This window comes from Sarcophilus harrisii, chromosome 2 (assembly GCF_902635505.1).
Source record: "Sarcophilus harrisii chromosome 2, mSarHar1.11, whole genome shotgun sequence".
Classification (NCBI taxonomy): Eukaryota; Metazoa; Chordata; class Mammalia; order Dasyuromorphia; family Dasyuridae; genus Sarcophilus; species Sarcophilus harrisii.
The window spans coordinates 311,637,687-311,749,393 of record NC_045427.1 but is presented as its reverse complement, the minus strand read 5'-3'; the positions used below and the strand labels follow the sequence as shown (position 1 = coordinate 311,749,393).

General features: G+C 33.8%; 1 protein-coding gene across 1 annotated transcript; it reads left to right on the top strand.

Moving 5' to 3' along the window:
* Positions 1 to 12,193: 12,193 nt before the first annotated feature.
* On the top strand, positions 12,194 to 94,885 carry FANCM (FA complementation group M). The gene is made up of 23 exons (XM_031952612.1): positions 12,194 to 12,923; positions 14,544 to 14,716; positions 17,075 to 17,152; positions 20,253 to 20,411; positions 22,275 to 22,406; positions 29,708 to 29,840; positions 30,906 to 31,034; positions 31,847 to 31,933; positions 34,095 to 34,273; positions 37,278 to 37,484; positions 38,954 to 39,164; positions 41,599 to 41,753; positions 44,674 to 44,829; positions 60,384 to 62,160; positions 66,281 to 66,363; positions 66,452 to 66,520; positions 72,821 to 72,946; positions 74,462 to 74,615; positions 76,422 to 76,528; positions 77,636 to 78,196; positions 79,203 to 79,584; positions 91,104 to 91,395; positions 94,452 to 94,885. The coding sequence occupies exons 1-23, from the start codon at positions 12,374 to 12,376 to the stop codon at positions 94,579 to 94,581; spliced, it is 6,030 nt and encodes a 2,009-aa protein (XP_031808472.1). The 5' UTR covers positions 12,194 to 12,373; the 3' UTR covers positions 94,582 to 94,885.
* The last annotated feature ends 16,822 nt before the right edge of the window (positions 94,886 to 111,707 follow it).

Below are 111,707 nucleotides of genomic sequence, written 5' to 3'. Positions count from 1 at the left end.
TTTTTGAAGTTTTCATCCCCCTACCTTTTCTTCCTCACACCCTTTTGTGAGACGTCTATAAAATAAGAAAAACAGAAATCCAAGTTCCAGACTGACATCGACCAAAAAATCCCTGTGAGTTAGTTGCAAGCTACTGCTCAGTTTTTACACTGCAGTTGACTTAATTTCATGTGCTTGGGGCAAATCACATTGCCCTTTGACCTCAGTTTCTAAAGTCTAGCCTGGAGAAACTTCTCAACTGACCCGACCGCGGCTTGGGAACTAAATCTCCGGTACTCACCCACATGGGTCTATGAACAGTTTCCGTAGAGAAGCCTCCCACTGGTGAGAGGGGGAACTGACTTTGCGCACACTCATTGGCTCGATGTCCTTTCCTAGAGTTTTGGGGACATTGCTCATTATGACTCAAGTAAATCCAGGGATTCCCCCAAAGCAGCAAAATAACAAAGGCTCTCAACATACAATATAAATTAGTTATGGGGATAGGTAATTTTATCACTCCTCAGAAAGAGAAATGCTATGTGAAGATTAATATAATAAAGTACCACAAGGCAATAAAAATGTATTAAGCTCCTACTATGTGCCAGGCATTGTTTAAGTGCTGGACAGTCTCTGCCCTCCACAAATTTACAATGCACTGAGGAAACAACATGCGAACAAATACATACAAAGCAAGCTGTAGACAGGATACATAAGAAATAATTTTAACTTTGATCCAGCAGTGTTACTACTGGGCTTATATCCCAAAGAGATACTAAAGAAGGGAAAGGGACCTGTATGTGCACGAATGTTTGTGGCAGCCCTTTTTGTAGTGGCTAGAAACTGGAAACTGAATGGATGTCCATCAGTTGGAGAATGGCTGAATAAATTGTGGTATATGAATATTATGGAATATTACTGTTCTGTAAGAAATGACCAACAGGATAATTTCAGAAAGGCCTGGAGAGACTTACATGAACTGATGCTGAGTGAAATGAGCAGGACCAGGAGATCATTCTATACTTCAACAACAATACTATATGATGACCAGTTCTGATGGATCAGGCCATCCTCAGCAACGAGATCAACCAAATCATTTCTAATGGAGCAGTAATGAACTGAACCAGCTATGCCCAGAGAAAGAACTCTGGGAGATGACTAAAAACCATTACATTAAATTCCCAATCCCTATATTTATGCACACATGCATTTTTGATTTCCTTCACAAGCTAGTTGTACAATAATTCAGAGTCTGATTCTTTTTGTACAGCAAAATAACGGTTTGGTCATGTATACTTATTGTGTATCTAATTTATACTTTAATATATTTAACATCTACTGGTCATCCTGCCATCTGGGGGAGGGGGTGGAGGGGTAAGAGGTGAAAAATTGGAACAAGAGGTTTGGCAGTTGTTAATGGTGTAAAGTTACCCATATATATATCCTGTAAATAAAAGGCTATTAAATTAAAAAAAAAAAAAAAGAAATAATTTTAAAAGAGAAAACTCTGGAAATAAGAAGGATAAGGGAAGACTTCTCATAAAAGGTGATATTTTACTTGGGACTTGAAAGGAGCCAGGGAAGTCATTTAACAGAATGATTAGAATGGAATTCAGTAATAATTTATACCTATGCATTATAAGGCTAATTTAAACCTATTTCAGGATAACAACACAGGTTTATAATACTGCTAATAAGGAAATTCACATTTTATCTTATCTGGGAACTGTCAAATAAAACAGCCAAGTTTTGATCAATCTTTCCTTGGACTATCCGTTCCAATACAGGAATTCTTGGCACTGAACTTGTTCCTGAGGCTCCTTCCTTTATAAATTGCTGGAACTTTCCATTTATTTCATCAGGTCATCTAAGGAAATAGAAGTATCAGGTTTTAGAGCCCAGGATCTTGGTCTCTGAATTCAACGTCCTTTTGACCGTACTGTGCTGAATTTAGAAAGAGTTGCAGAGTAGTTATTGAGAGGGTAGATAATCATTGATCCCTGAAGTACTGAATCTGCATCATACTTAAGGTGAGTTCAGAGATGATTCATTTGACAAGAAAAAAAAAGTGCTCTCAATACTAATGTAATAAAAGGAAATTTTGTCATGCTATTTATTTTTCACCCTTTTGTCAATTTGTCAAATATTGTTAAGTGTCTGAGTGTGGTGATACTTGCTTGTTGTGGCTCCATTATGCTCTGGAGTTGTCATATGTTCTCATCTTGTTTGGAGTCTGGCTAAAGCTGGTCCTGTCTGTCACCAATGAGTGTGTGTGTGTGTGTGTGTGTGTGTGTGTGTGTGTGTGTGGAGTCCCTGCAGGGCTGTTGAGGGAAAATAGAGAAAATAAGACTTCCTAAAGATCTACTCTAGGTTAGAAACAGTAAGTTAAAATTTTGATGTCAGATCAGGGATGGGATCAGCTGGTGTGTCCAAGTTGGGCAGAATAGGCAAACTCAGTCTGGGAAAAAAAAAAACCCACAACAAAAAAGTCTACTGTGTCAAAGGCAAACATTCTAATAGTAGGTTTATAGAAAGAAAAAATGTAAAAATACCTATTTTCAAGGAATTTTAATTCTACTGAGAGTCAGGGAGATACTGCCTAAATCCCAAGTAAATAAATACAAAATATATGGAAATAATTTCTTTTTTAAAAATAATTAATAGTATCTATTTTAAATTACATGTACACATAGTTTAATTTAAAAAAATTTTTTTTAAATATATTGATCTTTTGGTATTACATTGGCACAATTTGGTCCCAAACTCCTTTTTCAGCCTGATTGCACATTTCTCCCCTCCATATTCCACAGGTCAGCCAAATTAGCTGCCCACCAGAGGGCAGGCAAGTGTAGAACAGGGAGCTCCACTTAATAGTATCTCCCTCCGCCCCCCCCCCTCCCCCATTACATGTAAAGATAGTTTTTAACATTCATTTTTGTATGAATGTGAGTTCCAAATTTTTCTCCCTCCTTCCTTTCTCTTCCTCTTCCCCAAGACAGCAATCAAGTCAATCATACAATCATATTAAATATAGTCATGTTAAACATATATCCATTAGTTACATTGTAAAAGAAGAATCAGAATAGAAGGAAAAAACCATTAGAAAAAAAAATCAAAAGTGAAAATAGTATGCTTTAATTTGGAACAATGCTCAAAAAGATATCAAACTGTGCATACCCTTTGATCCAGCAGTGTTACTACTGGGATTATATCCCAAAGAGATCATAAAAAAGGGAAAGGGACCTGTATGTGCACAAATGCTTGTGGCAGCCCTTTTTGTAGTGGCCAGAAACTGGAAAGTGAGTGGATGCCCATCAATTGCAGAATGGCTGAATAAATTGTGGTATATAAATATTATGGAATATTACTGTTCTGTAAGAAATGACCAACAGGATGATTTCAGAAAGGCCTGGAGAGACTTACACGAACTGATGCTGAGTGAAATGAGCAGGACCAGGAGATCATTATATACTTCAACAACAATACTATATGATGACCAGTTCTGATGGACCTGGCCATCCTCAGCAATGAGATCAACCAAATCAGTTCCAATGGAGCAGTAATGAACTGAACCAGCTACACCCAGTGAAAGAACTCTGGGAGATGACTAAAAACCATTACATTGAATTCCCAATCCCTATATTTATGCCCACCTGCATTTTTGATTTCCTTCACAAGCTAATTGTACAATATTTCAGAGTCTGATTCTTTTGTACAGCAAAATAACGGTTTGGTCATGTATACTTATTGTGTATCTAATTTATATTTTAATGTATTTAACATCTACTGGTCATCCTGCCATCTGGGGGAGGAAGTGGGGGGAAGGAGGGGAAAAATTGGAACAAGAGGTTTGACAATTGTCAATGCTGTAAAGTTACCCATGCATATAACCTGTAAATAAAAGGCTATTAAAATTTAAAAAAAAGAAAAGAAAAGAAAATAGTATGCTTTGATTTGCATTTAGACTTTATAGTTCTTTCTTTGGATGTGGATGGCATTTTCTATCACAAGTCTATTGGAAATGTCTTGAATCACTGTATTGCTGAGAAGAGTTAAGTCTATCATAGTTGATCATCACACAATATCTCTGATATTGTGTACAATGTTCTTGTGGTCTTCTGGGATGATAATTCACTATTTGACAAAAATTGTTGGGTAAATTAGGCAATAATATGGCAGAAAGTAGGCACTGACCAACATCTAACATTCTTTTCTAAGATAAGGTCGAAATGGGTTTATGATCTAGACATAAAGGGTGGTACTATAAGCAAACTAGGAGAACAAATGATAGTTTACTTATCAGTTCTTTGGAGAAGGAAGGAATTTATGTCAAAAAAGAACTAGAGAACATTATGAAATGCAAAATGGTCAATTTTGATTACATTAAATTAAAAAGATTTTGTACCAACAAAACCAATGTAGCCAAGATTAGGAGGTAAGCAGAAAACTGGGAAACAAATTTTTTTTCCCGCCAGTGTTTCTTATAAAAGCCTCATTTATAAAATATGTAAAGAACTGACTCACATTTATAAGAATACAAGCAATTCCCCAACTGATAAATGGTCAAATGATATGAAAAGACAATTTTCAGATGAATAAATTAAAACTATTTCTAGTCATATAGAAAATGTTCTAAATCGCTATTGATTAGAGAATTGCAAATTAAGACAACTCTGAGGTACTACTTCACACCTTTCAGATTGATTAAGATGTCAGGAAAAGATAATGATAAATGATGGAGATGATGTGGGAAAACTGGGACACTAATGCATTGTTGGTGGAGTTGTGAACTGATCTAACTATTTGGATCTATACCCAAAGGGCTACCAAACTGTGCATATTCTTTGATCCAGCAGGGTCTCTACTGGGTTTGTATTCCAAAGAGATCTTAAAAGAGAAAAAGGGACCCACGGGTGCAAAAAGAGATAAAGAAATAAACCATCTTGCTAAAAGGTATATATATCAAAGGATACAAGCAATTTTCATATGAAGAAATTAAAACCATGTTTAGTCATTGTTGGAGTTGTGAAATACTGAGTGAAGTGAGCAGAACCAAGGGAACATTATACACAGTAACAAGATTATATAATGATCAACTATGATGGATTTGGCTCTTTTCAATAATGAGGTAATTCCAGTCAATTCCCAATAGACTTGTGATGGAACATGCCAGCCACATTCAGAGAGAGAACTATGGAGACTAAATGTGGATCAAAGCATAGTATTTGTACCTTTTGTTATTGTTTGTTTGGTTGGTTTTTCTTTTTCATGTATTTTTTCCCTTTTGATCTGATTTTTCTTGTGTAGCATGGTGCATATGGGAATATGTTTAGAAGGATTGTACATATTTAACCTATATTGGATTGCTCACTATCTTCTTGAGGAGGAGGGTGAAAGGAGAAAGGGAGAAAAATTTGGAACATAAGATTTTGCCAAGGTGAATGTTGAAAACTATTTTTTGCATGTATTTGGGAAAATAGAATACTATTAAAAAATTAAAAATGTTCTCCTGGTTCTGCTCACTTCACCTCAGTCCATATAAATCTTTTTAGGTTTTTCTGAAATCTGCTTGCTCATCATTCTTATAGAACAATACTATTTCATTACATTCATATACCATAATTTATTTAGCCATTCCCCACTTGATGGGCATCCCCCTCAATTTCCAATTCTTTGCCACCACAAAAAGAGTTCCTATAAATATTTTTGCACATATGGGTATAAGGAAATGATTTCGGATGCAAATTAAGACAACTCTGAGATACCACTACACACATGTCAGATTGGCTAGAATGACAGGGAAAGATAATGTGGAATGTTGGAGGGGATGTGGGAAAACAGGGACACCAATACATTGTTGGTGGAACTGTGAATACATCCAACCATTCTGGAGAGCAATTTGGAACTATGCTCAAAAAGTTATCAAACTGTGCATACCCTTTGATCCAGCAGTGTTACTACTGGGCTTATATCCCAAAGAAATCATAAAGAAGGGAAAGGGACCTATATGTGCACGAATGTTTGTGACAGCCCTTTTTGTAGTGGCTAGAAACTCAGTTTTGGAAACTGAGTGGATGCCCATCAGTTGGAGAATGGCTGAATAAATTGTGGTATATGAATATTATGGAATATTATTGTTCTGTTAGAAATGACCAACAGGATGATTTCAGAAAGGCCTGGAGAGACTTACACGAACTGATGCTGAGTGAAATGAGCAGGACCAGGAGATCATTATATACTTCAACAATAATACTAGATGATGACCAGTTCTGATGGACCTGGCCATCCTCAGCAACGAGATCAACCAAATCATTTCCAATGGAGCAGTAATGAACTGAACCAGCTACGCCCAGAGAAAGAACTCTGGGAGATGACTAAAAACCATTACATTGAATTCCCAATCCCTATACTTATGCCCACATGCATTTTTGACTTCCTTCACAAGCTAATTGTACAATATTTCAGAGTCTGATTCTTTTTGTACAGCAAAATAACGTTTTGGTCATGTATACTTATTGTGTATCTAATTTATATTTTAATATATTTAACATCTACTGGTCATCCTGCCATCTGGGGGAGGGGGTGGAGGGTAAGAGGGGAAAAATTGGAACAAGAGGTTTGGCAATTGTCAATGCTGTAAAGTTACCCATACATATAACTTGTAAATAAAAGGCTATTAAATTAAAAAATAAAAAAAAATAAAAAAGGAAATAATTTCAGAAGGAAGAGAATGCTAATAATAATGAGAATACTACTAGTTATATGGCATCTTAAGGTTTGCAAAGCATATGTTGTTCCATGAGATAATACATAATATTTGCTAATAATATTATAGCAAGGGGAATCAAGAAAGGTTTTATGTTGAAGATGGCATTTGAGCTGTATTTTGAAGGAAGTTAGGGACTCTATATAATGGTGATAAGTAGGGATTGCATTTCAATTATGGGGTACAACTTCCAGACTTTTGCATTTGTGGGATGTGGCCCTGAAGAAGAGGAGTTGGCAGAACACAGCAACTCCTGACAGGGAGTAGGAGCTTCCTGCCCTCTGGTGGGCTTTTAGGACACAACAACAAGGCAAACTGGTCAATTGAGAACTAGGTTGAAATCTTGAGTACTGCAGAACCTACTTAGTTGGATTCATTTCCCAACGTTAGCATATTCTTCTTCTCCTCTTGGTTAGCTGGTGATTGGTTGGTTGTTGTTCTTCATTCTCAAAGAGGAGCAAAATGACATCACTGTTAGAGTCAAGTTAGAGTGTGTCTGATTGTTGCGAAGGCTGTCCCACAGGTTAGACACAAATAGTTCTTAAGAACATTTGGGGTGCACTCTCTAACTTTGTGCATCTCCCCCTTCTTTTCAGATAATTCAATTCCGCTTTGCTCATAGAGCACAACACTTCTTCTGATGGGTACACCATACTTGCTGATCCTGTGCCAGTAGCTCCCATGTCAATTCTAAAGTTCTTGAGAGATTTTGAGTGATCACCGTGTGACTTCTCCATTAAAGTGTCTTTTTGGCAAACATACATTTGATATTCGAACAGTGTGGCCAGCCAACAGAGTTGTGCTCCTTGCAATAAGAGTTGGGATGTTTGGCAGTTTAGTTCAAAAAAGGACCTCAGTCTTAACCCTGCAAGATGATCTTCAGAATCTTCCTAGGACAGACAATTCACAGGCATATGACAATAAAGTTAGCACAACAGCTCTGTAGATCCATTTTACTCTTGCCATCCCAGTAATACTGAACCTATGTCTATAGAAAAGCAAATTCTCCTTCTTATCTCTGAAGTGTGACCTCCCCTATTCCCACACATTTCAAATCCATACCTCCTCAATATCCCAGATCACCCCCCTTTCAATATATCATCTGACGCTCCTGCAAAATAATCATTAAAAAAAACCTAACTTCCTTTCATTAAAAAGTATTCTGAATTTAACAACAATAAAAAAAAAAAGAAAGAAAAAAAATTTTTTGTACAAAGTGGAAGAGAAAAAGAGGATTATGTGTGAAAATGGAATCTTCATTACATAGTTTTTTTAAAATAAAACTCTTACATGTTACTTTAAAAGTTGTCCTGCTTATCTGTGTTCCCTATTGAACTATCTTTAGATCTGTGCATTTCAAAAATTGTTTCAACGACTTTTTTTCCCCTTTTTTTCCCAACTCTGTCTTTAGCTCCCATCTTCCTTCTCTTTCTCTTCCCCCCTCCAAAAGAAAAAAAAAGCACAGTTCCTGTAATGCCATTGCAAATCCATACATATGCCATGTCCAAAAATGTATGTCCAATTTTGTCGATCATTATGAAGTGTGTAGTATGCTTCTTAATCAGTCCTAACTTCCTTTCAATTTATATCATTTGTATCTTAGAGAGTTCAGCAGGGGAAGGAGGAACTAAGAAAAGCTTTCTGCAGAAGATGCCAGAAATTTTAAGAGGCAGAGATGAGAAAAGAAAGTATTCCAGGCATGAGGGACAGTCGACCAGTGAAAAGACATAGTGACAGAAGATGGAATATCTTGTGTGAGAAATAATAAATAGGCTATAATAGGTCTAGATCAGAGAGGGCATGGAGGAAATAATGTATAAGAATAAAAAGGGAGGAAGAGGCCAGATTATGAAAAGCTTTACATTCTAAATGACTTTGCATTAGATATTGGAGGCAATTGGGAACAGATAGTATTTATAAAGTAGAAGAGTGATATGATTAGACTTACACTCCAGAAAGATTACTTTTTAAAAATTTTTTATAAAGCTTTTTATTTTCAAAACATATGCATGGATAATTTGACAACATTGACCCTTGCATAGTCTTGTGTTCCAGATAGAAAGATTACTTTGATGGCTATGTGGAGGGTTGATTATGGTGGAAACATACTTGAAGCAGAGAGACCAATAATCTAAGTATTGAGGACCTGAGCTAGAGAGATGGCTGTGTGAATGGAAAAAAGGCATGGAAGATGTTATGACGGGAGAAATGACAGGATTTATCAAGTAGAAAGATAACACTGAGAACCTGACTAGGTTCAGTGGTTCTCAAACTTTTGTTCTCAGTATCTTCATGTTGTTAAAAAACTATCGAGGATCTGTTCAAAGAGTTTTTGTTCACATGGGTTATATTTATAGCTATTTACTATATTAGAAATAAAAAATGATTTTGAATTTGTAAATCCTCTGAAAGGGTTTCAGAGACCCCAACAATTCTTTGGACTACACTTTGAGGACCACTGAGGTAGATGATGATGCTTTTGACAGTGACAGTGTAGATGCAAGATTAGGGCTGAATATATAGATCTGAGAATTATCTTCGGCTCATAGAGCTGATAATTAAATCCATGAGAACTGATGAGATCAAGTGAGATAATATAAAGGGAAAAGGGAAGATGGCCCAAGATACAATCTTGGGGCATAACCAAATTTAGTAGACCTGCCATTGATGAAGATTTAGCAAAGGAATTTGAAAAAAGATTGGTCAGACAGGAAGGAGAAGAACCAACAGAGCACAACATATCTAGAGAAGAGAGAATTTTCAAAAGGAAGTGATCATTAATGTTTAATGCTGCAGAGGTTAAGAAGGACAAAGATTGAGGAAAAAACACATTAGATTTAGCAAGAAGAAATCTTTGGTAATTTTGGAAAGAGCAATTTTAGTTGAATGATGGGGTGGGAGGCCAGTTTGCAGGAAATTTAGAAAAGTGTATAAAGAGAAGTAGTAGAAGTACCAATAATATAGTATCTTTTTCCAAGGAGTATAGCTTAGAGGCAAGATAATGGGAAGACAGATAACGGGCATGGTAGGATTAACTGAGTTTCTTTAGAAAATGAAGGACTTTTAGTATTTGTTGAGCAGAAGGAAACAATGGAAGAGGGAGATAGAAGATAAGAGAGAGAGTGAGGATTATTGATTGGCAGAATAGAGAGGAGAAAATGGAATCTAGGGTATACATAGGGAGGTTGGCCTTGACCAAGAAAAGGGCATCTCTTAGTCTGGAATGAAAGAAGAGGAAGTTGGTAGATGAGAGATGGGTGAAATACATGACATGAGGATAAGGCAGAGCTCTTAGAAAATGGCCTGAATTTTATCTGGTGAAATATGAGGCTAAAGAGAAAGAACTGATGAACTCTAAATTCATATTTTAAAATTTAAAAAAATTATTGTTTTATTTTTTGTCTGGTTTTATTTTTGTGCAACATGGCTCACATGAAAATATGCTTTGCATGACTTCACATGTGTAATCAAAATAAAAAAGCTTGCCTTCTCAAGGAGGGGGAGAGGCAAGAAAGAAATCAAAAATTTTTAAACTGTTAAAAATTTTTAAATACATAATTGGGAAATATTTAATCAAATAAGTAAAAATATGTTTTAAAAATGAGGCTAGATTTTTATCTTGAACTTCCTCATTAGTTGGTTAAATGTTGCCCGTTGTTCTTGAAAAAGACTACAATGATATAGCTATATTATAGTTGTTACACTGTGTCTTACTGAGACCTATCAAATCTGAACTTTGCCATTACTGCCAAGGGTACCACTAGCTACTGAGAAGATTACCTCACTGTTAATTGAGAGAAAGCCCTACTGAGATTAGATAGCCTAACTTTGTAGTAGATTCAGGCAACACAATTTCTTGATTTTCTGCAGTCAAGGTTTAATTAAGTGGTTGACCAAGAGGCAAGAGATTTTAAAGAAGATGTTAGAATAATAAATGTTTAACCAAGTCTTAGAGATTGGGAAGGAAGGAAACTATAGCTAATGCATAGGTGATGATCTGGGAAACTCATGGCGTTAGGAGTCAAAAAGTATAGGGAGAGATAGAATGATTAAAAAATTGTGACCAGATAAAGGAATTTTGGAGTTTAGGAACACAAATGTAACTCTTGTGGATGATGTTAAAATCAAGACTTTTCTTGTGTATAACTGAAGTGGAGTGGAGAAGCAAAATATGGAAGTTGAGTAGTTTAAGAAACTGGAAAATTAGGGTATTTGAGGGAACATCAATATATATATTGAAGTGCCCTATTATAAGGGCAGGATCTGGGGAGACTCTGTGAGTTAGGAGTTATGTTTATTGAGAAAGGAGGAAGAAATTTGTGGAAGTTGTAAATCTCAAGAACAAGTGGTTGCTAAGTGAAGAGCAAAGAGGATTCCAATACTGGAAAGGGTAGTCAGGGAAGCATAATTTTTATTTTATGTTTATTTTTACCTAAATTTTACATAACTTATGTAATATGTTACATAAAGAAAAAAACACAAAAATACACAAAAAAAACACAAAAAATACACGAAAATACACAAAAAATACACGCACACAAAAAGAGATTTTGCTACATAAATTTAGGAAATATACAATATTTATGTTTATGTAAAATTACAATATTTATGTTTATATATTAATGTTTATGTTTTATGTTTTATTATAAATTTGTAATAACAAATTTTATTGAATAAAATATAAGTTAAGATTATTTACATAGATTATTTTGTGAAAAATGATTTTCTTTTTGCTAAAAAAAGAGACTTTGCTACATAAATTTAGGAAATCACTTATCAATATTATTCATAGGCAAAAGTGCAGGAGATAGAATGTGTTGCTAGCCTCATCTGTGTCACCGGAATAAAATTTAAGAAAGGGAATGACATTAAATAGGAAAGATCTAGAGGCAGGTTTCTGAGAGTTGAAAGTTTCAGCTCATCAAATATATTTGTGAGCACAGAACAAATTTATTTATTAGTTGTTAGCCTGTGCAAGTCACTTAAGTTCTCTCAGCATCAGTTTCCTTATCTGTAAAATGGACATAATAATAATAGTTATCTCAGTGGGTTGTTGTGAGATTTAAAAACTAACAAATATTAAGTGTTTTGTAAATAACAAAGTGATATATAAAGGCTATCCTTCTGGAGGAAATAGAGAGCCATTAAGGATTTTCCAGGAACATGTATGTGTGAGTGCCGTCAAATTGATGGATGGATAGAAGATGAATTCATTCTTTTTATCAAAACTCTTCGATTTTTCAGAAAACCTTCCTATTGAAAATGCATTCAGAAGGCAAGTGATCAGTACCATTAAGTCTTCTCCATAAGCTCCGACAGGTTTAACATTCCAAATGACAAGCCAACAGTAAGTGGAAACCTCCTGGGCGGAGTTACTGGACGGGGGCGTGGCGATGATTGCGTCACCTTTCTGCGCCCGCGTTACCGTCCGTCGCTCGGAGGCGGAGTTCGGAATGCGGACCAATCACATCGTGGACTCTGCGCCGCGGAATATTTGAGTGGTCGGGCAGTGCTGAGGGCCGGCCTTTTCCCTCTTTGTATTTCATAGTTTTCCCAATGGAACTGTGGTCGGTGGTTCCTTTAGTCTGGCTGCGGAGGCCCAAGCGAACCCCGTAGCTTTTTGTCAACATGAGTGGCAGGCCTAGGACTCTCTTCCAGACTTGGGGCTCCAGGGTCACACGTTCTATCCGCTCCTCATCCGGGGACGGCTCTGGAGGCAGACGGCCGCAGGGCCTCGGGGCCTGCGTCCCGGCAGTGGTGGAGGAGCCGGAGCCGGAGCCGGAGCCGCCGGAGGACGACGATGAAGTGCTGCTGGTGGCAGTATACGACGCCGAGCAGCGTTCGGACGGAGGCGCGAGCCCCGCTTCCCCGGGTCCCCTGGAGGACAGCGGCTTCTGCTCCGCCGCCGGGGCCGTGTGGATCTATCCCACCAACTTCCCTGTGAGGGACTACCAGCTGCGCATCTCGGAGGCGGCCTTGTCCTGCAACACCCTGGTCTGTCTGCCCACCGGGCTGGGGAAAACCTTCATTGCTGCCGTCGTCATGTACAATTTCTACCGCTGGTTCCCCTCTGGCAAAGTGGTCTTCATGGCCCCCACCAAACCCTTGGTCGCGCAGCAGATCGAAGCCTGTTCCCGGGTGATGGGCATCCCGCAGCGCCACATGGCTGAGATGACAGGTATTCCGAGAGGATTGGGGGGGTAGGTCCTCAAAAAAAAAAAATAGCGTCCTTTTCCCATCAGAATGCTGCTTTTCCTAGCCTCACCTCTTCGCTGAGGCTAGCCTTCCTTGTGCATTAAATACACCTCCGCATTTATTTGTTGTCATTTATTGTCAACATTTATTAAGTTCTCACTAAGCACCAAGAATTGTATCAAGCGCTGGGGATGTTAAAAAAAAAAAAAAGCCTTGCCTAAGTTGGGAAACAATAAACAGGCAACTATGTCCAAATGAGATATATACAGGATAAATTAAAGATGAACTCATCGGGAATTAAAGAGAAACAGGAAAGATCCTTGGTTTTTAATAATAGCTAACCACATATAGTACCTTTTACATTGTTGCACTAGCTCCTCATTGCATTCTTGTTGTGTTAAACAAGTAGTAGTATCTCAATTTTACAAATTTGGAAATAGACTGTGACATGAAGTTACTTGCTCAAGTTTACCCAATAGTTAAAGGGAAGAGTCTGACACCAGATCCAGAAGAAAGCTATAGCTTTCCTGATCTATAGCTAACCTGATCATAAATGGGATGATGATAGTGAGTGGGAATTGTGTCCTCTTATTTCTGCCTCAAAAAAAAAAAATCAAACCCAACTCTTAGCCTTTTGATGCCTTGGATACTTAGAAGAGATCATTCATTAGGCCAAGGTCTCCTGTTTCACCCATGTCCAGTCTTCTTGATCTACATCTGGCCACTGGACCCAGATGATTCTTTTTTTTTTTTTTTTTTATTTAATAGCCTTTTATTTACAGGATATATACATGGGTAACTTTACAGGATTAACAATTGCCAAACCTCTTGTTCCAATTTTTCACCTCTTACCCCCCCACCCCACCCCCTAGATGGCAGGATGACCAGTAGATGTTAAATATATTAAAATATAAATTAGATACACAATAAGTATACATGACCAAAACGTTATTTTGCTGTACAAAAAGAATCAGACTCTGAAATATTGTACAATTAGCTTGTTGAAGGAAATCAAAAATGCAGGTGTGCATAAATATAGGGATTGGGAATTCAATGTAATGGTTTTTAGTCATCTCCCAGAGTTCTTTTTCTGGGCATAGCTAGTTCAGTTCATTACTGCTCCATTAGAAATGATTTGGTTGATCTCGTTGCTGAGGATGGCCTGATCCATCAGAACTGGTCATCATCTAGTATTGTTGTTGAAGTATATAATGATCTCGACCCAGATGATTCTATAGGGAAAAATGAGACACTTGACCTTGCACAGTCTTCATTAAAATCGAATTTACTCTGATGCCATGGTCCTTTTTGAGAATGAAGGACAAACAACAACAATATATGTTTAGATTTTCATTCACCATATGTATAAGTGAAAATTAACTTTTAGGGTTTCTCCCTTATCATCATTCCTTTTAGTTATTTTGAATCTTTTTAATGTTTTATTTTTTTAGATCTTTTATCCTCTAATATAATAGCTACTTTGACGTTTAGGCCCTGATGGGAAGTTTTGAGATCAATAGTCAGTTAGTACACAAAAAAAAAAATCACTATGAAAAATGGGCCAAGTAACAATTTAGAATCTTACTTGTTCTTATTTTTTCAGGTTCTACTCAAGCCTTCGCCAGGAAGGAAATATGGCATAATAAAAGAGTTCTTTTTCTTACTCCTCAAGTTATGATAAATGACCTTTCTCGTGGAGCCTGTCCTGCTGTTAAAATTAAATGTCTAGTTATTGATGAAGCTCATAAAGCTCTTGGAAACTATGCCTATTGCCAGGTAATGATTCTATTATTATTTTTTCCTGCCCTGTCACCATGTCTTATCCTTATTCTTACACACACACACCCATCCTCTTTTATCTTCCCTCCACCCCCTTTTCTGAGACTATAATCTTTACTAACTAATCTGGAAAGCATTTGTCAATTGACAGCTCTGTTATTCAGATTCACAGTCTTTGTGACTTCCTGGGCCAAAATTTCTTTTTCTAGACACCAGTTCAATGTATCTTTACCATATATAATATAAACTCTATGAGAGTAAGGATTGGTATTCCCCTGATCACCAAGGGATTTTGGATCTCATCTACTGGCTACTGCTAGCCTTGCTAATAAATTATTATGCTTGGAAACTTTGTGCCTCAGTTTCTCTTCATTGCAGATTATTATTGTGACATCATATGCTTGGCACATGGTAATCCTTAGAATTCCTAATAGGCTTCCTAATTAGGAATAATTGTTGAAACCTATATTGTCTCTTGAAGTTTCAACTGTAATCTTTTTTTTTTTTCTGAGACAATTGGGGTTAAGTGACTTGCCCAGGGTCACATAGCTAGGAAGTGTTAAGTGTCTGAGACCATATTTGAACTCAGGTCCTCCTGACTTCAGGACTGGTACTCTATCCACTGCACCACCTAGCTGCCCCCTAAACTGTAATCTTAAAATGCTTTTCTCATAATCTTATAACTTCTGAGGCTACCCATTGCCTATGGCATAATCTTGGCAATAATTTAGGACGAAATTAATAGATGGACATATTGAAGGAAGGGAGAGCTGTTAGCAAAATATTGTAGTGGGAATTAACAGACATACAAGCAGAATTTGTACTTTCTGAACTATGTAACCTAATTTAAAAAATCATAAACAGCAATTTTGAAATCAGTTTACTCAATTTTTAAGAAGAATTGATTATTAAAAATTGGCATTTAAAAATTTTGCATTTAAAGTAATCATTTTATGTTGTGGGTTCTGGCCTCCATACTTTTTGGTATAGCTTTTCAGAGACCACTGACTCAAGCATTTTAAAGTATTGATGAGATTAAAAAACAGAAAAGAGTTTTAAAGGACTTTGAGAGAAAAAGAAAATAACGATAGAATTAAGCAAATTTACCTTGCTTTTTAAATTCATAGTTTCTATACATTTCAGCTCCTTGCTTGAGGTCCACTATCTCTAAAGGTTTGTTTTGAGGGCCTTTGAAATTTGATAAGTATGTTAATTTCTGCTTTGTGCTTTTAGGTACTTTTTTTTTCAAGGAATTTTTAAGTTATGAATGAGCATAGGTAGCTACTGAGATAAATTAGTCCATTTATTTGGAAATATATACTATATATATATATATATATATATATATATATGTACATATATATATCAATAATTATATTGTATATTCAAAATTGGGCATTCATTCTTAAAAACTGAGCTTGGTTGTTCAGATATCATCTTGAAAAAAATATATTTATTTGTGAGCTTATATTTTCATATATTACTTTTTAACTTAAATGTTTAAAAAGACCAGTGATTTTATCAATGTAACTATTCCCTTTTCTGAAAGGTAACAGCCTTTCTAACTTAGTATATGTTATGTGAGAGTTATAGTTAAAAAATTTATTATAATTCTGCTGACCTGAAAATGAACCTCTTAATTTAGTTAGCGTGGTCCTCAGACAGCAGATACGTAATCTCTTGCTGGGCTCATCCATACTTAGTTTGACCAGTTTGTTAGGATATGTCAAAGCTTGTGTTCTGCAACTATAACAACATTCAATAACCTAGGGTCACTAGCACCACCTTCACACCCCAAATTTAGTATTGAGAACAGAATCTTAATAAGATTTATATTTAAATTCTTTGATAATATTCTGGGATAGATAATATGTTGACTTCTATGATAGTACATCTAAATATAGGATATTAATATTTGTTATTTTAAAAAAATTATACTTGTAAATGAAAGATAAAACTGACATTTGTGTTCACTTTTTTCCTTTAAAAGCTCAAGTAAAAAAATTCCAAAAGTATCCTCCAAAAAATGTGCTCTTTGGAAAACATAGTAGTTATGCTAGTATCTAGAAAAATATGAATGTGACAGTGAGAAATGTGATAAGGAAAAATGTTTTTTTAAGTTTGGTAGAAACATTTTCTCAAAATGTTGTACTTTTTACTTTTAAAGTAAAAAGTAATTAAGTGTTAAGTACAGATTTGAATATTTGACATGGTTTTGATTGTTACTGTAAGACATTAGCCTATTATCTGTCATTATTACATTTAAATTAAAGACTATACTCAAAATGTTATTTACAAAGATTTTTTTTAAATGAATGTTTGTTTAATTACATGTACTCAAAATATTTTTCCTAGGTGGTAAGGGAACTAGTTAAATATACGAAACACTTTAGAATATTGGCTCTCAGTGCTACACCTGGCAGTGACACGAAGGTAAGTTTGATGCTTTTTCTATTTAATAAAAACATAAAATATATAAGAATTGCCATCTATTGGACAATTAGATGGCACAGTGGATAGAACACCAACCCTGGAGTCAGGAGGACCTGAGTTCAAATCTGACCTCAGACGTTTAATACTTCCTAGATGTGTGACCCTGGACAAATTACTTAACCCCAATTGCCTTGCCAAAAGAAAAAAAATTAGGCAGAGAAAGAATCCATATTCTATCCAGCCCATGATTATGGCATCAGGGAGCATATAAGTATATAAGTAGACATGATTATCTTTATTGCATTGAAGGTATACAAAGAGTATGGAAATATCCCATCACATTCCTAATTTCCCTAAATGATTTGTTGCAACAACAATGAATTAAATGATCCTATTAAGTTAGTAAATTAAATTATACTTAGCCAGTATTTTTTGTCTGTGCTATCTCTATTTTAAGAGGTTAATATTTAAACTATTTTATTGATGACATAGTCCCTGCATTTAAGGTTCTACCTGTGCTTTTAAAAAATAACTCAGATACCTTCTCTATGAAGAATTCCCCAATTTCTCAGAGTTGGTATCTTTTTACCCAGGATAATAGTTTTTTAATTCTTTCCTCTGGTGGGGGGAGAGGAGCTTTGTCTCTTCCCATACATTATGCATTTATATATTAGGGAAGGATATTATTTAACATTTGTTAATGTTTCAGATGTTATATTAACATTTGATTTATTAAGTATTTCAAATGATTATAATCATTGCTGAGTTTCTCAAGAACTACTTTACTTTTTTAAAGGCTGCAAGATTAGGCAACTAGCTTTGCAAATTGAGTGATATTAACATTATGACATTTTGACTCACTGACAAAGAATAATTAGAGATTTTACACTTCACTTTCAAATGTAGCAAATGATGTGCTGCTCATTTTTGCACCTTACTTTGAAGTAAGCTTGTGCTGACTGATGGTGACAATGTCAGATTTGCACCTGTTGTGTCATTTCAAATTGGACTTCCTTAGTATATGATATACTAAATGATTTTTATGTTGGATTTCCTTCCATTTGGAGTTATGGGAATTATACCCGCCAAAATCTGATAATTTTTCTCATTACTTTTCATTTCCCCCCATCCTCTTCCTCCTCCTCTTCCCAAACCAGGAGGCATACCTCACAGTTGGAAGCACCATGCACAGAATGTCAGACATCCTAGGAGTGGGGGGAAGGGAAGAATATTCTTTGAAAATCTTTTTTCCCCACTATGATATTTTATTTCTGGCATACTTAATTTTTTTTTTATGATATCTTTTCAAAATAAATGCAAAGGTAGTTTTCAACATTTACCCATGCAAAACCTTATGTTCCAAATTTTTCTCCCTCCCTTCCCTAGAAAGCAAGTAATCCAATATAAGTTAAACAAGTACAGTTTTTCTAAATATATTTCCACATTTATCATGCTGAATGAGAAAAATCAGGTCAAAAGGGGAAAAAAACACAAGAAACAACAACAAAAAAAGTAAACACAATAACAACAACAAAAGGTAAAAATACTTTGCTTTTATCCACATTCAGTCTCCATACTTCTTGCTCAGGATATGGATATTTCTTTCCATCACAAATCTACTAGAAGTGTCTTGCATCACCTCTTTGTTGAAAAAGAGTCCATCACAGTTGATCATCACATAATCTTGTTGCTATGTACAATGTTTTCTTGGTTCTACTCACTTCACTCAGCATCAGTTCATATAAGTCTTTCTAGGCTTTTCTGAAATCAGCCTGTTCATCATTTCTTAGAACAATAATATTCCATTATATTCATATACCATAGCTTATTGATCCATTTTCCAAATGATGGAAATCCACTCAGTTTCCAGTTTCTTGGTGTATTTTTTTTTTAATTAAATAACTTTTTATTGACAGAACCCATGCCAGGGTAATTTTTTACAATATTATCCCTTGCACTCACTTCTGTTCCGATTTTTCCCCTCCCTCCCTCCACCCTCTCCCCAAAGATGGCAAGCATGTACTTATTTTTAAGTCATATTTTTATTGATATAGTTTGGTTTTATATAACTTTGCATTTTCCACTGTATCCAGAGAAGTAACATACTATAACTGAAAGAACTCTGACTCTAGTCAAGAGACCTGGATTTGGATCCTGTTTCTGGTGCTTTCCTAGCTCTGTGACCTTGAGAGTCACTAAACTTATTTGGGCTTGTTTCCTTATCAGTAAAATGAAGGAGTTGGTCTAAAAGGCTCTAGAGATCCCTTCCTGATCTTTTCATTGAATTATTCCTTGTAAAGAAGATATAAAAAAAGAGACGAGTAGAAGAGTACCAATCAACTCACCAATCTGGTATACTTTTATAGATAGTAAATCCTTAAGGTGGGTTATATAATTAGCATTCTAAAAGTGAGAAATTTTAGTATTTTAAAGAACCACTTTTGGTTTCTGATGGTGATAGCAATCATTTAAAAGCATTTTTAATCTGGCTATAATTTAAATTTGCTACTTTCTGACTTTCTGTTGTTGCCTTAAAGCCAACTTAACCTATCTTTTTGAGTTGCCATATTTTCCAGAGACACTAGACTCAATATGTGAAAGGATGACCTCCCCTATCCCTCTCATCCTCCCAGGTAACACAATTTGTTATCTGCATCTGTAGATGGACTCTTAGAATGTGACTTTGAGGGCTGAATCAATATAAGATGGGCACCAGTTGGTCTGCACCAGATTGATAAACTGATAGCCTTGTAGTTAAGCAGGCTATCATATCTTCATATTCTAACAATTCCCTAGGGAAAAGAATGCTGCTTTTGCCATCTACTTATTTGTGTTTCTCCTCCCTTTCTTTAACCTTTCTTCTCTTCTTCAGCAGAGGATTACTCCTTTCCCTACCTCTACTGTTCCCTTTGTCACATCTATTTGAGAAGGGATTGCCCTCTACTTCTCACCTTGTTGCAACTCATAAATAATCAAGTTTCTGTGTGAATTGTGAACTTCTTCATTCTTGGTATAGGAGTTCCACATGCATGTTCATTTCTCATGTAATAAACCCAGTTTCAATATACTCTTGTAATTTTTTTCTTTTTTTAACGTATAGGCTGTGCAACAGGTTGTTTCAAATCTATTAATTGGACAGATAGAGCTTCGTTCTGAGGACTCTTCAGATATTTTGCCCTTCACTCATGAAAGACGAATAGAAAAAATTGTTGTTCCCCTTGGAGAAGAACTTGTAACAGTTCAGAATACATATATACAGGTAAGTGATTTCTTTGTGACTCTAACACTTTTAGATTTCTGTTATATGGCATCTTCATTGGTTTTTCAAACAAGCACATTTCAATACACAAAACAATATAAAAAAGATTATATAGAGAGTCATCAACTAATTATTTTTTTAAAATGTTTATTAAATGTAATAAACAACATTGCTTTTTTTTATCTTGCTGAACTTTGTTTCCTTCTGTCTAATCTCTGTACACTTCCCACTAATTTACTTCCCTATTCCCTCATAGATGTCCTCCTTTGTAAAAGATAAGCACAATCAAGCAAAAAAAAAAAATCTATCAGCTACGTCAAATATGTTTATACCTCAGTCCTCTAATTTTAATTGTCATTTCTCTTGCCAAAATGTGGGAAGTGTGCTTCAGTCTTCTGATCAACTAGTCATCACATTGATCGAATTTCTGGTGTAAATAAATGAAAGCATCTTTGAAATATGTTATTATCATCATAGGAATTATTCTGGCTTCTACTTACTTCACTCAGGATTAGCTCATACAAATCTTCTTAGAGTTCTTTTAATGCATATTTTGTCATTTCTCATAATATAATAATGTTCCATTAAGCTCAAATACCACAATTTGTTTTAACCATTTCCAAATTGGTGGGCATCCACTTTGTTTCCAGTACTTTGCTTAGACCTGCTATATTTTTGTCCTTTTCTTTTGTCTTTGATTAGTACTGGTAAGTGTGTGTGTGTGTGTGTGTGTGTGTGTGTGTGTGTGTGTATTTTAGGGACTTTTGGGATAGAGGTCAAAATTCTAGAGAGGTTGGAATTTCTTAGCTCCATCAGTACATTAATTTGCCTATATTGTTATAGCTCCTCTAATAATTGTCATTTATGTTCTTTGTCATCTTTTAAATTTTAACTTCATTGGAATTTGAATGAGTTTTTAAATACAAATTGAAATTGGGGAGAAAAAGAAGATGGTGATCCAAGTGCTTCTTTTAGAAAGAAGGGAAAATGATTTGGTAGCTCAGTACCACTGCCATAAATTTGATTGGGTGGAAAATTTTAGTTGTTTGGAATTCAATAGACTAAACATTACTGAGTGAAAGAAGCAAAAGACGAATTTGGAAGTGATGATGGAAAGCAAAGAGTATTCTGAACCTTTCTCAAGGACTAATAAGGGGGAAGGGGAAGAGAAGGTGGCAGTGGTTCTATTTCCAACATTATTCTTACTCTCTCTCACCTTAGCTAGCAGAAGGTGCAGATAACCTTCTTCTATTCCTTAGAGTAAGTTGGTAAAGGGGGAAAGTGGGGAAATAAATGAAGACATTTATGTTTTAGATCTCATTCATTATTAGCAATAGAGTGTGCTGGAGTCTAGTTCTGTGCAAGGTCTATAGTTTATCAGTTACAGGTGATGAAGACTTGCACTAACATGGTGGCAGTCAGAAGAGAAAAGGGGACATATATGAGAGATGTTACAAAAATATAAAATGTTAAGACCTGACAACTGATTAGATATGGGATGGAGTGAGAGAAAGTTAGGAGTTGAGGATGACACCTAGGTAATAAGCCTGGGTGACTGAGAGATGGTGGTGTCCTCCAACAGAAAAGTTTAAAAAGAGAGGTTTTTTTTTTTATGTATATAATGCTTTTAACATGTTAGTACCCACACTGTCCTGGTTTTTTTTATTGTACTTAAATTCTATGACCACTTTGTTTTTTGTGTTTACTTGAAAATTTAAAATTTTTGTTTTAATTGTATCTCATATTTAAATTGAATCAACCTTAGAGTAAGGAAATTAGTAAGCATATATGAAAATGAAATCATAATATGTTTGAATATATCTAGTAAATACATCTTTATACTTTTTTTTTTTTAATCCACAGGTATTAGAAGCATTTGCTAGTCGCTTGATGAGAGTTAATGTTCTAATGAGAAAGGATATACCCAATCTTACAAAATTTCAGATAATTTTAGCAAGAGATCTATTTAGGAAAAACTCATCTCCTCATACTCTGGTAAGTGTTTCGAAATAATTTATAAAATGATGAATTGATTTTTCCCCTTAGTACCAGGATAATGGATAGGCATAGTGATTTTTGCTACAAAAATCACATCATCAAGAATTAGAATTTAGATAGATGCTAATACAGCTAAAATGGTTTACTGTTCTCAATTCAGTAAATTTAAACTCTTATCTTTTGTTACCAAATCAGTGCTTTTGTACTGTCAATAAGCTAAGTATAATGGGATCTTGGATTTTATATCTTTTAGACAATTTTGTACTAGTAAATATACAGTCTGCATGTGAGAGCATACCTTTTGAATATATGAGTCTAGCTATGTATATGTTTATGTATATAGATGGATACATTCTGATAGACAAAGCCTGAATTATAGTTAATATGCCATATAAAAGGGACATTCCACATGGACAAAAGCAAAAAAAAAAAATCTATCAGCTACGTCAAATATGTTTATACCTCAGTCCTCTAATTTTAATTGTCATTTCTCTTGCCAAAATGTGGGAAGTGTGCTTCAGTCTTCTGATCAACTAGTCATCACATTGATCGAATTTCTGGTGTAAATAAATGAAAGCATCTTTGAAATATGTTATTATCATCATAGGAATTATTCTGGCTTCTACTTACTTCACTCAGGATTAGCTCATACAAATCTTCTTAGATTGAACAAGGAGAGGGAGAATATGATTGCATTTGAGAAGCTGCACAGTTATTTTAATTACTCCTAGCTTCTCCCTGAAACAAAGATCTTGTTCTGATGATACCATGTGGCTGTGAATCATGTAATGTCACAGGTCTCTGAAAATTCTTGCATATTAAAGAAATCAAAGGAAAAGATCATAATGTATAATGCCTACTTGGTATGTTTAGCCATAACACATTATAGCAGATAAGCAATAGTGAGAATTTCATCTAAGAAATGTATGAGTGAAAAAGATGATAGGCAAGATTAAGAAATAACCAATTAACATTCACTGTATTTTATTGGTATTCTCATGATGACATATGGAGGAAACCCTATGTTGCAAACTTAAATGATAATATTAACAAGAGTCACATAGAATAGGAAAGCATGTATGAGTTGCAGTCTGCATCAGTGGAAAGAATACTCATGACTGTGAGCTAACAGGTCCTTTGAAATATTAGAGAACCTTTCACTAAATAAGCATGATTTAGTTCAGTAAGTACCATTTTTTGTGGTACTATATGAGTGTGTGCCCATCAGTTGTAGGATGCTCACATAAAAGGTAATATATGAATGTAATGTATTATAAAACATTAAGAATTGATGAATGGGGGATTGAGTGAGACATGGAAAATCATTGAAAGTTATAAGGAGGGGCAGCTAGGTGGCACAATGGATACAGCACCAGCCTTGAAGTTAGGAGGACCCGAGTTCAAATTTGACATCGGACACTTAACATTTCCTAGTTGTGTGACCCTGGGCAAGTCACTTAACTCCAATTGCCTCAGGCCCCCCTCCCTCCTCCAAAAAGAAAGAAAGAAAGAAAGTTGTAAGGAACCTTGACAGCCATCTAGTCTAATTCCTATTCAAAGAAATTCCTACAGTAACACCTCTTAAGAAGGAAGTATTCATCATTTTTTTATGGTGAGCCATTCAGTTTTTAGACAGCTCTAATTGCTAGGAAATTTTTCCTTATATCAAGCCAAAATTTGCCTCTTTTCAACATCTAACCATTGCTTCTGGTTCTGCCCATTGAGGTCAAACAACAACTTTAGTCTTTTTTCCATGGGTCAGTCATGTGTATATATCCTCTGAGTCTTTTTTTCCTCCAAATTAATTATTCCCAGTTCCTTCAGCTGATCTTTATGTGTCTAAACTTAAATTTTTCACCATCCTGGTTGCCTTTGTCTGAACACTCTCAAGTTTATCAATGTCTTCTTAAATCATGATTTGGGGGGGGTAAACAAAGGGATCAAAGAAAGGAGGGAAAAATTTCATAAATTCCAGAATATTTATAGCAGTGTTTTTCATGTATGTGGAAACAAAACATTCATGGGACTGAGGATGAGGGGAATGGTTGTTCATTCATCATGAAACTACTGAATATAATATTATTGCAACATAAATATTAATAAGTGAATTCTAGAGAAACTTAGGGAGCATGACCATATACAAGAAAACGAAATTAAATGATAACAGAATCAATTGAGATTAATGCAATCATCTTGATGCAGAGGACATATGATGGAACATATATAATTCCTACCAATAGGCTGTAGATACATAGGGTTTTGTGCAGTTGGGGATTATGTAAAAGTGACAATTAAGAAAAATAAAAATTCAGACAACAAAAGATAAAAAGTAAAAAAGATGGGAAGAACTGTTAGTACTGAACAAGTATATAATGAGAAAGTCTATGCTAGAGGTCTTATAATTTTGGCATTCTCACCCCTTTCAAAATCTTGATGAAAATAATTGATTCTCTTCTTAGTTGTCTGACTATTCCTTCTCTGCTTCTTTTCTGGATCTTTATCTACCTTAAGCCCAATTACCAGGAGGGGACTCTCTTATCACCTCATATAGGAAATTGTAATACCAGTGTGAGCTTTCCATAAAGCTACTTTGAGCTTATCTTGTTCAGATTCAGGATTTCATGACTGGACTGTTATCAGCCAGCTTTATATTGTAGTTTGTGTATAGGAGTGATCCTCTTCCTTTCATGTGATTTCTCTATTAAAATGTAAGATCCTTAAGAGTGGGCAAAATCTTTCTTGCTTGTATCTCCAGCACTTAGCACAGTGCCTGGCACACAATAAGTGTCAGATAAACTCCTTTCTTTAAATAAGGGCTTTTTCCTCTTTTGGATATCATGGATTCTTTTGGCATCCTGGTGAAACCTATGAAACCATTCTTAGAATAATGTTTAAAAAAAAAACAAAACTCAATATATTGAAATACAGTTATCAAAGCATTTTGAGAACAAGTTCATGAACCTGGGTGTAAGAATCCCTGTAATTTATGTTATCTTGATTTTCTTTATTTTTAAATTTAATTTTAAGTTCTGAATTTTCTCTCTCCCTTTTTTCTTTCCCTCACCTATTGAGAAGGCAAGAAAAATTAAATCAATTACAAATACCTGTAGTCATGCAAAATAAATGCTCACGTTACTCATATCCAAAAGAAAGAAAAGAAAATTGACTTCAATCTGCATTCTTAGTTTATCAATTTTGTATCTAGATGTGGTTAGCATTTTTTATCATCTTTTGAAATTGTGGTTAGTCATTTTGTTGAGCAGAGTTACTAAGTCTTTTGATCTTTATAATATTGTTGTTATTATTTAAACAGTTCTTCTAGTTCTGCTCACTTTACTTTGAATCAATAGATAACTAGTTTTCCAACATTTTTCTGAACCTATCCCTTTCATCATTTCTTACAACACAATAGTATTCCATCACATTCTTATAATGTGTTTAGCAATTTCCCAATTGATGGCTATTATCTTGGTTTCCAATTCTTTCAATCATAAAATAATATTCTAAAAATATTTCTGTCTATGAGGATCTTTTTATTTTATTGCTTTGGGGTATATCCCTTTGTAGTATTGCTGAGTCAAAGAATATTCATGATTTTAGATTTATATGGGGACATAATCCCTGTTTTTCCGTAGCCATGTGACACAGTATTGGTCATTTCCCCTTTTCCCTCCCTTCCTCTCTCTCTTTCTCCCTCCCTTCCTCCCTTTCTTCTTCTCTCCCTCCCTCTCTTCCCTCCTCCCTCCTTCCCTGCCTTCCTTACTCCCTCCCTTCCTCTCTTCCTTCCTTCCTCCCTCCCTCTCTCCCTTCCCTTCTCCTTCCTTCCCTGCCTTCCTTACTCCCTCCCTCCATTCCTCCCTCCCTTCCTCCCTCCCTCTCTCCCTTCCCTTCTCCTTCCTTCCCTGCCTTCCTTACTCCTTCCCTCCATTTCTCCCTCCTTTCCTCCCTCCCTTCCTCCCTTTCTTCTTCCCTCCCTTCCTCTCTTCCCTCCTTCCTCCCTCCCTCTCTCCCTTCCCTTCTCCTTCCTTCCCTGCCTTCCTTACTCCCTCCCTCCGTTCCTCCCTCCTTTCCTCCCTCCCTTCCTCCCTTCTTTTCCTCCCTCTTTCTCTTCCTCCCTTCCTTCCCTCCTTCCTTCTTTCCTTCTTTCCTTCCTTCTTCCATCCCTCCCTCCCTCTCTCCCTGCCTGCCTCCCTTCCTTCCTCCTTCCTTCCTTTGTTTATTTACTCTTGCAAAACCTTGCGTTCCAGATTTTTTCTCCTTCCTTTTTTTCCTTCCCCTCCTTCCCCCTCCCCTAGACAGTAAGTAATCTGATGTTGTTTAAACATGTACAATTCTTTTATGTATATTTATACAGTTATCATGTTGCACAAGAAAAATCAGATCAAAAAGAGGGAAAAATGAGAAAGAAAAAAAAAGCAAGCAAAAAACAAAGAAAAGTGAAAATATAATGTTGTGATCCATATTCAATCCCCATAGTCTTCTCTCTGGGCTCTCTCTATCAGAAGTCTGTTGGAACTGGCCTGAATTACCTTGTTGTTGAAAAGAGCCAAATCCATCACAGTTGATCATCATATAATCTTCTTGTTGCTGTGTTCTATGTTTTCTTGGTTCTATTCGCTTCACTTACAATCAATTCATGTGAGTCTTTCCAGGCCTTTCTGAAATCATCCTGCTGATTGTTTCTTATCCATTACCTTCACATACCATAACTTATTCATCTGCCATCATTTCTTATAGCACAATAATCTTCTATCATAACTATGTACAACAAATTATTCAGACATTCCCCAGTTGATGGGGAATTTCCAATTCGTTGCCCTCAGAAATATTTTTTGTACATATAGGTCTTTTTTCCTTTTTTTTATTTTTAATCACTTTTGGACTTAGTAGTAATGCTAAGTCAGAGGGTTTGCATGATTTTTATAGCCCTTTGGGAATAATTTTAAATAGCTCTACAGAATGACTTAGGCAGTTCACAACTCTACCAATGGTGCATTAATAAGTCATTTTCCCCACATCCCCTACTGTCATGTCTCTTCTGTCCTATTAGCCAGTCTAATAGGTATGTACTACTACTTGAGAATTGTTTTAATATGCATTTGTATAATCAATAGTGAGTTAGAATATTTTTTCATATGGCTATAGATAACTTTGATTGTTCTCATCTTTTGATCATTTATCAGTGGGGAATGCATCTTATTTTTAAAAGTATAACAGTTCTCAAATATATATGTTTGAGAAATAAGCTTTTTTTTTTTAATCAGGGAAACTTGCTTCCATTTTTATCACAATTTCTCTTATTAATTGTGTTTCTTCCCTGTTTATTCTGTTCTCTTTCTTTTTGCCCTGTCTCTTCTCAAAAGTGTTTCGCTCCTAAGCATCCCTTAATTATGAGAAAGTTCTTATAAGTTACAAGTATCATCTTCCCATGTAAGAATGTAAATAATTTATCCTTATTAAGTTCCTTATGATTTCCCTTTCCTGTTTACCTTTTTATGTTTTAGAGTTTGTATTTGATAGTCAAAATTTCCATTCAGCACTAATCTTTTCAGCAAGAATGCTTGAAGGTGCTCTATTTCATTGAATATCCATTTTTCCCCCTGAAGGATTATACTCAGTTTTGCTGTGTGGGTAATTTTTGGTTGTGATCTTAGCTCCATTGCTCTCCAGAATATCATATTCCATTCCTTGTTTTGCTTTAATGTAGAAGCTGCTAAGCCTTGTGTTATTCTGACTCTGAATGTACTATACTTGAGTTGTTCCTTTGTAGATGCTTCTAATATTTTCTCTTGGAATTGGAAGTTCTGAAATTTGGCTATAATATTCCTGGAAGTTTTCCTTTAGGGATCTCTTTAAGGAGGTTGTTGTTGGAGTCTTTCCATTTCAGAATGTCAGGGGAGTTTTCCTTGACAATTTCTTGAAAGATTATGTCTAGGCTCTTTGTTTTGATCATGGCCTTCAGAGAGTCAAATAATTTTTACAGTATTTCTCCTGGATCTATTTTTCAGATCAATTGTTTTTCCATTGAGATAGTTCACATTGTGTTCTATTTTTTCATTCTTTTGGTTTTGTTTTATTGTTTTTTGATTTCTCATACAAGTCATTAGCTTTCATTTGATCAATTCTAATTTTTAAGAAATTATTTTCCTCAGTGAGTTTTTGTATCTCTTTTTCCTTTTGTCCAATTCTACTTTTAAAGGAGTTGTTTTATTCAGTAATTTCCCCCCCCCCCCCCCAATTTGGCTAGATTTGCTTTTTAAGGTATTCTCAGTGTCTTTTTTGTTGTCCTTTACTCTGTTATTTTCTTGAGTATTTTTTGTGTGTTTTTCTTTTACCAAGTTGTTGACTTGTTTTTCATGATTTTCTTGCACCACTTATTTCTCTTTCCAATTTTTCTTCTTCCTCTCTTGCTTGATTTTCATAAGCCTTTTTGAACTCTTCCATGGTCTGAGACCAATTCATATTTTTCTTGGAGGCTTTGGGTGTAGGAGCTTTGACTTTGTTATCTTCTGAGGTTTGAACTTCCTTATTGCCACAATAACTTTCTTGGTCAAAATATTTTTCTTTTTTTTTTCTTTTTATCAGCCTATTATTTGACTTTTAACTTTGTTTAACTTTGTTTAACTTTTAACTTTGTTTAACTCCTGTCTCAGTGCTAGCAAGAGACCTCTATGATCTCCTTCTGACTAGCTGTTTGATCCTTTTGCCATCTGAAGGCTGAGAGCTCTGGAAGCTCCTATTGCTGCTACTGATTCACTAGCTCCCCAAGATCTGCTCTTGGTTTGTTGGGGTCCAGACTGTGTTGGTGGAGCCTGTACTAGACTGCTCTACTCTCACCCAGGTGCTACAAACCTTTCCTGCTGAGCTTCTAAATTGTCTTTGACATCTGTGGACTGAGAGGTCTGGAAACCACCACTGCTTTTACTGATTGTCATCCTGAGAATTGTTCCTGGTTTGCTGGGTCTGGAGCTGTGCTGGCATAACTGTGCTAGACTGCATTCCACTCCCATACTGATCTGATAAACCTTTTCTGATGACCTTCCAAGTTGTCCTAGGCAGGAAAATTTTCACTCCCATCTTTTTTTGGGGGTTCTGATGCTTTAAGATTTGTTTAGTTATTATTTAAAGATATTTGGGAGGTTTGGGGAGAGCTTGGAAGAGTTCCTACCTTTACTTTTCTATCTTGGCTCTGCCTTTCAATTTTGATATCATTCTATCTGTTGCCATGACAACTTCACTATGGAATATTGATCAAATTTCCTTGCTTTCATTTAACCTGATTTGTGATTTTTTTTTAGGGTGGACAACAAGGCATCATTGAAGGAGATTTTGCTATATGCATTAGTTTATATCATGGTTATGAATTACTACAACAAATGGGAATGAGATCCTTATATATTTTCCTTTGTGGGATTATGGATGGAACTAAAGGTAAGCTAAATAAAATGTTTTGCATGTAAACTTTTTGCTATTTAGATGTGATTTAAGAGGGAGCAGCTGGATGGTCCTGTGGAAAGAGCACTAGCCCAGGAGGACCTGAGTTCAAATTTGGCCTCGGCCACTTAACATTTCCTAGCTGTGTGGCCGTGGGCAAGTCACTTGACTCCAATTGCCTCAGGGAAAAAAAAAAGATGTGATTTAAAAAAACCAAAACATTTTAATATATTTTATTATGCTAGCAAAATAATGGAATGATATGCAATGATGGGTAATTTTGATAAAATCTTCTAGAAAAAAAAGTTATTTATTAATGACTTATGGGCATGCAGACCTGAAGAGCCATAAACTTTTTTATTGTTGATAATTTTCATATGTCTCTTGTGCCAAATTTGTGTGAATTACTAACATTTAATTCATACTTTTTCACCCCCCTGAGGCAACTGGAGTCAAGTGACTTTCCTAGGGTTATACAGTCAGGAAGTGTTAAGTGTCTGAGGTCAGATTTGAACTCAGGTCCTCCTGACTTTAGGGCTGGTGCTATATCCACTGCACCACCTATATAGCTCTAATTCATACTTTTTGAGAAACAGATGACTTAGTGGATAGTGCTACCTCTGTAGTGAGATGCTTTCCACTGCTTACCAAGTGCTACCTGTGTCACCCTGGGCAGTTTTTCTTAACCTCTTAGGACCGCAGGTAACTCTTTAAGATTATAAGATGCATAGTAGTTGTAGGTCTGCATGTAGCAGAGGATGTTTATTCATTGGAACGCCTTATGCCTCTGTTTGTTGTGTTTTTTGTTTTTGTGAGGCAATTGGGATTAAGTTAGATTCTCAGGGTCACACAGTTAATAAGTATTAAGTGTCTAAGGTCAGATTTGAACTTGGGTCCTCCTGACTTCAGGACTGGTGCTCTATATACTCTCTAGCTACCCTACGGTAGCTAGATGAAATCCCAGATCTAGACCAATAAACTGTGTAATTATTTTATGTTAATTAGAAGTCATTAAGTAAGTTTCTAATTTGTATGGAAAAATATTTTTCCTTATTTTTGAAGGTATGACTCGAACCAAAAATGAACTTAGCAGGAATGAACAATTCATGGAACTCTTTGAACAACTAGGGAACATGTTTTCAGACAGGAATACAACTTCAGAAATTGTTGATGGGAATCCCATCCAAAGAGGTCTGTAGAATCTTTCTTTAATATTTTCAGTTGTTTTTCTTTTATCTCAATTTTCAATTCCTTGCATTGCATATTATTTTTTTGTGATTTACAAAATATATATAGCTATATATAGTAGTAGTTAACTCCATTTTGCAGATGGCAGATGAGTAAAGTGAAGTGAAAATAAGTAATTTGCTCTGAATTGTATAGTTAATAAATGATAGAACCAGTTTAAAAATTGGGTCTTCTGACTTCACTTAACATGTTCTTTATGTCATAATGAATTTTACATAAATCTCAAAATGTTTTACTATTAATCTTTTAATTTATTTTTTTATTCTGGAATAGACTTGTTACATACTTATAGTTTTCCTATTTATGGTTAATAATTTCTAAAACACAGCTGGTTTTTAAAGCTCATGTGGCTCATATTTAGGATAAGTAAAAATCGTTAGTATTTACTTATTCTTTTTTTTTTTTTTTGATGTTTACTTATTAAAACTATTTTGTGTGCTCTTTGTGTTGAATTTGATAGTTTTAATAAATCTTAAGAGTTGAAAGACACCTTTAAGATTTTGTGGCTTGATCTTTTCCTTGAAATATTTCATTTCAATTTCTCAAAATTTTGAAGTTTTAAAATGAAATTTAAAGCTCAGTTTTTTACTTTTGTTTCTAAAAGTATGCAATATGATATAATTATATAAAAAATTATGATTAAAATTTAGTAACCACAAGGCTCAATTCATTAGTTCAAAGCCTTAAGAAATTAAAAGCATATTCACTGTGATTTTTTGGCATGACAAATATTCTTTTAAAAACATTTTTTTCAGGGCACAATGATAAAAAATTTATCTATAGCCATCCGAAGTTAAAAAAATTAGAAGAAGTTGTAGTTGAACATTTCAGAACCTGGAAAGGTATGTTATATTCATATTCTTCAAAGCAAAATAAGCTTATGATAAAAAATTAAAATATGCCCCCTTCCATTTGTATAGTACTTATTGTTTCCAGAATTCTTCATGTACAGATTTGTATAAAATCTTTTTTGATCCCCATGAGATAAGTAGGTCAGTAATCACTCTAACTTAATGAATATTTAATTTTTTGAATTTTTATTTTCTAAATGACATGTAAAACAATTTTTTAACATTAATTTTAAAAAATTTACATTATTGTGTCAAGGTTCATTTTTTGGTCACAACTTTCAGGGAGTCCAATTATTCTTATATTTCCTCCTCTTGATCTGTTCCCCATATCTGTTTTTTTTTATATATAAAATGTTTCACATTCTGTTCTGTCTTTTCATTCTTTATAATCTGTTTTGTTATTTCTTGGTTTTTCATAGTTTCATTGGCTCCCACTTCCCCAAATCTAATTTTCAAGGAATTATTTTCATCTTTGAGACTCTTATCTCCTTTTGTAGTTGGTTAACTTTTTTTTCAAAATCTTTTTTTTTGGATGGCTTTTATTTTTATTTTTTAGTTTTCTCTCAATGTCTCTCATTTGATTTCTTTTTTTATTGTAACTTTAAAATTTTTTTTAATACAGAGAAAAATCAGAGCAAAAGGGAAAAACCATGGGAGAAAGAAAAAAACAAAAAAAAGAAGTGAATATAGCATGTGTTGATTTATATTCAGTCTCCTTAGATCTTTTTCTAGATGTACATTGCACTTTCTGACCAAAGTCTATTTAAATTGCTTTGGATCATTGAACTTCTGAGAAGAACCAAACTTTTCATAGTTGATCATCACACATTCTTGCTGTTATTGTGTACAGTATATTTCTGGATTCTGCTTGTTTCACTCAACATCAGTTCATGTAAATCTTTCTAGGCCTTTCTATAATCATCTTGTTTATCATTTTTTATAGAACAATAATATTCCATTACCTTTAGGTACCACAGCTTGTTCAGCCATTCCCCAACTGATTGGCACTCACTTTTTTTTTTTTTCCAATTCTTTGCTACCACAAAAAGGGCTGCTATAAACTTTTTTGCACATGTGGGTCCTTTCTCCTCCTTTAAGATTTCCTTAGGTATCTCTTCTGATTTCTGAATTGTTTTTTGAGTTTTATAAATTCTATCTGCAAGGAGCTTTTTCACTTTTCTATTTGGGGTAGAAGTTTTTTTTAACTATAGTGTCCTTCTCTAAAGATGAATTCTGGTCTTCCCTCTTTCCATAGTAAGTTTTTATGGTTGGAGTCTTTCTTCTTAGCCAGTTAAAAAAATTTTTTTTTCAATAAAAGGTATTAGTGTAAACATCTTTAAGGGTGGGATGGGAGGATGGTGTTTCTACCTTTACTTGAATTCTTCTCTCTGATCAGGAACCCAAATCAAAAGCTCCCCCCTCCTGCAAGTGCTTGAAGCCAGCAGCATTCCTGCCCCACTACCTCTGCACTTACATAGTGCTAATTCCTTCTCACCAAAACTTTGTCTCTACAGCACAGCTGGGCCTGACAGCTTAATCAGCTGAGGTTCCCTTTGTCTTCCCTGATTCAGACCCCTGATTCTTCAAGCTGTCAGGGAGATGAAAATCTCTGTGATTCCTACTGAGGCTCTAGCCACACACAGCCAGCCACAGGCCCCCCACGTGATGTTTCTGTAGAGCTAGCCTGGAGGTGTTTGTACTTTTCACAGGTTAATCTCCAGTCCAAGGTCTTTCATCAGATCTTCTTGTGCTGTACCAGGAGGACCCGTGTTCTGCCCCCAAGTTTTCTTGATTTTTTTACCAGTTTGTGTTCTCCTTGAGATGCAAATTTATTCTGTTTGTGGGGGAAATTTAGAGAGCTTGAAATTTACCAACCTACTTCACCATCTTCCTAGAATCCTCCCCATGGTCTTAATTTTTTAAGGGAAACTTTGCAGCAAGAGAGGTTGCTTAAGATGAAGAAGATGAATCTCCAGTGATAGTCCAAGAAGAAAAGAAGCCCATCAAGAAAAGTTTAGGCAATCTCAATTGTGTTTTTTAAAAGAAATATTTTGCATTAATGACATACCTTTTTGCCTTTTAAATTAATCACATATTTCATTGCATGTACTTTTTCACATGTCTAACTTTAAAATATATTTTTTCTAAATAGATCAAAATTCAACTGAAAAAAAATGTGATACCAGGGTTATGATCTTTTCATCATTTCGAGACAGTGTTCAAGAAATTGCAGAAATGCTTCACCATCAACCAACTGTTAGAGTTATGACTTTTGTTGGTCATGCTTCAGGGAAAAGCACAAAAGGTTTAACACAGAAGGAACAACTTGAGGTAATCAGAAGTTTCTGATATTGATAGAAACAAGAATGTTTTGAGATAGCTTTTTATATATATTCTTTTAAAAATAATTAGCAAATTTCAAATTAATGCCTTTTTAAGTCTTAGAGGAATTTTCTTTGATATTAGACATAAAGTTAGAACTGTATTTGAAATGTGTTGAAATATCTTTAAAAGTGAACATATAATTTATCCATCTGAAATTTTATAAAAATGTATTTTTAAGAAATGGAAAATATAAATTTTTATTTACACTAATTTATATCTAAAAAGTATGGTAAGAACCAATTTTGATTAAAAAATGATATTTCTCTTGGCAATTTCTAAGCAGACTAGTACTCTGAAATCAGAAATTGTTAGTATAGGCCCTACTTTACAGATAGAACAGTGAGAATGTCACAGGTAGGATCCAGATAGATACTGACAGATTGGAATGGTTCCTAAATTTGACATGCTTATTTGTTTTTTGGGGAAATGGTGTATAATTTCTTTCTCTTTACCATACAATATGTAATGCATAATGAATGAGACCTAAACCCACTATTTTTTGTAATTCACATAGATGTCTCTATTCTTATCCCCACCATCCCCTTCTATTAGCTATAATAAGTAGAGCAAGACCACTTACAGGTCCTAGATTGAACTTATATTAATTCTGACCTCCTACCACCCTCTCTGTTGACTTTGGGAAGGGGTGGAGGGATGCTGGAAAGAGAATCACTACCAACATCTTTTCCTCTCCCCACCATTTCTATTAGTATCCTTCTATAAAGGAACAGACTATAGTCAGCCCAACTCTCTCTGTAACACTCTTTGAAAACTGAGGTTTCCCACTATTGTTCGCGTGGTTTCTCCTGTTTCTCTTCCTTTGCTTGTAATAAGTAATTAGGGAACATTTAGGAAGAAACTAGTTTCTTTCTCCTCATATTCTCTTGTTCCTCTCCTACTCCATCTGACCCCATATGTATCCTACTCCAAACCTTCCCATCCCTTCCACTGTTATCTCCTAGAATTTCTGTTCTGCACGAACGGTCTCCCCTTTATTTTTCTCTCATACTCTTTCTATCTGTTGACCCTCACTGAGACCTAATTCCCCTCTAACAACAATTCAGCATGTCTGACTATCCTTTCCAGAACTGACTATTCCTTTGCTCAGCCCATCATCTCTATTGGGCCTTGAGGTAGTCACAATATTCTTTGTTTCCCCCTTGTCATTTCCACATTTGTCCTTTGCTTCCTTCGTTCTGTAGTATTTTCTCTGTGGAAATCCAAGCAGTTATACTTTTCTACCCAATCAGAATTATGGCAATTGTAAAATACTGAGACTCCTGGTCATTCTCTCTCCTTTCTCAAAGAGTTCAACATTTGGTTCACCATCTTCATCTCTGTTTTTCTAGTGCTAGTGCTTTAATGTTGTAATAGTAATGTCTATGTTCTACTAAATTCTTCAACTTCCTCCAGTGCTCTATCATATTCCTTTGTTCCACATTAGTCATAAGCATTCTACTTCTCTACTTAGAAACTAGTTAGAACAATTCTTTTTTTTTTTTTTTTTTCTGAGACAATTGGGGTTAAGTGACTTGCCCAGGTCACATAGCTAGGAAGTATTAAGTGTCTGAGACCAGATTTGAACTCAGGTCCTTCTGACTTCAGGGCTGGTGCTCTATCTACTGCTTCACCTACCTGTGGATTTTTTTCTTCACCCTCAATCCCTTCTACCTTCTACTCCTTCTATCCCTCAGTATTTTCTCTAGCAATTATCCATTCTGAGCTATACTAAGAGCCATACATACATTGGTAAATATAGTGTAGGAGTTGTTTTTTCGGAATAAAGATACATTTGAAAAAAATAATAAAAGATTTTTATTTTTCAGAAAACATGCAAAGATAGTTTTCAACATTTTATTCCTGTAAAACCCCATATTCCAAATTTTTCTTCCTTTCTTTCTTTTCCTTTTCCCAGACAGCACGGCAACCAATACAGGCTAAACACTGTAAAGGGCTGAAATTCTTGAGTTCGTGCACTGAAGTTGGACAATCAAGCACTTAAGGCTAACTACTGATTGGACAATACTCTTATTAGCATATGCTTAGAAAATGGCCCTTCCCACTATTCTGTGCTGATTTGATAATTGGTGTATACAGAGAATTGTAGAAGGGACTAAGGGGTGGAGTAAGACTAGTCAGGGTCACTTTGGCAGTAGACAAGGAAGAAGGAGGTAGTGGAGATTCTGTGTCCATGCAATTCACTTCTACCTTTAAAGACCAAGAATAAAGACCAAGGACCTTTGCTTATCCTGACTCTGGCTGATTCTAAAGTATCCAGGGTGCTAACTTGGTCATCATAAAACATGTACAACTTGAAGATTTCAATAATCCATTTATAACTTCATTTCTTTAGTCAAAATGAATTTGTTGCCTTGAGTCTTGTTCTTTGGGACGTCCCACTCTCAAATCTGAAAAGTACTGAGAAAGTTTTAAAAAAGCTTCTCTTTAGACATAAAATCAACTTGTAATTCTCCTTTCACCAAGGCAAATTAAAGAGTATAACTTTCTTAGCCATTTCTTGACTTCATCCTGACCTATACTTGCCTATGGTATTTCTCTTATTTTGTGTTCATTTTGTCTTGATTGTACTCATGTAAAATTTTTTTTGGGGGGAGGAGGGGGAGGAGGAGGAGGAGAGAAGGACAGGGAGTGATTCCCCTTCCTAGGAACCTTTTCTAGGAAATGTGATATGAAGGGAGGAAAAAAAAAAAAAACCTGACTAATTCAATAAATGTGAAATGCCTCCTATGGCCAGTTTCTGTGATAGATTCTAATGATAGAAAAATAGAAAGATTCTTGGCTCAAGAAGCAATATATGCCATAGAAGAGAGTGTCATGACATGTACAAGAAATATGTTGTGAGGTTGACTATGTTAGTGATCCCGATAAAGTACTGTAAGCATTCTGCTCTTGTTTTATCATTGTTTTGATTTAATGATTTTTATTTTAGGTTGTAAAACAATTTCGTGATGGTGGTTATAACACATTGGTCTCTACATGTGTTGGGGAAGAAGGTTTAGATATAGGAGAAGTTGATCTAATAATCTGTTTTGATGCTCAGAAGAGTCCAGTTCGTCTTGTGCAGCGAATGGGCAGAACTGGCCGCAAACGTCAAGGCCGGATTGTTGTTATTCTTACAGAAGGAAGAGAAGAATGTGTATGTATATCTATAGGTATATAATTTAATGCTTAAAATTTGCAAGTTATTATATAGTAGGCAAAATGAAATTTTGACATAGTTTAAGGAATCTAGCAGGAAGGATGAGTTCTTCCCATTGTATATATCTAACAGTTTCCTTTTGTGGGGATTTTAAGCCAAATTCATAATTTTATACACATCTAATAGTATTTTTAGTGTCCCCATTTAATGTTAATTGAGAGAAATGTAAATTTGTAATTTGTAATTAAAAATTAAAATTTTAATTTTCTATAAACCTGGGTTATAAATCCATTTTCAATTTATAAAGTTCTAACATATTTTAGTAAATTTTAATTAGGATGCTCTCAGTAGCCAAAGGAAATAGCAGGAAGATATTAAATTAAGAGTTGAAATACTTGGGTTCTTTTGTTGACTTGGGTTGTGTTTTGTAATTCTGTTAACTTTCTATCTTTGTAAAATAAATCTGTATTGGTTAGAGATACAGATAGGATCATACTTTGAAAAATATAACCCAGTAAATAAATATAAAATATTGTTATTATTGTTGTAAATTCACGTATATCAGTCAAGAAATATTGCCAAAGTTCTTTTAATCAGTGTTCAGTATTTTTGGTTATGGAAAAGAGATTGCCTATTTATCCATCTGAAAAGAATCTTATTAGGGTGCTTTGTTACAAATCATAGATTTAACCATAGATTAAAAAACTGCAAAAGGATCATTAACCACTGTGTTCCCCTTCTGTCCTTCCTCTTTCCCCATTATACTAAAGGAAAACTGATATACCAAAGTGAAGTGATTTGCTGAAAGTCATATAAAAGTGACAGATTATAGATGAAAACCCAGGTCTTTTAACTCCAAATCTAGCATTCTTTCTGTTACATTACTTTACTTCATTAATTCTACTAAATCAGCTTCAAAAGAGATATAGTATTCATCCTAGTTGTTAGCTAGATGTAGTTGTATTATAATTCATATTGTTTACCACGAGGTAAAACCACATAGAATAAAAATCTGATATCACAGTGTGTCAGGCAGTTATTCATCTATCTTCCAACATTTGTTCTATAAAGGATACCACTGCATTGTTAAGTCTTTCATAATGAAAATTTAAGAATGAAGCTATCACAAAAATCTTAGGAATTAAAGATAAATTACATTATATACAGTATGGTTTATATACTGAGATAGAGAAATATATTCACATATTAATTTTTTTTATGGCAATTGAAAAACAGATCAGGTGGGTTAATGGCCTTTGTATGTCCTAATGAGTTACATAAATGTCTTCTATCATCATTATTTTCTTGTTACCCTTTAGCTAATGAATAAATCTATTTGACCAAAACAGTTAAGATCTTATTTTTTTATTATTTCATCTAGAATAAATTCACCCTAATAACAACTTCTTTATTGCAAAATGGTAATTACAAAATAATTTCTAAGATTAGTTTTTTATTTATAACAGGCTTATAACCGAAGTCAATCTTGCAAAAGAAGTATTTATAAAGCTATTTCTGGTAACAGTAGGGCCTTTAATTTTTATCAAGGAAGTCCACGTATGATTCCTGATGGAATTTACCCAAAGTTACACAAAATGTTCATTGCTGAGGAAATTTATGAACGCTCAAAGCAATCTAAAATAAACAAAAACTCATCTGTCTTTTCATTTGGAAATGGTAAGTTGTAATTTTTCAGTAATTGTATATATTCCATTATTAATTGTCTGTGTTGTAATTAAAAGTATATGTCTTACTGATAAAACAGCTATAGTTTGAAAAACTCATCATAGATTTTAAGATATAAATACATTTTTCCCTTGAGAGATATTGTCCATTGCTAGAAGAAAGGTGACACTTACGGACCTTATAAAGATACTGATAGAGACCTTGACCATAAGATAACAAAATAAAGCTATTTGTGGCATTAATAGCCACATATAACTACTGTTTTTTTTTTTTATTGAGAAAACCATAGCTACTGCTATCAAGAAAGTGAAAGACCTATAGATATCACTACTGTATGAAGGAAAAACTTCTGATTTCATGTCTCAATCTATATAGTAGTCATTCTTTATTTTCTCATTTTGCCTCAACCTTATTTTGTTATAAGCTCACAGACTTAGAACTGAAAAGGACCTAGATGCCACTAAGCCTTTTTTCCTAGTCTAGAAATAAGGAAATTAAGGCCCAACTGATTGTTTTTTTGTCCAAGATTATATAGGTATGGAACAGTATGGACCAGATGTGGCAGCTGAGGACGTTTATCCCCCTCACCCAGGACTATGAAGTTTCTTTATTTAAAGGCCCACAAAACAAAATTTTTGTTTTTACTATAGTCCGGCCCTCCAATAGTCTGAGGGACAGTGAACTGGCCCCCTACTTAAAAAGTTTGAGAACCCCTGAACTATATGGTGTGGTGGATAGAAACCAACCCTGACCTCAGGAGGACCAGAGTTCAAATCTGACCTCAGACACTTAACACTCCCTAGCTGTATGTGACCCTGGGCAAGTCACTTAACCCCAATTGCCTCAGCAAAAAAAAAAAAAGATTATATAGGTACAATGGCAAAGCTGGGATCCAGATCCAGATCCTTTGACTTCAAATGTAGCCCTTTCTCCAGTGTATTATGCAGCAGCTTTGTTAGCTAGCTTAGACTCCAAGACTGTTTCAGAAGTCATTGAAGTATTTTGGAGTGATCTTTTTTCTGTTTTCTTCTGTTCATTTAAAAAATGTTTTGTGTACTCTTTTTTTCTTGTATTGCTATTACTGTCATTACCTCACTTTTTTTCTCCTAAAAAAAATAAAATGTCTCCATTTTTGACATTGACTATATCTGAAAATATGCTGCATGTTATACCTCTTTTATGGAGTTGTAATATTTCTTTAAACTTAGTTTATGGAGTTGTGTGATTTTTTTTTTATACTTGGTATACGTTTGATTAAGATTTTTAAGTCTTAAAGAATTTCCCTTTTATCATTTCTTCTGTCACAACAATAATATTCCATTACATTTTCACCATTAAGTTACCAACTGATGAACACCCATTTTGTTTATTTGCCTCTCAACTTCAGAACTGATAATATAGCTGGCTTCTTAAGCATTTTTGGAATAAAGACCTAGGCTGGTCCTGTTCCTAGTTTCCTAGGTTATTGAGTCTTGTATTATTTCAAGAATCTCAAGCTGGGGACTTGCAAGCTTTCAGTGCTCTCAAAGTGGAATCCTCTCATAGTTTAATTGCTTCTCTGCACCCTCACTCACCCCCTGTTCTGTTGGCTCAGAGCTACAGAATTGTAGTCTCTTCTTTGGTCTGGAATTCTTGCTTTGGCTATTTCTCTGCAGGTTGGGCTAGATGTTGTAAGTGAAACTCTGCTTTGTGTTGGACCATTTGAGCCACACCCGCTATTGCTGGCTTATAAATTTCTTCTGTGTCATTCAGGTGCTCTATATTAGGGAACCTGAGCAGGTCCTTTTCTCATCCATCCCTGAATCTGTGATCTGGGATTGGGATACGCAACAAAGTTACCAGTTGGTGTCTGTCTCCATTGGGGTATCTTGATATGGATCTTCTTTTGCTCTGGTGCTTAGCCTCTGTCTGGGACTGCAGTGCTCCATGGGCAGCATAGTGCTAACTCGATCCCATTTCGAGTATCCAAAGACCACTTTGTCTCCTTATAGTAAGCTAGGCTGGACCAAAGGACTCACTGACTTTTTCCTGGATTTCTCCATCAAGATTTGATTTGATTCATTTTCCAGCTATATTGGGAAGAGTTTGTAGAGGACAGCTCTATCTGCATTCTTTCCCATTCCTTTACCATCTTGGCTCTTGTGTGACATATTAATATTCCATTGTGTTCTTCTGACATAATGTATTTACCATATCCTTTGTCATGGTCAAATCTGCTTTGTTTTCTATTCCTTATAACCACAAAATGTTCTGCTATGAAGATTTAGGTGTGTGGGGGACCTTTATCATATTCTTGGGTTATATATCTAGTGGTGGGATATCTGAGCTTGATTTCTTTTTCAATACAGTGTTATAATTTTCATATTTATTTTTTGATTTTTATTTGTCTATAATTTTATGTTTTTATAATTTTTTCAACTTGCAGAAATGAAGCAACGCAATTCAAAAGAAAGTTGGTCCTTAACAGAAGAAGAATTTAAGTTATGGAACAAGCTGTACAGATTAACAGAAAATGATGAAATTAAGGAAATAATATTGCCCAGAGCTAAGTTTGAATCTTTACAAGATGAAGATATATTTGTAAGTAGAACTTTCACATATTATCATGTATGTAGAAGACATACTTAAATAAAAGGCAAGAGCTCTGCTGCCCATTCATCTGAATATTTTGTCAAGTTATTTAACCTTTGTCAACCTCGAATTTATATTAAGAAACTTTCAAGGTTGCTTCCAACTCTAAAATTTGGTGATATTTTTTTACTTATTCTTTGCAAATTAATAGAAAAATCACATGGTTGAAACCTAATTAAAAGCAAAACAAAAAATAACTTAATCATTAAGAGACTGCTGGGTGGCACAGTGAATAAGAGTACTGGACCTGGAATCAGAAAGACCTGAATTCAAATGTGGTCTCAGATATATATATTAGTTATGTGATCCCAGGCAAGTCACTGAACTAATGTCTGCCTCAGTTTCCTTATCTATAAAATAGAGATGTCATTTACCTTCTAGAGCTTTTTTACATCTTTTTTTTTAAACAGTATTTGTAAAATGCTTTACAAACCTTAAAAGCACTAGATAAATGCTAGGTATTATTATTATTATTATAAGTTCAAAAGCACTGAAAGTCAACTCAGTTTCTAATTCATGTAATGGCCAATGACCAAATGCACATTCTTATTTTCATTGGGGTTTGGAAAGGTAACTGTGGATGATGAATGTTCCCTAGGCTGACAGAACCAAATCTGTGTTATTAGGTTTGTTTGTTTTTTGTTTTTGAATGAGTTTTGCTTCATTGTTTTCCTTTGTTATAAGGGAAGGTACTGAGTGGGAGATATATTGAAAATTGAGTATTCATATCCTTTGACCATTTATGAATTGGGGAATGTATTCTTATAAGTTTGGCATAGTTCTTTATGTATTTTAGAAATGAGACATTTATCAGAAATACTGTCTATAAAGATTTTTTCCCAGCTTTGTACTTCACTTTTAATCTTGTTTCTGTTGGTTTTGTTTGTGCAAAAACTTTTTTTTAATATATGCATATATGTTTATAAAATCATGCTGCACAAGAAAAGTCAGATCAAAAAGAGAAAAAAATGATAAAACAAAATGCAAGCATACAACAAAAAGACAGAAAATTCTTTGTTGTGATCCACACTCAATTCCCACAGTTCTCTCTCTGAGTGTAGATGGCTTTTCATTACAAGATCATTAGAAATGGCCTCAGTCATCTTGTTGAATAGAGCCCTGTCCATCAGAATTGGTCATCCTATAATCTTGTTGTTGCTATGTACAATGATCTTCTGGTTCATGTATGTTTCTTCAGATCTTTCTGAAATCATCCTGCTGATCATTTCTTATAGAACAGTAATATTCCATAACATTTATGTACCATGACTTATTCAGACATTCTCCAAGTGATGGGCATGCACTCAGTTTCCAGTTTCTTATCACTAGAAAAAGGGCTGCCACAAACATTTTTTTATTCAAGAATCTTTTAATTTAATGTAATCAAAGTTGTTCATTTTGACTTTTATAATGTTCTCTAGTTCTTTTTTAGTCATAAATTCCTTCTCTCTTCAAAGATCTGATAGGTAAATTATCCTTTGTTTTCCTAATTTGTTTATGGTATCATCATTTGTGCCCAAATCACGTATCCATTTTGACCTTATTTTGGCATGGGATGTGAGTTGTAATCGATTTCCTGACATATTATTTTTCAGTTTTGCCAGCAATTTTTGTCAAATAGTGAATTCTTAATCCAAAAACTGGAGTTTGGAGATTTATCAAATATTAGATTGCTTTAAGCCTTGATTATTGTGTCATGTGTATCTAATCTATTCCACTGATCCACCATCAATAATCCATGTTTTTGTGAAATTCAGGACCATACAAAGTAATTTACTTGTGATTATCTTTTTGTTAAATTGTTGTTTCATTTGTATGACTTTGGCAAGTCATTTAATCTCTCATTGCTTTTGGCAACTTACCCTTCAGTTTGAATGTTACATTCTGTATTGGTAGAGAGAATTTTCTCAACTAAGAATTTCCTATTCCAATGAAATCTCAGGTCTATTCTCTGCCCTATTTTAAGTTTTATAAAGCATCTATTTATGTCTGTTAGTTTTACTGAGCCATGATAGTGTCTTGATACATCTAGAAGGCACTTTATTTTTTAATTAAAACCAGCTCTTCTACTATTTTCTAATCTTTCCTGGGCTTTAAACCACATCTTAAATCATAGAATCTCATGATCCTTTTGGTCTCTGATTCTTTTTGACTTTTTGGATTCAGAGATTCTGCTGCCTTGGTGTCTTTATGTGGTTCCTGTCACGAATGCATTTTATGTTGCTGGGTTTTTTTTTTTTTTTTTTTTTTTTTTTGAACAAGGGATAAAAGTTACAGAACTATTAAAATAAAATGGTAGTAATTGAAAATATATTTAAAAGAGAATAGAGCCAATGTAGAGTGAATGGTAATTAAGTACACTTTTCTAACTGTTAGTTCAAAATTCATCAAACTTACTCTATTCCTTTATCAGGAATTCCAGTATGCTATTCCTTCGTAACCTTTAAATATAAGCGAAGACCCTTGAAATCCTTACTGTGATTTTGCTATCTGAACCCAAAATTGCCATTTATGTATAATCCCAAGGTCATTCTTAGCCAATCAGGATATCTCTTAATGTCTGGATTTTTTTTTTGCTATTCTTCACACATTCCTCTTTTGTCACTTGGTTAATGTGATAACTTCTTTCAATAAAGCAGTAGATGGTACAAAGAGCAACTAAATATGCAACTAAAATTTTTGCTTTTTTCCAGAAAATACATTAGTTAAACATGAAACCAGATTCAACTTTTCCCATCTCCAAAAGAAAAATAAAGAATTAAGTTAATAAAAAGTTTATTGTAGTCTAAATTCTTGGGTAATTTTGCTTTAAGATTTTACCAATGACCTAAAAAAATTATAATTTTTGTATGTTTCATTCTTAACCTAGAATTGTGAATCAAGAGCTGGAAGCTATCAACTGTCTTTGTCTGAGTGGCGAATTTGGCAAAATTGTCCTTTTCCTACCTACCAAGTTGACCATTCTGATCGCTGCTACCACTTCATAAGTGTTATGAAAATGATAGATGAGATAAGAAACGAAGAGGTATGGCTTTAAATAGAATTTTTTCATCTTCTTCGTCATAACTTAGAGCATTTTAAAATGGATATGAGAATTTAATCTTCATTTTAAGCTAAGGTAAGTAGATAATTTTATTGATTATTGAATTAGGTTTTTTTTTTTTTTTTTTTTTTTTTTTTTTTTTTTTTTTTTTTTTTTTTTTTTTTTTTTTTTTTTTTTTTTTTTTGCTTTTTACCCTCCGATTTCTGATAAAGGTTTAAAGAAGAGTAGGTATAAGCAGTAGGAAAAAAAGATAGTAATTTGAAACCGTGGGTAGATGTATACACATACAGTATATCAGCATATATAGCATTTTATGCTTTTCATGGCTTTTTGGGCATAGTTTCAAGTTGATTTTCGGAATTTCTTTGTTAATTCATTGATATTCCAGTTGTGATTTAATGTGCCTGTTTTCCTATAGGACCTTTAACTTTTGTGATAGGATCATAAGTTAAAAGGGAATTTAGAAGCTCTTCTTAGCTCATCTTAATAATTTTTTCATTCCTAATCATCTGATGAGATGAAAAAACTGTGTCCCTGGGGACAATCACTTATCCTGCTTTGGACCTTAGTTTTCATATCTATAAAATGTGGGAATACAATTGTAATCGTGAAGATCTCTTCAGCTTTAAATCACTGAGTGTATGTATATATATATATATATCTCAAACTTATAGAGCTTAATTGATTGACCCAAGGTTACATAGTAAGTTGCAGGGCTGAGATTTTTTTTTTAATAGCTTTTTATTTACAAGATATATGAATAGGTAATTTTTCAGCATTGACAGTTACGGATCCTTTTGTTCCAACTTTTTCCCCTCCTTCCCCCCACCCTTTACCCCAGATGGCAGGTTGACCAATACATGTTAAATATGTTAAAGTATAAGTTAAATATTATATATATATATATATCCAAACAGTTATTTTGTTGTATAAAAAGAGTGAAACTTTGAAATAGTGTACAGTTAGCCTCTAAAGGAAATCAAAAATGCAGGCAGATAAAAATAGAGGGATTGAGAAAATGCAGGCGGACAAAAATAGAGGGATTGGGAATTCTATATAGTGGTTCATAGTCATCTCCCAGAATTCTTTCCCTGTGTAGCTGGTTTAGTTCATTACTTCTCTATTGGAACTGATTTGGTTCATCTCATTGTTGAAGAGGACCACGTCCATCAGAATTGGTCATCATATAGTATTGTTGTTGAAGTATATAATGAGCTTCTGGTCCTGTTCATTTCACTCAATATCAGTTCAGTAAGTCTCTCCAGACAGGGTTGAGATTTTAACCCAGTTTTGATTCAAAAGTCCATTTCTCTTCCTACTGTAAATCCTATTTCTTGCTTATATATGAATGTTTATTGCCTAGATTTCTTTTTTAATTGTATTTTTATCTATATCTTTTATTTTTATATTGATATCCTTTTATGAACTTAAATACCAAAAAAACAGAATTTCCATAATTATAGCCAAATACAAATATGAAACCATAAATATCTATTCCATACCACTTGTTTTTTAAAAAAAAATTTCTTTATTAAAACTTTTTATTTTTTCAAAATATATGCATGGATAATTCTTCAACATTAGCCCTTGCAAAATCTTGTGTTCCAATTTCCCCCCTTTCCTCCACACACCCTTCCCTAGACGGCAAGTAGTCCAATATATGTTAAACATGGTGGAAATATATATTAAATCCAATATATGTATATATATTTATACAATTGTGCTGCACAAGAAAAATCAAATCAAACCAGTAAAGAGAGACACAGAGAGAAAGAGAAGCAAAATAAAATGCAAACAAACAACAAAAAGAGTGAAAATTCTGTTGTGAACCACATTCAGTTCCCACAGTCCTCTCTCTGGGTGTAGATGGCTCTCCACTTCACAAGATCATTGGAAATGGTCAGAATTGATCATCGTATATTGTTGTTGCCATGTACAGTGATCTCCTGGTTCTGCTCATTTCACTCGACATCAAATAAATCTCCACTCTGAAATCATCCTGTTGGTCATTTCTTACAGAACAATAATATTCCATAACATTCATATACCACAATTTATTCAGCCATTTTCCAACTGATGGGCATCCATTCAGTTTCCACTTTCTTGTCACTACAAAAAGGGCTGCCACAAACATTTTTGCACATGTGGGTCACTTTCCCTCCTTTAAGATCTCTTTGGGATATACTCCCAGTATGAATACTACTGGATCAAAGGATATGCACAGTTTGATAACTTTTTGGAACTTCCTAGTTCCAAACTGCTCTCCAGAATGGTTGGATCTGTTCACAATTCCACAAACAATGCATCAGTGTCCCAGTCTTACCACATCTCCTTCAACATTTATCATTATCTGTTCCTGTCATCTTAGCCAATCTGAGAGATGTATAGTGCATATCACTTGGTTTTTTTTTTTTTTTTTTTTTTTAAGTATAAAATAAGATCTACATTATTTTAAAAACTCTCTTATCTCTGTGTTTCCTTTTTTGGGAGGAAGGAAATGAGCATTTGTTAAACACCTGATAGGTGCTGGGCAAGTAAGTACTTTACAAATATTATCTCATTTGGTCCTCAAAATAGTCATAGATAGGTATTATTATCTTCATTTACAGATGACCTCTGGTGAACAGAGGTTAAGTGCCTTGCCTTGGATCATGAAAATAGTATATGTTTGAAACTGAATTCGAATTCAGGCCTTCCTGACTCCTGGCTTAGCTCTGTATCCATTGTACCACCTATCTGCCTTTTGGCATCATAGTTGCTGATATACTTTACTGCTACTCCAATACATCCTACACAAATAACCAAGAGAAAGGAGGGAAAACCCTTATAAAAAACTAGCTTAAACAAATTAGCTTGTTACAAAATATATCTATATCAAGACCTTGTTTAAAAGTGTATTCCTCTCTCTGTGTCTGTCTCTGATTGTTCTCAGTGAAGAATGGGTTAAAATGTTTTATAAGTTTTCTGGAGATACATTCTAGAGATCAGAGTCCTTAAGTCTTTTAAAATTGTTTTTAAGTTGTTGCTGTCCTTGAATAAGTTGTTTTTCTGATTCTGTTCATGTCAGTCTATATTATCTCATAGTACTCAAGATTCTCTGAAATCATGCCCCTTGTCATTTCTTATATTGCAACAATATTCCATACACATACACATATACAATAATTTATTCAGTGTTTCCCCAGTTATATAAGAGAGTATTTCAGGTACTTTCTTGGATTCTAGTTATTTTCCTTTTTTTCCCCTCCTCCCTTTCACTATTCCTTATTTCCTTCAGGACCAGGAAGTTTGTTTTGCATGCTATTGTTCCCTCCCTTATAATATCTTTCCTCACCATCACCACCTCATTCCAGAATGTTTACATAGTTTTATGTAATCCTGTATCAAACTTTTTGTGTGTATATTTGTGTGTTCAGATTTCCTTTATCCATTTCAGATAAGAGCAAGACTCGTTTGATGCTCACTCCCTCTACCTTTTCTTCTATGATTGTATACTATATTGTATATAGTGTGTGCTATTGTGTGCTATATTCTTTTTATACACCCATTTATGAAAATTATCAAATTCTGTCCCTTCTTTCTTCTTTCTATACTAGTCTATACCTTTTTCTTCACAGGAAGCTTTTTAGCAGTGCTGTTTCTTGAAGTGATGTTTTAGGGCTGGCACAGCTTTATTGGCCACCTCCTTTTCTATTGTCTTTGAGCTTCTGGCTGCCTTTTACTGTAGTTCTGGTATGGAATGAAATATGTTAGTTTCTCATTTGATTTCATTGTTAGTTGTGTAAATTTCCAGGATTTTTCTGAAGAAAGTGTGTAGGAGCTAAACAGTCAGTTTCTGGTATAGCTGCTATGTTGGCCAAAAGTTCTTCTGCCCAGATTTTTTTAACATGCATTTGGAATGGAAACTCTATACAGAGCTTGTTCATCAGTATATATATATATATCTGAATTAGATATATAATAATAAAAATGGTTTTTATTTTGTCAAAGACTTTCAGCAATTCTTATAGTTGCAAGGAATTGGAAATTGAGTGTGTGCCTATCAGATGGAGAATGGTTGAATACATTATGGTATATGAATGTAATGGATTATTATTGTTCTGTAAAAAACGATGAGGAGGCTGATTTCAGAAAAGCCTGGAAAGACTTACATGATCTGATGCTAATTGAAGTGAGTATAGTTAGGAGAATATTATACATAGTAACAGCAAGATTATGTGATGATCAACTATGATAAATTTACCTCTTCTCAGCAATGTGGTGATCTAAGACAATTCCAATAGACTTGGAATGGAAAATGTCATCTTCATCCAGTGGGAGAACTGTGGAGACTGAATGTGGATCAAATCACCTTTTTTGGTTTGCTTTTTCTTGTGTTTTTTTCCTTTTTGGTCTGATTTTTCTTTCACACCATGACAAATATGGAAATATGTTTAGAAGGAATATAGCCATTTAACCTTTATCAGATTGCTTGCCATCTTGGGGAGGGAAGAAGCAAGCGAGTGGGGAGAAAAATTTGGAACACAAAAATCTTATCAAAAATGAATGTTGAAAATTATCTTTATGTATCTTTGGAAAAATAAAATACTATTGAGGGAGGAAAAAAAGGTACATGTATTAGCCCAAACTTAAAAAAAAAAAATCTTTCACCATTTACTGATGTTGTGTTTTTAAAATATGTGTAATTAATAATGTAATTTTCTTTCTTATTATAATACTGAACCATCTTTTTATTCCATGTATAAATCCAGCCTGGAAATAATAGATTATTTTTTGATCTATTGCTATAGTCTTTTCAATAAGATTAAAATATTTTAAAATCAATATTAATGATGTTTACCTTTTTTTGTTTTCTTTGCTTTACCATTTTCTCATTTAGATATTACAACTATATTTGTGTCATAAAGGGAATTTGGTATAGTGTTTTCTTTCTCAATTTTTAAGACTAATTTAGGTAGCAAGAATATTAATGGTTCTTTAAGAGTAGGATAAAATTCTCCTGAATATCCCATCTGGATAAAGAATTTTTTTCCTTTTTGTACCTTTTCAGGTTCCTTTCTTAAACTGCATTTTTGCTATTGGCATTTTATATTTTTAAAAATAATTATCTTTATATTCTTAGTTTTATAGGTCCTGATGATATTCTTTAATTTTTTTCTCTGTTATAATTTTACTCATGTCCATTTTTTATTTTATTAATTGTTTTTAAGTGAAGCTTATTTTTTGTTAGTCTTTATTTTGTTTTACTCTAGAATGTATGTTACAAAACATCTTTTCCAATACCTTCATCTGACTCACACAGCCACTACCTTAGTTTAGGCCCTTATTTCTTTTCTCTTGGACTATTGGAGTAACCTCCTAATTGGTCTCCTGTTTCAGTCTTTCTCTACTTAATTTGTCAGTGGTTTTCCTAAGTGCAGGTATGACCATATGATATCCTTTCTTCCCATTTAGTTAACTTTAGGGATTCCTCATTACCCCAGGATCAAATATAAAATTGTCATTAGCATTAAAGGTTTTTACAAGCTGTTTCTTTCCTACCTTTCCAAATTTCTTATACTTTACTACCTTCCATGCACTATATAGGCTAGCCCTACTAGCTTTTTGATATTCCTTACTAACAGTGTTCCATCTCTTATTCTTCTTGCTTTTGCATTTGTTGTCCCCCATCCCTGACATGTTTTCCCTTTTCATTTTCTCTCTTCAAATCTCTACTTTCCTTCAAGACTGAGTCCAAAACAAACATTCTGCTTGAAGATTTTCCTAATCCCTCTGACAACTGGTGCCTTTTCTTTTTAGCTTACCTTGTATGTGTTTTGAATATACTTACATGGTTGAAGGTTATTTTGTGCGACTTTTGTACACACACACACACTTTTTCTGCCCTTTTTAGGGTATAAGTTCCTCAAGACTAACAACTTTAATGTTTTTGTCTTTGTCTTCTCAGTGCCAAACAGTGCTTAGTACATAATAGGAACTTAATAAATACTTGATAGATTCTTGAAGTCTGTAAAGAAAAAGAACTCTTAATCCTTTATAGTATACAGAGGTATTCCTCCCTCTTTCACCTCCCAAAGGAAAGAGATCATCTTTCATTGGTGTAAATTTAGCTATTACTTGGGAATGGTAGGGGAAAAAACTCTAACAAAACATCTGACAGTATTTTCAAAACACTGTACAATTGGTTTTGCCTTCCATACTTCCTGGCATCTGTTTTTCTTGGTGGTGTTTCTCATAATTACATATCCAGATAAACTGCCATATTGATTTCCTATTTGGCATTCTTCTTTTAGTTCCTTATGAAGGCTGTATTTATTGTGGTCTTCTCACTATTTTCATTGTGGTAGACCCGTTTGTTCAGTTGCCTTTCATCAAAAATTAATCAAGATCCTACCAAGACATCTGAAGTTGCCCACAGCTTTTGTTTGTAAGGAGTTCTAAAACAAAATCAGGTTATCTTCTTTCTCCCAATAATCTGATTTTCACAGTTTTCTCTGTCCTATTTTATGCAGCTACTTCTATTGCTTGTATTTATATCAATAGATAGATAGAAAGACACATGTTTGTCTATCTATAGCCTTTGCATTTTTATGAGGGATTTGTGAAGTTTTAACATAATTTGGGGAAAAGAGTCTTTGTGACTCTTTCAGATATGATTCTCTGATTAACAAGTATTTTGATTTTAATTCATTAAACCAGGGAGATCCTTCATAATAAAGATTTTGGTCAACAGCAGTTATAGTATAGCTTGGACAAATAGATCCTCTAGGATTGAATAAAGTTGTATTATAGAAGTAAAAAAATATCTTTTAATATCAACATTCTACCGTTAATGCTATTTATCAATGAGACACAAAATATAGCACTTTTCAAAGAATTTTCAAGTCACAAAGAGGATAGTGGAGAAGTGCTTAGTAAGTGTGGAGTATGCTGACATATTTACCCAATGAAGAACTTCAAAGGAGAGCAAAAATATAAAATGTTATTGAGGAAATTTATGCCAGGAGGAGAACATAGAACTAGTTCATAGGCCAAAGGTTGACAGAGAGACCACAGAGTGTTCTATTGGCACTTTCATGATGTCTAAAAACAGAAAAGAAGGCCTCTTGTCCATTGGATCCTTTTTCCAAAGGCAGACGTAACACTTGAATCAAAGTGAACACTCACAAAGGCTAAATTTGTAATTGAAGAGGTGCTTTTTCACACAGTATTTTTTTCTGCTTACAATGAGTGATTGTAATAGTTGTTACATTTGTTATTATTAATAACATGAGGTTTAGGGATTGTATTAAAATTGTAATATTTTAATGAAACATTGAAAACATCTTTTGTGTCCACTGATCTCCTGTAAAGGGGATACTTAAATAGTTATAACTTCCTTCAGTGCTACTCTACTTTATAATAATAGTTATATACAACATGACATTCAAAATTCAGAGTAAATCTTAATCAAATGAATAAACTGAGAACACTGTGATATTTTTTTTTCCCACACAAATGATAAGACTTGTGTAAAACCAAAAAGCACTAGTGAAGATGAGAAAAGTTGTTCAAGGTCTTATGTTTTAAGACCCATAGTTATTCCACCATTCTTGGACAGCAAAGTGATAATCAGAGTAAGCCTCTTTGTTTTTGTTATAATATTAAATTCTAGAAGGAATAGAGGTTTTTAAGTAGGATTACAGATTCAAGGTGAAGGTCCTCATATACAGCAGTTTTGGTGGTCTTTGGTAATTGGTGGATGCTTTTTCTCAACAAGTTTCTGAGTAATCTCTTCTTCATGGCCTGGAGTGAAATTACTGTTTTTTTTTTTTTTTCCTAACACAAAATATCAGTGCAATCAGGCAAGAAAGGAAAAAAAAACTTTACAAAAATATATAAATATCTGTTTTTTCATCATTTTGACTTATTTGTATGAATAGGATGGGGAAGATAAGGAACACTGTACTGTAGTATAGTCTACTATTTGTATTGTAAGGAGAATTAAAAAAAAAAAACTAAGTATTCACTAATTAGAAATACTTATTATGTATTTATTTCTCAAAGATCCACTTATCTCTTCTCTGGTCACAAGCAAATAGGAAGGTAATTAATTGTATTTCTCTGGCAATCATCTAGAGTCTCTACAGAGGTATTTTTTTTTAATTTAGTATTTTATATATTTAACATCTACTGGTCATCCTGCCATCTGGGGGAGGGGGTGGGAGGGTAAGAGGTGAAAAATTGGAACAAGAGGTTTGGCAATTGTTAATGCTGTAAAGTTACACATGCATATAACCTGTAAATAAAAGGCTATTAAAAAAAAGAAAAAAAGAAAATACTGGGAATTATTTTAAAAAATTTAGTATTTTATTTTTCCCCAGTTATATCTAAAAATAATTTTTAACATTCATTTTTAAAACTTTGAGTTCCAGATTCTCTCTTTTTCCCTTTCCTTCCCCCATTGAAAGCAATTCAATATAAATTATACATATGTAGTCATGTAAAACATTTCTATAAAAGTAATCTTGTGGGAAAAAAACCACAACAAAAAAAAAATAAACAAACCCTCAAGAAAAATAAAGTTTAAAAAAAAGTATACTTTACTTAGCATGCAGCCACCATCAGTTTTTTCTCTGGGTATAAATGGAATTTTTCATCATAACTCTTTCAGAGTTGTCTTGTATTATTGCTGAAAATAATTATGTCATTCACAGCTAATCATTTTACAATATTATTGTTACTTTATACACAGTACATTTCACTTTGCATCATATTATGGAAGTCTTTTCATGTCTAAATGGGTATTTTTGATGTTAAGAATATTACAAATGGTATAGAATTAAGATTAATGGTAGTTTTAAAATCTTAAAAAAGCTCCTCATTTTTTTTCTTGTGGAGAGAAGGCAGCATTGTGGAATTAACATAAATTTTAAAGAATACAAGTAGTATAAGTATTCCATAATAGAGTAATCTAGGTTCTCAAATCAAACCAAATTTCAATAAAATTGAAATAAATCTGAAATACCTTTCAGCAGCTTAATAAAGGTAGGATACTTTATTTTCCCTAGTGTCCTTATAAGATTATTGATACTTTCAATTTTGTTCTTATTTGATCTTGTAACTCATAGCAATATTACTTAGAAAAGCAATTTCTCTACTTTCTAAAGTCTCTTTTGAAAACTATTTTTTTTTTTTCAAAAGCATCCCCTTGCTTTCGAAAGTAGTTATTGGAGGAGTCAGAGTGTTAACAAAGCTGATCACGTGTTATTTAAAACACAGAGCTGGTGAACATTAGAGGTAGAAAATGAATGCCAATTTTTGGTATTTCTTAGAGTTTTTAATTAATCAGTGGCTTATTCAGAAATGGTCTTTGCAAACACATATGAAAGACTTTTAGTGCTCTCTCTGTTTTTGTACATCAGTCAAAAGGGCAAAAGGTATATTACGATGTCTTAGAGTCAAACTTTCTGACTACAGAAATACAATATGGCATTCAAAATTCAGAGTAATTCTTAATCAAATGAATAAACTGGAAACACTGTGAGATTTTTTTTCTCTGACTCTAGGTTTGGCACTATACCATATAGCTGACCTGAAATGTCCCATAGATAGTTGGTAAAGATATAGACCTAGAATTCAATAGAAAAAGTAAGATTGGAATATGTACTTTTAGGAGTCTTCAGTATAGAGATGGTAAATTCATGGAAATGGTTTTGATTATTAAATAGAGAGTAAAGAACAGTTACCAGGATGGAATTTTGTGGTGTAATTACAATTAGAGAACATAATAGGGAATATGATTCAGCAATGGATACTGAAGAATAGTCAAAGGATGACTCTGAAACAATAGAAGTACCAAGTCATATCAGTGTCATGGAAGCTCAGAGGAAGAGATCATACAAGAGAAGAGGTTGGTTAGAAGGATAATAATAGAGAAAAAGCCATTGCATTTGACAATTTAAAAAAATACTTTATTTTTTCTTTAATTCCATGTAAAACAATTTTTAACATTTGTCTTTTAAAACAGTTTTGAAATTGAAAATTAAAACAACTCTGAGATACTACTTCATACTTCTCAGATTAGCTAAAATGACATTAAAAGATAATGATAAATGTTGGAGGGGATAAATGTTCCCAGTTATGGGAAAATTGGGACACTAATAGATTGTTGGTGTAGTTGTGAACTTAACCAACCATTTTGGAGAGCATTTTGTAACTATGTTCAAAGGGCTATCAAGCTGTGTATACTTTTTGATCCAGCGGTGTCTCTACTTTGTATCCCAAAGAAATCATAAAAAGGGAAAAGGACCCACATGTGTAAGGGACATTTTTGTAGTGGCAAGGAACTAGAAATAGAGTAGATATCCATCAAATAGGGAATAGCTGAATAAGTAATGGCATATGAATGTTATGGAATATTAATGTCCTACTGATACATTTTAGTGGAACTGTGAATGGATACAATCTTTCTGGAGAGCAGTTTGGAACTATGCTCAAAAAGTTATCAAATTGTGCAAACCCTTTGACCCCGCAGTATTTCTACTGTGGATATAATCCCAAAGAGATCTTAAAGGAGGGAAAGGGTGCAAAAATGTTTATGGCAGCTCTTTTGGTAGCAGTGTTTTGGGGCAGCTCCAAGAAACTGGAAACTGAGTGAAGGCCCATTAATTGGAAAATGGCTTAATAAATTATGGTATATGAATGCTATGGGATACTATAGTTCTGTAAGAAATGACCAGCAGGATGATTCCAGAGAGGCCTGGAGAGACTTACAGGAACTGTTGCTAAGTGAAATGAGCAGAACCAGATCATTGCACACGGCAACAACAAGACTATACCATGATCAATTCTGATGGAAGTGGCTCTCTTCAACAATGAGAGGATTCAAACCAGTTCTATTTGTTCAGTGATGGAGAGCTATCTACACCCAGAAAGAGAACCGTGGGAACAGAATGTGGAACACAACATAGTATTCTGTTGTTATTTGCTTGCATTTTGTTTTCTTTTCTTTCCTTCTTTATTTGATTTTTCTTGTACAGTAAGATAACTCTATAAATATGTATACATATATTGGATTTAATATGTATTTCAACATATTTAACATTTATTGGACTACCTGACAGCTGGGGGTTGGAGGAAGGAGGGTAAAATTTGGAACAAAAGGTTTAGCAAGGGTCAATGTTGGAAAAATTACCCATGCATATGGTTTGTAAATTCAAAAAAAAAAAAAAAAAAAGGAATATTACTGTCCTATAAGAAATAATCAGCAGGATGATTTCAGAAAGGCCTGCAGAGACTTAGATGAACTGATGCTAAGTGAAGTGAGTAAAACCAAGAAAAGAAAACATTGTATATAGCAATAACAAGATTATGTGATTTGATGAGCAATCATGATGGACTTGGCTCTAAGTAATTAGGTAATTCAGGCCAATTCCAGTGGACTTGTGATGGAGAGAGCCATCTGCATCCAGAAGGAGTACTATGGGGACTGAGTGTGGTCTCGTAGTATTTTCACCTTTTTTGTTGTTCGCTTGTTTTTTTTTTTTTTTTTTTTTTCTTTCTCAACTTTTTTTTCTTTTTGATCTGATTTTTCTTGTGGAGCATGACAAATGTAGAGATATGTTTGGAGGAATTGCACATGTTTAACCTATATTGGATTATTTGCTGTCTAGGGGAATAGAGTGGGGAGAAGGGAGGTAGATTTGGAATATAAGGTTTTGCAAGGTGAATGTTGAAAACTATCTTTGCATGTATTTTGAAAATGCTATTAAATTTTTTTTAAATGGGAAAAAAATTTTTAAAAATGAATTTGGAAAAAAAAATAACCAGGAAAAATCAGTTCATATGTAATTTACATTGTTTAAAAATCCTTAGTTCATTAAAAAGTCACTTTCTCAAAAAAAATTTTTTTTGGATTCTAAATTCCCTACTACTTGTGAGAGGGCAAGCAATTTGAACTAGGTTTTGCATATGCAATCATGTAGAATGCATTTCCTTATTAGTTGTTTTCTGAAAGAAAACTTGAACCAAAAACAATTTAAAAAGTGAAAAATAGTGTTCTGTAATCTGAATTCAGATTCTATCAATTCTTTCTCTGCAGAGGAATAGTGTTTTTCATCGTAAGTCATTTGGGATTGTTTTGGACCATTGTATTGCTGACAGTAGCTGAGACATTCACACTTATTCATTATACAATATTGTCATTACTATGTACAATGTTCTCTTGGTTCTGCTAATTCTGTATTAGTTCATGTAAGTCTTTCCAGGTTTTTCTGAAATCATATTGCTCATCATTTTTTAGAGCCCAATATTATTCCAGAAATACCTTCACTTTTCAAGGTATTACTCCAGAGTTGTTTGAAAGGGAAATTTGGAGGGCTCTTGTGAGTTTCACACTCTGCCATCTTTTGAATTTGGCATTTTAGAAAAACAATTATTTATATATATTTAAAAATAACCCCATTCTTAGCTTTTACAAAATTGCTTCTTATGACTTTAATATTTCCCTCCCACACTTAATAGCATTTTGTTTTTTCCAGTTACAGCCAAAAATAATTTTCAACATTCATTTTTGTAAGATTTTGAGTTCCAAATTTTTTCTCCCTCTTTGCCTTCTTTTCTTCTTTCTTCCTTTCCCAAGACAGCAAGCTTTCTGATATTAATTATGTGTATATAGTCATTTTAAACATTTTCATATATGTTGTGAAAGAAAAATGATAAAAAGGAGAACCATGAGGAAAAAATGAAAATTGTATGTTTTGATCTGCATTTATTCTCCATCGTTCTTTCTCTGGGTGTCGATGGCATTTTCCATCACAAGTCTTTTAAAATCGACTTGGATCACATATTGTTAAAAGAGCTAAGACTTTCATAGTTGATCATCCAAAAATGTTGTTGTTACTGTATACAATGTTCTTCTAGGGTCTGCTCACTTCACTCAGCATCAATTCATGTCTTTCTGGATTTTTCTGAAATCTACCTGCTCATTATTTTATTTTATTTTATTTTTTTTTTGCTGAGGCAGTTGAAGTTAAGTGACTTGCCCAGGGTCACACAGCTAAGAATTGTTAAGTGTTTGAGACCAGATTTGAACTCAGGTCCTCCTGACTTCAGGGCTGGTGCTCTATCCACTGAGCCACCTAGCTGCCCCCATTATTTCTTATTGTACAATATTATTCTATTATATTTGTATACCACAACTTATTCAACCATTCCCCAATAGGTGGGCAACCCCTTAGTTTCCAATTCCTTGACACCACAAAAAGAGCTGCTACAAACATTTTTGTAGATGTGGGTCCTTTTCCCTCTTTAATGATCTCTTTGGGATACTGTAGAGACACTACTGGATTAAAGGCTATGCGCAGTTTACAACTCTTTCAAAAGTATATTAGTGTCCCAGTTTTCCTACATCCCCTCCAACATTTATTTATTTTTTTTTCTTGTGTCATCTTCGCTGATCTGATATTTGTAAAGTGGTACCTCAGAGTTGTTTTAATTTACATTTCTCTAATCAGTAATAATTTAGAGCATATTTTCTTTTTTTTTCTCAATAGTATTTTATTTTTCCAAATACATGTAAAGGTAATTTTCAACATTCATTTTTGTAACACTTTGTGATCTACATTTTTCTCCTTCCCTCCCCAAGACAACAAGCAATCTGATATAGGTTAAATATATACAATCCTTTTAAACATATTTTCATATTTGTTGTGTTGTACAAGAAAAATTGGATCAAAATGGAAAAAAATCACAAGAAAAAAAAAGAAAAGGTAGAAATACTATATGCTTTGATCCACATTTGGTCTCCATAGTTCTCCCTCTGGGATGTGATTGGTATTTTCCATCCTAAATCTAATGAAATTGTCTTGAATCACCACATAGTTGAGAGACACAAAATCCATCACAGTTGATCATCACATAATTTTGTAATATTCCATTACATTTATATGCCATAACTTATTCAGTCATTACTCCAACTGATGGGTATCTTAACCAATTTGAGAGGTATGAGGTGGTACCTCAGAGTTGTCTTAATTTGATTTTCTCTAATTTACAGTGATTTAGAGCATTTTTCCATTTGACCAGAGATGGTTTTATTTTTTTTTTTATTTGAAGATTATTTGTTCATATCCTTTGACCACTTATCAATTGGAGAATGACTTGAATTCTTATAAATTTGAGTCAGTTTTCTCTGCATATTTTAGAAATTAGAACAGAATCATTGGCTGTAAAAATTATTTCCCAGTTTTCTGCTTCTCTTCTAATGTTAGCTGCATTGCTTTTGTGTGTGCAAAATCTTTTAAATATAATCTCATCAAAATTATCCATTTTGAATTTTATAAAGTTCTCTAGTTCTTGTTTTGGTTATAAATTCATCCTTTCTCCAAAGATCTGACAAGGTAAACTATTACATACTCTCTAATTTGCTTATAGTATCATTCTTTAATTCTAAATCATTAACTCATTTTGACCTTATCTTGATATAGGGAATAAGATGACCTATATCAAGATTGACCTATACCTAATTTCTGCCATACTATTTTTTTGTTTTCCTGGAAATTTTTGTAAAATAGTGAATTCTTATCCCAAAAGCTAGTCTTTGGGTTTACCAAATAATAAATTACTGTAGTCATTGACTGTTGTGTCTTATGTACCTAACCTATTCCACTGATCTACCAGTTTATTTCTTAGTACCATGTGGTTTTAATAATTGACTCTATAATAGTTTTTGATCTTGTATGACAAAACCATTTTCTCTTGCATTTTTTTCATTAATTCCCTCAATATTTTTGACCTTTTGTTCTTCTAGATGAATTTTGTTATTATTTTTTCTAGCTCTATAAAATAATTTTTTTGACACTTTGGTATGGTACTGAGTAGGTAGATTCATTTAGGTAGAATTGTCATTTTTATTCTATTAGCTCACGTACTCATGAGCAATTGATATTTCTCCAATAATTTAGATCTGATTTTATTTGTGTGAAAAGTGTTTTGTAATTATGTTCATAAAGTTTCTGGGTTTATCTCAACAGGAAAACTCCCAAATATTGTATATTTTCTATGGTTATTTTAAATGGGATTTCTTTATCTCCAACTGCTGGGCTTTGTTGGTAATATATAGAAATGCTCATAATTTTTGTGAGTTTATTTCACATCCTGCAACTTTATTAAAGTTATTAGCAAAATAATTAATTTTAGTTGATTCTATAGGATTCTCTAAATATATCATCTGCGAGGAATGCTAGTTTTGTTTTCTCATTTCCTACTCAAATTCCTTCAGTTTTTTCTTCTATTACTAAAGCAAATATTTCTAGTATAATATTGAATAATAGTGGTGATAATGGGCATCCCTGTTTTACTTCTGATTTTATTGGAAATGCTTCTAGCTTTTTCTATTACATATAATGCTTTCTGATAGTTTTATATAAATAATATTTATCATTTTAGGGAAAATGTCATTAATTCCTATGTTCTCTAGTGTTTTTAATAGTAATGAATATTTCCAAAAGCTTTTTTTTTTGCATCTATTGAGATAATCTATCTTTTTTTAATAGGATGAATGCAGCTATGAATTGGAACTTAAACCCTACTTACAAATAGGAGAAATTAGTTCAACATCAAATGGTCTCAGGAATAAATATGCTTCTTCTGCCTCAGCCAACACTACTACTCTACAAAAATCTTCATTCAAAAGGAATATGAAACAATATTGTTCATCTTTATTAATAGATTTTGATGAAGAATATGCCCAAGAATTTAAATCTGACAAAAACTTTCATTTAAAAACCAAAGTCCTTAAGGATGTGACAAAAGATCAGCTTAAAGCAAGCAATAATGACATTAGTAATTCCCTAATAACTGAAGTACATCCTGTTGTTAATTGTGATTTTCAGGAAGCACCACTAGCTGATAAAGGGTCATTAGATGTAGTCAGTATTGCAAATACAAGCACTGCCCATGATCAACTACATGAATTATTGGTAGAGTGCCCACCAGTAGATAAACCTGAAAGTTCATTTGTTAGAAACCATATAGAATCTGGTTATGATGATTTTTCTGATGGAAAAAAAAGTATTTTAACTAGCATGTTTTATCTTTCAGAAGAAGATCCTTACTTACTTAAAACAGATGCTCAGTTGTATGACAACTGTCTCTTCCTGACCAAAGAAACACTTAACAATGTAGAAAGATTTTTATCACAATCTCCTCCTCCTCTAGATGTACTCTCTACTTTGGAAGATGAAATGCTAAGGACATCTTCGTTTAAAAATTTAGAAGAGGATATATCCAGTTACTCTGATATGATATTTGATAAATCTACTTGTGACAAACATGAGAATGAAATGCAAATACATGTCCAAAATGACAAAATAGCAATTGTTGATCATGCTGAAATAAATGGATCTCCTGAAAAGTGTTTAGTTAAAAAAAACAACAGTGAGATTTGTAAGACTTTGATGAAACAATTAGATATTGACCAAAGTCAGGAAAGACAGTTTTTTGATGATACTTCTTCTGAATTTAATCAGGTGAGCCTGAGCCCTCTTTATTTAAAAAATAACTCTAGATGTTTATCTTCATCAGATGGAGCTGTTACGAGTGATGTATTACAGATATCTTCATTCCACATTTCTGATGAGTGTTTGCTAGACTGTAATTCAGAAACCAAAATTCCATTAATTCACAATACCAAGATTGAGACTTCTCTTGAAGATTTGAAAGGAGCAGACAAAGAAAAATCCCAGAATGATGATGATATTTTTGACTGTTCTAAAGAGCTATTCTCTGTTAATTTTGACTTGGGATTTTGTAGTCCAGATTCTGATGAGGAAAAATCAGAGCTGGCAGAAGATGTAAATAAAAATAATAATTTAATAGTAGATCTCTCTGGCACCCATATCAATATCACACAGGTAGCTACAAATAATGGCCCACGTAAAGAATCTACCCCAAGAACTTATGATAAAAGTAATATTAGAAGTGTTTCTACAGCATTGATGTTACATAATCAAAACCCATATTGTATACTTTCTCCACTGAGAACAACAAAAGAAAAAGAATTTGAGTCTCCTGGCAATTCTTCAACTTCCTCAATTTCTTCACCACTAGGAGAAAATGTTATAAGCACTCCACTCTGTAAACCAAATCCAACGAATTCATTTTCTACAATAACCCAAGAGGTTTTTGAGTTAGCTGCCAAGAAAAAAACAAATCTAAGAGGCATTAAAAAAATCTTGAATTCCACTTTTGATAAAGTGGGAATTACAATAGAAAAGACTGAAAGCAACGAACAGATGAATCTGTTTGAATCTTGCCATCATTCTGACGAAGGTAAGATCATAAGATTATACCTCTAAAAAAGGAATACTTTATTAAGAATAATAAATCCTGGAAAACTTTTTAATTTTTCAAAATTTGTGCACCTGAGTTACATATACTATCCCTCATTACCTCCAGCTTTGTACTATCATTGTCTCCAGATTAGTGTCTCCAATTCTGGTCTTTTTCTTCTCTAATCCATCTTTCATAACTGTCGAATCAATTGTAGCACATCATTCCCTTATTCACAGAACTTTGTTCTCTGTTTCTTATAAGATTGAAAACTAGCTCTTCATTCTGCAAATGTGGCCCACTACAGTCAGGTATCAGCTTACTTTTCGAGCCATACTTCACATTTTTTTCTACTTTGTGTCCTTTATGTTTTAGCCAAATTGTGCTACTTGCTATATTCTGAATTTGGTATTTCATCTTTCACTCCCTCTATGTTGGTGTAAGCAATTTCCCATTCCTGAAATGTACTCCTTTCACCACGTTTTAGAATCTTCTTCAAAATCTGCTTCCATTCTCTGTCTTCTATCACTGTTGGTTGCTAATGTTCTGTTTTAAATACTTTTCCTATATTTATTATCTTGGCATATATTATAGTCCACTAGTAGAATCACAGTCTAACTATTTTACTTTTCCATTTTTCTCCTTAGCATCTAGTATAGTGTCTTTCATATTGTAGAATCTTAATTAGAATTTATTGAAAATGAATTTAATTATAAATTTGGTGTTTCATCACATGTGGTTCCTTGGAAACAGTGGTATTTTCTAGAAACATATGAATCAATAGATAATTTATTTTGTGCCTAATATGTGCAGGGAAAGCACTATTTTGGATATTGATGGAAGAACAAAGAATCTCTTTTCAAGTTCATCTATCTGATAACTAAATTGCATTATCCTTATGAAAAGATGAATTATTGATGTAATTCAGTAAATTATAAAGGTAGAATGAGTGGTTAAAACAATGAGTTTAGTAATGTCACAGGCTTCCTTAGAAGGACACAGAGTTTAGCAGTTAGTCAGTTAAGAGGCTTAACAAAATAATAGAGAAGAAAGATTATGAAAATTAAAAGTGAGTTGAGGAACAGTGAACAGACTTCTTTATTCATTTATCTTTCTAGATTTCTCTTGTCTCCTATGTTTGTATTTCAAAATTTTATCTCGTTTTGGTCTTTTCATCATGTATGCTTGCTGTATTATCTAATATCCCAATTTTTTCTCCCCTTCAGGATTATATTCAGTTTTGGAGGATAAGTTACATTTAGTTATAATAAGCTTTTTTCTTCTTTCTGACTTCTCAGAGTTCTTACAAACTTACTTTAGGATATTATGGATAACTGGCTTAGAATATACCCAGTCAAGTTTCATCTGTGATCCTTGTGGTCATTGGATCCCATGAAGTAGGTGAAAATGTCCATGCTACTCTGCTGTTCTATTTCTTTCTGAACTTAATCAGCATATCACAAATATGCTTACTTCTTGTAGCAGGCTGAGCCAGGAGCTGAGAACAGAGGAGGAACATGGTGATCTAGCGTGGTTGCCCTCAGTTTGGGGATACTACAATACTCCAGAGCACTTCTCTCTTCTTGATTCCTTTGTCTAGCCTCTGAGTACTGGAGATCATGTGGGTTCTTACTTCTTGGAGCACCTCTGATGTGGACTACCCAGTTGTACTTTTATACTTTCCCTGGGTTTAATAGGAACTGTCTTTGTTTCTTGTTGGTTTGGAGCTTCCTCCAAGGCTATCATAATGCCTTTCTTTGTTTGGTGACCTACTAGAATTTTTCTTTGTTTTTCTCTTACGGCCCTTGCTGACTAGAATTGAAATTCCACTGCTTCCAAGTCTCAAAAGAGATCCCATTGCTACGAATTTTTTCTGACCCAAATGTTTGTGACATGCAGTTTGGACTGAGTGGAGGAGCCTCCTGTTTTTCCTATTTGTAATTGATCGCTACTTCTCACATTTTTTCTTCTTTCCATAGAGTTTCTTAGGGAACCTTAGCTAAGCTATCATCTGTTTCCTCTTTTACCAGAAACACAACAAACTCTCTTAATGTGGCATTTAGCCATTCATTATTCAAGGGCCACTCACCATTTTTCTAATCTTGCTATTATGACTTTTGGGACATTTTCTGTTTTTTTAAACCTCCTTTGGGTATATTCTCAGCAGTGAAACCTGTGAGTTAAATGAACAATTTAGTGACTTTTCAAATAAAATTACATTTTTTTTTGCCAAAAACTTTCCAAAATTTTCAAAATTTCCAAAATCACTTCACATTTTCACTACTAGGGTGTTTATTTGCTTGTATTCCTGCAGTTTCTCCATTTTTTAATGATCTTTGCCATTTTGTTGTATGTGAAGCAAAACCTCAGAATTTTAAAATTTTTCATTTCTCAAATGTTTTGAAGCAATTTTTCATATAGTTATTCATAGTTTACAAATGTTCTTTTGAAAGTCATTCATATGCTTTTACTTCTTGTCTATTGTTTCTTCATATATTTTATATATATATATATATATATATATTCCCCCTGAGGCAATTGGGGTTAAGTGACTTGCCCAGGGTCACACAGCCAGGAAGTATTAAGTGTCTGAAGCCAGATTTGAACTCAGGTCTTCCTGTTTTCAGGGCTGGTGCTTTATCCACTGTGCCACCTAGCTGCCCCTTATTTTATATTTGTTATATGTTGTTTGCTCATATATCTTGTGTATGTGTGTGTATACATAGATCTTGTACATCATTATATGTCTTGAATATTTTTTCAGATATTTAATGCAAAGATTTTATCCTTAGTTGACAATTTTATCCTCGCTACATTTGTTTTTGTGTGAGCAAAAGCTTTTAAATTTTATGGAACTGAAAATATCTTTTTAGTCAGTTCCCTAACACTATTTTTTTTCCTTAGAAATTCTCCCACATATTTGTAAATTTTACTTTCTTCTATTCTTCTCTAATTAAAGTAAAATATGTGCTCTTTTGTTTATGTTCATTTGGACTTGGGTATGTGATATAGATGATGGTCTTAACCCATTTTTCAACCAAAATGCTTTTTATTTTGTCCAGCTTTTCTTATAAAATAGAGAATGTTATAGGAAGCTGGGTTTTAAAACTTTTTTTGGTGTTATGTTTGCATTAATCTTTTATCTGATAATCCCAAATGATTTGATATCTTTGCATCTAAATTCTCTATTACCAAGTGAAATTATTTTAGCTTTTCAGTTATTAGGCTTCCATGTGTATAATTTATTTTGGATTCACTTATTTTCATAGAACTATTATTAAATGCTTTAAGAAAATGACTGGTTTAAAAATCAAGAGTAATGGATTAATTTTTTGTGAGGAGCTCCAGAGTCATCTTCCATTTGACATTTACCAGCTGCCTAACTTGGGCAGGTCTCTGTTTTTTTGACTCCACTCCTCCCCTTTTTTCCCCATTCCTGTTGTGTAAAATGGCAAAGAAATATTGGTGCTACCTTTTCCTAGAATTTGTGGTATCTTCTTTCCTTCTTACTCCTTTTTCCTTCCAGTGCCTCCTCTACTTTTCTATTTCTTACTTTTAAATGGTACACCTTGTAGACCCTGCTACTGAGGAGGCTAAGAAAGGTAGAAAAATCACTTGAAAGAGAGTTTTAAGCTGTAGTAGGACTAATGTCTGTTGGGTGAACACAAAGTGAGGCAACCAATAAATTGAGCTCATGGGATTAAGAGACCTTCAAACTGATTAATAAAAGAGCTAAAGGATACAGAGAAGGTCAAACCTTCCATGAAGATAAACAGTCATGTTGGGTCTATAAAAGTGGTTTGGTTGCTGCACCAGTTGTAGCCTTAGTGATCAGAAGACCCAGTCTCCAACACTCCCCCTACAATCTCCAAAATTACGATGTTTGGAAAGAACATTAGATCTGATTTAAATTCCAGCTCTGCTACCTTATTTCTCTGTGACCTTGGTCTAATATGTTAACACATATTTCATCTTTATAATGAGAAGATTTTAACTAGGTAGTCTTTAAGGGTCTTTATCCGTCCTAAATTCTGTGTTGCTGTATTCTTGTTTCATCAATAAATAACAGTATTTTCCTGTGGTTGTTAACATTTTAATATGTGTTTTCTTTTTCCTGCAGAAAATAGCATTGGAAGTGAAGATGATGTGGTTTTCCAAAGAAAGAGTAAAAAACTGAAAAAGGATCATCTGAAATCCCCCAAAGTGAGTCATTCAACAAAAGCCACAATGTAATGAATTGGAAAATTCCATCTCTTTCTTTAAAATTCTGTCTTTTAATTTGTTTGAATAGGTTGGGAAGAACAGTGATGTTGAATCTCCTCTTTGTGCTACCAAGAAATGTAGGCGTGTACTGAGTACAGTAAGTTGCTATTCAATGAAACTGACCAAATCTAGTCATAATGACTATTAATTACTTTGATATTTTCTGGTTTTTCTCATTTAAAATTAGATGCATTACTAAAAAGTTGAGAATAGGACAAATATATTTTTCCTATTACCTAATCTTATTCTTTCAAAGATTTACACCCCCCCCCAAAAAAAAAACTATTTTGCTCAGTAAAATATGTACATAATTCTTGAAATTTTTACTTTTTTCAAAATTTTTAGACCTTGTTAGTAGTTTTGTGTACATGTATTAGATTTTTCCAATCCCTGGAAAAGGCTGGTCATGTAATCAAAATCATATGACCTTTTTTACCTCAGTTTAAAAGAGAGCGATATTAAAATATCATACAACAAATGTAACTTCCTATTGACTAATTAGACTGTAAGCATTAAAGTGATTCCATCAAACCCTGGCACATAGTAGACGCTCAATGAATGCTTGTTCTATTCCTTTCTTTTTCATACTGAACATGCATCTATGCATGCTCATAGAATTGTCAAACTGAAAGAATCTCAATGAAGCACTTCTTCAGAGCTTCATCTAATTCTTTGACTAATTCCACAGTCTGATTTTTATCATGAATTATAAATGTTATAGCTCCTGGCTCTTGTTTTTGATTTGATAGTTGTATTCTGAGCTGCTAGATGGCTCAATGAATAGCACTGAGCTTGTAGTCAGGAAGATCAGAGTTCAAATCCAGCCTCAAACACTTACTAGCTGGGTGACCTTTGGTCACTAAATCTTTGCATTAATCCACTGGAGAAGGAGATGGCAAACCATTCCAGTATCTTTGCCAAGAAAATCTCATATGGGGACGTGAAGAGTCAGACCACAATTGAATGACTGAAAAAAAAATTTAGGCTGTCAGCAAAATGGCCTGTTGACATATATTTTTGTTCCTTTGAGTAATCCTATCCTATAAGATAGATTATTTTGCTTTCTTTATTAAATTATGATGCTTGGCACTTGAGTAACACTTAAATGCTTTTAATTCAAATTTATAAGTTAGAATTACTTTTTTTTTTTAATCCAAAATTTTATTTTTAACATGTTTAACATGATTTTAACATGTCATTTATGAAACAAATTCCTTGGGTATTGATGTTCTAGCAGATCAATTGGTTCTTACAAATTGGTTTTCTGAGTGGAACAGGCTGACATTTCAGTTGAACCCAAGTGGCTTTTTCTTTGACTTCTTTCTTCTGATCATTTTCCTTTACCTGCTTCAGGAAGTTATCTCTGGTTTTACAATGTTTAATATGCTAAATATTAGCTTTCTTAACTTAGCTAGAATCTTGCCCTTAATTTGATTGTTTACAACAATGCCCACAGCATTGAGGAACATTAAAGACCTGTCCAGTCTTGCCAAGATAATTTGTGGGGCGTTCCTTGCTGAACTGTGCCCCTATCCTTGATATTTATAATATAACCTTTATTGTATATTCACATATATATAGCCAAAAGAACAATACCATATTTTCAAAAGGGCTTAGAAAACATGTATTTGTGTCCTCCTTTTCTCTTTTGTGTTCATCGTTTTGGCAACTCACTGGAATATGGCAGAGCTGATGGAAAGCTAAATTGGAATTTCTTAACTAAGATTTTTTAAAAATGAAAACTGCTCCTAGCCATTTCCAATAGTTCAAGGAATATTGTTTTAAAGAAAGATTTATTTTTATTTTAAATACAATCAGTTAACAGGTATTTATTTAGGGGCAGCTAGGTGGTGCAGTGGATAGAGCACCAGCCCTGAAGTCAGGGCCTGAGTTCAAATCTGGCCTCAGACACTTAACATTTCCTAGCTCTGTGACCTTGGGCAAGTCACTTAACCCCAATTGCCTCAGCAAAAAACAAACAAAAAACACAAGCATTTATTTATTAAGTGCTTACTATGTGCCAGGTTCTATACTAAGTGGTGGAGATAAAAAGAAAGGCAAAAGACAGTCGTTGTCCTTTAAATTACACTAATGAAAGAGACAACATGTAAACAGCTATGTACTAAAAAAAACTATCTACAGGTTAAAAAGGAAATAATTAAAAGTGAAAATCTTTCTATAGAAAATGGAATTTTAATTGAGAATTGAAGGGAGCTAAGAAGCAGAGATGAGGAGGGAAAGCATATCAGGAAGAGAAGGGCAGCTAATGAAAACACATGAAGGACAAATCAGTGAATTCATTTACTTCATAATTTTAAATAACTTAATAGCTGTAAAGATAAATATTGATCAAATCTCTATTAATATGCGGATTGCTATGCTAAAGAATATTGGTTTTTAATTCAAATAGAGTTGGGATGAAAAATGTCATCCACATTCAGAGAACTATGGAGACTGAATGTGCATCAAAACATAATATTTTCAATTTTTGTTTGTTTGTTTGTTTTCTCTTGTGGCATTTTTTCCTTTTGATCTGATTTTTCTTGTACAACATGACAAATATGGAAATGTATTTTTAAAAGATTGCACATATTTAACTTATATATTACTTGCTGTCTTGGGGAGAGGGAAGGTAAAGGAAATAGGAGGAAAAATTTGGAACACAAAATCCTACAGAAATGAATGTTGAAAACTATCTTTACATGTATTTGGGGAAAAAAAATACTATTGAGGGAAAAAAAGGGAAATGGAGCCAAAATGCTGAAGAGTAGCCAGGTCTTGTCTGAAGTTTTCCTGACTTGCTTCAGATCAACACCAGATTATTCCTGAACAAATTTTGGAGTGACAGAACCTAGAAGTATCTGAAGTGTAACAAATTTCTAGCAGATTTTTGTTTTGTTATTAAAAATTTTATTTTCAAAACATATGCATAGGTAATGTTCAACATTCACCCCTTGTATACAGAAATGAATGTTGAAAACTATCTTTACATGTATTTGGGGAAAAAAAATACTATTGAGGGAAAAAAAGGGAAATGGAGCTAAAATGCTGAAGAGTAGCCAGGTCTTGTCTGAAGTTTTCCTGACTTGCTTCAGATCAACACCAGATTATTCCTGAACAAATTTTGGAGTGACAGAACCTAGAAGTATCTGAAGTGTAACAAATTTCTAGCAGATTTTTGTTTTGTTATTAAAAATTTTATTTTCAAAACATATGCATAGGTAATGTTCAACATTCACCCCTTGTAGAACCTTGCATTCCAATTTTTTTTCCCTTGCTTCCCCTGGATTGCAAGTGATTCAACATATGTTAAACATGTGCAATTCTTCTATGCATATTTCTACAATTATCATGCTGCACAAGAAAAATCAGATCAAAAAGGAATAAAATGAAAGAAAACAAAAAGCAAGCAAACAATAACAAAAATAGTGAATATACTATGTTATGAACCACATTCAGTCCTCATAGCCCTCTCTCTGGGTGCAGATGCCTCTCTCCATCACAAGTCTATTGGAATTGTCTTGAATCACTTAATTGAAAAGAGCCAAGTCTAATCAACTTTTTTTTTTGGTAAGATTTTGAGTTCCAAATTTTTTCTCCCTCCCTCTCTTACTCCTCTCTCCCCAAGAAAGCAAGCAATTTGATATAGGTTATATGTAGAATCATTTTAAATATTTTTTCATATTGTGAAAGAAAAATGAGAACAAAAGGGAAATACTACAAGAAAGAAAAAGCAAACAAACAAAAAAAGGTGAAAATAGTATGCTTTGATCTGTCTGCCTTGAGTCTCCATAGTTTTCTCTCTGGGTGCAGATAACATTTTCCTTATTCTCCTCACTTCACTCAGCATCAGTTTGTGTAAGTCTTTTCAGACTTTTCTGATATCAATCTGCTCGTGATTTCCTATAGAACTATAATATTCCATTACCTTCATATACTATATAACTTATTCAGTCATTCTTCAATTGATAGGCTCAATTTCTAATTCCATGCCACTGCGAAAAGAACTGCAACAAACACTTTCGCATATGTAGATCTTTTTCCCTCTTTTATAATCTTTTTGGGATATGGATCCAGTAATGCCACTGCTGGATCAAAAAGTATACAGTTTTATAGCCCTTTGGGGCCATACTTCCCAGTTGCTGTCCAAAATGACTGGATAGATCATTTCACAACTCTACCAAAATGCATTAGTGTCCTACTTTTCCTACCTCCTCTCCAACAGTTACCATTATTTTTTCCTGTCATCTTAGCCAGTCTTATAGGTATGAGGTACTTATAGGTGGTACTTCAAAATTGTCTTAATTTGCATTTCTCTAATCAGTAGTGATTTAGAGAATATTTCCATGTGACTACAAATGGCTTTAGTTTCTTCAATTGAATGTTGTTTGTTCATATCCTTTGACTATTTATCATTGCCTACTCAAATTCCTTCTATTTCTTTTTCTTCTCTTGTTACTAAAGCAAATATTTCTAGTATAATATTGAATAATAGTGGTGATAATGGGTATCCCTGTTTTACCCCTGATCTTATTGGTATTGCTTCTAGCTTTCTCCATTACATATAATGCTTTCTGATGGTTTTAGGTAGATGATATTTATCATTTTAGGGAAAACTTCATTTATTCCTATGCTCTCTATATGCTGTCTTTTGTTTTTTCTCCCTGCTAACTCTTCTACTGTTGCTCACTTGCCTTGTCATTTCTTAACCTTTCCTACCCCAGGATCCCTCCCATTCTCTCCTTCCCTATCCCTCCCCTTACCTTTACCTCCTTCTTTATCCCTTTCCCATGAATCTACACACTCTTCTAAACCTTACTTTATCCTAGTCCTTTCCTGTCTTATTTATTTATAGATTTTAGAGATTGCTATACCCTTCTTGATATATTTGTATATATGTATATAAACATATTCTTCCCTCTTTAACCCACTCTGATATGAAAAGCTTTCAGAACTACTAGCCCTCTTCCCCTGTCTAATTCTTCTGTATTGATTCTAATTTTCACACCTCATTTATATAGTATAATTACTGTTATCTTTTTCTATATGATTTTACTTTTAAGAATCAGCCTCACCTTCTTTTGGACTATTCCATTACTAATGACAGTTTTAAACATATGGCTAATATTTCCATATGTAAAACTTAAACTGTTTGTCCTAATTGAAACCTTTAAAATTAGTCTTTGATTTTTGTGCTTATCTGTCAAATATTCTATTGAATTTGAGTTTGAGACAAAATCCTGAAAATCTTACAGTTCATTGCATATTCAGTTTTCCTACAATATTATACAATTTTGATATATATAATATTTTCGGCTGCTATCCTAGTTCTTTTGATTGTCTAAATATAATTTTCCAGGACCTGTGGTCTTTTATTGTAGCTGCTGCTAAGTCTTGTTCCAGTATATTTGAATCCTGTAGTTCCAGCATATTTGAATCAATTTGTTGTTGTTGTTGTTCCTTGTAAAATTTTCTTTTTGAAGTAGGATCTCTTTTAGATGGTGATCAGTGGATTTTTAGTATTTCTTCTTTCCCCTGTTCTGTCACTTCCCCATCATTAATTCTTACAGCATAAAAATATTCTATCACATTCAAATAGATCATTTGTCATCCAGAATATTCTATTATAATACCTTTGTTCCCTTATAGTGGTGTCTGTCAAATCTTGTCTGATCCTATCTATGGCTTCAAAGTACTTGGAATCTTTGTTCCAGGATGACTGTAGTATTTTCTCTTTGACCTGGGCATTTTGATTGTGGATTTTCATTTGAATCTCCATTTGCACTTTCTTTCAGGAGCTGAGACTTCTTTTTTTCCATTTCTACCTTTTCAACTTATTCTAAGATATCTAGGCAATTTTCTTTGTAATTTCTTGAGATATAATATGTAGGCTTTTTTGTTGTTGTTCAGAAGTTTCAAGAAATCCAGTGATTGTTAAATTATCTCCCTGAAACTATTTTCCAGGTCATTTTTTTATATTTTTAAATTTTTTGACTTTGTTTTATTATTTCTTGGTGTCTTACAGATTCATTGGCTTTCATTTTTCTAATTTTTTTTAGGAATTATTTTCCTCTGTAAGGTTTTGTACATCTTTTAATGACCTGTTAATTGTCTTCTCCTATCTTTCTTTGATAACTCTCATTTGATTTTTTTAAACCTTTTTTAGTGCCTTTTTTAAAACTCTTCTCGAGATTTTGTTTTGTTTTGTTTTTATTTTATTTTATTTTATTACTACTTTTTTCCTTCTCGAGATTCTTGTGGAACTTGTGTCCAGTTTACACTTTTTTTGAAGGGTTGTATTTTATACTGGAATAATAATAATAATAATAATAAATTATAATTATTATAATAATGATGGTCTTTTAGTTTATCTTTTATAATTTTTTTGTTATTTTAGTCAGACTCATCTAGTGATGAAAGTACAGATTTTCATAAACCAGTTCTAACTCAAGATGATTTCCAGAACAATACCAGGAATCCTTTAAAACCTGTGAGAGCCCTAAAAAGTTATAGAAATCTAAAGGTAAGAATTTTCTAATTTCTTCCTAATAATTATCTTTTTCTGTTTGTTTGTGGACATTAAAAATATAATTAATAACTTCTCTACTCAAGTCTTCCTCTGGTGCCTCTTGATGGTTCCAGATAACCCTGGATTTCTCAAGGAATATCTCTTGTTCTGCCATGCTGGTTTGGCTTTGAGGAATCAAAGCCATTTATGAATCTTCTTAACTGATTTCAAAGTAACTCAACATAAACAGGTCTCCATTGTGGTTTTTTATATATATTTCCCTACATTTGTACTTGAAGACAAAGTTATAGAGATTGGAATATTAATGTTTGTTTAGTGTTTTAAAGACTATAAGGATCATTGTGAGATAAGTACTAGAAATACTATTATCTCAGTTTTACAGATGTGGAAACTTAGCATGTGGAGTAGTGGTCTGGAAACCACAGCTCAGAGGCAAAATGTTGCCTGCAACCTGTTTTTTTAATAACCAAAGAGCTAAGAATGGTTTTTACATTTTAAAATATAATAAATAAAACTTTTTTGTACATTGTAAAAAATATTCTTAGCTCCATAAGCTGTTATTTTTGACTCTTTATCTGCCTCTTCACAATGATCTTTTTATCAGTAGAAGGAACATGACACAGAAAGAGGCATGTATCTTAGAAATTTTGAAGTGTAATCAGGAATGTAATTTCTCTGTTTTTAATGAAGTAAATTTCCAATTAAGACTTGTTATATTTTCTTATAATATAATTTATAACCATATTAATTCTCTGTGAGAATTTTTATTATAGATTTTTCTCACTTTCAAATTTATTTCAATAAAATAACCTTATCAAGTTGTATCCAGAAAGAAAAACAAAGAACCTCCAACCATTAAAATAATTATTTGAATCAAAGTTTCAGATTTTGTAAAAAACAAAAACAAAATACTAAAGATAGCCCTAAATTTCTATTTCTAAGGACTGTTTCTTGGATTAAATTGGTCTTACTTGGTTTTGTGCTGTTTTGTATTACTACATGAGAAATTGTTGATGTGAGACATATGTTTCATGGAAATAAAACATTTTCTAAGGTAGAGTTTGTGACAATGGCATTAAAACCATACATACTAAGATTATTTTTCATAGTTACTATTATGGTTCAAAAGATCAGGAAATAACACTAGCTGACTAATTACTAGCTGGAAGTTTCCTCAATTTAATTTTTTTTGGTTTTTCCATTTTAAGGAATTGTCTTATCTCCTCTCATAAAATGATTGACTAGAAATTTCAAAATGTTCAAAAATTAATTAGAAATATGCAGTTTGCTGGCATGAAACAACTTAGATGATTTGAATGTGATTCTATAAAGATAGCCAGATTAAATTGGCTATTCTAGATATATTTATCACTATCATTTCCTGGTTGGTGTTGTTGTTGTTGTTGTTGTTTTCCCATGTAGACTATCCCTATCACTTTAATACTGGTTTCTTCCAGATCTTTAAGAAAAATAAATATCTACTTTAAGCTGTTCCTTTATTTTTCTTAGCATGAAGCCAGGCACTTTTTAGATGAAGAAGCAGAGATTTCAGAAGATGCAGAAACTATTTCATCTGATGAAAGTGAAAAATCAGAAAATGAACAAGATTCCTCACTACTTGGCTTCCTAAATGATGGGACTCAGCTTTCACAGGTTCTAAATGGTAAATGCCATTGTCATTGCTATTTTTCTCATTTTAAAATTCTTTTGCCTTTGTTCATGCTCTGATTTGTTTTTAGTTTGCATTAGAAGCTATGCTATACAGGCAATGATAATTATAAATAACTATATATATATATATATATATATATATATATATATATATATATATATGTACTTGATACAGGTTTATCCATTAATCAAAATTACACAACATGCAGGACAATGCCCCGATACTGAATGGCCCCCAAATCCTCTGTGGCACAGAGGGTTTTATATAACCTTTTGGCATTTAGTAAAGAATTAAAGGTTAATTATCCTAGGCATCGGTTCCCAAGGAACTCTGATGCTTCATTGGGCCTTTATCACTACCTCAAGGTAGCATCCTCTATGTTGGTCTTTCAACAAAGTGCAATTTAGGAAGGAGTCAAAAGCTAAGGAATTTTATTCCTCAGACATAGAAGCTGAAGTAGACATTACAAATATATGGCTACCACATAAGAAGTATGACGTTGCTAAAGATTTTGACATTTGGAGTCAATTTACAGACTAGTAATTCATTTGTTCTTTTCTTTACTTGACAAAGCTTAGAATTTAAGGACTTTTATTTTCTGGTTCCATCCTACCTTTACCTCATTTCAAGCATGTAAAAGACAGACTCAATTATTGTCTGGTTCTTAAATCCTTCCTGTACTTTACGTACTCTATAAATTTTCAGAGACCTCTTATTTTTGGAAAGTATTCCCTTTTTTGCGTAAATTTTGAAAAGATTCAAAATTTTTGGGATAGCTAGGTGGCACAGTGGCTAGAGCCCAGCCCTGAAGTCAGGAGGACCTGAGTTCAAATCTGGTCTCAGATACTTAACACTTCTTAGCTTTTGATTCCCAAAAGTATCATTTAAATATGCAAATTAGATGAAATCAGTCTAGTTAATAACTGTTTTATATTAAGTAAGAGAATCAATGTAAATTATATCTAACTACATTAGATCATTAGATATTAGATCAAATTTCACATATATGTATATGTTAGTTAACCCCAATTGCCTCAGCCAAAAAAAAACTTTCTTTTTTTTCCTAGAAAGTTTTGTTTATTAGGTACTGCATTCTCCCTGAATTTTTTTTTGGATCATTCTCTCACCCCAAGCTGAAATTACTCTTCTCATCTTTTATATATTTCCCTTATTGTCTTACATTCTATTTTTTATCATTTTTCTAATTATATCTTTATTGATTTTGTAAAAATGCCTTGTATATAATAAGAATATAGTAAACATATAATAAGTATGTAATAAGCATTTAATTAACCCAGATGTCACTTTATCCACATTTTAGCCTTCAAGCCTTTTTTTCCCAACTTAATAATATTTTATTTTTTTCCATTTATATGCAAAGATAGTCCTCAACATTCATTTTGGCAAGATTCTGAGAAACTTTTCTTCCTCCCTCCCTTTCCTCTTCAAGAGAGTAAGCAATCCGATATACATCACACATGCACAATCATTTAAAACACATTTCCACGTTAGTCATGTTGTGAAAAAAAAAATCAGAACAAAAGGGAAAAAAACCACAAGAAAAAAAAATGACAATAATATGCTCCAATTCATGTTCAATCTCCATAATTCTTTCTCTGAAAGTGGATGGCCTTTAAGTTTTTAAAAGATTACATTTTGAAGGTACTTTCTGGTACTTCAAAACAGGAAGTTTCCCAAGGAACACAATTTGTTTAAATTTAAATTAAATTGTAGTTAACTAAATCTTTGTAGCTGTTATTTAATGTATCTTTTAAAAATTAAATTCTCTTTTTATAGATTCTGAGATGAAAAGTGTTTATCTACAATCTGTTCGCAGTCCATTGGTAGGGAATATGTATAAAATGGTTCACAAGAAATATGATTCCATGAATATTTTCTCACAGGTATGAATTTTTTCAGTATATAAGAATTTCCTGTTAATCTGGTTGAGTGGGTTGCTGAAATGACTTTTGTAATCTCTTTTGTAATTATTTAAAATAAAATCTGGGACATTTTAGCTGTGAGAGTTAAAGGATGGAGAATTAATTAGGTAAGTGTTCATGGGCTCTTTCATTCAATTGTTATTGCCTATAGGTGATTGTGAATTTTTGTTTTGAAAATATCTCTTGCTTATAACTTCTTTATAGGGTCATATACCAAATCAAATATAGCGTTTCTCATAGGACTGCTATATTATTTCTATACTGATGTCCTTAGGACTGTGTATTTCAGCTGGAAGGCATGTTAGAGATCATTTATTTCAGCTACCTTAGTTTAAAGATTTAAGAAAGCTTAGGCCCATGGAGGCATAGTGACAAAGAATTATATTAGGTACTATGTGTCTAAGCCAGGATTAGAAAACAGATGCCTAACTCCAAATCCAGTGTGCAAGGATTGATAATAGCTCTAGTGTGATTTTCTTTCATAATGAAGAGAGTAAGATTTACTCTTTAGAAGTACATTAACACTTGGTTTTAAGCTGGTGATAGGTGACTTCTTCTAGTTTAATAGTACTTATCCAAAGCCCACTTTGCAGTTAAAGATAATCAATATTTTTGGTGTTCATCACTAATAATTTTGGAACCATGTTACTATAACTTATTATACTTAGATTTATTACCCACTTTGCAAAATAAGTAATTTTTCCTCATCTTTAGCTAACAAAGAAATGCCCATATTATAGTTGATATTTCTAGGTTACTTAAAATTTTATCTTCTAAAAAAAAAAAAGTATCATTTAAATATGCAAATTAGATTAAATCAGTCTAGGTAATAACTGTTTTATATTAAGTAAGAGAGTCAATGCAAATTATATCTAACTACATTAGATCATTAGATATTAGATCAAATTTCACATATATGTGTCTGTGTGCATGTGTGTATACATACATATAATTACATTAGTTGTCTGATAATAGTAATGCAATAAATATAACAGATGATCAGTAAATATTTGGATTACAGTAAGAAATTTAAATTTGTTACATTTCTTTTAAAATTTTTTGCCATAGATTCCTGAACAAGATGAAACTTATGTTGGAGATAGCTTCTGTGTTAGTGATGAGGAAGAACATTCTATCAATGATTCAAGTGAAGAAGTATGTGTTGATTTCAGCTTAATAAATGAAGATAGCTTTGTTGATGGAAGGAAAAAATATCATACACGTTCAGCAAAATTAAAGCGAATTAAGACACAGAAAAATTTTGCATTTAAAAAAAAGAAAGGATCCAGAATTATTATACCTGAAGATTCAAGTGAAGAAGAAGACATTGTTAAAATTAATGATCAAGCAGAATCTGATAATGTAATTGTTGGCATTTGTAGTAAAACAGAAAAACAAGATGATTGTTTCCAAAAATCACTACTTTTTGGGTCTTTGAAGAGAGATGAAGTACTTGCTGAACCGAATGTTGTTAATAATTCAATCAAGGAGGGACAAAAGAGACCACTTAATATCAAGTGCTCAGTTTCTAATGCTCTAGACACAAAACCCCAATGTAATTATAAAATTAGAACTTTATCAAATGCTGATTCTCCAAAAGACTGCACAAATTTTGCAGCCCAGCCCAAGGTATGAACCAATGAAAAACTATCATGTTCTCACAAATTTTCGCATGTTTTTGTTATATATCACAAGAATGAAAATTAATACAGTTCTTCAAACATGCATGTAGATCTTGCAAGTATTTTATTGAATTGTAGTAATTAATGTGATATGTTTAGCTTTGTGTTCCAAGAATACTCCTTGTGAACATTATTTCTAATTCATTTGGTTACCCTTCTCCATTTTGTGAGGCACTCCATCCCAGTTCTCCTAAACTTAGAGTAATTTTATATAATTTATATAATATATTTAATTTATCATTACATTTTATATAGGGAAGAGGGTCCACCTTTGTATAAAAGAAAGAAAGAGTAAGAAAAAGAATCGAATTTATGATTACAGTGATCTGTCCCTATTCCTTTGCCCATTTTTTCTTTACCCAATGCCAATCCCCAATCCTTTCTGTCTTTTAAATTATCGTTCCCTAAAGTTGAATCATATTTTACTTATGAAAGTTCCGTACTTCTTTTCTCCCTCTTTAACAACTCTTCTCACCTTCCCTCTAATCTGTTTCTTAATTACCTGATTCCTTGTTGAATTTTTTCTATGCCAGTTTTAGTGGTTTTGAGAAGAATAAGATCATGAGATACTTGGCCCCTCAAATTCTTTCTCAAATTTTTGTAATGCTTTTATATATATATTCTTTATACTAAATAAGTACCTTTTCCCCTTCTCCCTTAATTCTTCGCTAGTATATTCCTTTTTTACTCCCTTTTATTTTTTAAAATCAACTAAACAGAACAAAATATAAACTCAGGTTCTGTGTTTGTCTTATTTAAATCCCCTGTTCACCCCTGAAGATGTATCATTTAGCCCTTTGAGTTGTTTAAATGTATTTACCTTTCCACATCTGAAAATATATTATGGACTTTTTATTCCTGTAAAGGGGTAGGCTGAGGGGTGTCTTTTATCTCTTCTTTGAAACTATGTTTGTTCTTTGTAATTTTGCTATTTTCAAATTTTTTCCCCTCAGCTTAATAATGATATGGAAGATGTTAATTCAGAACCTTTAGTGTTGCATGATTCCAGTTCAATTGAAAATTTGGTTCTGACACCTCCTTCACTTGGACTTCCAGAGAAAAGGCAAAGAAATTGTATTCTTGTGGATAGCCGGGAAATCGCCTCTGGTTCAGAAGTAATTTCCTCTTTGAGAACCATTCATGGATTAGAAGTGGAAGTTTGTCCACTCAATGGCTGTGATTACATTGTTAGCAACCGAATGGCTGTGGAAAGAAAATCTCAATCAGAGATGATAAACAATATGAATAGATGTAAACTTATTGAGAAGATTCAGTATTTACAAAATATATTTGAAAGAATATGTGTGATTGTGGAAAAAGACAGAGAAAAAACAGGTTTGTATTTAAATGTTTTTCTATGCTTCTTAGGTCTAAAAAAAAAGCCAAAACTATTTTTTTGTCTTCAAAATATAGCCAGTTTGAGGCAGCTACTTGGTGCAGTGGATAAAGCACAGTCTTGGAATCAGGAGGATGAATTCAAATCTGGCCTCAAACACACTGTGTAAACTTGGGCAAGTCATTTAATACCAGTTGTCTCCTGCCCCTCCCTCCAAATGTAGGTGCACACACAAAAATACACACACATGTATGTATGTATGTATGTGTGTGTGTGTTGTATGTGTATATATCAAATCCTCAAGTTAATAACATCAGACTTATAGTTATTATTCTTTTTTTTTTTCCTGAGGCAATTAGGGTTGAGTGAATTGCCCAGGATCACACAGCTAGAAAGTGTTAAGTGTCTGAGGCCATATTTGAACTCAGGTCCTCCTGAATTCAGGTGCTCTATCCACTGTGCCATCTAGCTGCCCCCATCAGACTTATAGTTAACTTCATATATATATCTGCAGCTAGTGGCTCCTCATGTCTCCCTTTTCATACTTCTTATGTGTTAGAGATGTCGAGATGATGTTTATGCATGTATATGAGGTGATGGTACAGTTAGGCTGAGAATGGAATGTACTTCTTTAGGATTGAGGCTGATGTTTTCATTGTATCAATATTCATTTATGTTCCTACTAAATTGCATTATTTCAGTGCTGTTTAATAATAACAAAAACATTTATAGCAGCTCTTTTTGTGGTGATAAAGAATTGGAAGTTGAGGAGATGTCCATCAATTGGAGAATGGCTGAACACGTTGTAGTATATGGTGGTTGTTTTTTTCCATAAAGATCATGTTGTGAAAGAAAACATAGATGGTCTCCCCAAAAAACAAAACCAAAAACACCCAATAAAATTCAAGAAAAAAAGGTTTAAAAAGTATGCTTCAATTTATATTCAGACATAATTAGTTTCTTCTCTGGGAATGGATAGCATTTTTCATCATAAGTCCTTCAGAGTTGTCTTGGATCATTGCATTTCTAAGGATAGTCAAGTCATTCATAGCTGATCATCTTAAAATAATGCTGTTACATATATTGGACTACTTATTCATTTAGGGGAGGGAGTGGGGAAAGGGGGGGGGGGGGAATTGGAACACAAGGTTTTGCAAGGGTTAATGTCAAAGAATTATCCATGCATATTTTTTGAAAAATAAAAAGATTTAATTAAAAACAACAACAACAAAATTGCTGTTACTTTATACTTAGTTCATTTTACTTCATATGAGCTCATGGAAGCCTTTCTCGCATTTTTTGAGAACATCCTGCTCATCATTTATAGAACAATAGCATTCCATCATAATCACATAGCACAATTTGTTCAGCCATTCCCCAATTGATGGGCACCCTCTCAATTTCGAGTTATTTGTCTCTAGAACAGAACTGTCATAAATATTTTTGTACATGTAGACCCTTTTCCTTGGTTTCTTTTTTTCCCCCTTTCCTTTTGGAATACAGACCTAGTGGTGGTATTGCTAGGTCAAAGGGTATGCATGGCTTTATAATCCTTTATAGTTTAAAGCCTTTGGGTACTTTCCCAAATTGCTCTGTAGAATCCTTCAATCACTTCACAATTCCATCAACAGTGCATTAATGGCTCATTTTCCCCATATTCCTTCCAACATTTGTCATTTTCCTTTTCTGTCCTATTAATCTAATAAGTATGAGGTAGTATATCAGAATTATTTTAATTTGCATTTATCCAAACAATAGAACATTTTTTCACATGATTTTGATTGCTTTATCTGAAAACTCCTTATCTTTTGATTGTTTATCAATTGGGGAATGGCTCTTGTTTTTATAAATTTGACTCAGTTCCCTATGTTTGAGAATTGAGAACTTTAATAGAGAAATCTACTAAAAAATATTTTTGCAGTTACTATTGCTAACTGTATTTCCCCTAGTTATTTTGTTTCTTCCATCTTTCACCTTGTCCCCTTTCAAAATTGTTTTACTTCTGACTACTCCCTACCCTAGTCTTCCTCTCTTCTTTCGCCTTCCTTCCTTCTTGTATCCCCTTCGTCTTCTACTTTCCTTTTTTTTTAATTAAAGGTTTTTATTTACAAAACATACGCATGGGTAATTTTTCAAATTGATCCTTGCAAAGCCTTTTGTTCCAAATTATCCCCTCCTTCCTCCCCTAGATGGCAGGTAGTCCAATACATGTTAAATTTGTTAAAATATATATTAAATCCAATATACATACATATTTATACAGTTATCTTGCTTCACAAGAAAAATTGGATCAAGAAGGAAGAAAAAAAAAAACTGGGAAAGAAACAAAATGCAAGCAAGCAGCAATAGAAAGAGCCAGAATGCTATGTTGTTGTCCACATTCAGTTTCCACGGTTCTCTCTCTGGGTGTAGATGGCTCTCTTCATCACTGAACAGTTGAAATTGGTTTGAATCTTCTCATTATTGAAGAGAGCCATGTCCATCAGAATTGATCATCATATAATCTTGTTGCCATGTATAATGATCTCCTGGTTCTGCTCATTTCACTTAGCATCAGTTCATGTAAGTCTCTCCAGGCCTTTCTGAAATCATCCTGCTGGTCATTTCTTATAGAACAGTAATATTCCATAACATTCATATACCATAATTTATTTAGCCATTCTCCAATCAATGGGCATCCACTCAGTTTCCAATTTCTTGCCACCGCAAAAAGAGCTGCCAGATATTTTTGTACGTGTGGGTCCCTTTCTCTCCTTTAAGATCTCTTTGGGATATAAGCTCAGTAGAAACACTGCTGGGTTAAAGGGTATGCACAGTTTGATAACTTTTTGCCTCTTCTATTTTTCTGCAGGGAAAGGTATCAGATAAACTTCCATATCCAATTGACCGTATGTTATTCCCTCTGAGCCAATTCTGATGAGAATAAGAGTTGCTCACTCTCTCTTCCTTCCTTCCCTTTCCCTCCACTATAAAAGCTTTTTCTTTCCTCTTTTATGGCAGATAGTTTACATAATTTTACCTCTCCCTTTCCCTTTCTCCCAATACATTTCTCTCTCACCCTTCAATTTTATTTTTTTAGATAATATCTCTTCATTTTCAGCTCATATCTATGCTCCTCCTCCCTCTTTCTCTCTCTCTGTGTATGTATATATATATATAGATAGATAGATAGATAGACAGACAGACAGACATACACATACACTCCTAACTGCCCTAATGAGAAAATTCTTATGAGTTACAAGTATTATCTTATGTAGTATGTGATTGTAATGAAATATTATTGTTTTATAAGAAATGGTGAGCAAGATAATTTTCAGAAAAACCTGGAAAGACTGACATGCACTAACACAAATTGGAGTGAGTAGAACCAAGAGAACATCATACACAGTAGCATAATTTTATATGATGATCAGCTATGAATGACATAGCTGTTTTCAGCAATACAATTATCCAAGACAATTTCATACACTTCCAGAGAAAAGACTGATAGCATCTGAATAAAGATTCCTTCCCTCCTTCTTCTTCTCTCCTTTCCTTCCTTCCTTCCTTCCTTCCACAAAATGACTATTATGCAATTATGCTTTACATGATTACACATGTATAACTATTATATATGAGGTAGCACATGTATATCTAATATATGCCATCTCAGCGAAAGAGGGATAGAATTTGGAACTCAGAACATAAAAAATTGCTAAAAAATTGTTTTTTTACATGTGATACAGGAAAAAAATAATTAAATATATATGATTATAAATATTATCTCATTTTATCTTCAGTGACCCTAGAACATAGGTGCTATTATTGTCCCTATTTTACAGATGAAGAAATTGAGGCATACAGGCTAAATGATTTCCCTGGATCACACAACTAGTAAGTATCTGAGATTTTGACCTCAGATCTTCCTGATTCCATCCTTGTTTCACCTAACTGCTAGAGTTTCCTATAATGGTGATCCTGAATTAATTCCCCAAGTTCCCAGTTTTTTGTATAGGAGAAAATGAACCAAAATTGCTAAATTGCTATTAAAACTCTCTATGATTTGACAACGTCTATTCAGAACTTTTAGATCTTCCTGATAGTTGTGCCTTCTAGCTACCATACAGACATATATGTTCATAATATCTGCCAACTTGAAAGGTAGGCAAAACTTTTCTCCAATTTTTCTTTTGGTTTGGTTATTTTTGGATGGAGAGTATTTTATTTTTATTGAAGCTTTTTATTATTATGAACATTTCTGAATATATTCCTCCTTACTCCACCAGACTGCCCTATGTAACAAAGATTAAAAAAGAAAAAAAAAAACACTGAATGATCATTCATATCAGACAGTATATGCAATGTTCCTACCCATAATTCCCTATCAATGCTATATGGAGAAAAAGGTGCACTTCTTTTCTTTTTTTTTTTTTTTTTTTTTTGGTTGGGGGAGGGGGAGAACAACCTTGGTCACTAAGTATTCAGTTTTGTTTTATTGGTTTTTTTTTTTTACATTGTAATAACTATATATTCTCTTCCTGGTTCTACACACTTCATTCTGTATCAGTTCATGCAATTCTTACAATATAGTTCTATACTCCTTATGTTGTATTTTAGAATAGACTAATGCATTATTTTTATGTGCCAGAGTTGTTTAGCTGTTCCCTAGGCACCTATTTTGCTTCCACATTGTTACTGCCACAAAAAGAACTGCTTTGGATATTTTTGGTGTACACTTGCATCTGCATTTGCCTAATATTTTACTTCTAGAAATCTCTTCTTTAGGTCATCTAACTCTACTGTAATAAATTTTAGCTCTAGTGTTTTGTCTGCCTTCTCTGACAAGAATTAAGTAATATAATTTCTTGTTCTCCAGGAAATTTTTTTTCCCACTTAACTTTATCTCTTAATCACTTTTTTTATCCTCGTGCTGAGGGAGCTATGTTAACCACCTCATCTAGTAAGATAGAGGCATGGGTTTAGGACTTTTCATTTGTTTTCTTCTGAAAGATTTATTTTATTGGTGTAGGTCAAGGCTTAAACTTTTTGACTCTGAAAGTCAGGGTCATATAAGTATGTAAAGTAGATATATAAATCAAACTTTTACAGATAATAAATCATAAATAAATATATTTTAAAATAACTTTAGCATATATTTAATTTTGCCATTTATTAAAGATGAAAGCAAATTTGCATACTAATGAGACGGATTTCTTTTTAAATTTTTTACATGAAGAATTAAATGTTGGTGGAATATTTGATATCTTTTACTGTTGAAAAAATTTTCACAACTCCCACATTCAGTTACATAATCCCATTTGGGGTTGCAACTCACAGTTTTAGAAGCTTTGGCATAGTTAGTGCCTGATGAAGAAATCCTGTCTAGAGAGATTAGTGAAGAAAGAAAATTTTCAAAGTTCCCAGCTTTCTTTCTCTGACTTGGTACATTCAATAGGCAGATTCACCTGAGTAAGTCTTTCTGATATCCTTAAATCTAATCTCCTTGATACCTTTGAACTTTGTTTAGAGGGAGGAAGAGACAAAGGATTTCTTTATTTTTAAAAATTTCTCATTTTGAACTTGACAAACATTTCACTGCCAAAGAACAAAAACATTTAAATGTTTTATTTATCCTTTTTTTGGTATTTACAAATAAAATCTTTCTTTGTACAAGTATAGACATGAGAAACACATGCACACATTTGTGTTGTCTAAAAAGCTATGCCTCATTTTACATCTCTCTTCTGTCATCCATATGTTAGAAGTTTCAAGTAAGATTTTTTTTTTTTTTTTTTTTTTTTGAATCTTGATTGGTTGTTGTATTGGTCAGGATTCCTAAGGTTTTCATAGTTCTTTTGTAATTGTAGAAATTTTGGTTCTGCACATTTTACTCCATATCAATTTATACAATTTCCTTGAAGTTTTTCTGAATTGTTGTCATTTTTATTATAATTTTTGCAGCCATTTTCAATTGATGGATACCTACTATGCCTCTTCTTTCTTTGCCACAAAGAAAAGTGCTATTATAGAGATTTTTGTGCATATGAATCATTTGTCATGTCTCTCTTGCTTGCACATTTTTGGAGGATTTATGCATATGATAGCATTGGTATTACTGAGTTAATTAATTTTGAGCATACTTCCAAATTGCTTTCTAGGACAACTATGACAAATACAGCTTTAAATGCTTTAAAAGGCTTGTCATTTGAAATCCCTTTCAATAATTTTTGTTTTCCTTATTCATTTTAGCTAATCTTATAGGAGGGAGCTCCTCAGAATTGTTTTAATTTAAATTTCTATTATTAGAAGTGAATTGGAAAACTTTTATTTTGTTGGTAATAGTGTACTTTCTTTTGAGAAGTGCCCCCCTTTTATTCTTTAGTCATTTTTCTAGTAGGATATGGCTCTTTTTTATTTTTTTTAAACAGGATTTTTAATTTTTTTCCCATTATATATAAAGATAATTTTTAACATTCATTTTTTATAAAATTTTGAGTTCCAAATTTTCTTCCTTCCTCCTTTTTCTCCCCCTTCCCTAAAATAGTAAGCAATTTGATATAGATCATTTTTGTGTAGTCAAGTGAAATGTATTGTATACAAAGTAATAGCACTGTTCTGGGATGATTAGTTGTAAATGACTTTGCTATTCTCAGCAGTACAATGATCCATGACTACTCTGAAGAACTTATGGTGAAAAATCCTATCTATACCCAGAGAAGGAACTGATTGTGTCTGGATACAGATTGAAGCATTCTTTTTCTATCTCTCTCTTTTTTTAAAACTCTATTTATCCTGAGGATTTTTATGTTCATTAGAATGGGAGATGTTTTCTTTCACAACATGACTTTTATGGAAATGTTTTGCATGATTTCATATGCGGTTTCTTAATTGTATGTGGGGATAAAAGAGAATCTAGAACTCAAAAAATTTAAAAGCAAATGGAAAAATGTTGTTTTAAATATAACTGGGAAGAAATATTTAAAAATGAATAAAATATAGAAAGGAAAAAAGTATACATGTACTATCATGTAAAACATGTACATCATAGTCATGTTATGAAAGAAGAAACAGTTTGATTTGCAAAAGGAAAAGAAAATCAAGAAATAAATAAAGAAAATGAAAATAGTATGCCTCAGTCTTCACTGAGATTCGATCAGTTCTATTTCTGTATGTGAATAACATTTTCCATCATGAGTCTTTTGGAATTCTCATTGATTGTTGTATTGCTTAGAAGAGCTAAGTCATCATAATTAATCATCAAATAGTGTCACAGGTAATAGTATTCTATTACATTCATGTATCACGACTTGTTCAGACATTCCCCAATTGATGGGCAGCCCTTCGCTTTCCAATTCTTTGCTCCCATAGAAGGAGCTGTTCTAAATATTTCTGTATAAATATGTACTTTCCTTTTTTTTTTTTTTTTTTTTAATCACCTCTTTGGTTAACTGGCAGTAGTATTATTGGATCAAAGGGTATGGGCCTTTATAGCATAATTCCCTTTGAGCCCTTTGAGCATAATTCCAAATTATTCTTCAGAATAGTTGGATCAGTTCACAACTCTCCCAACAATGCATTTGTTTTTTCTAATTTTCTCACATTCTCACTAACATTTATTATTTTCCTTTTCTGTCATATTCCAGTCTGATAAATGTGAAGCAGTACCTCAGAGTTTCTTTAATTTTCATTTCTCTAATTAATAGTGTTCTATATATTTCTGTCTCCTTGCTAGAATTCTTTTTAAAATTTCATTAGTGAAACTGATCTGTAGTTTTCTTTCTCTGTTTTGTTTTTTTCTGGTTTAAGTGCCAGCCCCATATTTGTGTCATAAAAGAGATTTAGTAGGATGACTTCTTTGCCTATTTTCCCAAGTAGTTCATATAGTATTGAAATTAATTGTTCTTTAAATGTTTGGCAGAATTCAATTGTAAATTCATCTGACCCTGGAATTTTTTTTCTTAGGGAGTTCATTGATGATTTGTTCAATTTCTTTTTCTAACATGTGGTTCTTTAAATATTGTATTTCTTCTTCTGTTAATCTGAGCAATTTAAATATTTTTGTAAATATCCATTTTACTTACCTTGTCAGATTTAAATATCTGCAAAGTTAGTTTTCAACATACATCTTTGTAAAACCTTGCGTTCCAAAATTTTCTTCCTCTCATCCACCGCCTCCCCAAAACAGCAAGCAATCCAATATAAGTTAAACTTGTGTAATTCTTCTAAACATATTTCCATACTTGTCAGGCATGCAAGAAAAATCAGTTCAAAAGGTGAAAGAAAAAAAAAAGTAAACATACAAACAACAAAAAATAGGTGAAAATACTGTGCTTTGATCCACATTCAATCTTCACAGTTCACTCTCTGGATGTAGATGGCTCTTTCCATATAAGTCTATTAGAAATATAACCCTTATTCTTAAAATTTTATATATATATCTTGGATTTCAGACCTTTGCCAGAGATCTTTGCTGTGAAGATTTGTTGTCCTCAAATAAGTGTTTTCATTCTATTTTTAAACTTACTGATTCTGTTTATTTAAGAATTTCAATTTTATATACTCTATAGTATCCATTTTATTTTCTGTGATTCTACCTATCTTTTTTTGATCAAGAACTCTTTCACTACTCATTATTGCTCCTTTAATATATCTATGCCATATATTCATTTGAAACACATTCTATTAATATAGTATGAAATATTGGTTTAAACCACTTTTTAACATTTTTATGCTATAGACCCTTTGGCAGTTTTGTGAAGTTTATGGACCTCTTCTCAGAATAACATTTTAAAGTGCATAAAATAAAATATATAAGATTATCCAGGAAACCAATTATATTAAAATACAGTTTTAAAAATTTATAGGAAGTCAAGAACTGCTTACCTAAACCTAATTTTTGACGGGTGCTTTCCAGTTTTTCTGTCACTTAAAATTTTTTTATATTTTTTCCAAATTATATGTAAAAACAACTTTTAGAATTTTTTAAAGATTTTTGAGTTCCAAATTCTCTCTTTCCATCTCTCTTCTTTCCCCCTCCTTGAGATGATAAGCAATTGTATATAGGTTATGTGTAATCATGTATAACTTGTAATCATGAAAAACATATATCCATATTAGTCATATTGTGAAAAAATTAGATCCCCTCAAAAAAATTAATAAGTAAAAAATAGTATGCTCTGATCTCCCATGAGATTCTTATCAATTCATTCTCTGGAAGTAGATAGCATTTTTTTCATCGTGAGTCATTTGGAATTGTCTTAGTATTGCCAAGAATAGCTAAGCCATTCATAATTCATCTTCATACAGTATGTATACAATGTTCTCATTCTGTTAACTTAACTTAGTATCATTTCATGTAAGTCCAGGTTTTTCATATTTCTTATCGTATAATAGTATCCATTACATTCATATACCACAGTTTGTTTAGACATTCCCTAATTGATTGGTATCCCCTCATTGTCCAATTGTTTGCCACAACAAAAGGAGATGTTATGAATATTTTTGTACAAATAGGTCCTTTTCCCTTTTTTAATTGCTGGGATATAGACCAATAGTGCTATTCCTGAATCAAAGGATAGCCCTTTGGCCAAATTCCAAATTGTCCTTCAGAATAGTTAGATTAGTTCACAACACCAGCAATATAATAATAATATCCAAATTTTTGCATACCCTTTCCGACATCTGTCATTTTCATTTTCTGTCATATTAATCAAACTGAGAAGTATAAAGTAGTTTTGTCTTGTTTTAATTTGCATTTTTTCTAATCAATTATCAGCAGTTTTTTCATATGGTTACCAGTAGTTTTAATTTCTTTTAATACTGCCTGTTCATATCTTTTGATATCTCTTTATCAATTGAGGAATGACTTGTATTGTCATCTATTTGACTCAATTACCTACATATTTGAGAAACGAGACCTTTATCAGAGAAACTTTCTGTAAAAATTATTTCTTTCATGCTTTTTTATATCATATAATTTACCCCATCCTGCCTCTCCCTTCCTTTTTTTTCTAGCAAGTACTCCCTTTTCCTCACTCCTTAGTTTTATATTTTTTGAAATCTTCCCATTATATTCGTCACATCTGTGCCTTCCATGTTTGTACTGCTTCTAACTGCCCTCATAATAATAATGAAATGACAAATATCATGTTCCTGTGGGAATATAAACAGTTTAGCCTTTTCAAATCCTAAATCCCTTATGATTTCTCTTTCATAGAGAAATGTGGGAACTGAATATGGATCACAATAGTGTTTTCACCTTTTTTGTTGCTGTCTGCTTCCTTTTTTTTCTTTCTCATTTTTTTTCTTTTTTGATCCAAATTTTCTTGTGCAGCATGGTAGGTGTTGAGGAAAATTGTATGTGTTTAACCTGTATTGCATGCTGTGTAGGAGAGGGGAAATTAGGAGGACGAAGAGAGAAAAATTTGGAACACAGGGTTTTGCAGGAGTCATTGTTGAAGACTGTCTTTGCATGTGTTTTAAAAATAAAAAGCTATTATTAAATTTTTTTTAAAAGATAGTGAAAAAAAAGATTTCTCTTTCATGTTTATATTTTTATGCTTCTGTTGAGTCTAGTATGTGAAAGTCACATTTTCATTTCAGCTCTGGTCTTTTCATCAGAAATGCTTGAAAATCCTTTATTTTCCTAACCTATTTTCTTGATTTTTAACTTTTTAAAATTAAGCTCTGCCCCTTGGATGGAATGAATATTGTCTTAAATTTCAGGTTGTTGTCAGTCCTCAGGTATTTCAATTCTTCTAAAGTGGTATGATCTGAGGAGAAGTTTGGTGGTCACTGTTCTCCTGACCTATGCTCTCGTTTGTGAGTGATCACAAGCACTCTTTTCCACCCTGGAAATGTGAACAAGGTCTTTTCTCCCTGCTATTAGTCCTTTTTGTCTTAAGACTGTAATGCAGACCTGTATATGACTAATGCAACAGAATCTGTACCCAGTGCCAGAAACAGATTGTACTCTCTTTTGATTACTTGTCTGACCCTCTTATTGCCTGTGGGCTGAGAGCAAAGGAGCAGCTGATAAACCGCCTATCCCCAAAGCCAGCTGCTCACTTGATGGGATGTGACTTGTGTTGCACTGAACTTCACTCTCACCCTAGTGAGACAGAGCTTCACCGCCAACTTTCTAAGTCTTCTTTTACTGGAAAATTGTTTTACCCTCATCTTTTGTTGGCTTTCTTACTCCAAAGTTTGTTTTGAGGCATTATTATAAAGTTGTTGGAGGGGAATTTTGGAGAGCTCTGGTGAGTCCTTGCCTTTATTCTGTTATCTTGGTTCTGACCCTCTTTTCAACTTCTTGTAAATTTCTTGCCTTTTTAAAAAATTCAGTGTTCTATCTTACTATCTTTTTCCTTTTTTGTTATCTTTAAACTAGAAGTGGAATTTCTCTAAAACTTCCTGTGGTTCTCAAATTGCTTTAAATGCTGAAGCTTAAATTAGTATTCTATTAATAATTTTAATCATGTTAATTGTGTATTGCTTTTATTTTATTATTAATTTTTTAATATTTGTTTTTATAAATTAGGCGCTGCTTTGAAAGTGTTTCAAAGGACCAAGAGTTATGATAGCCTTTTATCTGCCTTAATTGGTGCTGGAATTCGAATTCTTTTCAGCTCCTGCCAGAAAGAAACTGCCGAATTGATTAAAGAATTGGCTTTAGTAGAACAGAGAAAGAATGCTGGTATTCATGTTCCCATAGCTGTGAAAGATAACAAACGTGATATGTTCCAGTTCTATCTAAGTATTCCCAATATAAGCTATGTAACAGCTCTAAATATGTGTCACCATTTTTCATCCTTGAAAAAGATGACTAACAGGTATGTTTTCTATCTTACTTTGACTTTTTATTGTTCAGTGATTATTTAAAGCATTCTCTAAATAATTATTATTTAAGATAAAAATTTCAGATATCTCTAACTGTAATATTTTTATTACTTCATAACAGAAATTATAGCGATTGAAATAGCTTAGCAGTCACTGTGATTTGTAGAAAGGACACTAAGCTAGGAATGGGAAGACCTCTTCCAGTTTTAGTTCTAGCAGTACCACTACCTTTGAGATCACTATTTCTCTATTGTATCATTTTGTAAAAGTAAAAGATTTGGATTAGATAATCAAGCTTCCTTCCAGCTCAAAAGTTCAATGATTCTAAATTGTTAGTACTTACTAGTGTTAAGGGTGAAAATAAAGGTAAATTGAGAGACAGTGGTCTGAGCATGATCAATTTATAGTTACCTAATAAGTTGGTTCAATAAAGTTTTTCTCAGTTATCAAATACTACAATGTAGGTCTTTTCCATTTCTAACTCATTTTCCAGATAAGGAACTGTGGCAAACAGGATCACACAGTTAATAAGTGTTTGAGATAGGGCTTACTTGTCTTCATATAGTTTTGGAAAGTACAAGAGAATAAAGAACTCAGTTGGGTAGTTGGGAAAAACAATGCAATTGGTTACAAGACTGGCAGTGTCATGGGAATGAGGACAATATGATTGATTACATCAAGAAAAGATGGGGGTGGAGTTTTTTGTCTAAGATCCCTTTGGGGCTAGTAAACACTCCTTTCTATCATAGAGCAATACATGATTGATTTATGAGATAGATATATCCCATATATAGATATGTGTAGATAGATAGATAGAAAGATAGACAGACAGACAGATAGATAACATGAAATCACCAAATGTCTTGGTATTTTCTCAGAAGCTGAAGGTGTGGTAGTTAAGTTTTCTTCCATTAATTATAACTTTAACTCAGAGGGAAAGATAAATTCCTCAGCTCAGCTTTAAGCAGATATAGACCCAATCATAAAAATCAATGCAACATAAAATAAATAATATTGTCAAATCAATGTAGTAGAAGTTTATACAGTAGAAACTGAACGTACTATTAATTTTTACTGGAAAAACAATAAAGCTCTAAGAAAATAACTTTGATTAGTCAATCTGGAAATTTGTTCTGGGATTATAAGGAACAGAGATATAGTCATAGCCATCTTTATTCTAAATAATGAAATTAATAGCACCTCATCCAACAGAACAACAGTAATATATACATTAAAAAAAAAATCTAACGAAACTTGGAGCAGTATGCTAAATTATTGATTAGATAGGTGGCTCTGGAATCAGGAACTAGATTTAGGTCCCAGCAGAACAAGTACAGATTTGTATTGGTTAGAGCAAGTTTTCTCACTGATAAAAAGAAAAACATGATATTTTGTCTTGTTGCCATTTCCTTGACTTCTAGTCTTGTTCTTATTCTTAGAAACAAAGTCATATATAACCTCAATACAGAAAATCAAACAAACCCAGATTCAGAGGCGAGACAAACGAAGTGCTTTGGACCAGTAAATTTTTATGATGAGAGATGATGAGAGTAAACATTTCTTTCACTTACTAGAGGTTCAAGATAAACAAATTATTCTGCTTTTATGAGCACATTAGTTATATAAGCATCAGGAGCACATTTAAGTTGATACTATTTCTTTGGGACTAATAGCACTACTTTCTCAACTCACTAATCACATATAGATATTGCTGTTAATCAAGGCTCTCCCTCTTCACAGAATGAGAAAGAGACAGAGCCTGATTGAATTAAAAGAGACCATTTAAAGTGCTGAAATGAATTTATTTAGATTTTATTTTAGAGAGACACACTCTCTCCTTTTTTCTTAACACATCAAATGTATAAAATATTTAGGACAGTGACCTCCAAAGTGAGATGTATAGGATGATTCTTGGTGGTAGAAGAATAAAATATTGCTAGTATTTTTAAAACAATAAAAAATATATTAATTTTTAATATTACTTAGTACATAAGCAGCAGCATAGTGAAGTGACTAGAGAACTGACCTTGCAGTCAGAAAGGTTTGAGTTCAACCTTCTGACAGCACTTTTCTGATTTTATGAGCCAAGTTAGTATAAAAGAACAATAAGAAAATAAGAGCTGATAATTTTACTCTTTTTCTATATTGTTAGGTAAAAACAATATTATCATGAAATCTGACAAGAATTTGACCAAAAGCATTCAAAATTAACAAGAATATTACTTTAAATACAAATTTATGTGCATTTTTGTTAATGAAGAATTTTGTCCTAAGTATATATACTATGTTTTAAGATACTAGCTAATGGTTATATAACGCCTTCATGACTAGCAAGACAATTAAAAATTAAGCTTTTTGGGGGGGTCTAACATGATGACTTGTAATGTCTAATATCTTCAAATTAAAACAAAATTTTATAATCTGTTTTTTAAAATCTCAATGTAGAAATTCAGTGTGTTTTCAGTCCATTTGCTAAAAATGTAAAAATGCGACAACTAATGTACTATCAGGGAAGATGAAACTAGACTATCCAAATTTCAGCAAAAAACCTCTGAATAAATTAGTGGATCAGATTTCAAAATGGATGTTATAATTTAGTAAGTACAATCAGGCAAAACTTAATCCATTTGGATCTACTTATTTTTGTGACCTATCTTTTTTAGCTATGATAGCCATTAAAACCAAGTTTTGAAATAAGCTGAACTGAACTAAAGCCATATCTTTGAATCTCTTTATCACAAAACATTAAATCAAGATTCTTTTAAAAGTGATATATATTCAATCATATTACCCCCACTAAAAAGAATTAGTTTTTATTTTTAAAACATTGCTTATTTAATTTATATATTATTTTTAGAATTTTTTGGTTTGTTTTATAATTTTAAAATGTTATAGTATTATAAAATTTACAATTAAGTATATTAGAACACAATTTCTTTAAAAAATTTTGTGACTTTATCATTTCTGGTAGAGGAGATAAGTATATTAAATACTGTCCCCCAAAAAGTCCTTTTGTAAACATTGCTTTTTTGTATAATTTATTTTTCAGCTCAATTGAAGAAATCTCTCTGAATGCACGAGTATGTCATCAGAAAGCTGAGGAAATCTTTCATTATATTCACTATATCTTTGATATACAGATGTTACCAGATATCATTAAAAATGGCAGACTGAAATAAGATATATCATACCAAACAACTTAGGATGGAATCATCAAATACACAAAAAGAAAAAGAATTCCTACAAACAAATATGCTTACATAATAATTGTTATTTTCCATTTTATGGAATGAATTGTATAAATAAGAAAATATTTCTCTTTTAAGCTAAGTATATGTATATATGTTATCCCTGGGTATTTTTTTTTAAGCACTCATAAGCACTTAATTTGCCTAAACTATTAAAAGTTAGGAATTTTTTGTGAGGTAAGAAGAATGAAGTACAGGTTGCTCTAGTATGTAGGAACAAGAGAATTATAATAAAGGTTCTCCAAAAATGAAAGGTTATCACTATCAGCTATTATCATGAATGAGTAATTGTTCCCCCAATTCCTATACCCTTGCCAGGGATAATTATAATTGTAAAATTCAACAATTTGACAACTAACTGAAGATTTTTGTAAATAATGTAAAATAAACTTACTGAAAAAGTTCTCAACCCACTTAATTAAAACCAAATTTCCACTTTTTTGTTGTTGTTCTGTTGATACTTTTTAAAAATCATTAGGCCTTTTTGTAATGATTTTCTCCTGCCTCCTTCTTAAAACAAGACTACATAGATATACAGAATAATAGCAATTTAAAGTTGCCTGCCAAAGTGATATCCCTAAATCAAAGATCTGACCACGTTACTCTTATATTCGGTAAACACAAGTAGCTTCCTATTTCTTGTAGCATTAAATACAAACTCCTTTATGTGGCATTGAAAATCCTTTTCAACCTGGCTCCAGTTTACTTATCCAGACTGATTACATGTTGTTCCCATTTCCCAAAACCTTTCCCCTTTCTTCTGTAACCAAATGATAAAACTATCAACATTGAATAGTTGGGAGATAATGAATTCCTGGTAGCACTGGTAGCAATGTTCCCAGAACAGCAGTGACTTCTGGTAGTATCTATAATGGGAGTTGAGATACACAATGAGGACAAATTAACATAGTGAAGAAAGGTAGCTTCAGCATGGCAAGAGCACTGACCCTTAGAGCTCAGCAGACATCCTAAAGAGAACTTCATGAGGACTCAATGAAAGAAAAGGATTTTCAGTAACCAGGATCAGTGAACTTACCCTTCAAATTTAAGCTCATTCTTCTCAGAGACCTTATATGTCCAAGAGGAGAATGCAAATCTGGTTTTTTTCAGAGGATGTTTCTGAAACAAATATACTTGCAATTTATTAATATCTTTCCAAAACCTAAATTAATCTGGAAGCTAAATGATGCCATGGATAGTCACTTTACTTCTGCCTCAGTTTCCCCAAATGTAAAATGCAAAGTACATGATGTGGCAGAGTTAGAAAGGTAAGTACATTTTATAAATCATAACATTATATATTTGTAGAAAGCCACAGATAATTCAATCTTCCCTCATTTTATGCAGGAAACAAACCCACAGAACTGAAGTGATTTTTCTGTTGTCAAGTAAGTTGTTTTAGTGACAGATCTGGGATAAGTGCTTTAGTCTTCTGGCTCAATCCAAAGACTAGTAGTTTTGTAATTAAAGGACCCAGTTCAAAACCTAACTAGGCTATTTACTACCCATGTCACATGGGTAAGTGAATCTTACCCTCAGTTTCCTCACCTGTATTTGATTCACACTCACTTTAATAACTTAGCTTCTATGTCCCCTTTGGTATCCATGAATAGTCCTGAGAAGTTGAGAGTTGTTTTTCTAACATCATAAAGTTTATAAGTGTTATGCCCTGAATAAAATTATTATAACCCTCCCACCTCCCTTTTCCTTGCCATTAGGACTGGGATAATTGGGTTAGGAAAAACCTTGAAACTCTGGCTACTTTACATTCCATTGCATCACAAAATCCAGGTGCGTTATCTCGATCCCATCCTTGCTAGGATAATTTCACTCTCCTCCTCTTCCTCCTCCCCCACCCCCATTCCCACTCCCATATGAGTATTGACCCTCAATCTTCTTATCTTGACTTTTATCCTGTCAGGATTAAGTTATGGTCCTCTCCTGGAGTTATGGCCTGTCTGACCACAGTGTCCTTGTGTGTTCCCCCCAGCTGTCCTATCTGCCTCAAGTTATGTATCCTGTTTAGCTAAAATCCTATAAAAGGTCCCTGCTTAAGTTCCTTAGGGCTGAATGATTTTTGAACATGAGTTCCATTCGATCAGCTAGTCTAAACTCTCCACATTAAAAAGATTGAAAACCAATCTCTGTCTTGCCTCAGTTTCTCTGGTATTACATAAGCACCTTCTAGGTGTGGTTCTTGCCTCCTTATCAATTGAGTATCACTTTAATCAACCAGAGTTTAAGTTTGAGCTTTTAGAAAAGGATAATTTTTTTATTTTAATTTTTTTTATTAAAGCTTTTTATTTTTCAAAACATATACATGGATAATTTCACAACATTGACCCTTGCATAGCCTTGTGTTTCAGATTTTCTCCTCCTTTCCCCTACCCTCTCCCCTACATGGCAAGCAATCCAGTATATGTTAAACATATTAAAACATATGTTAAATCCAGTATGTATAAACATATTTATATAATTCTCTTGCTGCACAAGAAAAATCAGATCAAAAAAAGAAAAGTAAATGAGTAAGAAAACAAAATGCAAGTGAACAACAAAAAGAATAAGAATGTTATGTTATGATCCACATTCAGTTCCCACAGTCCAGTCTCTGAGTGTAGATGGTGAAGATGACTCTCTTCATTGTAAAATCATTGGAACTGGCAGATACTATCTCGTTGTTGGAAAGAGTCATGTTCATCAAAATTGATCTTTGTATAATATTGGTGTTGCCGTGTACAATGATCTCCTGGTTCTCTTCATTTTGAAGCGGGAGTGAAACTGTTCCCTTTACTGTGTTCCCTTTTCCTTTAAAATTATCACTGAGATTGTGTCCCCTATTTTGATCTGAGAAATCAGGATCTCCCGGGTTCCAAGGAGTCTAGAGACAGGGCCCATCCTCCTAGGATGAGAGAAGTAATACTATTCAGAGGCAAATCAACTATTGATCTTTTTGAAATTCTAAATTCTTATTCAATTGAGAAATCTTGGTCTGATCAGTTCAGGCTGTCCCAGCCCCCGACCAGACTTCCTTCCCCCCCATATAGCAGACTTCCTTCGGCTCAGCTCCTTGCAGAAAGTCTAAAGTAGCTTGCTCAGCTGCTAGGACTCTGCCTGCTGAGAAAGTATTCTCTCAGTGTAAGATTCCACTTCCCCAATAGGGCTCTGCCGCTGTAGAAGTCAGTTTCTTAGCAAACTGGTTTCTATCCAACAATAAACTTCCATTTTGCAATTAATTTGGGAATAAATGAATTCTTTCACTTCAAACCTGCGGCAAATTAGAAGGGGATTTTGAAAATCAAATCTCATTGCCACTAACCTCATAATTTTCACTTAGCATCAGTCCATGTAGCTCTCTCCAGGCCTCTCTGAAATCATCCTGGTCATTTCTTAAAGAACAATAATATTCTATAACATTCATATACCATAATTTATTCAGCCATTCTCTCTTTGCAGAGGTCCTAAACATGCCATGCTATGCCAAGGAAGCCTCTGCCCCCTGGAATAATATTCTCTTCTAGTGTTACCCTCTCTTTATCCTCACCCATTTCCCTAACAAGACTTTGTCTCTCTGTCAGGATTTCTAACCTTACTTCCCAATCCCTACAATAAACCTCTTTTATCAATCTAGGTTTTGGGGTTTGTATCCCTGCACCACCAGAAAGCAGTCCCCAAAACTCCCTACCCTTGCGCCGAATCCCAAGGGGTGCTGTGGAGCCAAACCTCTCCATTTCGTTCCCTGAACCCTGAACCTGCCACTAGATCTTATCATTTAACTCCCTGACCACCAGAAACCCTACTCTCATTTTGGTTCCCTAAATCTAATCATTTGGTTTCCTACAAAAGGGAACCCCAAAACCCCTTTCCCTTCTTTAAGATCTCTTTGGGATATAAGCCCATTAGAAACACTGCTGGGTAAAAACCGTTTTTGAAGTGGCTAGAAATTGGAAATTGAATGGATGGCCCCTCAATTGGAAAATGGCTGAATAAGTTATTATATGAATGTTACGGAATATTATTGTTCTGTAAGAAATGACCAGCAGGATGAATTCAGAGAGGCCTGGAGAGACTTACATGAACTGTTGCTAAGTGAAATGAGCAGAATCAGGAGATCAACACTTCATCAACAATATTATGTGATGATCAATTCTGATGGACATGACTCTCTTCAACAATGAGATGAACCAAATCAGTTCCAATTGTTCAGTGATAAATAGAACCAGCTACAATCAGTGAAAGAACTATGGGAAATGAGTATGAACCCCAACATAGCATTTCCACCCCTTCTGTTTTTGTCTGCTTGCATTTTTGTTTTCCTTCTCAGGTTATTTTTACCTTTTTTCTAAATCCAATTTTTCTTGTGCAGCAAGATAACTGTATAAATATGTATACATATATTTAACATATACTTTAACACATTTAACATGTATTGCTCTACCTGCCATCTAGGGGAGGGGCTGGGGGGAAGGAGGGGAAAAGTTGGAACTGAAGATTTTGCAAGGGTCAATGCTGAAAAATTACCAATGCATATGTCTTGTAAATAAAAACCTATAATTAAAAAAAAAAAAATGACCCCTTCAAGAAATCATTCAAAATTAAAAAAAAAAGAAAAGAAACACTGCTGGGTCAATGTGTATGCACAGTTTAATAACTTTTTGAGCATAGTTCCAAATTGCTCTCCAGAATGGTTGGATCTATTCATAGTTCCTCCAACAATGCATCAATGTCTTAGTTTTCGCACATCCCCTCCAACATTGGTTATTATTGTTTCCTGTCATCTTAGCCAATCTGAGAGGTGTGTAGTGGTATCCCAGAGTTGTCTTAATTTGCATTTCTCTGATCAATAGTGATTTAGAGCACCTTTTCATATGTGTAGAAATAGTTTCAATTTCTTCATCTGAAAACTGTTCATATTCTTTAACCATTTACCAATTGGAGAATGGCTTGATTTCTTATAAATCTGACTTAGTTATTTTAGAAATGAGGCCTTTAAGAAAGAATAATTACCAAGATTTTCTTGTGAATACAAAACACCCCTCCAAAGTTTTGACATTCTCCTTCCAGTATATTAAAGTCTATAGGAAAAGTGGGCTCAACTTTAGAGAAATGGCAAATTCAGTTCAGTAAATATTAAGTGCCTGCTGTGTGCCAAGCACTATGCTAAGTGGTAGGGATACAAATAAGAACAAGAAAAACACTTCCTGCCCTCAAGGAGCTTAAAAGGAGAAACTTAGAATACAGAAGATCTTTTTATAGGTTACTCAAAAAGTTCTCTCAGGCACAGTGTAGATTCTTTGCTGGTCTCTTTGTAGACCAGTGACTGTATTCAGTCTGTTCAGTTCAGACACTGTTGATAGCAGGGCTGAGGAATGACAGTAGGACACTAATAAGAAGCTCCAAGATCCTCCTACCACCCAAGAGCAGGAGTGAAAAAACCAAGTTGAAAGGACACTCAAGTGTTTTCCTGTCTGGTACTCCTTTCCCCAAAGGAGTAATAGTAATAGTAGAGATATTTGGAATGTTTCCTCTCTCTTTGCTGCTCACTAGAAGCAATGTTTCATTTTAGGATGATATGTTATAGAAGACAAGTTTCCTCAACTAATCTGAACACTTCCCATCCAGTACTGTTCCAGTTCATTCACGGCTAATAAGAGAAGTCTAATTGTTCAATGTGTTATGCCCCAGTTCTCAGTTTCCATAATTATCCTGACCCAGTCCTGACTCAGTTCTTCTGCTTTATCTCAAATCTCAGTTCTTCAAAACCTCCCCTCCCTCTTTATCAGAATATTTGATAAGGAATTAAAGATCTTAAGTTTTAGAATATCAGAATGCCTCTCCCCATCCCAAGCTACTGAAATGTCAAATACCATCTTATCAAGATGCCTCTCCCCATCTCCAGGGTTCCTCCCCCCATGCCTCCCTTCACCTTGTCAGAACTGGATTGTCAGAGTCCCATTCCTGCTCTTAGCACCCTGATTTTGCCCTCACCTCAGTCTACCTCCTGAGTCTGAGCCACATGTATATATGTCATTGAGAACTCCCGTTGTAGGGGCAGCTAGGTGGTGCAATGGATAGAGCACCAGCTCTGAAATCAGGAGTTCCTGAGTTCAAATCTGGTCTCAGATACTTAACACTTCCTAGCTGTGTGATCCTGGGCAAGTCACTTAACCCCAATTGCCTCAGGAAAAGCCTCATTGTTGGCTTGGTTCTTGGAGATGATAGTCTCATTCAGCCCTGGGACCAAACGATGGATCCATTTGGTCCCAGTAAATCTCTCCATTTAATAAATTATTAAATATTATTAAATAAATAAATTATTAAATATTATTAAATAAATAAATTATTAAATATTATAATTTTAATAATAAAATATTAAATACTCTCTGTAATGGGCTGAAACTGAGCAGATGCACTGAGGTCCAAGCACTTAACTAATTACCAATTGGACAATATTAGCATATGCTTGGAAAATGGCCTCCCCCACCATTTGGTGCTGGCTTGATCTGTTGGCCTATAGAGAGATTTTGAGAGGAGGGGGAAAAAAGGGTGGAGGAGAAAGCCAGAGTGACTCCTAGCTGGATTCGTGTTGCGATTCCTCTCACTTCATATTGTCCAAAAAGAATAAAGATTGAGGACTTTTGTTGATCCTGACTCTGGCTGATACTAAAGTATACAGGATGCTAACGTGGTCATCACATTTGGTGCCCATCGTGGAATCAAGGACCCTACTTTCACTGAAGAAGTCTCTGGTGACCAGGAAATTAGGTGAGTATTTTAATAGACAAACAGGGAACTTACTTTGTTAAGGGCTAAACTAGTAACCTCTTCTGGCTGAAATGAGGCAGATGTTAGGAAAAGATTCTCCTCCATCCCCAGCCCCACCCCCACCCCCACCCCCTTCCCAAAGGGGAGCTATAGAAAGCCCCTATCAAGGGGCTTGATCAAGGAACAAGGCTTAATTATAGTCCAGTGGATAGATCATTGACCCTGGAGTCAGGACATGAGTTCAAATTTGATATCAGATACTTAATACTTCCTGAGCAAGTCACTTAATCCCAATTGCCTTGGGGGGAAAAAAAGAAAAATGAGAAACACAAAAGCACACTTTTCCCAATAGTCCCATCTTAGATGGCAGACTAGATAGCAGAATTTAGAGTCAGGGCCTCTAATGCTCATTGTGTGACTTTAAGGCTTAAGAATTTAGTAAGTACTTCCTTCTGAGAATGGGCTCAGAGTGAATCCTAATCCAGGGAGGGATGGGTGGGTGTGATATGCTGAAAGCATTCAAAGTATCCAGTGGGCTGATCCAGGTCCCAGAAGCAGGTCAATCAAAACCTAGAACAGAAAACAAATTTAACAAATAAAGGTTAGAATAGTCTGAGATAGAAAGACTGATTCATAAGGACTGCTACAAAATGTAGAAAGGCCAGTATAGACTGGTCAGCAGCTTCCCATGTAAGGAGTCCTGCTTGTGTCACAGGACAGACAAACAGTTGTTAGCTGTAGTCTCAATAAATAGCAGTTAGGTCTCACAGACAACTATTCCAATTGTTCTCTCATTATTTAGAAACATTAACCTGAATATCCACAGACACAAATATCGAATAACAGATAGATGACCAGGTTAAATACTCATTTGCATAAGTATTTAGGATATAATGATTACATATAATCAGATTGGAAACAGTAAGGTATGACAATAGAATTGCATTAATGGTTTCTACTGACTATTTGTTCTGATCATAGAAATCAGTCACAGGAAGAAAAAAGATGGACATAACTATAACATAATATAAAAAGTCAAAACTGATTCTTCAACACACACAGGACACAGAATAAAGTAGTCTTAACTCAGTTTTACTCCAGGTAATTGTCCCAATAATTTTCAGAAGGTGGAGCTTTAAGACTCCCAAATAATATTAACTACATACCCAAGAAATTTTACCTCCAATAACAAATTCCATTAACCAAAGCTTCAGATGAATTCTAAACATATAGTTACTAAGTCCTTATATTGATAACAGTAAGAAATTTGTCCCAGAAAGTTCACACAATTATCTTTCATATCTAAGTAGATGTTTTATAAGGTGAACATTATACAAATAATTTTGCTTTTAAAATACCCAATACATAGAAAAATTATATATTGCATAAATTGCAAACATTTCAAAGGGACAAAGACAAAAACTATTATTCTCAGAGTCCCTTTAAATAATGGTACAACTTTAAGATGATTTAATACAAACAATTAAACAAGCTATTGTTAAACTGAATCAAATCAAATACAGTTTTTTAAAAAGTCTTTTCAGTATTAAAGGTTCATATTCAAACAAATTCCTAAGATCTTATACCCAGAATAAACAAATCTAGCATGCACAAGGCAACAGTTTCAGAAATCACAGTACCACTTTGAAAGACTAAGTTAGACCAATAAGCTCAAAAGGATATGGTTTATTTTTCTTTTCCTGCCTGAGTTTTTTTCAAAGTTATTAGCATCAACTTTTGTTGTCTCTCATCTTTCCACAGGCAGAGCTTGAAATTTTATTTTTCTTTTCCTTCTCTCTAACAGCTTTTCAGGGGAAAAAAAAAAAACAAAAAAACTTTTCTGCCAGAGTTTAAAGGTAGAATGCAAATAGGTTAAGAAGTTGAAAAGCACAAGCAATTTTTTATGCTAAACACATTGCAACATTGAAGTGACCAGTTGCCAACTTTCTTAATTATTGTTTTTAAAACTTTTCTTTAATCAACAAAACAGACAAGTCACAAACATAGATTGCCCAATTACAACATTTAACATACACGGGCAAGCTTCTGATGGATGAATGCCTGTGAGGGGAGCTTTTTAAGGGTGACAATCTTTTTCCCTTTCAAAAATTCAGATGATGCCTTTTTATAGGCTTCCAAATTCCAGTTTAGTGTGTTCTCTATCTTCACAGAGAGCACCCAGATGTAACCAAATACCTAGACCCCGAATTGTGTTCTAGGACACCCAGAGTGGTACCAAATGGCACCCAGAACCAGATGGTGCTTCAAAAACACCCAGATTTATTGTCCAAAGACACATTCAGATCCAACATGTGTCTTAAAAGGCACTCAGAACAGATGGCACTCCTGTGGCATCCCACTGTGTACCTCCCAGATTATTTATGCCTGTCGGCCCTTGTTTTCTGGGGATCCCAAAATGCTAGCAATTAAATAGACAGACAGACATAAAGAAATGAATCAGTTATGTTTTACGACACTCAGACTTACTCTCCTTTGGCCAAATAGAGGTGAGCACAATTAGCCTTGCTGTGGCTGAAAATTGCTTTTCTTTGTGGGAATTCTGGAAAAAACCAGAGCAGCTAACCTCTCCAACAAAGAGCCCAGACCTTAGTTGCCCTGAGGCTCCAGATGGACACCTGTAGGTCGCTAATCTCTAATCCTGCTCTCATATCACATATCTCACAGGGAGCCACCTAAATATAATGCTGGAGAAATTGAGGCAAGATAGAGATTAGAGAGTTTTTAACATTTTATTTGAGAGGGAGAGATTGTCTGGGGCCAAAATAGGATCCATGTTGACGCCAGCAGACTGAATGGGACTCTTGTCTCAAAGCATTCAATAGTGAGTGAAGAATTCCAAGGATTTTTATAGGCTCCAGCTATCAGGGAAACAAGGGTGGGGGCGGGGGGAGTAGAATTGGTGAATGGGAATTTCCAAGAACAGACCATAAATCCGGTTCTGACAGGAAGGATCATAAATCCCTATAAGTTGGGAGTGAAGTAAGTAGTCAAGCTACAGAGAGGAAGTCTGGAAGGAGAGATAGAGGGTGCCAGCTAGATATCTTGAGATGAGCTATCTGCTCTTATGTCATGCTAATGGTCAGGGCTCCCAGCCCTAATTTATATCAGTTCTACTGGTCAGAAAGGGGATGGTTTCAACCAGGGGGACTAAGGCAGAACAATTTAGGGAAACCAAGGCAGGATAATTCAGGGAAACCGAGGCAGAACAATTAAAGGAAACTGTGGCATAATAGTCACTTAAACCCCAATTGTCTCAGCAAAAAAAAAAAAAAAAAAAAAGAAAGAAAGAAAAGAAAACTATGTGCATATGTTTTGAAAATAAAAAGTTTTATGAAAAAATTATTCAGACAAAGGAAGAAACTAATTGAGGGACTCATTACCACAGGAGGTAGGAAAGGGAAGATGGACAAAGGAAATCTTTTCCTTTGAGCCTGTAGTTTTCCCATCAATAGCATCCAGGGAAACTGCTGCAAATCCTTAGGACTTTATATATGTCATAGATTGATGGATTAATATTTATTTTTATTTTTATTTAAAAATAGCTTTAGTGGAGAGGGAAGAAGGAAAGAGTTGTTTTCCCCATATTTGTAAGTAAGTTGACTACAGTAGGAAAATATTCTTTTGGAATTTTGCTTGTTAACAGATATAGTTAGCATATCCCATGTAAATAAATTCTAGCTATACAATATATAAATACAGACATATTTATATTGATATATTTTATATGTAGTGATATATCCATATAGAATTGTTAGCAATTGTATGGTGTTTTTAAGATTTTCAAGGTGCTTTACAAATATGAACTCATTTTATCTTCACAACGAACCTGAGAACAAAGTGCTATTTAATAATAGGGTTTAATAACCCATTTTGCAGATGAGAAGACTGAGGAAGACAGAGGTTAAGTGACTTGTTAGTAAGGTTATGTTTGAACTCAAATTTTCTTCACTCCAGTTCCAGGGCCTCTCTCTTCATTGAGGGGGGGAAAAGGGGTGCTCTAAGATCTCTCTGTCAATGATTTGTAGAATGGACTGAATAGTGAGAGAGTTGTGGCTTGAAGGGCAGTTAGGAAGTCATTATAAATAGGCACTGAATCATAGTATTTCCCCGATTTCAGAGGTTATTTATAATCCAGTTTCTGTACCTTGCTTGAGATTCTCCAAAGAGGAGAAACTTCATATTTCCCAAGGCACATAGTAGGCATTGAAAAAAATACGTATTATCTTGAGCTGCTGATAAGTAGAAATAGTAAGGAAAGAGAAATGTGAGAACTCTGAATAATCAGTCCTTTTCCTGAATAATTGATAGTGGATCATATATTTGATAGCTGTTACATGCTGATTGGCTTCCAGGAGTTGAGGTCATGGTCTTTGTAGATTAACTTTGATTGCTTTTCCTTTGGATCCGGTCACTATCAGTATACAATGAGAAGACCAGAGATTATATAGTTAGTTTCTCTTTATTTATTATGCAGTATCTAGTGCAGTGGTTCTCAAAGTATGGTCTAGAGAATGCTGGGGATCTTCGAAACCCTTTTAGAAGGTCTACAAATTCAAAAATAGTGTTTATTTCCATATGGTAAATGTCTATAAATATAATCCAGATAAACAAAAACACTTTGGAGAGATCCTCAATAATTTTTAATAGGATAAAGATACTGAAAACAAAAGTTTGAGTGATCTAGTGTGATCTAATGTGATAGTGTGTATCTAGTAAGTAAAAAAAAAATAAATATATATATATATATATATATATATATATATATATAAAACTGCAGATATTTCACTGGAGGATTGGGGGAAGCATATATACCGCTCTGTTTACAATGTTTAAGACTGTGCCTCCCTATAGACAGAAGAATTGAGCAGATACATTCCAGGGGCACCATTACTCAGCCGGTAAAGCATTAAATCCAGAATGGAAAGTTGTTCAATTGTGTCCAATTTTTCATGACCGCACTTGGGGTTTTCTTGGCAAAGGTACTGGGGTGTTTTGCCATTTCCACCCTCATTTTGCAGAAGAGGAAACTGAGGTAAGGAAGGTGATGACTTGCCCGGCGTTGCCCAAGTTGTAAAGTGAGTGAGGTTGAGTTTGGACTCGGGAAGATGAGCCTTGGTGACTCCAGGCCTGGCACTATGGCGGCCCCTAGTGGCCCACACTTGGCTGAAAGTCTGCCTTTGACGCTTATTCCCTGGGTGACTTTGGACAATCTCTGCACAGTTTCTTTTCCTTTAAAAGGTAGGAGGGAGAAGGAAGTGAACACATATTTATTAAACTTCTGCTTTATGCCAGGCACTGTGCTGAGCACTTTACAAGTGCTTTCTCACTTGAGCCTCGGAATCCTAACGGCTCTGATTATGCCCATTTTACAGAGGAGAAAACTGAGACAGAAGCTCAGGTCTTTCTTAACTCCATTTCCAGCGTTCTCTCCGCTGAACCTCCTTCAGTTGCTTTTCAGAAACGAAGGGACTGGATTAAACAGCCTCAGATGTCCCTGCTCTATTGTAATCTTCACAATGCCCTTTGTAACACTGGAGGACGAATTCAAACGTGGTCCCACTGACTGGGTGACCCTGGGCAAGTCACCTAACCCTGCTTACCTCCGTTTCCTCCCCTATCAAATGAGCTGGAGAAAGAAATGGCAAACTCCTCTAGTGAGATCATGAAGAGCTGGATGGGACTGAATAATGATAGAAAGGAGATACTTAAAACACCGAAACATGAATATAAGACTGAATTGCTTTCTCATTAGGCTCTGCATCTCAAATTATATATTTCCTCTCTCTCTTTTTTTTTTCCCTGAGGCGATTGGGTTAAGTGACTTGCCCAAGGTCACATAACTTTATTAAGTGACTGAGGTCAGATTTGAACTCAGGTCCTCCTGACTTCAGGGCTGGTGCTCTATCCACTGTGCCACCTAGCTGTCTTCTCTCTTCTCTCTTCTCTCTTCTCTCTTCTCTCTTCTCTCTTCTCTCTTCTCTCTTCTCTCTTCTCTCTTCTCTCTTCTCTCTCTCTCTCTCTCTCTCTCTCTCTCTCTCTCTCCTCCTTTATTAATAGATTCAGTTCTGATTTGTGGATAGAATTCTCCAAAAGATTTAAAGTTTCACATTAAGTTATAATAGTTAAGGGCAATATATACCTTAAGAAGTAATTAAATAAATGTTTTCTTCTATGTAAAAAAATACTCATTTTAACCCACCTTTTAAAGTTTACAGCCTAGATTTTTCTTTTTTTAAATTTATTATAGTTTTTTTATTTAGAAGTTATATGCATGGGTAATTTTTCAGCATTAACAATTGCCAAACCTTTTGTTCCAATTTTTCCCCTCCTTCCCGCCACCCCCTCCCCCAGATGGCAGGTTGACCAATACATGTTAAATGTTAAAGTATAAATTAAATACAATATTAGTATACATGTCCAAACCGTTGTTTTACTATACAAAAAGAAATGGACTTTGAAATAGTGTACTATTAGCCTGTGAAGGAAATCAAAAATGCAGGAGGCCAAAATTATAGGGATTGGGAATTCTGTGTAATGGTTCATAGTCATCTCCCAGAGTTCTTTTACTGGGTGTAGCTGGTTTAGTTCATTACTGCTCCATTGGAACTTATTTGGTTCATTTCATTGTTGAAGAGGGCCAGTCCCTCATATTGATCATCATATATATAGTATTGTTGTTGAAGTATATAATGATCTCCTGGTCCTGCTCATTTCACTTAGTATCAGTTCATGTAAGTCTCTCCAATCCTCTTTATATTCATCCTGCTGGTCGTTTCTTACAGAACAATAATATTCCCTAACATTCATATACCACAATTTATTCAGCCATTCTCCAATTGATGGGCCTCTACTCAGTTTCCAGTTTCCTGCCACTACACAAAGGGCTGCCACAAACATTTTTGCACATGTGGGTCCCTTTGCCTCCTTTAAGATCTCTTTGGGATATAAGCCCAGTAGAAATACTTCTGGGTTAAAGTGTATGCATAGTTTGATAACTTTTTGAGCATAGTTACAAATTGCTCTCCAGAATGGCTGGATGGATTCACAGTTCCACTAACAATGTATCAGTGTCCCAGGTTTCCCACATCCCCTCCAACATTTCTCATTATCCTTTCTTGTCATTTTAGCCAATTTGAGAGGTGTGTAGTGGAATCTCAAGAGTTGTCTTAATTTGCATTTCTCTGATCAATAATGATTTAGAGCACCTTTTCACATGACTAGAAATGGTTTTAATTTCTCCATCTGAAAATTGTCTGTTTATATCCTTTGACCATTTATCAATTGGAGAATGGCTTGATTTCTTATAAATTTTGAGTCAATTCTTTATATATTTTAGAAATGGGTCCTTTATCAGAACCCTTAAATGTAAAAATGTTTTCCCAATTTATTGCTTCCTTTCTAATCTTGTATTAGTTTTGTTTGAAAAAACTTTTTAACTTAATATAATCAAAATTATCTATTTGCTTGTTCAGTAATGAGGTCTAATTCTTCTTTGGTCATAAATTCCTTCTTTCACAGATCTGAGAGGTAAACTATTCTATGTTCTTCTAATTTATGTCTAAATTGTGAACCATTTTGACCTTATTTTGGTATATGGTATTAGGTGTGGGTCAATGCCTAGTTTCTGCCATACTAGTTTCCAATTTTCCCAGCAGTTTTTGTCAAATAGTGGGTTTTATCCCAAAAGTTGGTGTCTTTGGGTTTGTCAAACACTGGATTGTTATAGTTGCTATTTTGTCCTGTGAACCTAACCTATTTCACTGATTGATTACGCTTATTTCTCAGCCAGTACCAAATGGTTTTGATGACCACTGCTTTATAATATATTTTAGGTCTGGTACAGCCAGGCCACCTTCATTGGCATTTTTTTCATTAATTCTCTTGAAATTCTTGACCTTTTGTTTTTCCAGATGGACTTTATTATTATTTTTTCTAGATCTGTAAAATAATTTCTTGGGAGTTTGATTGGTATGGCACTGAATAAGTAGATTAATTTAGTTAGTATTGTCATTTTTATTATATTTTCTCGGCCTACCCATGAGCACTTGATATTTTTCCAATTGATTAGATCTGACTTTATTTGTGTGGAAAGTGTTTAGGTTCAAACAATGCAACAGAGTCCTCTCACAATTCCCACAATACATGAAGTTTTCTCACAAGCCAGAAATTGGATTATTGAGTTATGTGTGGTTCACTCAATTCCAACCACCACCTGGAGTTTTAATCCCTTCAATTCCCTTGTCATTTCCCTGTTAGGAAGTGGACAACATTCTAATACCTCTGGAATTGGTTGATCAATAAGAGTTTCTAAGTCTTTCAAAAATTTTTACATTGTTGTTAATTAGAATGTTAATTGTTCTCCTGGTTCCACTGCTCACATAACTTTTCATTTGTTCAAAGCAATGTTCGAGTGAACATCAGCCTTTTCTCCTTACCTCTGCTTTGTTTGTATAAGCTTCAACTTTGGTATTTCAGTTATGAAAAATGAACCCTCTCTATCACATCTTTTCCTTTCCCTTTTAGTAAAAGTCCATGTTTTTGCTCTGTAGAATTACACTCAGTTTTAAATACATTTAGATTCTATGTTCTACATTTCTTTATAGAGTCATTGCTAAATTCTTGTATGGTCCTGATTGAAGTTTTTTAGTACTTAAACCCTTTCTGGCAATTTGCCTAATTTTTTTCTTTAATGTGAAAGCTCCAGATTTTGGCTATGATAGTATGGGAAGTTTTCTTTTTGTGGTTTCTTTCAGGAGGTAATCTATCAGTAGATTCAATTTTTACTTTGCCCTCTGATGCTAATATAGTTGGGCGGATTTTTTTCCCCCAAGATTTCTTGAACTATGATATCTAATCTCTCCTCTCTTCCTCCTTGCCTCTTCTCCCCCATCCCTCCCCCTCTCTCCTTTTGTTCATTGTCCATTGTTTCTTAAATTATCTGACCACGATCTGTTTTCCAGGTCAGTTGCTTTAGTTATGAGACAACTTAAATTTTCTTTTCTTTTTCAATATTTCAACTTTGTTTTAATATTTCTTGTCACATTAGTACAAATTACTTAGTACAAATGCACAAAGACAGGACATGGAATATCATGTGTAGAGAAAAGGCCAGTTTGGACAGATTACAGAGTGTAGGGGGAATGAGGCTGAGAAGATGACCAGAAGCCAGGTTGCAAAGGGCCTTAATAGCTAAACATGAGTTTATATTTTATTCTAGAGATAACAAGGAACTACTAACATTTATTGAGTTGGAGATATGCTTAGATCAGAATTTTAGATCAGCAGAATGGAGGATAGAGGGACCTGAGGCAGGCAGACCGATTAGGATTATGTAATAGTCTATGGACCTGAATTAAGGTGTTTAGCTCTAGGAGTAAAGAGAAGAGATCAGATGTGAGAGATACAAAGGGAGAAACAAGATTTAGTAAATGGTTGGATTTGTAAGGTGGGAGAGTGTGGAAGAGTCCAAGATAATTCCAAGGTTACAACTCAGGAGACTGGAAGGATGGTGGTACTTTCAATAGGAACAGGAAAATTTGGAAATGAGAATAGGGTGGGGAGAAAGAGTATGAATTCTGATTTGGACAGGTTGAATTTGGAATAAGAGTTGTGATTACTTTGGGGGTTGTTGTAACTCAAAAAGAGAGGTGGGGGGTTAGGGAGAGAGGAAGAGAGAAAGAGATAAAGGAAGAGAGAGAAAGTGTGTGTGTTATCACTATTTAAAGAGAAAACTGAGGCTGGGGGAGGTTGTTACTTGCCAGGAATCACTAAGGTTTAAGTAGCAGAATAGATATCAAAGCCACCACTAGATCAGAAATCGAAGACTGTCCATTTTATTAGGCTCCCTCAACAATGCCAGTGAAGCCGTGTTCTGACAATCTGGGTTATTTACCTGGCTTTGTTTGACTAACTCTTAAGGATCTTTGATTCCACTCTGGATAATTCCTCCAGTCAGACTGACCTCAACTGTGGCTCCTTAGCAGATGGTTATATGAGCTGCTTTGGCCAAACAATCAGCTGGTAGTCAATTTTCTAGGGATAAGCCACTCTAAATTTATCTAATCTAAATTTATCTAAGCCCCTCGAGTTAAGTCTCCTATTATAAAAGGGCCACGCTGGGAACCCCTCTTTGCATAGATTCTAAACATGCTAGCCATGTGAGGTCCCTCTGTCCAGTGCCCTCCTTATCTCTACCTTCATCTATCTCCTACTTCCAAACTCAATAATAAACCTCTTTTATCAATCTAGCTCTCGGCCCAATAAATGCTTTTATT

What these genes read in the sequence shown, in the direction of transcription:
- FANCM (XM_031952612.1), top strand. Translation starts at nt 12,374, where the DNA reads ATGAGTGGCAGGCCTAGGACTCTCTTCCAGACTTGGGGCTCCAGGGTC. An exon ending in GATTATGGATGGAACTAAAG is followed by an intron (nt 29,841 to 30,905) that starts GTAAGCTAAATA and finishes TTATTTTTGAAG; the next exon opens with GTATGACTCGAACCAAAAAT. An exon ending in AAAAGACAGAGAAAAAACAG is followed by an intron (nt 79,585 to 91,103) that starts GTTTGTATTTAA and finishes TTTATAAATTAG; the next exon opens with GCGCTGCTTTGAAAGTGTTT.